Here is a 141,212-nt window from a genome sequence, read left to right as displayed (position 1 = left end):
TATTTTGTTCAATAAAATCTCCCATATACTGTTTGAAGATAAAGTATTGGTATGTCTACATGAGGGCTGTCAAACTCATGGCCTGCAGGCCAGATGCGTCACATGGTGGCCACCCCCACCCCAGGTTTAGTGAAGTGGGGGAAAGTCTAGGTAGGTCATGTGATGCCACGTGTTTGACACCCCTGGTCTATATAATTTAAACTACATGAGGTATGTTTACTTTTTCACATGACTCTAGCTCACCAGAGCTGTGAATGTACCTATATTGGCCAAGGCAAGTGGATCAAGGCTAAACAACATCTTGGGAGGCAGAGGCTGCTATGGTGTTTTGCATTCGAATTTGTAGCTTGCAATGCCAACATTACAAGTGAAGCCTGGAAATTCACTCTGGAGGGGGGCAGGTGGAAGGGCTGTGAAGTCCTGGATCAGTTGAAGAATTCTCTTGAAGGATTCTGCCTGTCTGAATGAAAAAAGGAGCACTCCCATCTGTCTATTCTAAGGCTGTGTGGATGCCTACAGGTCCTCCGAAGGTACCACAAAGACAAGATGCCACCTCTGCAACCCCAAAATGTTGCCTTTTGATCTGACTGCTCTTCCCAAGGCTGTTAAATAGGCCACCCTCTCAGGCCGCTACTCTTGTGCCCTGGGCCACATTCAAAATCAGAGGCCAGAAAGCAAAGGCCCCTGGCAGTCTCTTCCTCCTTCCCAGAGTGGCCCATGTGGGAAAAGGGAAAGGAGGAAGAAGTGGGCCCTCAGTCCCCGTGGAAAACTCAGCATGGCGACCAGGTCAGGCTTGCCCTCCCAAGGACATGGCTACTGGAGCTCCTCTGACCTCAACTGCTGGAGGGGCCTGCAAATCATGTGCAGAACCCTTAATTCTTCAAATTTAGAAATGAAATAATTAAATGTGACATTAGCATTTAAAAAATCTTACCAACACTGAAGGCATTGTTATCGTAGCCAAATTGAAGCAACAGATTTAAGGTGCCTAAACATTTCTAAGCTGGATGAGCTTGTTAAATCCTTACAGCAAAACAAAGGTCATTTTTCAGGAATGCTGCCTGTTTTTTTCCAGTTAATGCCACCACTGAGGTAGCAAGATATCAAAAACCTCAGACTTTGCAATATAGCAGAGAGCTTTGAATCCCAACCTATATCACTTGTGCAAACTCCTTTTAGGAAGCAGCATTGCCAGGAAAAGAGCATTTTAAAGAAACACCTATATAAGTAGAGCATCATGGCCTTTAACACAATCTTACCAGGAATTCTCATTGAAAAGTTGGCTGACCTGAATTTCCCTCCCCTCACTTGTGAATGGATCAAAGACTTCCTGACGGATCATCCACAAACAGTAAGGGTTAGGTCCTTTACATCTTCCATGCTGAAGCTCAGCACAGGCTCCCCTCAGGGCTGTGTGCTCAAATCATACCTGTACTCGCTGTATACATGACTGCATATCCTCTGATCCATCCAACATCATAAAGTTTGCAGACGACACAACAGTGTTGGGTCTCATAACTGGAGGGAACGAATCAGCATACAGGGAAGAAGTCCAGAAGGTATCCACATGGTGCTCAAGAAACAACTTACATCTAAATACTAGTAAGACAAAGGAGATGGTGCTAAATTTCCGGAAGCATAGAGAGGAACCTGCCCCACTGTATATCGAGAGGGGCTGTGTGGAGAGGGTTTCCTCTTTTAAATTCTTGGGAGTGCTTATTAATCAAGATCTCACCTGGAAAAACATGTCTCTGGTGATTGCAAAGGCCCAACAGAGACTTCATTTCCCTTAAGAGTCCTGCGGAAAAAATCAAGTGGAACAATGGCTGATTACCTTTTTCTATCAGTCCATCATAGAAAGTGTCCTCACATATTGCATTACAGTACGGTATGCTGGTTTAACAGCTGCAGACAGGAAGGCACTATAGAGAGTGATCAATTCGGCACAAGAAACCATTGGCTGCCCTCTGACACCACTGGATGACATCACCAGATCTCGCTGCTTTAGCAGAGTAAGGAAGATACTCAGAGATGATTCACACCCTGGTCAGTGTCTCTGCACTTCTACCATCAGGCAGAAGGCATCAAAGTATAGCCAGCCGAACAAAAAGGTTTAAAGATAGTTTCTATCCTTGGGCTGTGAGACTTTTAAATACAATCACAATTACTCCATGCACACACTAGTTTTTTTTTCTTTTTCTTTCTTTTTCATTTCTGTTATAATTTTGCACCAGTGAGGTTAAAACCAATTTCATTGTATTTAAGTACAATGACAATAAAGATTATACTTATCAGCACAATAGAGCAAATTCTGGCTCACCATAGCAAACTACAAGTTTATCTTTAGTTTATAACATGGATTTTGAGAGAGAAACTCTCAGGGGGAGATTACTGGACTAATCCCCCAGCATCCACCCGTGTCTGACAAAATTCTCTTTTGCAATCTTTTACTCTGACTCCCAGATTTATCAGTAAAAGCTTCAAATGTGCCAAGGCAATCTAAAATCCACCTTCCTGTGTGTATTAGAAAACACTTTGGAGACTGTCACAGGTATGGAAACACTCTTGCAGCAGAAAGTGCCTTACAACGTGATTGAGCAGTGAAAAGTGTGTGTATGCAATAATGGACATTAAATTAGGAAACTAAAATACAAAATTAGAAATGACTTGTAACTTAGATTTAAACTGGGGGCTATGTTTTGATAGAAGCATATGAAGTTATGCTTTACAGAACTTATTGCCTGGCAGTAGCATATGAAGTTATGCTTTACAGAACTTATTGCCTGACAGAAGAGCCATTCAGAATCTCAACTTCAAGGAATCACTCACTCCCATCAACCTGGATGGGGGGCTTGCCCTCCTACCCACAAACCAGCAATGGATTGCTGCTTTACTGTATAAAGAACCCTCGCAGAGGCAGACAGTACAGCCACACACCAATACTGTGCCCTGCTGCACTTTGCTTACAGGTAATATAATCCACCACAAAGATCTCTGTAGGATGCAATCACACCACTGCTATTTATTACATTGTAAAAAAAATTAAGTAGTACTGCATCACATATTTGAAAGGGACTTCAAGTGTCCTGAGGTTCATCTGCTTGGTGTAAGATTTGCAAAACAATTTTGGACAGAGTTGTGTTCGAAGATTTCTGGCAAAGGGAAACTTTAAAAAGCAACCTATTAAGAGTGGCTGACAGTTGTGACGATTGAGAAATTCTTCCTGGTATCTAACCAAATGTACTTATTTAGAATCTAGTTTCAACCTACTGATTCTGGCCTCGGATATCAAACTTCATGCCTGCCCCCTCCTTTATATGACAATGTTTTACAAATCTGAAAGCTCTTATCGTATTTTCCCTCAGTTTTCTCCTTTTTTAGGATAAAAAGACCTAGATATTTCAGCTGTTCCAAAGGCTTGGCAGCTCTCCTCTGAACTTTCTCCAGTTTTCAATGTCTGTTTCTGCTTTCCACTAAAATGATAGGTTACTCATTTTCTTGTCAGTTTCCATACTGGAAGCTTACTTCAGAAAATAATTTGCTCTAATTCCAAGCAATCTTAACCGGTCCAGTTTACATCACGTATCTTAACAATTTGAGCACCACTGCTTTCCTGCACACACAGTGCTGCTTAATTTTTCATCTACAAAGCTCAATAATGCCCCCCACTTCAAGATAGCAGGATAAAAGGTATTGATACAATTTTTTAAAAAAATCAATGAAAGATTTGGCTAGAATATTTTTTATTTCAGGAGACTTCTACAGGAAGAACATCCACTGTAAGAAGTCAGAATAAACAATACAGGGAATGCAGATTATGGTCCCAGCCTCGATTCTGGTCCAGCTACCTTTAACGGTCCATGCTGTGGCTGTGATCCACTTGCCTAGTGGTCACTCTTCATAGCCAGTTGGAAGTGCATTGACATGTGGATTATGGAAAAGAGTATGGTTCCCATCACCCCAAGGGAAGGGCTGCAAAGAGAAGAGAGATGGTAGTTTTAGTTTTCTAAATGATACATAAATTAAGATCTCTCTAATGGCTTTTTGACCAGCAAGGTGGCAGCAACCAGTCAATGTGATCTCAAAAAGCTAAACCTGTTCAGATGTAATTAGTATACAGGTGGGGGACCACTACATAATCCCCAGGCTGTAGACTAGATTGCAAAGTCCAAAGGGAGAGGGGGGGAATCGCAGAAGAAAAAGCAAACTACTTCACAGTGTAGGCAAGAAAACCACATGGATATTTTCAAGAGGTTCCCAGGGGTCAAACTTTATTCAAAGGAGTCTTAAGTATAGTAGGAAATTTAAAATAATAATTTTCAAAAATCAATCCTTGAAGATATTGTGGAGCTGAATGTGCAGAACAGTGGCTTCGTTTGGCAATAATGCAATGGTTTTTTTTAAGTTGGCATCCTCTGGGGTATATCAGATATAAATGGAGTTTTGTCATTGTGCCTCAGAGACAGCAATTGGCCCAATGAAGACCATGCACGGGGGCTGTATGTACAATAAATCAACAAGTTGGGTGAGAAACTGATTTTTCTGTATTGGAAATAAAGCTCATTTCTCATCAAAATTTAGTTGTGAACTTTATGCCTCACCCTTAAACTTTGCTGTGAACTAATAAGAGTTCAGGATACTTAAATAACTATGATCAGTTTCCCAATAGGTAGGCAATGTAATTCTCACTCTACTTCAAACCCAAGTGTAGAAGAGACTGTTATAAGAAGGGAAATACAAGTAGTCCTCAACTTACAACAGTTCATTTAGCGGCCATTTGAAGTTACAACTGCACAAAAAAAAGGTGACCTGATCATTTTTCACACTTATTTTCAGGATCCCCATAGATGTGTGATCAAAATTTGGACACTTGGCAACTGACTCATATTTATGACCGTTGCGGTGTCCCGGGTCATGTAATATCTTTTGTAACTTTCTGACAAGCAAACTCAGATTCACTTGACAAACATATTACTAATTTAATAACTAGTGATTCACTTACAACTGTGGCAAGAAAGGTCTTAAAATGGAGCAAAACCCACTTAACAAACAAAGAGTAGTTTTGGGCTCAACTGTGGTAGTAAATCGAGAACTACCTATATTAGATGAAAAACAATGGGTGCCCAGGCCATGCTTTTGGGATCTGACCCAACCCATTGAAACCTCAATTTTTGCAACTCTCTGCAAATGTCTCTCAAAAGTCTGCATGGAACAAGTCTAGAAACAATGCAAATTCAGTACCTTGGTCCGGATGTAAAGATGCTTGTAAGGAATAAATTCTGGCCTTTCATGCTCCTCTTTCTTCAGATAGCAATTTAGCTGGCAGATAGCAACGGAAGGGAGAGCAATCACAAAAGACAAGATTTTCCATAAACGAGCTAGTGGATTGAATTCAAACACAAGCAGAAAGTCAAGGAGTGTTATTTCTTTGCAATAAATTAAAATATAGGACCAATATAATTACTATCCAAGCCTTTTAATTCAATTTGCAGATGGTGCAATGAAAAATTGTTGGAGGACAGCTTGTAACTGAACTGAAAATGGACCAGTAGGAGGAAAAGGTGGAAGGTGCTGATTAGTTTGGAATTATTTTTTTTATTATACAGTGGCTCAATTCACAAAAAATACTAAGCTAAAATTGGGCTGCTTTGTGCTTCAGCATTTTTTGAGAACTACTATTTTTAGTTCCTACATGGCAATTCAACAAAAACATATCTGGACCAGGATGTCCTAAACCAGGGCTATCAAACTCCCAGCCCATGGGCCAGATGCATCATGCACTGGCCACGCCCATGCCCAGTTCAGCGAAGAGGGGAAAGTCCCAATATGCCCCGTGACATGTTTGACACTCCTTTCTTAAGCTGAAGCCTCTCTTGCTGCAATAATTTCTTGCTTAATGTCATATTTTTTCCTAACCCACTGCCTCTCCTTTTCATTACCAATTCCAGAACATTACCAGCAAAAAAAAAAAAAAAGAGCAAGGCTAATAACACGAGAAGAAATCCAGGTGAAGAGTTAGGGTCAGTATTTTATAAAATAGGTGTACTAAGGATCAGTCTCCAAATAGTAATTTGTGGAATCAAAGATACTTCTGTAACTGGAATCACTACATCTTCTGAGTAATTTAGCATCTTACATAATTTAACATCGTACATTTAGCATCCTGTTTTATATTAGATTTTTAGATTAGATTTCTTAGAGCCAGCCCACTCCCAAATAGTCTGCAGCGTCTTCTGTGAAACGCTTCCCCGTTTTAATGAAGGCTTTTTTCTTGAGAGCCCCTAAATTGCTGTGTAAAAGTAATACAGTGAGCGGTCTTTAGAAGGCTCCTCTTAGTGCAACGGCTACATTCGTACGCCCCACTGGGCTGGTTTACTGCATTAACCCATCTCCCACATTCAATCCACCCAACCAGACTTCAGTCCCAGGCGGCGCCAGCCGCGCAGGGCGTCGCTCAAGGCCGCGATCCGCCTAACGGGAGACACTCGGGCATCTAGTTTCTCTGGGGGGCGCCAGGGCCACCGCCTCCCGCCTGCAGAGGCCGGGGGAAGAAGCACAAGGGGAAGAAGCCCAAGGTCATCCGGTCAACCAGGCCGTCTCCACGCACCGCCCCCGTGCTGCTCCGGTGCCGCAGCCGTTGACAGAGCCCGCTTCCAGCCCGGCTCGGCCCCCAGTCGGGCTGGAAGGGGAAGGGGAAGGGGAAGAAGCACAAGGTCATCCGGTCAACCAGGCCGTCTCCACGCACCGCCCCCGTGCTGCTCCGGTGCCGCAGCCGTTGACAGAGCCCGCTTCCAGCCCGGCTCGGCCCCCAGCCGCCGCGAGACCCTGCCGAGCGCCGCCATCGCCAACTTCTCCGTCCTCAGGAGGGTCGCTCGGAACCGGAAATACAATGACGGGTGGGCGACGCGGATGGTGACGTCACAGCAGCGCCGAAAAGCGCGGCCCCGCTGCTGCGTAAACTTTGGATACAGAGTCGCGCGCAAGCGGTCTGCTTCCGGGTTCCCTTCGTGGCCGGCTGGGCGGGGCTTCGCTGCGATTCGGAAGAAACTCTGAATTCAGTCTCAAAGTCGAGCCCCGCCGAATAAAGCCACGCATGCGCACGAAGGCCGGCGGGTCAATGACTGCAAACGCACGGACTGCATTCCCGCAAAGTCGCCGGTTCCTTCTCCGCTGGGCGATGTCAGCCGGGGAGACTTTGGGGCGTTTGAAGTTTGCCGGAGCGTGGGCGGAGGATTCATGTGGATTTATTGTCTTGTATTCAATTTATATAACCGCCCATCTCACTTGCGGGACTCGTTTCAGGGGAGGCAGCTTTGCAAGAGAAAGCGGCCTGGAGAATGGAAGCCAAGTCTCCTCTGTGCAATCGTTGGAGCTCCCTGAGCTGGACCGACCATCCACTCACCCACCCATTCATTCACCCATCAATACACCCATCCATCCAATTCATTCACTCATCCACCCACCCACCCATTCATTCACCCATCCATCCATCCATTAATTCACCCATCCAATCATTCATTCATCCACCCACCCATTCATTCACCCATCCATCCATCTATACATCCATCCATCCAATTCGTTCGTTCATTCACTCAGTTCATCCACCCACCCACCCACCCACGCATTCATTCCATCCATCTATACACCCATCCATCCATTCAATTCATTCATTAAGTTCATCCATCCATCCACCTACTCATCCATTCATCCACCCATCCATTCATCCACCCATCCTGACCGACCCAGGAAGGCGATGGCGCTGATGATATTCCCCGGCTGGGTCACGAGACGTCTGCAAGGCAGCAGACGGGAACTGCACGGCTCAGCCGAAAGGCTCCTCGGGCGACGCGCTCCCCTGCTCGAGTAGCCGAACGCAGAAGTCCCACGCCAGCCGTTTTCCAGGTGGAAAGGTTACTTTCCGAAGAAGAATGGACCCTTGGAAGGCGCTGGGGCAGCAGGGCTCTTGGTGCAACCCCCGGGGCGGGTTGGGGACAGAGGAGCGGAAGGAAGGCTCTCCTGCTTAAGCAGGGGGTTGGACTAGAGGACCTCCAGGTGCTTCCAACCTCTCTCTTCCGCTTGCAAGAGCCTTCCCGCACCTAGAAGACGCGCGGAGCTTCGGGTATCCCCGCAGCGAGTTGGCCCCATTGCCGTCGCTGCTCCGGGTTGGGGATCGCGGCGGGGGGGGGAAGGACAGGCTCCGTTCAGGCCAGGAGCAGCAAGTCCTGGCTCATCCTCTGGCCGTGGCTGAGCACGGGTGGGCCAGCTGCAGTCCCCGCGGGCTCCGCGTGATGGCCCACTCGGCCAGCTCTTCTCGGACGCGCAGCGCTGCAGGCAGCTGGAAGGGGCGGGCAGCCTCGGGGCAGATTCAGAAATGGCTGGCCCGGGTTGGGCTCTGTCGCCCACGCGGGACAGAGGTCTTCGCTGATGCGTGTCGGCCTTTTCCCTTTTGCAGCTGGGCGGCACGCGGTCGAGATTCTACACCAAGATTTCTCAACTTTGTCAACTTAAAAATGTGTGGACTTCAACTCCCAGAAACCCCCAGTTAGCAAAGATTTCTGGGAGTTGAAGTCCCCAAGTGCTTGTTGGGGTATTCTGTGAGCTGAAATCCTTCCAGTTGACAAAGTTGAGAAACTTCACTCTACTACAGCAAATAAATCCAAGGAGCCTCAGAATGTCAAAAGAAGTTTGACTTTTAGGTGCACTCAGGCTGCAGTTGAGGGGAAGATCTTCAAGTCTGCACTTCAATCTTCTTTGCCATTTTGCCACTTCTGGGGCTGGATGGATTCACCTTGGACCTTTTATGGCTCACTGATCTTAATATCCTATTTTTTATGCAAATCTGGATTGAAGAAAAAAACACTCTGATTTTGTCTCTTTTATTTCCAAGATGGGTAGGAGAAGGTGCAAAAAAAGTCAAAAGGATGGCATATAGAACATAATGATCATCATTATGTGTGACAAATAAAACCTTTAATCATAAGTAGTGTTGCATCATTTTTATTAAACCTTATTATAATATAATATGCAGATAGAAACAAAGATATTAAGGAACTGGGAGAAGGAAAAGAAAGGGAAGGAATGCAAGGAAAAAGCGAAAGGGGAAAAAGTGATTTTCAACTTATAATATATAATTCGGTTACAACCTCAGCATTTTGCTTTGTATATTTCTATTACAAATTAATCATCAAAACCTAAGATCAAAGTTTCAATCTCTTCTGATTCAAGCATAAAGTTCAGAAGTGGTTTCCAAGCAGAAACAAACCCGAATACATACTTCTTTAATTAGAGCAGTTAATTTTGCCATCTCTGCCGATCTAGAAGCTTTTTTGATAAGAGACTTCCAGGAAAAGTTAGAGGGCTGGAAGTGGGAAATAAATCCGGGCAGGAGACTCAGAGTAGGAGCCAAAGTTGACTTGAGGGATACTTTTTTTTAAATTGCTTTTTCTCTGGGAACTCAAGCAGGTGATACCTTCAGTTTATCCTCTCCATAAGCATCTTGCGAGATTACGTTAGGCTGAATGTGACCTCCAGTCCCCTCATCATCCTGGTTGCTCTTCTCTGCACTCTTTCTAGAGTCTCAACATATTTTTATAGTGTGGTGACCAAAACTGGATGCAGGATTCTAGGTGTGGCCTTACTAAGGCTTTATGGAGTGATATTAGTACCTCCCTTGATCTTGGTTGCAATTTAGGATTGCATTGGCTTTTTTGGCTGCTACTGCATACAATTGGCTCCTATTTAGCTGGTTGTCCAGTAAGACTCCAAGATCCCTCTCACAGTCACTGCTGTTAAGCCTGGTTTCACCTAGTCTATATGTGTAAATTTGGTTTTTCATGCCTAAGTGTAAGACTTTACTTTTCTCTACAAAATCAAAAATAAAGATCAAGGCCTAGAATGAGCTGAGGCTCACAACGAATTCCAAAATATGTTGAGAGGGTTCTTTAAGGATGTGCTGAGAAAGAAGAATGTCTCTGGTAGGAGAAGATGGTGAGATGGTAAAAGAGAGAATTGGGAGGAGGCCAAGTTGCTTAATGCCAATTTTGCACCTGTCTTTTCACAAATGTACTTGCACCTATTGGAAGCTGGACTATGGGGACAGGCAAAAAAGGCAAGTCAAAATAGTCAAGGAAGTGGTGAGAGAACATCCAGAAGCTTTGAATGAATTCAAGTCTCAGGATGGCATCCCAGGGCGTCACTAAAAGAACCGGTAGATGTCAGGGGATACTGACAGTGACCTGTGAAAACTCCTGGAATGCAGGGGGAGAGGCAGAAAAACAGAGAAGAACTAATATTCTTCCAATCTTTTAAAAAGAGGGAAAAAAGTGGAGTTTAACAATACCTAGTGCTGATATTCTGAGCGTAGAGGCTGAGGCTCCCCAACTTGATCCTCTTCGTTTCTGGAGTAAGTTGTTCCTGGTATTGATTTTAGGGGACATGTTCTGTAGGTGTTTCTTATAGGAGAGAGTCTGATCCAAGGTGACTCTGAGGTATTTGGGGTGAGGATCATAAGGGAGTAGTTGTTATTCAGGGAGCCTTTGGGGTGGAATTGGCAAGTTTTTTGTTGTTGAGATGGAAACGGGTAGTCACCGTTTTGCTGACACTGGGGATGAGTCTCCAATCAGCAAAGAATTTTCCCAGGGACTTCAGGTTCTCAGAGAAGAGGCAGTCAAAAATTTCCAAGCAGTTATCTTGCGCTGCTGGGGCCAGGTCATCTGCATATCCAAATTTACATCTTAAGCTGGCATATCTGAGATATAAAGATTGAACAGTGTGGGTACCAGTAGAGAACCTTGTGGATGGACGCTGTTGAATCTTCTTAACTTGCTAATAATGTCCCCCTTAATGATCTGAAAGGATCTATCGCTGAGCATGTTGTTTATTAGGTGATAGAGGATTATACAGGGGATGATGTGGCTCAGTTTGTAAAGCAGACCTTTCTTCCATGCAATATCCTATGCTGCAGTAAAGTCGATGAACACAGCTATGGTTTCTAAGCCTCACTGGGAGCCAGCCCCGATGTGCCCTGTTAGGCTCAGCACCTGATCAGCACAACTGCAATTATGGCAAAAGACGGCTTGTTCCATGGGCAGAAATGTATCTATTGTGGGATCCAATTCTATTTAAGGTATGTTTCTCCAGAAATTTGTAACAAGAACACAGAAGGGCAGTGGGGTGATAGCTTTCCACTTCTGTCTTGTGGTTTGCCAGTACAAAATGTTAAGGAAAAACTGATCAAGGAGAGATTCAACCTAGAAATAAGGAGGAATTTTCTGACAGTGAGAACAATCCACCCATGCAACAGAAGTTGCCTTCAGAAGTTATGGAAGCTTCATCACTGGAAGCTTTCAAGAAGAGACTGGACTGCCATCTCTCAGAATGGTGTAGGGTCTCCTGCTTGTGTGGGGGTTGGACTAGATGACCTACAAGGTTCCTTCCCTGTTAATCTGTAATCCTTGGTGTCCTGAAGTTTCCCTCCACAGCTGGACTATGATCCAAGCAAAGGACTTACTTGAGATGGGATCCTCAGGCTGAAAGCCCCCTTTTCCTTTGGAATCCAAAGCCCCAGACTGCTGAAGAAAATATTCCAGCTGTTATTGTCTTCTTCCTAATCTTGGCACCAAAGACTGCTTAATTTTGTTTGTTTGTTTGTTTTCAAGAATTTAAATAAATGTTTCCCAAACTCGCCCTTCAAGATGGGACAGGCAGCTGGCTGGCTTCCTTGAGAGGTTGCCATGGCTTCCTGAGCCCCTTTTCCATTTGCAGCTGGAATTTGGTGGGGTGGCTTTCAGCAAACTGCACTGTTGATTTGAGTGGCAAATTGCTTGGAAACAGTTTCTCCCTCTCTGTAAGATTAAGGGGTGAGGGTTAAAAAGGAAGAAGCTGATGAGCGAACAGCTGAACTGTGTATCAAGTTACATTTTATAAATTTTGTTATCTACATAATGTTTACAGTAGGATGTTGCTATTAAAGGAAGCTTCTGGATTAGATTTCATTATCTAAGAGGTGGAATAAGACCTTTAATTTTTGCTACTGAGCGGAGAAAAGGGCTATCAAAGCTTGGTGAAGAAAACATCACACCCATCTCCACTTTATCTGCAACACCCAAAGAAATCTAACAAAATGAAATTCAACATAGAGAAAAATAAAGTCTTACATTTAGACAAAAAAAACCCCACAAGTACAAATATAGACTGGGTGAAACCAGGCTTAATAGCATGACTGTGAGGGGGATCTTGGAGTCTTAGTGGACAACCAGCTAAATATGAGCCAATAGTGTGCAGCGGCAGCCAAAAAGGCCAATGCAATCCTAAATTGCATTAACAGAGAGATACAATCAAGATCCACTCTATAAAGCCGTAGTAAGACCACACCTAGAATACTGCATCCAGTTTTGGTCACCACAATATAGAAAAGATGTTAAGACTCTAGAAACAATGCAGAGAAGTGCAACCAGGATGATGAGGGGCCTGGAGGCTCAAACATACGATGAGAGGTTGCAGGAACTGGGCCTGGCTAGTCTAGTGAAGAGAAGGACCAGGGGAGACATGAGAGCAGTCTTCCAATATTTGAGGGGCTGCCCCAGAGAGGAGAAGGTCAACCTGTTTTCCAGACAAGGAATAATGGATGGAAACTGACCAAGTAGAGATTCAACCTAGAAATAAGGAGAAATTTCCTGACAGTGAGAACCATCAACCCATGGAGCAGAAGTTGCCTTCAGAAGTTGTGGGAACTTCATCCCTGGAGGCTTTCAAGAAGAGACTGGATTGCCACCTGTCAGAAATGGTGTAGAGTCTGCTTGGGCTGGGGGTTGGACTAGATGACCTACAAGGTCCCTTCCAACTCTGTTAATCTGTTTTTAAAAATGCACAGTATTTGAGTTCAAAACATTGGTCCAGGAGCCACAAACTGCTCACTCTGTTTTCTCACAACCACAAGTTCCTAGTCCCTCTTCATGTTTGCAACCCCAGCAAGAATTTATCAGCATCTTCAGAAAAATCTGTCTGAGTGTTGAGGAACTATAGAAAGGCGGAGCCATAATGGCGGTGCCTACTTGGGTCAAGGGGCTGTGCCAGAAGACCAAACCACAGAAGCCGTAATGAGAGAAGCTCATGCAAGGCCTTCTGACACAAACATCCAGTTCTGGGCTGACTGTTTTTCAGTACTGGGTGGATTCCTGGAACCAGGAAAGGAGCTGGACCCAAGAACTGAGCAGAACCAGCTTCTACACGAAAGAGGGACTCCTATCAACAGAAGAACCTGCACTTAGAGAGCAATGATCCTCAGTGGTGGGATTCAATTTTTTTACTACTAGTTCTGTGGGTGTGGCTTGGTGGGTGTGGCAGGGGAAGGTTACTGCAAAATCCCCATTTCTTCCTGATCAGCTGGGACCCGGGAGCCAGAGAATCGATAGGGGCGGGGCCAGCCAGAGGTGGTATTTGCTGGTTCTCCGAACTACTCCAAATTTCTGCTACTGGTTCTCCAGAACCTGTCAGAAACTGCTGAATGCCACCTCTGATCCTGCTCCTTCAATCTGGAGGACAGTGAAGCAATGGTGTAAAAGTGGTGGGGAGGAGAGGGGAAGGGAGGAGAGGAGAAGTTTGAGTCACAGAACTGTAGAGCTGGAAGGGACCTTAGAGATCAACAAGTCTAACTCCCTACACATTGCAGAATTCACATCTCCAGCAGTGATCATCCAGTTCTGCCTAAAAACTTCCAGTCTTTTGCTTCCTTTCACCGGACCTTTGGGCTAGCAATCCAACTGGTGGATTCCTACCAGTTTGGACCGGTTTGGCTGAACTGGTAGTGGTTTGGCAGCCTGGGACACCGGACTTGGCAGTGACCCAAGCCTGCCATGCCCCCAAACTGATTCTCCAGTTTTCAGTTCTTTACATGCGCACAACAATTTTAATTGCACTGCGCATGTATGCACAGTGCGCATCAAGCATACACATGGTGTACACACAAGTGAACCGGCAGTAGTGCCTGCCAGAACCCACTCTTGTAGCAATCCACAAGTACAATAAGGTGAGGGTAACAGATGGACGAATGAAGAACTGATATTTGGATTTATTTTGATTTACTAGAAGTTCAACTGTCTTATTTGCTTTACATGTATTTTTTTTCTTATGCATTGTAGGTTACATCAAATGAACAGTGGTTCATGTCTTCCCTTCTTTCCTGAACCTATTTTACTTCCCATAACATTTATTGTTGAAACGTGTAGCTTAGATGTGAGGACGTCATTCTTTCTCTTTCCGGACAAAACCTCTTTCCTTGATGCTGCTCTTAGAGAAAAGTTTCTTGTAGTGCAGATAGGACTTTCTCTTGAACTACAGCCCAGTTGCTTATCAAGGCAAACAGCTAAGAAGTTGACATTCCTCTCGGCTCTTCCATCCCAGGGCCAGGGACTCTGCAGCTGCTTTTTGGATAAGCAACATTGCACCACATGGATCTGGTGAAACCCTGCAATGCCCAGCCGTTTCCAAGATCTGGCTGCTTTTGACGTTCCTCTCTGCAGATGTTGGTGCACAATCCTAGAGCCGTGTTTATCAACCTTGGCCACTCAAAGCTGTGTGGACTTATGACGTCCTCACAACTCCCAGCTTTACTGACTGGGGGATTCTGGGAGTTGAAGTCCGCACAGCTTTGAGTGGGCAGGATTGAGAAATGCTGCCTGAGAGCAGTGGTCCCCAAACTTGGTAAATTTAAGACTTGTGGACTTCAACTCCCAGAATTCTCCAGCCAGCATAGCTAGAGTTGAAGTCCACAAGTCTTAAAGTTGCCAAGTTTGGAGACCTCTGCCTTAGAGTGTCCACTCAGATCCCGTGGTCAGCCCTGATCTGGCAGCAACCTCAGAGACCTTTCCTCAAACCCCTTCTGGAGGCAAGAATTGGTCCAAAATGTGAGAAAAAGATAGGGGTTTTTGAAGGAAGAACAAAGCCACCCAAGAGCTTTCAGTAGTTGCACATAAAAAAGAGCATACAGATATTTGATTGCACCATTGTAGCTATCATCTTTTTCATTGCACATCTTGGGGGCCCTTTTAAAGACCAAAGGGGTAAATATCAGATACGCACCAATATGCACATGAGCTTCAACTTTCCCAAGAATGATCCCATTTGAGGCTTGGGAGACTAACATTGGCTACAGCGTATAAAGAAAATCTTTATGTTCTACAGATGGCATCTCCCCCCAGCACAGCTCTCCAAAATGTTTAAAAATCTGGCCCCAAATTGTTGGAAGTTTAAAAAAACACCAGGCAGGAGAAGCCTGAAAGTTCGTCTTCACACTGCAACGTAAAACTCCGCCCTCCACCAGGCACTTTTTATCATATGTGGTGGACATGCAATGAGGCCAAAAGATATTGGAAAATGATTCAATCATGGTTGGAACAAATGGTGGGAGACCAAATTTTGTTTAAACCAGAAATTTTTCTCCTAGGTATAATACCGGAGGGGTTTAAGAAAAAAGTACTCTATCTAATTATACATGTACTACTGCGCCGTGCATAATTTTTGCGCAGTATTGGAAAAAAGAAAATAAACCATCAAAGCTAGATATAATCAGAAAAGTGTTGGCCTGTGCAGAAGCAGATAGACTCACTCTTGAACTTAAAAATAAAGGGGAATCAGAATATTTTGAAGTCTGGAACAGATTTTATGATTGGTATTAGACAAGGTGACAACTGGAACAAACTGTATATATTGCGATTGGACAGAAGGATAAATAATGCACTAAGCTGGGGTAGAGAAGGCACCCACATTGCAAAATATACAGACAACTTTGCTATCGATACAAAATAATATGGCTAGGAATCAAGAGATCACCGAAAAATCCCTGGCCGACATTAAAAATGAAATGGGAGACATGAGTGGTGAAATGAAACAGTTGTATTCACAGCAAAAGGAGATCTGGGCAAAAATGGAGAAACAGGAGGGTCAAATTCAAGAGTTAGGAGTAAAAATGAAGGAAAGTGAAGAGAATATGGCGAGGTGGGAGATGAGGCAGCTACATATTAATAGAAGGTTGGAAGATGAGATTGCTATGTTGGAATTAGAAAAGTCAGCCTTCTTTCTCAGATTTCAAAATATTCCAGAGGAAAGAGGGGAGAAACTGAAGGAAATTATGGTGGAGATGATAGCAGGGATCGCCCAGAAAGATAAGTTGTTGATACAGAGTGACATCGATGACGTATATAGAGTCTATACTTCCTATACTAGGAGACAGAAACTGCCACGTGAAGTGCACGTGAGGTTTACTAAACGATCCCTGAGAGAAGAAATTTACCAGAAGGCACGTGACCAGAATACCATGTATGCGGTGGAAACGGTCATGGTACTAAATCAGATACCAAGAAGAGTGAGGGAAAGGAGGCAGAAATATCAGGACCTAACAACACAATTGAGGAAACTTCAGGTGATGTATAGGTGGCTTTTCCCAGAAGGGATATCTTTTCTCTGGCAAGGCCAGAGGTTTCAGATTGAATCATTGCAAGATGCATAAGACTTTATGGAAAGCCAGTTGAAGAGGGGAACCCAGAATAACGATGGAGAATTGGACAACAAGAGCCGAGGAGAGGAGCGAAAGAATAGTGTCCCGGGAGATGAGAAAGGGGGAAATGAGAAACAAAGCAGAGATGAGAGACCGCAAACGAGGCAGACAACAAAAGCTAAAGCCTTAAACAAATAAACATGGCGGATGAACTCCGCTTAATTTCCTTAAATATAAATGGTTTGAATTCACTAAGAAAGAGAAATAAAATACTGAATGCTCTACGGAAAAAGAATTGTGATTTGACATGCTTGCAAGAAGTACATATAGTGAACCACCAGCAAAATGTGTTGTATTACCCCCGGCTGGGTATAATGTATACAAGTTTAGCAGATGAAAAGAAAAGGGGCATTGTGTTGTATGTTAAAGACCATATCGATTCTAAATTGGTGTACATGGATGGGGAGGGTAGACTTTTAGTCTAGATTAGTTTAGTTTAGAAGTTTATTTGTATGCCGCCCTTTTCCCTGGGGGGACTCAGGGCGGCTCACAACCCAAAAGGGAGGGGGAGACAAACTTTTAACATATAAGACAATACATAATTAAAAACACAACACTCATACCATTCGGGCGGGTTACAGTCTTAGCCCCAGGCCTGACGGGATAGCCAGATTCTGAGGGCTGTGCGGAAGGTCTGGAGGGTGGTGAGGGTACGAATCTCCACGGGGAGATCGTTCCATAGGGTCGGAGCTACCACCGAGAAGGCTCTCCTCCGCGTAGTTGCCAGTCGGCATTCACCGGCAGATGGAACTCGGAGGAGGCCTAATCGATGAGATCTAATAGGTCGCGTGGAGGTAATTGGCAGTAGGCGGTCTCTCAAGTACCCAGATCCACTACCATGTAGGGCTTTATGGGTGGTAAGTAGCACCTTGAAGCATACCCGGAGATCGACAGGTAGCCAGTGCAGCTCGCGGAGGATAGGTGTTATGTGGGTGAAGCGAGGTGCACCCACAATCGCTCGCGCGGCCGCATTCTGGACTAGCTGAAGTCGCCGAATACTCTTCAAGGGCAGCCCCATGTAGAGCACATTGCAGTACTCCAGCCTAGAGGTCACAAGGGCACGAGTGACTGTTGTGAGAGCCTCCCGGTTCAGGTAGGGGCGCAACTGGTGCACCAGGCGAACCTGGGCAAATGCCCCCCTGGTCACAGCTGACAAATGGTGTTCGAAAGTCAGCTGTGGATCCAGGAGGACTCCCAAGTTGCGGACCCTGTCTGAGGGGTATAATGTTTGACCCCCCAGCCTGAGAGGTGGAATGCTTGCCGAATTGGTGGGAGGGAAACACAACAGCCACTCAGTCTTATCTGGGTTGACAACGAGTTTGTTAGCCCTCATCCAGTCCCTAACAGCTTCAAGTCCCTGATTCATCACGTCCACCGCTTCATTGAGTTGGCACGGGGCGGACAGATACAACTGCGTATCGTCCGCATACTGGTGGTATTTTATCCCGTGCCGCCGAATGATCTCGCCCAGCGGTTTCATGTAGATGTTAAAAAGTAGGGGGGACAAGACCGAACCCTGCGGCACCCCATATCTTAGGGGCCTAGGGGTCGATCTCAGCCCTCCAACTAACACCGACTGCGACCTGTCCGAGAGGTAGGAGGAGAACCACTGCAAAACAGTGCCTCCCACCCCCACCTCCCGCAGTCGTCGCAGAAGGATACCATGGTCGATGGTATCGAAAGCCGCTGAGAGGTCAAGGAGAACCAGGATGGAGGCGAAGCCTCCATCCCTGGCTCTCCAGAGGTCATCGGTCAATGCGACCAAAGCGGTTTCTGTGCTGTAGCCAGGCCTGAAGCCGGACTGGAATGGGTCAAGGTAGCTAGCTTCCTCCAAGGACCGCTGGAGCTGAAAGGCCACCACTTTCTCAACAACCTTCCCCACAATGGTCGAATTGAAATTTGGTCGATATAAAATTTTGCTGGTGGCCATATACGCACCGAATGACAGCCAAAGTACTTTCTTTAGAAAGTTGCATTTAAAAATTGCAGAGTTAGGCTATGACCATATATGTGTGGTGGGTGATTATAACGCGGTGGCAGATAGGACAATGGATTATAACCCAGGAAACATCCCAAAGGGGGGGAAATTAAGAGAAAGGAGGAGAGTTCTCCCAAAACCTTTGAAGACATGAGGGAGGAATATGAATTAAAGGATGTATGGCGTGAACTCCACCCACAGAAACAACAATTTACTTTCTTTTCACATAGACATCAATCCTGTTCTAGGATCGACATGGCCTGGTTGACACCAGAAATTGGGGATTTGATTAAGGAAGCAGCAATTGAGGTTAATACCTGGGCCGATCATAATCCACTCTTATTGGTGTGGAAAGGAGTAAGGCAGGGGAGGAAGAGAAGGTGGATGATGAATACAGAGATAGTGAAAGAGCAAGAATTTCAGCAAATGTTTAAAAGGGAAATGAGGTTTTTTTTTTAAGAAAATAGGAAAGGAGTAACCCCACAAATACTTTGGGATACGGCCAAGGCTTATATGAGAGGCCTAGCTATTAAACATACAACAGGCACACACAGGAAAAAATTAGAAGAGAGGACAAAATGGGTAGCTAAACTGGAGGTGGTAGAAAAAGCCTTGCAACAGAACCCACTAGATGATAGGAAAAAAGAAGAAATGGCTAGAATTAAGCATGGGATCTCTCTTCTAGACCAGGAGGATGTCGCTCAGAAACTTAGGGGGATTAAGCAAAACTTTTTTGAGCATGCTAACAAACCGGGTCGTTGGCTCTCTTATAGACTTAGAAAAGAAAGAGAGAGCAGACGTATAGCTCAACTGCAGAACAGTAAAGGGGAATTAGTAGAAACCAAGGGGGAGAAACAGGAAATTATCCAAGGTTTTTTTCAGCAACTATATAGTAGGGAAGAAGTTTCTGAGGACCAAATTAAGGAATTTTTAGACAATGCAAATCTACCCAAGATCTCAAATGAAGCAAAAGGGGTACTGAACCAAAAGATAACAATAGATGAATTAGAAAAGGCAGTCAAAAAAATGGAAAACAACAAAACTCCTGGCATGGATGGTTTGCCAGTTGAAATCTATACATCTTTTTTGGAAATTTTAGGACAAGAGATGATAGTAATATTTAATGCTGTCTTGACGGATTCTATCGCACCGAAATCATGAGCTGAGGCTTATATAACCCTTTTGCCTAAAGCTGGAGCTGACTGCACCCAAATTAAAAACTATAGGCCCATTTCACTTTTGAATGTGGATTATAAAATCTTTGCAGCTATACTGGCAGATAGACTTAAATTCTTCCTTAACAAATTTATACACCCTGATCAGAACGGCTTCCTGCCGTCAAGGCATTTGAAAGATAATGTTAGAATTATTTTGGATGCCTTAGAATATGAAGCTCGGCCAGATAAACAAGTGGCCTTCATGTTTCTTGACGCACAAAAGGCTTTTGATCGGGTAAATTGGAACTTTATGTTGTCACAACTAGAAAATATGAAGTTTGGAGAAAACTTCTTAAATGCAATTCGGGCAATTTATGTACGACAAACCGTGACATTATTGGTAAACGGAGAAGAGGCGGGTGATATTGAGATTGGTAAAGGCACAAGACAAGGATGCCCGTTATCCCCCCTACTGTTTATCCTCACATTAGAACCTCTTCTTAGAATAGTGAGAAGTGACACACAAATTAAAGGGTTACGAGCTAAAGCTCAGGAATTTAAGGTCCAGGCTTTCGCCGATGACCTTGTTTTTATCCTGGAGGATCCTATGGCTTCTGGGATACAACTTTTACGTAAAATAGAGGAGTACGGTAGGGTAGCGGGGCTACGTATAAACAAAGAGAAGACAAAACTGTTAATTAAGAATATGACTCTGAACCAGAAAAGGAAAGTACAAAGCCTGTTAGGGATTAACATGGCCCACAAAGTACAATACTTGGGAATTTGGCTCACGGAGAGATGTTCCTCTATCAAGGTAGATAACTATATGAAATTGCTACAGCAGGTATCTAAAGATATGACTAATTGGAGTGGCAAACAACTGTCTCTGATGGGCAGGATTGTGACAGTCAAGACATATGTATTACCAAAATTTTTGTTTCTGTTTCAAACGGCACCAACTAAATTGGACAAAATTTTTTTTAAATCTTTGGAGACAATAGTGACTCGATTTATATGGCAAGGCAAGAAAGCACGAATTAAAGCCCAAATATTGCAAAAACGTAGAGAACTGGGAGGCTTCGGAGTACCCAATTGGGAAGCATACTATAATGCAGCAATTATGACATGGGTGAAAGATTGGGTGATGTTGAGTAGAAGGCACCTATTGGCTATAGAGGGACATGACCTCCCTCAGGGATGGCATGCCTCCCTCTGGCAAGAAAGAGACACCCCCCCATAGGTACTTCATGGGACATTATATTCGGAAGATTTTGATGGGGGTCTGGGAAAAGATGAGGAAAAAATACTATCTTAGGGTTCCGTGCTGGTTGGCACCATTAGAGGCCTTAACGCATCCCAGTGTATTTAATTGGACAAGAAACATAACATATAAAGATATCATGACAGAAGATGGCAACATGAAAACAAAGATGGAATTAGAGCAGCAGGGCAGGAATTTGGAATGGTGGGAATATTTACAGGTTAGAAACAGGTTTAAAAGTGATAAGGTACGTTTTGGGATCTACCCAAACCCTCAGGGGCTAGATAAGATTTTGTTTGGTGAAGACAAGAAAATGTTATCGAAGATTTACCAATTTTTGACCTGCCAAGATGCTAATGAAGAGATGGACAAAAGCCTTCTAATAGCATGGGAGAGAAACCTTGGCTATGAAATTGAAATGGGCAAATGGTGGGATCTATGGAGTAAGACCATTAAACTTACAATATCTACAGCATTCAAAGAAAACATATACAAGATGGTTTATAGGTGGCACTTCCCCCCAACGAGGTTAGCCAAGATGTTCCCTGGGTTATCTCCATTGTGTTGGAAATGTGGAAGAAAGGATGGCACATTCTACCATATTTGGTGGTCCTGTACTGAGGCCACGAAATATTGGAAAAGGATTAAAAAATGGCTAAAAGAGGTTACCAGGGCAAACATGGAATGGAGACCCGAGAACCTTCTACTAAGCATTAAACCAGAAAACATAAGCAGTTCAATATGGCATTTGAGCCTACATATAATTGTGGCCACAAGAATAACCTATGCACAATTTTGGAAATCCACTACCATACCGTCGGAAGATGCTATAATTAAAAAGATCTATGAATGTGCAGAAATGGACAGAATGATGGGTTGGATGAGGGACAAAGGAGAAACGGAACATTATCTTAGCTGGAACTTATGGTATATGTGGGTGACAAGGAGAACAGCAGGGACTTAAAATGGGGAAAGTTAAAAGTGAACATGGGTATTGTAATAGATCCCTGAGCTTTGTAATGAGAAGATGTGGCTTAGAGACCTAACAATGAGGAAGGAAAGAAAAAAGTTGGGCTGTGAATGACTGTCATGGGGGGGGGAGGGGGGGTTGTATGTTTAAAATTGTATTTGTATCTGTATGTTTTACGCTTAAAAAAATGTATAACAAATGAATGCCGATACAAAAGGCTGTATATTTACTTTATATTGTTATGTATGTTTTGTCTTTTCTTATATTGTTGTATTTTTCTTTCTGTTTTTAAAGGTAATAATGTTTAATAAAAACTATTTTTTAAAAAAAATAAAAAATAATAAATGCAAAAAAATAATGCACTAAGTAGGCTAATAGTTAATGGTTGAGACTAATTGTGTATAATGTGAATGTATGGTCACTTCAACTCTGCATTGTTTTAAATGTAAAAATAATAAAAATATATTTCAAAAGAGAATGGCTGCAGGAATTGGGTTTCCCTAGTCTAGAGAAAATCAGGACTGATGGGGCATGATAGCAGTATTCCAGTATTTGAGCAGCTGCCACAAAGAAGAGGGGGGGGGGGTCAACTTATTTTCCAAAGCACCCGATGGCAAGAAACAATGGGTAGAAACTAATCAAGAAAAGAAGCAACATAGAACTAAAGAAAAACTTCCTAACAGTGAGGACAATTAACCAGTGCGACAGAAGTTGCCTTCAGAAGTTGTGTGTACTTCATCACAGGACATTTTTAAGAAGAGACTGGATAGAGCCACCTATCTGAAATGGTATAGGGTCTCTTGCTTGAGCAGGGGGCTGGAAGTCCCTTCCAGCTCTATTTTGATTGAATCTTTATGGACCTTGGAAGTGATACCTGGGGGAGAGATATAGAGAGTGAGAATGTGAGAATGTCTTTCCCTGACTTGCTCCATCTCTGGAGAGTTTCAAGAAAATACTGGACAACCATTTGCCCAGGATGCTCTAAGGTTTCTGCTTTGAGCAGGGAGTTGGACTAGAAGACCTCCGAGGTCCCTTCCAGCCCTATAATTCTATGCTCTATTATTTCCCTTTGCTTTGGTGCTGAAATAGATCTGGAATGTACACCGGCTCCCTGCTTTCAACTCACATAAGAGACTGCTCTAATTTGCGCTGAAATCACCCTGCATCGTTGCCTTTCCTTTTGTCTCTACTTAGGCAGATTTACAAAGCCAGGACCAAATCGGGCAAACTCTTTTGACTAGAGGTGAGGGCGGTGTGAGAAGCCCCCATGGGGGAGGCCTACCTCCCACGCTGCTGCTTTCAATGCTGACTGAAGAAGAAGAAATTCAAGGGTCCATTCGCAGCCATTAATCTGCATTGCTGCCGAACCAAGCAGGGCAAAGGGGAGAACCAGCCATGGCCGATGGGCCGCATCTCCCTCCCCGACCCCCTTCTCCCCTCTTGGAAACTCTTGCATGTCTTCCACCTCATTGTGTCCTCTCTCCACCCGCCCCTCCTCTTCTTTTGACAAGCAACTCCAGGCCTTTGCCAGGGTGGGGGAGGGAGGCTGGAATGCCATTGTCCCTCTCTAAAGGACAGGCGTCTTATGCAAATCTTTATTGGAAGATCCTGGGAACTGGGTCTCTGGAGAGGAGGGAGAGAGGCCTGGGAGGGGGGGAGCAGGAGGGGGGATCTTTGGCAGGCCACTTCAGGAGCAATTCAGGCTGAGTTCTTTGCTTTGCGCTGCTCCCTTTTCAAAGGGAACACCACCCATGGTGGATATGTGGGTGCGCACTCTTTCTGGTTGCCCAGGTCTTTTTCAGCAGGGAGTGAAACAAAGGAAGATCAAAGTGACATTCCAAAGCCCCCTTTACTCTTGGGAAGTCCACCAGCCTGACTGGTGGCCTCCCAGCTTCAGCGGACCTTGGAGGAAACTAGTTACCTTGACCCATTCCAGTCCGGCTTCAGGCCTGGTTACAGCACAGAAACCGCTTTGGTCGCATTGACCGATGACCTCTGGAAAGCCAGGGATGGAGGCCATGCCTCCATCCTGGTTCTCCTTGACCTCTCGGCGGCTTTCGATACCATCGACCATGGTATCCTTCTGCGACGACTGCGGGAGGTGGGGGTGGGAGGCACTGTTTTGCAGTGGTTCTCCTCCTACCTCTCGGACAGGTCGCAGTCGGTGTTAGTTGGAGGGCAGAGATCGACCCCTAGGCCCCTAACATATGGGGTGCCGCAGGGTTCGGTCTTATCCCCCCTACTATTCAACATCTACATGAAACCGCTGGGCGAGATCATTCGGAGGCACGGGATAAGATACCATCAATACGCAGACGACACCCAGTTGTATTTGTCCGCCCCGTGCCAACTCAATGAAGCGGTGGACGTGATGAACCACGGCCTTGAAGCCGTTAGGGACTGGATGAGGGCTAACAAACTGGTACTCAACCCGGATAAGACCGAGTGGCTGTTGTGTTTCCCTCCCAATAATTTGGCAAGTGTTCCATCACTCAGGCTGGGGGGTCAAACACTATACCCCTCAGACAGGGTTCGCAACTTGGGAGTCCTCCTGGACCCACAGCTGACCTTTGATCACCACCTGTCGGCTGTGACCAGGGGGCCATTTGCCCAGGTTCGCCTGGTGCACCAGTTGCGCCCCTACCTGAACCGGGAGGCTCCCACAACAGTCACTCGTGCCCTTGTGACCTCAAGGCTGGAATACTGCAACGTGCTCTACATGGGGCTGCCCTTGAGGAGCATCCGGCGACTTCAGCTAGTCCAGAATGCGGCCGTGCGAGCGATTGTGGGTGCACCTCGGTTCACCCACATAACACCTATCCTCCGCGAGCTGCGCTGGCTACCTGTTGATCTCCGGGTGCGCTTCAAGGTGCTACTTACCACCCATAAAGCCCTTCATGGTAGTGGATCTGGGTACTTGAGAGACCGCCTCCTGCCAATCACCTCCTCGCGACCAATTAGATCACATAGATTAGGCCTCCTCCGAATTCCATCTGCCAGTCAGTGTCGACTGGCGACTACGCAGAGGAGAGCCTTCTCTGTAGTAGCTCCGACCCTTTGGAACGATCTCCCCGTGGAGATCCGTACCCTCACCACCCTCCAGACCTTCCGCACAGCCCTTAAAATCTGGCTATCCCGTCAGGCCTGGGGCTAGATTGTAATCCGTCCCCACCCGAATGATGAATGTTGTGTTCTATTTTTAATTATGTATTGTTTTATGTCTCACTGTTGTATCCCCTTTCCCCATGAGTTGTAAGCCGCCCTGAGTCCCCTCAGGGAAAAGGGCGGCCTATAAATAAATTTTCCAATTTCCAATTTACGAAGCCTGGAATTGACCCAACACTCTCTGAGCTCGAATCTTTCTGGTCTTTCTAGAATAATTGAGAGGCTCTCTAACCTATCCTGTTTGCTGCTTTTCTTTTTACTAGAGCATCAAAATCAACTACCCAGAATGGGTGCAGGAGGCAGAGGCTGGATGGTGTAGTAGTTGTTAGATCATGTTGGAACTTCCTAGCAGTGAGAACAATCCACCAGTGGAACAAAAGTTTCCTTCAGAAGTTTTGGGTGCTCCATCACTGGAGGTTTCCAAGACTACCGGACAAGGGAGTCTGGTAGTCTTGAGCAGGGTCCCTTCCCACTCTGATATTTTGTATAGATTTAAATTTCAGATTCTTGCCTGAGCTCCCTCTGTAGATAATACACCTTTATCATTCACTCTGTTTAGGACTCCTTAGTCCCGTCCTGCTTGGATATTTGCCTTAAAGGTTAGAATGCTTACTTAAGCCCAGGAAATTGTTCTAAGGAGTGATGACACCAAACCTTGACCTAGCAATTGAAGAGTAACTGTCCTCCCACTTCTCAGTTGCTTCCTTCCCTTCAGTGGCCGCATTTAGCTGGAGAAATGAACATTGCTGTTGCACTTTCGTAAACAAGTTTGCCAATCTGCCTTGAAACACAACAGAGCCACATCAAGAAGCCTGAACAGGAGATGGTGTCAAGCTTGTCCCAGAGAAGCAGATAATGGAGATCTGGATGAGAGTGAGGAAGTAAAGAGGCTGTTTTGGAGAGACTTACTCTGAGGTGATTTTGCTGATTTTCTCCTGGATGAAGGACTGATAAGCTCTAGAGAAGTCTTTCTCAACCTTGGCAACTTTAAGATGTATGGACTTCAACTTTCAGCCTTCCCTAGCCAGCTTAATAGATTAACAGAGTTGGAAGGGACCTTGTAGGTCATCTAGTCCAACTCCCCACCCAAGCAGGAGACTCTACACCATCCCCAACAAATGGCAGTCCAATCTTCCCTTGAAAGCCGCCAGTGATGAAGCACCCACAACTTCTGAAGGCAACTTCTATTCCATGGGTTGATTGTTCTCACTGTGAGAAAATGTCTCCTTATTTCCAGGTTGAACCTCTCCTTGTTTAGTTTCCATCCATGAATCCTTGTCTGGCCTTTGGGTGCTGTAGGAAGTTATCATCCAGCCCTCCCCCAGAAAAATGAAATATCCTAGGAAATATTGAAAATATTTCTCTGGATATGAAAAGAAAGAAACATGTTTTAAAAGACAGAATAGTTGCCTGTAGCTTCCTGCCCATCCCCACTGTTAATGGGCCATTAAGATGGCCAAGCTAGTCCACTTTACATAATAAAGACCTCCACCAGCTACAGGAAAGCATGATAATATTGGACCTTTACTCAACTGACCACATGGCATCTGAGAACTCATCCATACCTGGATTCAAAACACAGCCTAGAGAGTAGCCCTTGCATGGCCCCATGGGAGTCTGACAACCAATCAGAATACATTTCTTACACAGGAACAGGAAACAGAGAGGTGGGACTGAACAGGTTATAAAAAGCCTAGCAAGCCCCTCCCTCGGCCCTTCTCTTCTCCACCAACATTGAAGCATGTGATCACCTTTTCTGTTCAGGACTCAAGCCATGTGGTCCTGTCCAACAATAAACCATTTTCCAAGCAGCCTCCATTTCTCCAGTGTCTTTTTCCCCACTTGGAGCCGAACCCAGAAGGACATTTCTTTCACCAGTGCCTTTAAAAATAGCTTGACCCCCTCCTCTGTGGCAGCCCCTCAAATATTGGAAGCCTGCTGTCATGTCTCCCCTGGTTCTTCTCTTCACTAGACTAGCCAGGCCCAGTTCCTGCAACCATTCTTCATGTTTCAGCCTCCAGTCCTCTAATAGCAATAGCACTTAGACTTCTATACTGCTTCACAGTGCTTTACAGCCTTCTCTAAGTGGTTTACAGAGTCAATCTCTTTCCCTCAACAATCTGGGCCCACATTTTACCCACCTCGGAAGGATGAAAGGCTGAGTCATCCTAATCATCCTGGTTGCTCTTCTCTGCACTCTTTCTAGAGTCTCAGCATCTTTTTTATAGTGTGGTCACCAAAACTGGTAGCCAAAACAGCATAGCTGGCTGGGGAATGCTGGGAGTTGAAGACTCTTGTGAGATCTATTTTCAGCTCTGACGGCCTCCTGCAACCCTCTGCCATTGAAAATGGAGCTCGGGTGGGCTGCACAGACTGGTCCTTCACTGTTTCCAGGTTTGCCCCGGGGCCAGATCTAAGCACCCTGTGGACCAGATCTGGCCCATGGGCTTTGAGTTTGACACCCCTGTTGTAGGGCAATGAAGGAGGCACCTTAGACCTCAGGAGGACTTTCTGGAGGAGAAAATGGAAGGAGGTGGAAAGTTGTGGCCTGGGACACTTACCCCCACCAGTTTCAAAGCTCATGGGAAAGTTTTTCAGGGTGTGAACCAACCCTAACCCTAACCTCTTTGTAAGTTGAGAAGGCAACCTGTGACACCTGACAGAGACACACAAGAGGGCACCCTTGTGCCAGGCTGTCCTTTGGCAGATCTGGCCTGGAGATCTTTGGTCGATATTTTGAAGAACACAAGATCTTTAGCCTTTGGGCTTAGCAGTGGTCCACAAATGCTGATGGGATACAGCTGCCGCCATCATGGATGAATTCAAATATCCCAAAATTATAGAACATGTTGGAAACATCTTCGAGGAATAGAGACCTGCCTCTTCAGAAGAGGCTCTCTGGAAGGAGTAGTGAGATGGAAAAAGGAAACTTCCTTCTCCCCAGTCATAGGATGAACAGTAGTCCTGCATCAGCCGTTGTTGTGGCCATTGTGGAAACTTACCTTTCACACTGACTCCTAAGCGAAGAAGGACAAAGGGAGAAAATGTTGATGTTAATTCTATCCTGGTTACTTTGAAATCCCCCTTTTTTCTTGCCCAGAGTAAAAGAAATCTGACATTGTTAATGGGGCTGTGATGGGACAGTCCCAGGTCCCTCCTGCCAAGAGACCCACTAAAGGAATCACAAACTACTATTCTGGGGAAAGTTGGATTGTTTGAAACCTCTTCCCAAAATGCTGTGGTTTGAGGGAATGGAATGGAATGGAATAGAATAAGAATAGGAAAGAATGGAATGGTTTGGGAATAGGAATGGGAACGGGAACAGGAAGGGAAGGACTGTGGGGGAAAAGGGGAGAAAACAAAAGGCCTGCTGAGCACAAAAGGGCCACATTTGTAGCCAAAGGCAATATTTTGTAGACTGTAGATTGCTGAGGATGATGAAGATCACAGGATGGAACCTTTCATGGAGAAGGAAAGTTATATTTCCTTCTTCCCCACTTCCTCTGAAGCTGGATTTCCCATGAAATATCTCCATGAGGGTAACTTTAATTCATACCCTCAGGAGGTGTGTGTGTGTGTGTGTGTGTGTGTGTGTATGTGTGTGTGTGTGTGTGTGTGTGTGTGTGTGTGTGTGTGTGACAGAGAGAGAAAGAGAGAGAGAGAGAAAGGGGGAGGGAGGGAGGGAGATGAAAGAGTCCATCTCATTTTTGCAAGGAACAGTTTTTCTGCACAATGATAATATTTTCCAATTGTTTCTTTTACCTATCTCCTTATGCTTTAAAAAAATCCCTTTTTTGGCAGGGAAAAAAAACCCTCTAGACTAAACTATCCAGGAAGAAGTAACAACAACAATCCACTAGGAAATTGGCATGTATGTTTGATTTTTTCTTAAAAAATAAATCCCAGATCTGTAAAGTGAGAAAACATCACAGTTGTGGCATTGTTGCATTTTGGTCTTTTGATCTACCAACTTTACGGTAATTCAAAGCTAAAGAAGGAAAATTGCACTGCCAGGTTGATTTTTTGTGTGTGTTTTTTTACCCAATCCCACAATCATCCCTGGAAACAATGAAGAGATGCGATCCCAGACGGAGGAAACAGGTGGAGGGTTTTTTTTAATCTCATCTGTTTCTAAAAAGTGCCACCACTGACAGTAAGCAACAAGGAAGAAATTGTTCTGGGCAGCCAAAGAGGTGGGTTAGCTTTGCACACCTGAATGGCACCTTTCATTGATGAGATGATTCATGAGGTCTTGAATTACTTGGCACCACTTTGCTAAAGTTTTGCCATCTTGCTTGCTCCGGCTGTCTCTTCTCCATGCCCTCTGAATCAGCAGCCTGGTGAGAGCAAACCGCTCATCGTCTCTGCCATCACTTGGTCTTAGGAGAACCAAAAAATGGGCATCACCTATTTTCCCTTTCCTTCTCCTGCTCCTTTTGCGTAGAGTCTTCTAAAACTGTACATCCCAGTATCAAGATTACTTTGTTGTTATCAATTTGTAAGTTGCTCTGGGAGAGTGAGGTGAGCAAGAATTTTAAAGGCTACCATTTCTCCTATCCCAGAAGCACCCGCTGGTTGTGTTGCAGGAGCTCCCAGGAACATCCATCCATTTGCAGGGTTGTCTCCTCCTCCTCCTCCTCCTCCTCCTCCTCCTCCTCCTCCTCCTCCTCCTCCTCCTCCTCCTCCTCCTCCTCCTCCTCCTTGCAGTATTGCTTGTTCACTTCTGTCTGCTTGCTCACTCCTGGGGCAAGGAAAATTTCTGCAAGCTCCAAGAACACCTGATCAAATGGTGATGATCTACTAAAGTTTTGGGCTTCAGCAATGCACCACATTGTGGGTTTCAAGTTTCTGGAAAAGATGAAAATGTGTGGCTGATTTTGTACTTGTGCAAGTTTTCTCTCTTATTCTCAAACAACATGGCTGGGTCGACATTCAATCACATCTTTATCTTCTTGAGTTAAGTTTGGCTGAGAGACAACAATTGGCCAAACTGCCATTCAGCGGCTGCGCTCAGTGAGTGACAATAATATCTCAGTGCCGTTGGGTTGGCCTATGGTTCAGTATGTTGGCTCCATTAATTGATCATTGGTTTAGTATATCCTGGATAAACCCTTGGTACAATCCCAGCCTGTCAGAGGTTTTGGACTGTGGGAATTTTGAATTCATCTCTGTTCCCTGCCTCCCCCTCCCACCTTGCTTGGGGCTATGCACTTAATAGCAGCAGCCCCAATGCAGGAGTTGTGTTGGTGTCATGGACTCTGTGGATGACTTTGGGTGACAAGGGGGAAAGATGCTGCCTAAGAAACAATCAGAGAAGAAAGGCAGCCCCTCTCCACCCCCCACCAGTCACTTAATAGTCAGACAAAGAAACTTGGTCAGTCAAAAGTGGCAGCAGGAAGTTTGGACTATTAGACTAGCAAGATTGATGTCCACCCAAGTAAACTAGGGACACAACCAGAAGCACTAATTCTATTTGATTGTTTGGCTACATTAACAGAATCTTGCAAGTCTGAAGGTACAAACTCCCCCCTCCCCCTTTCTACTGATTGCTCCTCTCCTCTGATTGTGACCTTCCTGGGCAGCATTTCTTCCCCCTTTCCCCAAGGTCATTCCCTCATTCTGTTACAGTTGGCAAGAGCACCCACTAACCAATAGATGGCAGCAGAGAGCTCGCCTGTTTTCCTCTGCCTGGTTGCTGCCCCCTCTGGCCTCCCAGTCGACATGGCTTAAAAAACTCTTGTTAACAGAATGAAGGCACCTAAATATATCTCTGCAATGATATGTATAGATTTAAAACTGTAGCCATAATAATATGTATTTACAGATAAATCATATTCCTCATGTCCACAGCATACTTACACACACACAAATAGCTTAACACAGAGAGATACCTCTCATGCACATAATCCCACACAAGCTTTTGGTTTTGGATTTCTTGGGTTGCTTTTGAGAGGATTCCTTTCAAGTAGAAATTGGAGCAGCAGCCTGGGGAATATCTAACAAATTTAACAGATTAACAGAGTCCAACACACACACACCAAAGCAGGAGATCTACACCATTTCTGACAAATGGCAGTCCAGTCTATTGCCTTTGGAAGTTGTGGGAGCTTCATCACTGGAGGCTTTCAAAAAGAGATTGGACTGCCATTTGTTGGAGTTGGTGTTAGGTCTCCTGCTTGGACAGGGGGGTTGGACTAGATGACCTTCAAGGTCCCTTCCGACTCTTTTAATCTAATCTAATCTTCTTGAAAGCTTCCAGTGAGGAAGCACACACAACGTCTGAAGGAAGCTATTTCATTGGTTGAATGTTCTCACTGTCAGAAAATTCCTCCTCATTTCCAGGTTGAATCTCTCCTTGGTCAGTTTCCATCCATTGTTCCTTATCTGGCCTTCAGGTACTTTGGAAAATAGCTTGACCCCCTCATCTCTGTGGAAGCCCCTCAAATATTGGAAGACTGCTGTCCCGTCTCCCCTGGTCCTTCTCTTTACTAGACCAGCCATGCCCAGTTCTTGCAACGGTTCATCGTATGCTTTAGCCTCCAGTCCCCTCATCATCCTGGTTGCTCTTCTCTGCACTCTTTCTAGAGTCTCAACATATTTTTATAGTGTGGTGACCAAAACTGGATGCAGGATTCTAGGTGTGGCCTTACTAAGGCTTTATGGAGTGATATTAGTACCTCCCTTGATCTTGGTTGCAATTTAGGATTGCATTGGCTTTTTTGGCTGCTACTGCATACAATTGGCTCCTATTTAGCTGGTTGTCCACTAAGACTCCAAGATCCCTCTCACAGTCACTGCTATTAAGCCTGGTTTCACCCAGTCTGTATAAGTGTAGGACTTTACATTTCTCTGCATTGAGTTAGACATGGCCCAGGGTTCAAGTCTGCAGTTGCCTCCTTGGACCTTGTGTCTGGACTGCAACAGGGCCTTCTTGAAGGCGTCTCCCAATGAAATCACAGCAGACCCAGCTGGAGAAGCTGGAAAGTAGCCCTGAACTGTCTCAGGGTTGCACCTCGTCTTTTCCCCTTCCTCCAACCTGCTTCTTATATGGTCTATTTCTAGAATGAGAGGAGGGGGCACTTCCTGGTGAAGAACCAGGGCTCCTTGGGATTTCTTAGAGAAGCAGCTGTGGAAAGACTGGCCATTTGGCTGAACTGGAGGAAATTATCACCCCAAAGTGAAAGGAATTAAAGCTAACAGACCAGGGTGGCAAACCAGAATTACAGGTTGGAAGAGACTGGAGGAAAGCAATGGTCGGCTCCTAAGCAGCGAGACAACAGGAACCCAGTCAGCTTAAGAGGATCTGATTGCTTTAATTTAGCTTTTTAGTTTAGTTACTTAGCTTAGTCCTCTACCAGTCTCCTTGTTCCTTTACAAGTGGGAATTTCTAGTCTAAAATAAATTGTTCAAGGTGCTAAAACTCATTAGTTGTCCATCGAAGGGATTATGAAGAGCTTCAAGCAGCTTTCTCAACAGCAAGAAATGACTTCAGCTGTTAAAGTGGAAGCACTTTATTATAAAAATAATACATTCCTATAGGCTTCGAAGCAGACTGCACTGGCTAGAGCCTGGCTGGCTGCATTAACTGCCATACAAGAGCTCTTTCCAGTTGAAGGGAATAAAACGGGATATTAAAAATTAAATTATGCCCAGCACAAAGCATGTAACTATCATATTAGCCCAAGCTGGAAAAGAGGCTGCAGCAGACTGCCAGCAAAGAGCTCTCACGGTTAGGAATGAAGAGCTCTGCTGGCTGGAGGTGAAGAAAGGGCTGGGCTGGGAAGTCCCTGTGTGGCCCAGCCTCTCTCTCAGGGGGTCCCCTGGGGAAAAGGTGAAGCAAAGTCTCATTGTCTGCAATCACTGGAAAAAAGATGGCACCGCCTCTAATACAGAAAGCAAGTACAGTAAAGGAGGAGGATGCTGTTTTGGCAAACTGGGAAGTTATGCTGTCCTTGGAGGGACCCCATTAATCTCCAAAGTTACCTGGATGGTCCCGAACAAATAACGCTCTCCCCCCAACCCCAATGCATCCTGATGCTCTCCACCCATCCCCACCCCAGACAGGGGAAAGAATCTGTGGGGCTGCAGTCCAAGGTTCAGGTGGAAAACTCCAGATCATCCATTCTTTTCTTTTTTTCTTTCTTTCTCTTCTCTCTTCTCTCTCTCTCTTTCTTTCCTTTCCTTTTTTCTTCCTTTTTTTTCTTTCTTCCTTTTTTCTTTTGCTTACTTTCTTTCTTTCCTTTCTCTCTCTTTCTCTCTCTTTTGAGGTGCCCATTACTTCTTTAATTAGTAGAACATTCCCTGGAGCCCAAGGGCCACAGTGAGCTTTTAAGGCACACCAAGGGTCACTTCCAAGCTCTGAGTGTGGTTTTTAAGAGGGAGATTCTGGAGGTTTAATGGTTGAAATTAAAAATCTTAAAAACCTTAAAAATCTGCAACCTGCAAGGGGAGCTTTGTGTGGGGAACTGGGGCAGTTTATGATGGGACTCACCTGGGAAAGCATCATGGAAGGCAGTGAGCATTTGGTGGATGGGATATGCTGGCGATATTTCATAGGAGGACACCCAACCCGGTGAGTGGCTTGCAGCAAAGACTTCAAGCACCATTACAGAGGAGCTTCCCTGCATTTGAGGAGAACAACAGAATAACAGAGCTAGAAGGGACCTTGGAAGTCTTCTAGTCCAACCCCCTACTCGAGCAGAAGACCCAACCGGACAAATGATTGTCCAATCTCTTCTTAAAAACCTCCAGTGATGGAGCATCCACAACTTCTAAAGGCAACCCATAAAGATTTCCTTACAGTGAGAACAATCAATAATACGGGTTGGCTTTAGAAGTTTTGGATGGTCCTTAGTTCCAGATTGCTTCTCTCCTTGTTTACTTTCCATCTATTGCTTCTTGTCCTGCCTTCAGATGCTTCGGAGAATAGTTTGACTCCTTCTTTGTAGCAGCCCCTGAGATATTGGAAGATTGCTACCATGTCTCCCCTAGTCCTTCTTTTCATTAAAATAGACACACCCAGTTCCTGCAACAGTTCATCGTATGTTTTAAGCCACCAGTCTCCTAATCATCTTTGTTGCTCTTCTCTGCACTCTTTCTAGAGTCTCAACCTCGTTTTAACTTCATGGTAACCAAAACTGGATGCCGTATTCCAAGTGTGGTCTTACCAAGGCCTTAGGCAACTAGAATTTCATCTTGATTCTTTCCCTCTATTAATGCAGTCTAGGATTGCATTGGCTTTTTTGACAGTTGCAGCACATTGCTGGCTCATCTTTAAGTGATTGTCTACTCTAGTAGGACCCCAAGATCACATTCACAATTGGAGTCTAGCAGAATGTGTGTGTGTGTATGTTGTGTGTGTGTGTGTTTCCTCACAGTCCATCCACCTCCCCAAAGGTCCCTGTCTGCGTGACTCTCTCAGCAACTTCACTCTTCCTCCTTTGCACAGTTTTCTATTGTTGGATATTTTCTATTAATTTAGGTCCCAATTTACTCAGGTGGTATGCTTTAAAATTGATTAATGGAGAAGAACACTCTGACGGCAGGAAGCTTGCAGTAAATATCTCCTGACAATATTCTGACAATTAATTCTGATGGAGTAACCTAATGGGGAAATTCACTGCGACAATGTTGACCCCAGAATAGAAGACGAATTCTCATCACTCAGGAGTTGCATGCTGCACCGATTAGGTTTGCTGCTGGTTAAGTCAGTCGCAGTTCGCCGAATTAATTTTTGAGTTACACGACATGCTGAACTAGAAACTTAGCCTCCACACAGCACTCAGGATAAACTGGGGTTGGCGGTTTGGGGTTCAGTGATTCACACGACTGTTTCTGCTTCTGCCCCGTTTCAACTAAACTCTGTTGATGTTTTAGCTGGGCTTGCACAACGCACAGCTACATGGGTTGGATAGTAATTAAATTTCTGGATTCTTGTGAATCCAACATGCTAAACCAAATAGAGGTATCAGAGTCCATCAAACAGTCCAAGTCATACACGGATAAGACAGTCAGTCATCAATGTCTTTCAGTTAAGAGATAATCCAAATAGCATAGTCCAGTATCATATAATCAGTTCAGTACTCAAAGTTTGCTAGCACTTGCAAAACTTGCAATAGCTCATGGCACTTTCTAACAGCCAGCTTCCAAAAACACTCAGATCAGATCAGCCCAGCATCTAATAAACAGAGAGCTAACAGTCATTCTGGCTCCCTCTTATGGCCAATTGAGGAAAACAGCAACCAATCACATTTTACAGTATGATTTAAAGAAACAGGTATAGCATTGTTACATGAGTTATATATTGCCAACCCAACCATTAGATTATATTCCTAACAACCATCACGGGCCAGTCTGTCTAGGCAAGACAGATGAAGTCAGGGGTGTCCAAACTTGGGAACTTTTAAGACTTGTGGACTTCAATTCCCAGAATTCCCCAGCCAACTGTGCTGGCTGGGGAATTCTGGGAGGTGAAGTCCACAAGTCTTAAAGTTCCCAAGTTTGGACGCCCCTGGATTAAGGTGAAACAGCAACTGTATTTCTTTTCTGGGTTTTAGGGCTTTGCCTATTCTGTGAAGTTAGTTCTGGGGACAGGTTGTCTGAAGAGAAGGCTCCCAAAAGGCAAGGTGGCGGCCATGCCCACGTCTGCAGTTCCAAGATCTACCGTGAAGGCGTGAGAAGCAGACTGCCCGGGGGAGGGCGCGTTCCTCTCCTGCTTCTATTTCTACCAGGCAACCGCGGGGGTGGGGGAGCAGTGGCTCACCTCCGCCCCTCTGCAACAGCTTGGAGGAGGGGGGTGTCCCGTCTGCTGCTGCCTGCGGGGCTCTGCCCAGCGATGCCGACTGGACCGCGGAGTCCGGGCCGTCCGGGGGCGCACGGTTTCGGGAGTGGGGATTCCAGATTCTCCCCCCGCGCGCGCCTATCGCGGCCCTGCAAACTCCGCCAAGAGCGGTAATTGTGGGGTCCGAGCGCCCCTCCCTCCGCCTTTCTTCGCCCGACAGCCTTTCAAGGGGAAAGTTTTTAATTACAGCCCGGGCGGCGCTCTCAGCGCGCAGCTGGCCGCGGAGCCGTCCGGGCCGCGGATGCAGAGAAAGGCGGCTATTTATACTCACCTGAATGGGAAGATGCTGCCGCGACTCGAACCGAAGCGGGCCAAGCGGGAGAGGACGAGAGCAAGGGGACGAAGCAGGGGTGGGGGCGGCCAAGGGGGCTGTGTGTGTGTGTCTGTTTGTCTGTCTGTCTGTCTGGGGGAGGCACTTGGCTCGGTCTCCCTTGCACGGACTAGATGACCTTCAAGGTCCCTTCCAACTCTGTTAACTGTTAAAGTGAAGACCATGTGATCAAAGCCCCCCAGAACCAATTTCCCTGGACAGACTTACTGAAAACCAATAGTGACATTGCCAGACATTTTCAGGCACAAAACTTCGGGAAACTGTTGGGTCAGCCAAAAATAGATTTCTTTCTTAAGTACCAAAAGAGGGGGGGAAGGCCGGGGGGGGGAGGGAGAAAGAGAAAGTGGCCCCATAAGTACTTTCCATATGGAGACGGCTTCTGAACTTCGTGCTTGATGTGGAGAAGAATGAAACTCCGACTTTGGGTTTTTACCAATTAGACCCATGATGGCAACCTATGGCACGCGTGCCAGAGGTGGCATGCAGAGCTCTCATCCAGGCCTCCCGTGCGCTGGCCAACTGGTCTTCATGGTCTGAAAACAGCCCCAAAAATGCCCTTTTCCCTGGGTGTTTTGGGGACTTTTTAGGCTGTTTTTGGGGCCTTTTTCAGGCCGTTGTCTGGGCCTACAAAACAGCTGGAAAACGGCCTGAAAAACAGCCAAAAAAACCTGGCTGAAAACCAGCTTGAAAACGCCCCCCCACAAAAAACCTGCCTGAAAATGGCCAAAAAACAAGCATGCATGCACCAGCCAGCTGGTCTTTGGGTTTCTGGTGGTCCAGCTTGAACACATGCGTGGCACGACAAAACCGTGGTCCACTAAAGCGTGCCCGATTAAACCACGTCGCTGACGTCATCAGCAGCGTGACAACAGCGACCGCGGAGAAAAAAGGGCGCTTTAAAAAGCGCTTTGAAAGCAAGCCTATTCAAGTTAAGGTAAGGGTTAGGTTTAGGGTTAGGGTTAGGGTTAGGTTAAGGGTTAGGGTTAGGTTTAGGGTTAGGTTAAGGGTTAGGGTTAGGGTTAGGTTTAGGGTTAGGTTAAGGGTTAGGGTTAGGTTTAGCGTTAGGTTAAGGGTTAGGTTTAGGGTTAGGTTTAGGGTTAGGTTAAGGGTTAGGTTTAGGGTTAGGTTTAGGATTAGGTTTAGGGGGGTTAGGTTTAGGTTTAGGGGTTAATTTTAGCTTTAGCGTTCACAGCGTGCTTTTTTCGTCGCGCTGTGATGACGTCAGGTACGCGGTTTCGTCGAGCGCGCTTTAGTCGAACGCGGTTTGGTGGTGGAACCGAACACATGTGCACATGTTCCAGTTTCAACACTCAGTGCCAAGAAGGCTTGCCATCACTGAATTAGACCGATAGATCTTTGTTCATACTATTATGGAAAAGCAAAGAGTTGTGCTTTGATGTTCATGCCTTTTTCTCCTGAAACAGACAGAGTGGGAAGTCAGTGCTCCCCCCCCCCATTTTTCCTCATTCCTCTTTCCCCTCCCCCACCACTGCTTTTCTATTTATTTTGTATTTTATAATACTTTATAGAACTCAATAAAAACGTGGTGGAAAATTCTCTTCCCAGAAGGAAAAGAAAAGGGGGGGAGGGAGAAAGAAAGAGAAAGTGCCATAGCCCCCCTCCCTTTCCATCGTCTCTTGGACCCCAAGCGTTGCTCCAGCCACCAGAAGCAATGCAGACACGGAGCGACCCCGTGTTATGGGGGAGGGGTTCCTCTCAGGTGGGCGCTCCGTTTGCAAAGCGGGGCCGAAGGGGCGTGAGAAGCAGACTGCCCGGGGGAGGGCGCGTTCCTCTCCTGCTTCTATTTCTACCAGGCAACCGCGGGGGTGGGGGAGCAGTGGCTCACCTCCGCCCCTCTGCAACAGCTTGGAGGAGGGGGGTGTCCCGTCCGCTGCTGCCTGCGGGGCTCTGCCCAGCGATGCCGACTGGACCGCGGAGTCCGGGCCGTCCGGGGGCGCACGGTTTCGGGAGTGGGGATTCCAGATTCTCCCCCCGCGCGCGCCTATCGCGGCCCTGCAAACTCCGCCAAGAGCGGTAATTGTGGGGTCCGAGCGTCCCTCCCTCCGCCTTTCTTCGCCCGACAGCCTTTCAAGGGGAAAGTTTTTAATTACAGCCCGGGCGGCGCTCTCAGCGCGCAGCTGGCCGCGGAGCCGTCCGGGCCGCGGATGCAGAGAAAGGCGGCTATTTATACTCACCTGAATGGGAAGATGCCGCCGCGACTCGAACCGAAGCGGGCCAAGCGGGAGAGGACGAGAGCAAGGGGACGAAGCAGGGGTGGGGGCGGCCAAGGGGGCTGTGTGTGTGTGTGTCTGTTTGTCTGTCTGTCTGTCTGTCTGGGGGAGGCACTTGGCTCGGTCTCCCTTGCACGGTTGTTGTGAGGCTGCAGCTGAGACCTACCTGGGTGAAAATCAGAACAAGCAGAGTTGAACTCTGAGCAGGTTGATTTTGCTGGTTCATCAGTTTAGTGCTTCTTTCAACTCTCACTCTGTGTGTGTGTGTCCCTCCTCCAAGAAGTATGGCTGGACCAGGTGCATCCCAGCTAGGGCCACCCTCTTCTACTTGCCCCTTCCCCTTCTATTTATGAGGGAGCCACTTTGCCCAGGGTGGGAGAGACAGTGGAGGGGAGGGGTGCAGTGGAGGGTCCAGGCACCAACTTGGCATTGGGGAGAAGCAAGGGGGAGTCAGCTCTTTCTGGCCCCAGGTAGCAGCCCAAACAGCCCTCCGGAAGCAGGCACCAGGCAGCCCTCACTTCTTCCTGGGTTGCTCCAGCCCTGCCAGGTAGCCCAGACAAGAAGCACAATCGGGAGTGTCTAATTCTATCTTTATTGTAAAGTTGCAGCCACCCTCAGTTTTATTTATGGCGAAAAGGCCCATAACAAGTTAGGAAAATATTCTAGCCTGGCCCTGGATAAAATGGTTTAAGAAAGAAAATATTTATGAATTGTGTCTCAGACTTTTAGCCAATATCCAGTGTGTGAGCTTCTCCTCCTCCTCCTCCTCCCCCTCCTCCTTCTTCTGCCATATCCATCATCGGACATTGGCAATCATGTTGGCGATCCTATTTTTTTCAACAGCGACATGAAAAAGTGCTGCTGAGTTTTATCAAAACCATCCCTTAGATTTTGAAGCCATGATGTTCTTCTTCTGCCTGGACCTCCTTTGCCTTCAACCTTTCCCTGGAGGATTAAGGGAGGGATGCCATATTTTTCCAGGTGTCGCATCCCGTGTTGGAAATATTCTAACTTTCGCTTTTTTATGATTTTGATGATTTCCCTTGGCTTTCCCAGGCGGCCTATCACCTCTTCATTTCTGACTTTGTCAACCCACACCCAGTGTGTAAGGTTACACTAATGGAACCTTGCAAGTCTGGAAGTTCCCCTCCTGTCCCTCACTTTTGCTCCCCTGGAAATTAGAGAGGCTCCTTTCTCCTCCCGGCTGCTTCTGTGGCAGTGGTGGGTTGCCGGCGGTACACCCCGGTACGGGCGTACCAGTTCCTGCCCAGAGCACCGGGTACCGGTACGGTACTCCGGAAGGCTGCCCACTTGCCCGTCGTCCTTACCTGTCTTTAAACTCTTTGGTGCTTCCAAAGTTGCATGGAATCGTACAGCGCCTGCGCAACGCTCCACCGAGCAGTTGGAGCATCACGGAGGCATCGCTGGAGGGTTAGATGCATGCACATGCTGCACGCGTTCATGTGGAGGATGCCGGGCCCTGTTGCAACCGTACCGGTTGTAATGGGATCCAGAACCCACCACTGTTCTGTGGGCTGCAACGTCTCTTGTTTGACCCTTGCCTGGATGCAGCTCTTCTTCCTGGCTCCCAAAGTCTTTCTCATCCACAGGGAGTCCTCAACCACCACAATTGGAACCGGATTTTCCCTTGTTAAGCAATTTGGTTGTTAATGAGCCATGGCCGATTTCAGGATCTTTTCCCCCCTACAGTTGTCCCAAAGGTGCTTTTTCAAGAGGCAACTAGACTTTCTGGTTTTTCTTTGAAGACGTTTCACTTCTCATCCAAGAAGCTTTTTCAAGGAAAACTAAAAAGTTCAGTTGCCTCTTGGGACAACCATGGTCTGGATGACTGGGACTCCCCATAGAAACCACTGCCGTTGTTAACCATTGACTTTGCTCATCAGAAGCAGGTTGAGAAGTTCATAAATGGGGACCGCGTGACACCTTGTTGTTGGAGAAGCTCATGCAAGGCCGTTGAGGATCCGGGCTCTGCTTGGGGCCCCTGGAGGAGCAAGGTACAAGCTTCAAGGGGCTCCTAGCCTGACTTGCAGAAATCTTCATGCCTGCTCATTGGGGAACAATTTGAAGGGCCTGGGCAGGAGATGGGAACACCCCCACAATGCCCAGGTATCCCCATGCCAGTCCCAGGCTCCTGCTCTTGCTCTCCCTCCCCTTCCCAGACAGGTGCCGCTCTCTACTATTTTTCCAGAAGGCATGAATTTGGATCGCCCAAGCTGTCTTGCCCGGGGGAGGGGAGGGCTAGACTCAGTTATCCCGTCCTTACAGTACATCAAATGCTAAACTGTGCTAGTCTGAACTGCAGAGATGGGGGGAGGGGTTGCCCCTGAGATGGGAACATGGCTGGATTAGCTGTCTCCCAGTTCCAGGCACCCACCCCCTGCAGCCCCAGTCCGAGCCAGGCAGGCAAGAGAAGGGGTAGGGAGAACACTTGGCCCCTCTCCTGAGGGGCGAAGACCCAAAAGGGCCAGCTTGCTTCATTTGTGATTCTCTTCAGCCTCTGCTAGGTTTTGGAAACCTTCATTTGACTACTCAAAATGCTCCCAAAAGAATTGGTGGTTGTGGTGGGATGCAAGAAGGGGGGTAGGGGGCATTGGTTGCACTGTGCACACACACACACACACACTTTTGGAAAGCATACACACGCACATACAATTCATGGAAAGAATTGTCTTGCTTAAACAATCGTAATCACGGGCATTAGTTGCCTTAAAGAGCTTCTCTCTTTTCTCTTTTTCCTCCAGATTTCAAGGATTCTCTTCTGACTTCCTCCCACGGTATCATGCAGTGATCTGAAGACTGGAAAGGACTTTGGAAGATCTTCTAGTCCAACGCTCTGCTCTATTACCGTTTCAGACAAATGGTTGTCCAATCTCTTCTTAAGAGCACCCATAACTTCTGGAGGCCAGCTGTTCCACTGACTCAATTGTTTTGTCAGGGCATTTCCCCTGAGTTCTAGGTTGCTTCTCTCCTTGGTTAGTTTCCACCCATGGATTCTTGTCTTGCCTTCTGATGCTTTGGAAAATAAGTTGATCCCCTCTTTAGGTTGACACCCTGGGCTGGGGTGAAAGTCCCAGGGAACATTGGATACTGATGGGATTGAACCTGCTTCTCCTTGACTTGCTTCTCCTTAACCCCCTCACACTCACTCTCTATTAATCAGGTAATTTAAACAATAGTTCTAAAGTAGAGAAAATGCTGTTTGGTTTTCAGATAACTCAGATAGTAATTTAGAAAAGATTTTTCCCCTATTTGCATTTTTAAAAGGGTTTTTGGCCTTGCAATTTTCCCTAACCAAAAACAACCTTTTAAAAGTATATTAATAGATTGATAAGAAAATGTCATTAAAATCAGTTCAGAATGCTGAAAGATTCCAGCCCTAACTGAAGTCATAGCCAACTGTATCCTGCTTTTTAACCCTCCCGCTCAGGATTAGATTCATGAAGAGGTAGTTTTGGGGGAGGTGGGATGAGAGAAATCTCACCTGTCCAGGGGTTAATGGGGCAGCAGATCAACCCTTCTCACTTGGTGGCAGGTAAAGTTTGGCTCTAGGGCTTAACACAGCCACCTGGCAGGGAGATTGGGCCAAGTAGAACTCTGCCCCCCCAAAAATGCACTCTATTTATTTGTGAAAGATCATTTTTCCATTTTAGAAGTCGAAAGGTCTGATGAATGCTAAGCAATCCCATTTTCATATTCAGCTTAAATAGAAGCTATACACTTTTAGAAAGTGAATCTTAACAGGTAAGATTCAGGCTGGAGTAGAGGGAGCAGGTCCCCAAGAATTAGCTATTTGCCATCACTTGGTGAGCCTGGTGAGCCTGACTCTGATTTATCCAAACAGGTGTAAAATGGGGGAGAGGAGGAGAAGGAGGAAGGTTCAGTAATTTTTATTGGACCAATTTTCTCCCTCCAATTCCAAAAGGTTCTTTAAATCATTTGCTTGGATCACCGCCCAAGATTTCAGCAAATTTGGGACTAGGCAAGAAAACTGAATTATTTATTATCAATTAGAACTTTTCAGGGCCCTTGACATGGTGTACAGAGCTAGTATTGTTTGCAATCTGTATTTAAGGCTTCCACAGATAAAAGGATGAAATTATTACTTTGGAAGGCTTTTATTCCAGGCCGGCTTACGAGATGGCTTTTTTGCATATTTGGCAAACTCTGACTCCACTTCAGTTAGTTAATGCTACATCTTGTGGCAGGCTGTAAGGGGAGGAATAAATTTAGAATCACAGACATGTTGAGCTGCATCTGAAGACCATCGACCCCCACGCCCCTCTTGAGCCTTTCCACAGCAGGCTGACTGGGAAATAATGGGAGTTATAGTGCCACATGTCTGGAAAGACTGTGAGAAGCATCAGGTGTGGGAAGGTTATGGGAAGAGCCACCTCAGTGACAAGGGCATCATAAGACGTTTATATATGAATAGATAGATGATAGGTGTGTGTGTGTGTGTGTGTGTGTGTGTGTGTGTGTGTGAGAGAGAGAGAGAGAGAGAGAGAGAGAGAGAGAGATGGAGGGGGGGAGAGAGAGAGAGAGCGCAGAGGCTGAATAGTATCATGGTTCATCATTCAAATGGAAATGCTTGAGCCTGCTCGGCCAGAAGTTGTGGGTGCTCCATCACTGGAGGTTTTCAAGAAGAAATTGGACAGCGGTTTGTCTGGAATGGTATAGAACAGGGGCGTCAAACTCAAGGTCCGCGGGCAGGATCCAGCCCTCGGGGTGCTTAGATCTGGCCCATGGGGCCAGCCTGGAAACAGCAAAGGACTGGCCTGCAATGCCTCTGTCAGAAAAAAGGGAGCTCAGGGTGAGTGGGGTAAGTACGAGAAATGTTTCCCCTTTTGCATTTGAGCATGCAAGAAGGGACAGGAAATGAGAAAGGGAAAGAGGAAAGAAAAAGAGGGGAAGAAAGCAAGGAAGGAAAACTGAGGAGAGGGGAAGGAAGAAGAAAGAATGAAAAAGGAGGGAAGGAAGGCGGGAGGGAAGGAAGGAGATTATAATGAGAGTGTGTGAGGGTCTCAGGGAAGTCCTGCTTTAGCAGTTGCCGCCACAGGTGACCCCGATACAAGTGACGTTGAACTGACCATGCCCACCCTCCCCGGCCTTCCGAGGTCAAACATAACCCTGATGCGGCCCTCAATGAAATCCAAGTTTGACACCCCTGGAATAGGGTCTCCTGTTTGAGCAGGGGATGGACTAGAAAACCTCCAAAGTCCCTTCCAACCTTCTTATTCTATGCTTTATGTCCTAGAATGAAGAAATGGAGAAGAGGTCAACAATCAGAACGGGCTGATCACCGCTTTGCAGCTGCAGCTCCCCAAATCATCTGCCTTCAAATAACATCTGTTTCGATAGAAAAGGGCCTACTGTCTCCTCCTGATTTGGGACAACCACAGACAACCACAGCACAGTCTCTACAGCAGGGAGTAGTGGCATCTTATAGTGACCACACACGCTTTATAATAAGGCACCGGGCTTTATTTCAGTAGCCGTCCTTTAGTTTTGTTTGTTTTTCAAAAGGCCACTGTTGTCTTTTCCTTTGGTCATTTAATGGCTACCATGCAACTGCTCCCACTTAATACACAGCCTTCCACCGTAATGCAAGAAATATGGAAAATGGAATTGTATTTTAAAAATACATTTGCATACAGGCTGTTTGAATTTAGATGTTTTTATTAGGATATGTGTTCCTGTAAAGCTTTTCTTGGTTTGGCTCTTGCATTTTAGTTTGTAAGCAAAGTTATAGACATAAACCAGTTTATCCTGCTGAGCCTTCTTCAGATTTGCCCCTTTTCCAAGTTTGTCCTATATTTTCTTCAGGGAAAATGGTCACCATAAGGTGCCTGAATGTCATGGACCTGATCTACGGACCTTTGCTTTCCTCTGCCACACTAGCAAGAGAAACTTTTGGCCTGTTGTGGCCAGCCAGTGGAGCTGGCAGCAGATTCGGACAGTGAGGAGGTTGGGGAGGAACATGGGCCAGTCCTGGAGTCTGGGGAAGGCTCTGAGGGGGGCTCTGCGTCAGAGGCAGAGTGGGGCCAGAGCCGTATGTCAGTTATCAGCTGCCTTCAGAGTCAGACATCAGTGAGGCAGAGGAACAGCTGGAGCCTGTTCCCAATGTGCGCGTGCACAGAGTTGCCAGACGAGGGGAACAGCTAAAGAACAGGGATTGACTTGGGCGTAAGGCCACAGGTGGATGATGAATGGCCCCTCCCATACTGAAAAAAAGAGGAGCAAAAGAGGAGTGGAGTTTGCAGGAGACAATTAGTTCATTTAATTAGTGTGACGACTTGTTTGTGACTCTCAGAGACTCCTTGCCAAGTATTTTCTTCTACAGCTGTTGCGTTTGGAAGATATCGGCCTGGCAGCTCTCCAAGCTTGATAAGGTCTGTGGTTTTAAATTCACCTTTGAAAGACTGTTTGCCCAGACTTTTCTGATTGTGAATGAGAGGAATTCAGATTAGCTTAATAAAGAGGGGTTTTGTCAGGACAAGGCGTCTGCTTCATGATTTGGTGAAGCCCAGGTCAGAACAGGGCCACCCAGGGACAACCGTCGTCCTACTGCCTGTCCAGTGCCCCAACACTCAATGCTGCCGAGCAGGTCCTGTCAAACTACCAACCCTGGGAAGGAGTAGCGTTGAGTTGTGCACCCTTCTAAGTCTGGACTGCAGGGATCACAAATTGTGCCCAGTTTGTAGGTCCCAACATTTCCTGATGACCAACAGATAGGAAGAAAGAGATGCAGAGAACTATCCAGTTGCCCCACATTCTGCATTCCCTTGGAGTTTGCCCACCTTGCATCCCCTGACATTTTTTTAAGAAAAGTTCATTCTTTCTTCAATGATTTGGAGAAAATTGCTTTATAAGAATGCCCCAGACCAGACTCATTCCGGATGACAGATTTAGCCTGGCAAAACTTGGATGGACACCAGATGCCCCCCCAACTCATGCCAAAAGGCTTACCCTCTGCTACCTCCTAGTAGCTGTCAAAATCTTTGCAGCTCAGGTCCAATCCTGGTTCCATTGGCATTCAGATGACCTGCCCTGAAAAAAAATGAAAAAAAGGAGCTGGGGTACAGGAAAATATTTTGGTGCTGATGGAGACCATCCCAGAGTTTTCCTTCAGTCAGTGGGTGTTTTGGGATTGCAAAAGAAGGGCAGCCATTTTAGGGTTAGAGCACACCTAGAATTTTGCAAGGGACGCAGTGGCTCAGTGGCTAAGATGCTGAGCTTGTCGATCAGAAAGGTTGGCTGTTCGGCAGTTCGAATCCTTAGCACCATGTAATGGGAGTCAGCTCCCGTTACTTATCCCAGCTTCTGCCAACCTAGCAGTTCGAAAGCATGTAAAAATGCAAGTAGAAAAATAGGAACCAACTTTGGTGGGAAGGGAACAGCGTTCCATGTGCCTTTGGCATTGCGTCATGCTGGCCACATAACCATGGAGATGTCTTTGGACAGCGCTGGCTCTTTGGCTTAGAAATGGAGATGAGCACCGCCCCCTAGAATTGGGAACGACTAGCACATATTTTCGAGGGGAATCTTTATCTTTATCTTAGAATACTGCATCCAGTTTTTGTCCCCACACTATAAAAAATATGTTGAGACTCTAGAAAGAGTGCAGAGAAAAGCAACCAGGATGATGAGAGGACTGGAGGCTAAAATATAAGATGAATGGTTGCAGGAACTGGGCATGGCTGGTCTAGTGAAGAGAAGGACCAGGGGAGACAGGAGAGCAGTCTTCCAATATTTGAGGGGTTGCCACAGAGAGGAGTGGGGTCAAGCTATTCTCTAAAGCACCTGAAGGCCAGACAAAGAATAATGGATGGAAACTGACCAAGCAGAGATTCAACCTGGAAATAAGGAGGAATTTTCTGACAGTGAGAACAATCAACCCATGGAACAGAAGTTGCCTTCAGAAGTTGTGGGAGTTTCATCCCTGGAGGCTTTCAAGAAGAGACTGGACTCCCATTTGTCAGAAATGGTGTAGGGTCTCCTGCTTGGTCAGGGGGCTGGACTAGATGACCTAAAAGGTCTCTTCCAATTCTGTTCATCTGCAGAATAGATTATGCCCCCCCCCATCAGACAATTCTGAGAATGCTCCTCATCTCCCTATTGTACATCTTGACCTGCCTGATTCAGTGCTGGGAATGAACTGCTCCAAACCCTGATTGTGAGTTTGTCTTTGCTTTGGGTTTGTCTCCATTGTTGGGTTAACTTTCAGCAAGTGGCCGAGGCCTCCTTGATGGGCTCCGGCCTCCTTCTTTAGACCTTTTCTGGCCACAGCCCCATGTGAGTGGCAAGTAGTTGTAGCTGCCATTTTATTTTCCCAAAATGCCCTTCAGGCTGTGTGGCAGAAAGGCATAATGGGAAATTGAAAGAGCGACTTCTCTCCACAGGCTTAGGGTCAGATCCCCAGGGACCCCTGAGGGGGAGGCTTTTGTGGGTGGCAGACTTTTCCTGCACCGGCCAAACCAGGCTCCAGCTCTGCTTCACCTGTGATGGTGGTGGAGATGGAGAAGGGCACCCTGGGGCTGGCCAAAGGCAAAGGGTGGGGGAGGGCTTGTCCGGGGGTGGGGGTGGGTGGGACTCAGGTTTCTGCCCTGCCCACAGTTGGCAGCAAAATCCTGAACGTGGCTGGGCGGCAATTCTTTTTTCGAGTGTAAAGAGTTACATTCATCCTTTGCAAGGTTTAAGGCACCTGTTTTATGTAGTCTTTCCAAGTTCCCTAAGATAAAAGAGGGCATCAAAAACTGCAGTTGAGTCTGTGGGAACTGGGCAGGCATCTGCCCTCTGCAATCAGGCACATGGAAGCCCCCTACAGCCCCTCTCAAGTGCCCCACCCGCCCAGGAGTCCCTAATGCTCAGCACCATCCCCACAAGAGCCAAGCTCCTCCCTCCCTCCCCTTCCTTCCTTCCCTTCCCCTCCCTCCCTCCCTTCCTCCCAGATTTCCTTCCTCCCCTCCCCTTCCTTCCTTCCCTTCCCCTCCCTCCCTTCCTCCCTCCCTTCCTCCCCTTCCCTTCCTTCTTCCCAGATTTCTTTCCTCCCCTCCCCTTCCCTTCTTTCCTTCTTCCCAGATTTCCTTCCACCCCTCCCCTTCCTCCCTTCTTCCCAGATTTCCTTCCTCTCCCACTCTCTCTCCCTCCCCTTCACCTTCCTTCCTTCTTCCCAGATTTCCTTTCTCCCCCCCTTCCTTCTTTCTTCCCAGATTTCCTTCCTCCCACCTTCCTTCCTTCTTCCCAGATTTCCTTCCTCTCCCACCTTCCCTTCCCCTCCCTTCCTTCTTCCCAGATTTCCTTCCTCCAAGATTTCCTACCTTCCCTCTCCTTCCTTCCTCTCTTCTTCCCAGATTTCCTTCCTCTCCCACTCTCCCTCCCTCCCTTCCCCTTCCTTCCTTCTTCCCAGATTCCCTTCCTCTCCTCCCCTTCCTTCCTTCTTCCCAGATTTCCTTCCTCCCACCTTCCTTCCTTCTTCCCAGATTTCCTTCCTCTCCCACCTTCCCTTCCCCTCCCTTCCTTCTTCCCAGATTTCCTTCCTCTCCCACTCTCCCTTCTCTTCCCCTCCCTTCCTTCTTCCCAGATTTCCTTCCTCTCCCACTCTCCCTTTCCCTCCCTTCCTTCCTTCTTCCCAGATTTCCTTCCTCTCCCACCTTCCCTTCTCCTCCCTCCCTTCCTCCCAGATTTCCTCCTTCTCCCTCCCTCCCTCCTGCCTCCCTCAATCTCTCTCTCTCACTCTCTCTCCCCCAGGTCAGCAAGTTGCTGCTCCTTTGTGGTGGTGGTGGAGGATGTGCCATTCTTTGGGCACAAGCTGGGAGGCCTGGATGAGCACAGATGGCCTTAGGGGTTGCCCCCCTTTCCCGAGGATGACAAAAGACCTTCATCTCATTGGGGAGGGGGCCTCTCACTCTGCCCGCCTCCCTCCCTATGAGCAGCCTCCCCAGGGCCAGAGTTGTCACCAGCCCCACAAAGCGGGTGATCAATGAAAGGGAGGCAGCCGGGCCTTCCCAGCCCCTGTTTGCTCGGCTGTCTCCCCCTCCCATTGAGCAGGCATGCAGAAACATTCCCCCTCCGGGACACCCATTGTTGCCACCCGGTTGCCAGGCTGCGTGGCGGCTTGAATAGCTCTGCTGATCTGGGCTGCTCCCAGACCCTACCATCCGGTGCTTAGGGAGGGATGGGGGGAGCACAGATAGGGCTTGTCCTCCCTCCACCGGGCCCCTTTCCATCTTTTAGGAGGGCCTGGATCTCGCTGGAAGCCTGGTAGGGCGGGAGCAGAGGGCGTGAGAAGCGGGCGACACCACCTCCCCCAGAAGGCTCCCAGGGTCTGTGGCTGCTGCTACCCGGGATTACAGGTGGTGGGCTCCCTTGCAGATGTGGGCTCCCTGGAGACACAAAGATCTGCCAGGGGAGGGCTAGCATGGAGCTTTTCTGCCAGGCTCGCAAGGGCAGTTTTGTTGCTTTCACTTTAAGAGAGATTTTTACACTGGGGGAGGCATTTAAAGATGTGCCCCACTGCAGTTGATTCCAGTGGTGGGTTGCCAATTATTTTACTACCGGTTCGGGCGCACTTGCTCTTGATGCTTCTGCGCATGCTCAGAAGCATCCAGGAGCGGGGGCAGAGACTCCCGCTGCCGGTTCGCCTGATCCGGGCTGAACCAGGAGCAACCCACCTCTGCTGTAACTTCAAATGGTTGCTAAGTGCCTAGCCATAAGTCGAGGACTACCTGTTGGAGAGAATAGTAAAAAGGAAAATGATGACATGATGTATAATGCAGGGAGGACTCTGAGGAATTGAAAAAGACTGCAGAGAACAGTGACAGAGATGGCGGGAGGGGCTTGGAGCAGCAGTGGGTTCCGAAAGAGACTACTGCTGGTTTGCTCAGGGGTGCACCATGCGTTCTTGGTGTGCGTTGCACGTGCATGCGCAGTATAACTAAAATTACTCTGCGCATGCTCAGAAGCAAAAAAACAAGATGAAGAACCGGTTCGGGGGTATGGCAGGCCTGTGTCGCTGCCAGTTCCAGTAACACAGGCCGCCAAGCTACTACCGGTTCAGCCGAACCAGTGCAAACCAGTAGTCCGAACCCACCACTAGTTCCCTAAATTGTTTTATGATTCAGCTGTAGACTTTGGCCCGGCCAGATGTGAATAAAGCGGGTGGGACATGCAGCAGAATATGAACATAGCTGAAAAGATGTCAGGAAGAGCAGAGCCCATCGGGGGCTCTGGGCCAGTGATGCCCAGGGTTCCAATGGCCTTCCCTGTCTTTCCTTGAGAAGGGTGCCCGACTTTCCCTTGAGCTCATCAACGACCACAAAAAACCAAAAATCCCAAGGTTGCAACTGCCATCTTGGCTTCTTTGATACCCCCCCCTCCCCAAGGGAAGGGAGGGGGAAGCAATCACAGCAGAATGATGTGGGGCGCCAAGCCGTGGCACAACTGCTTTACACCCGCTCCCTGCAGAATAAGCTCTTGGTGGTAGGTTTACTTAATGCCTGGCATGAACTCCCAGCCCTCGTCCTCCCCCCACCCCCCAACTATGAAATTGGCCCTGGCCTAGGACAACCTCTGGTCTTCCTGAGTGAAAACTCACCAAGCTGTGAACAGAAAATGTTTTCTCTCTATTGTGCTGCTGGGATACTTTACTCTGAACTCTCCAAACTAATTTTAAATGGGCTGTAATTATTGCTGAGTCTCAATGTTCGGCCTTCTGTAAAGCAGCACGTAAATGCTATGGTTTTTTTTAAAAGAAACGTTCACTGTATGTGGTACTTGATCAGCTTCTCACTGTTGTTGGAACTGTGGGGCAGTTTTGGAGGGGAACAGCCTGCCTCCAGAAGCTGTGGGCATTCCAAGACCAGACCGCCCCCAGTCTGAAATGATATAGGGCTGTGATGGCGGACCCATGGCCCGAGTGCCAGAGGTGGCATGCAGAATCCTCTCTTTGGCCTCGCGTGCCATCGCCAGCTGCTCTTCATGCATGCCAGCCAGCTGGTCTTTACGGCCTGAAAACAGCGTCCAAAATGGCTGTTTTCCAGGTTGTTTTGGGGTCTTTTTCGGGCTGTTTGGGGGCTGTTTTCCAGGCCCGATAAATGGCCTGAGAAAAGTTGCCCCCAAAACAAGCACGCCTGCACCAGCCAACTGCTCTTCCGGTTTCCAGCGCTCCAGCGCCCAGACATGCATACGAATTCTGGTTTGGGCCCTCGGTGCTGAAAAGGTTCTCCATCACTGGTATAGGGTCTCCTACTTGAGCCGGGGCTTGGACTAGAAGACCTCCAGGGTCTCTTCCAACTGTGTCCCACTGTTACTGTACAGATGTTGGAAGGGAATCAAATTGCAGTGGTCACACTCTGCCCAGCCCCCCCCAAGCTACAGAGAACTCTCTTCAAGTTCTAGAAGAGGGGTGTCAAAGTCAATTTCATTGAGGGCTGGATCTGGATTGTGTCGGGAGTGCCTGTGGCAGCCTGAGAGGATGTCGTGCAAGTGCTCTTTTTAAGTTGAGAGGAATGGAAGATATATGTGGAACATCTTCCTTGCAAAAATGATAAGGTTGCCCCCCATCGACATTCTTTCAAAGCATGAAGAGATGGTTTTGCCAACAGGCCAAAGACCCCAGGACACTACGCAGCCCACCAAGTGGTTGGCCCGATCGTTGTCGTCAAGGGAATGATTATGCTTTGTCAACCATGAAAGACAGGGAAGGGCTTTTGGTAGTCCTCAGTTTGTGACTTCTTGTTTGGCAACCTTTCAAAGTTACAACAGTGCTCAACAAGAAGACTTATAGCGGGTCCTTGAAGTTGTGGCTGTCGCTGTGTCCCCACAGTCACAGGATCATGATTGGGACCCTTAGCAACCAGCACACAGTTCCAATGGCCACAGCTTCCCATAGTCACATCATCACCCCTCGGGATCTTTACTGTCAGCTTCCAATAAGTCAAGTCAAGGAGGAAACCAGCCATCCCCTGATGTTGTGCTTAAGGACTGCACAGGATTCCTTAACAACCACAACCTGAACTGTCATTGTACACTGAAGATCACATTTAATTTCATTGTACAAGGTGCAATGACAATAAACTAACTAACTAACTCAAGGAGCCAAGGTGGCGCAGTGTTGTCACATAACTCCTTGTGTAGGTGTGGCGGTCACCCATGACCCAGTGCATAACAGGGCATGCGCAGCCACGCTGAACCACACAGGAAAAAACAAACTCCATAAACATCCTGATAGTTCATAACATAACATCCTGATAGTGCATAACATAACATCCTGATAGTTCACTCTAGATGTGCCTTACGCAACGACGCCAAGGATTTGACCATATATAGACAGAACTTCCCTGAGCAGTAGATTAGCAATTGTACTTTGACAGGCTGTCTTTAATCACATGCTGATTGCTCCTCCTGCCTTTGTTCTATCTCAATAAAAGGGGCTACCAGACCCCCAATCTGGGTCATCCCATCCCGAGAAAGCTCATGTCCGTGTCTTTTCTCAATATTGGCCTCATGGGCGAACCACAGGTACTTCGCATTTGGTGACCCCGACGTGATTACCTGTGTCGCCCGCCCTTCACTCACCCCCGACTGGGCAAAGTCTCACATCCAGGGCCAGCCGTCAGCGAACGGAGCACCCTCCCAAATCGTGAGTTCACTCACCCCCGACTGGGCAAAGTCTCGCATCCAGGGCCGGCCATCAGCGAACGGAGCACCCTCCCAAATCGTGAGTAATGGGCTCGGGCTTCTCAAAGGCTCAGACTGCGCACCTGCAGGACCTTTGGGATATCATCAAATTCTCCATTGCAATCTCTCAAGCGACAGATCGCCCGCTTCCCATACCCCCGGAAAAGCCGCCTGTCAGCTACATGCACATCCGCGAGATGGCGCGCTTCAGCATGGGCGTCTTCGTGCTCCGCACCAGCGCCTGCATCCCTCTGCATGACCACCCGGGCATACAGGGGCTGCTGAAGGTCCTCTACGGCACCCTCCGCATCGCCTGCTTCGACGAGCAGCCCGAGGAGCCTCAGGACGCCCCCGACGCCACCGCTTCCGCCGACGCCTCCGAAGCCGCCTCCTGCCCCGGCAGCCCTTGCCGCTTGCGTGCCTTGCTCTGCTCGCACCGCCTCTACACAGCCTCCGCGCCACCCTGCCTGCTCTCCCCGCAGCGGGACAACCTGCACCAGATCGCGGCTGAGGGTGCCGGGCCCGCCGCCTTCCTCTACATCCTGGCACCGCCCTACGACCCAGCCCACGGATGCGACTGCCACTACTACTGGCTGGCCGATGGGCAGAGCCTCCCGCCCGCAACTGGCCCTCCATGCGCTCTCTGGCTGCTGGAAACCCCGCAGGTGCCCGACTTCTGGTGTGGCGGGGAGCCTTACCCAGGCCCCCGAGTCTACCCCTGAGCCAGGACGGAAGACGGACGGCCTCCTTGGCTTACCTCGATGGCGGGGTTGCCGAGGGGGACGATGCCCACCTGGACTTTCTGCTGGGTTTCAACGCCGGGTCTTGCCTGGACTTTCAAGGCCCCCTCCTCCTTCGGGGGTGTAAAACAGCATTTCTGAGATCATGGATTGACTCCCCCCTTTTTTATTCTTTTTTCTTGCACTCCACAGTTTGTTTTCCATCTTTGGATTTGTGATTGGAACAGAAATGAAATAATTGGGTCTGTCTTGGTTTTTCTTTTTCTTCGTTATTGTGCTGTCTTCTTCACTCCCCTTTCCTGCTATTCTCTTTCTCTTCTTTTTAACAGATGGTTTAGATTTGCTCGAGGTGCTAGGTTCAAGTTCAATATCTGCTTCCGCAAATGGCATTTCCGCCATCAAGTTATTCTCCATTGTTTTTAAACTCCCGGTCGAATTATTTTGCAGCAACAAAAGGCACTGTTAGCAGCCCTGTCAGATGAAGAGGCAGACAAAGAGGAAAAGTCTTTTTGACAAAAAAGAAAAAGTAGGAGATGTTGTCACATAACTCCTTGTGTAGGTGTGGCAGTCACCCATGACCCAGTGCATAACAGGGCATGCGCTGCCACGCTGAACCACACAGGAAAAAAACAAACTCCATAAACATCCTGACAGTTCATAACATAACATCCTGATAGTTCACTCTAGATGTGCCTTACCCAACGACGCCCAGGATTTGACCATATATAGACAGAACTTCCCTGAGCAGTAGATTAGCAATTGTACTTTGACAGGCTGTCTTTAATCACATGCTATTGCTCCTCCTGCCTTTGTTCTATCTCAATAAAAGGGCTACCAGACCCCCAATCTGGGTCGTCCCATCCCGAGAAAGCTCGTGTCCGTGTCTTTTTTCAACATTGGCCTCATGGGCGAACCACGGGTACTTCGCAGCGCAGTGGTTAAATGCAGCACTGCAGGCTACTTCAGCTGACTGCAGTTCTGCAGTTTGGCTGTTCAAATCTCACCGGCTCAGGGTTGACTCAGCCTTCCATCCTTCCGAGGTAGGTAAAATGAGGACCCGGATTGTTGTTGGGGGCTGACTCTGTAAACCGCTTAGAGAGGGCTGAAAGCCCTGTGAAGCGGTATATAAATCTAACTGCTATTGCTATTGCTAACTAACTAACAGAGCTCTATTTCCGGCTGCGACAGCCTTCTGCAACCCTCTGCCAGGCCCTCCTGAGTTCCATTTTCACTGGCAGATGCATCATGGGCCAGTCCTTCACTGTTTCCAGGTGGCCCTGCAGGCCAGCTCTAAACACCCCGTGGGCCAGATCCAGCCTGTGGGCCTTGAGTTTTACACTCCTGTTCTTGAACTAAACAATAATGCAGTGCAGCCTTTTGGGCCCCAGGGACCAGTTCCGTGGAAAGAAGTTTTCCCATGGACCGAAGGGGGAACAGTTTTGTGTGCTGCCTGCATCCCGCAGATGGGGCTTTGCTTGTTTGTGTGACCCAGTTTCCGGCATGCTGCGGCCCGGTGCTGGTCCATGGACCGAGGTTTGGAAACCCCGCAATAGGGGGTCTGGAGGGGACTATAATGGTTGCTTAGTCCCAGCCCCTCTAATGTGCTGGAACACCAAATGACCATCCATGATAGTTGACTAACCAGTTCCACCTTAAACTCGTCAGGGGATGGAGAATCCACAGTCTTTATTTTATTATGGAGTCTTTGATGCTCCCTGAGGTTGGCTCAGTGGTGAAATTCATGTTTTTTACTACCGGTTCTATGGGCGTGGCTTGATGGGCGTGGCAGGGGAATGATATTGTAAAATCTCCATTCCCACTCCTGGGGGAAGGATACTGAAAAATCTCCATTCCCTCCCCACTCTGGGGCCAGCCAGAAGTGGCATTTGCCGGTTCTCCGAACTACTCAAAATTTCCGCTACCAGTTCTCCAGAACCTGCTGGATTTCACCCCTGGGTTGGCTGTTTTCTTGCAGACATGTCATGACCCAAGTAGCGTAGGTAACATCTTTAGAGATGAGCATAAGAAAACCACCAACCCCAAAGACCACCAAGGACTCTGCAATTCAAACTCGAGCTGCAAAGATTCCCTTCTGTTGAGACTCTTTTATGGATCTCACCAAGGAGCAGTTTTTCCTTTCTAGCAACATTCTAAATAGCTGCAACTTATGCCTGTCTAGTTGCTGTGATTGTGGACATGAGTTTCTGTAAAGGAGAATATTTGTAGCTCAGGGTTGAAATTAGGTTGAAATTTCAACCTTAGTTCCCGGCCATCAACCCTGGAGTTTCCCTTGGCTACCCTGTCCTAATGTGGCTACCATGTCTCCTTTCAGGGATCTCCCTCCACCCCACTAAACGGAATACCCCAAGTTCTTGCCATCTGTCCCGAAGGACACGTCCTCCCATCTCTGTATCATCTTTCTCTCCCTGCTCTGAACCCATTGATATCCCTCTGGAAGCGTGCCCAGAATCCAATAAACCCCAGGTGTGGTCCTGTTAAGTAGAGAGAGAATCAAGGCTTCACGTGTCTCGGACAGATTTCTTTTCTTGATGCAGCCACAACTAGGATAGGCCTTGTAGCCAGTTTCCCCCGGCTGACTCACCCTCAGCCTATTATTGTCACTGAATCTGCTGCTAAGTTCTTCTCAGGGGTAGAACTTGCAACCCACGAACCTCCCATCTTATATTTGGATCTTGCATTTCCCCACCCCCCTTAAGCTTCTCCTGATCAGCTTGTTCTTCATCTTCCAGGCTGATGATTGGATTGCAGTCTTGTTCTGCCATGCTGAGTGTGGACCAGAACTCCCCATTTTGTGTCATCCCCAAAGGTGTGGTGAAAGTCATTTTGGCCATTTTTGGATTACATCTGCACGATGTGATGCACTACAGTACATTATCCTCAAGAGAGATGTTTAGGAAACACTTCAAGTGTAAAGTTAAAGTTAAATTCTCTCTTGTCTGTTTTTATTTCAACAGATTTAACAGATTAGCAGAGTTGGAAGGGACCTTACAGGTTATCTAAAGCAGCTCAAGCAGGGGACCCTACACCATTTCTGACAGATGGTAATCCAGTCTCTTCTTGAAAGCCTCCAGTGATGAAGCCCCCACAAGTTCTAAAGGCAAGTTGTTTCATTCAATATAGAATAACAGAGTTGGAAGGGACCTTGTAGGGCATCTAGTCCAACCCCCTGCCCAAGCAGGAGGCCCTACACCATTCAGGATAGAATAGTCCAGTCTCTTCTTGAAAGCCTCCAGTGATGAAGCCCCCACAAGTTCTAAAGGCAAGTTGTTTCATTCAATATACAATAACAGAGTTGGAAGGGACCTTGTAGGGCATCTAGTCCAACCCCCTGCCCAAGCAGGAGGCCCTACACCATTCAGGATAGAATAGTCCAATCTCTTCTTGAAAGCCTCCAGTGATGAAGCTCCCACAACTTCCGAAGGCAACTTCTGTTCCATCGGTTGATTGTTCTCACTGTCAGAAAATTCCTCCGTATTTCCAGGTTGAATCTCTGCTTGGTCAGTTTCCATCCATTGTTCCTTGTCTGCCCTTCAGGTTCTTTGGAGAATAGCTTGACTCCCTCCTCTCTGGGGCAGCCCCTCAAATATTGGAAGACTTCTCTCATGTCTCCCTTGGTCCTTCTCTTCCCTAGACCAGCCATGCCCAATTCCTGCAACTGTTCATCATAGGTTTTAGTCTCCAGTCCCCTCATCATCCTGGTTGCTCTTCTCTGCACTCTTTCTAGAGTCTCAAGTTCTCAACATATTTTTAAAAGTGTGGTGACCAAACTGGATGCAATATTATAGGTGTGGTCTTACTAAGGCTTTATCGAGTGGTATTAGGATCTCACTTGATCTTGATTGACTCAAGTTTCTGGAACACCTACTAAAAGTGCACAATTCTGACCAGTTGGAGGTACAGCAGTAGGAGCTGAATTTCCACCGACGTCTTCCATGAAAACTTTTGTCTGGGGCAGCAAAGCTCTCCTTGTGTTCTTCAGCCACAGAGCAGGTTCGGGGTCATTTATTTCAAAAGATCCTGCCCGAGCTGCCTCTTCTGGCTTGGTGCACAGGGTGCAACCCTGAAATCAGCCTCTCTGTGATTTTGGCTGCAGAGCCTTGAAAAGCCACAGGGTGAGCAACGCTTTCCTTTCAGCTCAACGGAGATGCTGGAAAATACTGAAGCATCTTTCAGGGGACAAAACTGAAACGTGCAACTGACAACTGACTTCAGGGGAAGCAAACAGAGAGGCTGATAGATGTTGCCTCCCACAGCAGCCCCTCCTGCTCCCTCTGTGAGCCAGAAGCAGACTGGAGTGCAGCTTTGGGGTGATTAGCATAACGATCCTTACAGATCCGGCTTCCTCCTGAGCTCAGGACTTGCTCAATCCAATTTGCAGGCTCTGCTCTTTGTTTAGAAGCCTAATTCCTGCCACCAGGATAGTGAAATGACCTTCTTAAGGAGACACAGCACTGCCTCACCCGCCCCACGGAACTTGCAGCCACTTTAGCACAAACAGGTTGTGGAATTTCCTAGCTGGTGCATTCCAGGTGTATTTAACTGTGGCTGGTGCACCTTGGCAAACCCACCAGGGTGAGAAAGCTCACAAAAGGGACATAAATATCCCTTTGTTTTGCAAGCCAATTCCCCAAAGGTTGCAAAAATAAATACAGTGCTAATACATAATTTCAACACTTTTCTGAACATTTCTTATAAATGTGACTTAATATTATGATAGCATGGAGAGTGAGCTTTAACGAAACAGAACCTGATTTGTTCTTATATCCTGGGAACAATTTTATTTTCAGAAATTGGCCAATGAAGCACCGGAAACAATGTCACAGCGAGGTGATGTAAAAACCATAGATGCAGGAGGCAATAACTGGATTATCACAGTGGAGGGATGCAACCGGTTTAACAACTGGTTCGGTGTGTGTGTGCATGCACGCTTTGCACACATATGTGCCTAGTGTGCGCTTTGTGTATGTGTGTGCAGCATTCAAAAACTGCCCATTTTAAGCTTTAAAACATACCTTCTATGTCAGCGCCGGTGAGCAATCCACTGTGCCACATGAATCAGCTGAGCTAAAAAGCAGGGAAATATAGGAGAGGAAAGGAAAGGAGTGGAATGTAGGGACCAACTGCTCACCGGAAGCACTGGTTCACCAGAACCAATCCGAATCGGCTGAATCCCATCCCTGGATTATCAGTGTGGGAAGAAATATCCACTTGGTTCAGTTCCAAGTTGGGAGAAAGACACTGGAAACATGAAGGCTGATTGGAAAGAAGGTTTAATGATGAACGGAACTGCCAAGCATATGGTTCTCTGGTGCAGCTGACCACATGGAGTTGAGAGTGGAGGATTTTTATACCTTCTCTGGGCTTTGCACTTGAGCTTCCTGTTCCTGTGCAAGAACATGTATTCTATTGGCTGTTGTTAGACTCCCAGGATGCCATGTAGGGGTTATGTAGGGGTCATAGCTTACTCTATAGGCAAAGGAGAAATCTTAGGTGTTGGTCTGAGCTAAGTTTGGTTGAAGTTTGGACTGCTGATGCAATGAAGGGGCTTGGACAATTTCTATTGTGGCTTAATGGCTTTGTCCTGGTTTGGATCTTAAATGAGGGCTAATCTTACAATTCTGCCTTTGTTTCAAAATATCCTGTCTTGAATGGATTACCAAATCTGCATTTCTAAAAGCTGCCTGCAGAATCTGCTGAAGCTATTAAGAAAAGTAGGAGTTGCTTTCTGCCTCTAAAAGCATGTTTCTCCATTTCTCCTTTAGGGAAATATAATATCTTGCCTTTTTAATATTTCCTAAACTATTTTATTCTTCTAGGAGAGGGGTGGGTGCTACCTTTCTACATCAGCAATCCTACTTCCAAGAATTCTGTCAAAAAGGCTGACATTATTGTCCTCATATTCGCAGGCAGTACCTGGCTGGCCTTATTGAGACTTGGAACCTGAGTGGAATCAGTCAGAATAGAGCTGGAATCATCCAAGTTAGTAGCTGGATCATTGGAAATCAGGGAATTCAAGGGCATTGAATGAAGCATGATCAATTTTAACCATGGTCTGCTATATATGCCATGATTACAGGGTCAAAACTAAATGGAAATTTGTGGCCAAACCAAATAAAGCCAATTATGATTAGCACAATGTGGGCGACCAACTTGTGTCAGTACCAAGAACATAAAGGTGTCAAAGGATGAAAATAACATCTCCCTGCATTCTTGATGGTTGCATGGATGATTCTGTAGCTTGCCACGGACTTCTCTGGGTGTTTTTTATTCACTTCCTTGTCTAGCTTATCCGGATTTATCTGCATTTGATGGTGGTCTCCCATCCACACACAAATGCAATCCCAGGATTATCTGTCCAACAATAGGTAATCCTTGTCTAATGACTGCCTCATTTAGCAACTGTTTGTGGTTACCAAGGTGATGAAAACTAATTTTGCGACCAACCTCACACCTTCCGTTCACAGCTCTGTAAAGCAAAGATGATCCGCCAGCCCAGTCACGGTTCCATTAGGCCACCGCTTCGCTTCATGGCCGAGTTGCCGGTCCCAATTGTAATAACCAAACAAGGGCTAGCTGTTATGAATGGGGAGGCTGCCTGTGGTGCCAACTTTCAAGTAAAAATAAAATACAAAAATGCTCATGTTTGGTGGGTGAGGGTACTAATTGCATGGTGCACCTTGAATGTCTAGTAGTAGTTGTGGGAGAAAACAGGGCTGTCACCACCAGATTCTACCCTATTTGGTTGCTTCAAGATCAGCCAAGGGTTAGGGTTAGGAACATACGGAGGAGGCAGCCGGTGCAGCTGGAGCGTGTTTGCAGTAATGCCGCCCGGTTTTATTTTATTTTATCAATTTTTAGTACTCCTACCCGATTCTTTTTTATATAATTAACATTTTTTGATGGAGATAACAGTGCAGAACATAATACAAACAAAAACTTTTGTTGCTGCCGAAGAATTAAATAAGCATGGGAAAAAGAAAGAAACGCCATGGCACCAGCCCAGGATCTCTTCTTTCAGTGAAGACAGCAAAACAACCACGAATTGAGGAGCCCTTTGTTGGCAAGAGATCTGTAAGTAAAACTAACCCCCCCAGCCCCAACAATCTGGAGAGATTGGAACAGGACTGGCCAAAAGATATGGCAAATCAGCATTTACTAGACTTCTCCAATCGGGTGGAGGGGGAACAAAATGTCTGCCAGATTTTATCACAAACAACTAGCCCAACAACTTCCTTTATTGAGTCTAAGTTAATTCAGAGTATGGAGAGTTTACCCTGGGAAAATTCAACTGAGTTTATGGCAAAGCAATGCCTTCTCACAGCGCAAACGGTGATCTAAATATTTGAACAATTAATTGCCATCCAACATAATGTAGAGTCACTGAAAAAAGACTTAGCTGTTTTTCTTCAAATGCAATATCGGGCCCCAAGAACTCCCACTAAAGCTCAGGCAGAAGATTTGATTAACTCCCACTCGCAGGATAAGGGAAAGGAAATAGAACAAAGAGCCAGAAAAACAGTTAAAGAGACAGATAAAAGGAGACAGCCCTCTCAAAAAAACAGTCCCCCCCCAGACAAGGTATCGAGAGGAAAAGGTATCAAAAAAGAAGAAATCAGGAAAGAATCCCTCCCTCAATCACAACAATCACATCGCTTGCTACAAACACAAAGGATTGCTTTTAGAATCCATTTGAACAGACTTAATTATGGACGTTGGAATTCCAGAAGTGCGATATTAAATTCCCTAAGCCAGCTTCTTCACTGTCACAGGGGCATGATTGATCTCCGTGCTGTGGAGTGGTTACCTGAGGCCCCAAATTGGAAGCGGATCCTTCTGTCTTTCAAACAGTCCACCATACCTCAGATGTTATTCAAGATGAAGGCATTTTTAGCCTCCTTCCAAATCTTTCCCATCAGAGTCTTTGGTGAGGAAAGGGTATCCCTTTAATAACTAACATGCGAGCCTTCAAGATGAATGACACCACCTCATTTTCAACCTTGGAAAAGAAAGAGAATGATAGTGGGAGTCAACCAATCTTGCACAGAGAAGAGACATTTAACAGCACAGAAGCTGGCCTCATTAACGCTTCTGGTGCTCTCCCAAGGAAAGAACTGGATACAGCAGAGCCACTTATAGACCTGGTTTTCCCAATAATTGAGCCTTTCACTTCCCCTCCAGAGAACAAGAGATTGCATGAATTTAAGATCATAGAAAATAGAAGCCAAGATCCAAAGGGAGTATTAGAGACCTTAGAAAAGATGGAGATGTTTTCATCCCTGTGTGAAAATTCTATGACACCTTCATCATCACCAGCTCCAAACCAAGATACTGAGAGTCGATTCATGAAAGAGCCACCATTGCAAAAAATGAAAGAAGACCTAGTGACGCCTTGCCCTGCAGCCGGAGAGGAGGCTTCGGAGTGGCGGGCTCTGCTGGCTGGTGCTGGAGCCTCCTGCCCTGAACGGGTTTCTCGGGAGTCTGCATATGATCTGGACGGGTCCTCCCTATTTTTGGAGAAGACCAGTTCAGTGTGCGATGATACCTCAATCCATGAAAACTACATCAAAGTATCATCAGATCCCCAAGAATTGTATCTGACTCAAACAAGTGCAGAAAAGATTTTTTTGGAACTGAAGCAACAGTACAACCTTTGAAACTTTTTTTGTTGTTGCTTGAAACTTAAACAATACTCTCATGAATAAGAAGTTGGACATAGATATGCAGCCATCATTGTCCAACACTGTTGGATCCACCAATGTGTTCTCCAAGGAGGATTCATAAGTAGAGATCATGCCGACCCCCCAACCTTCCCCATGCAATAATGCGGTTGATCATATTAAGAAAGCTGAAAAGCACATTTGCAATGCTAAATTTTACTAACTTCTACTCTCAGATCCTACAGCAACATATCAGAAAGAACTACAGTATGTAGCCTTATGAAATAAACTCCTAAGGACATAAAAGACCGCTTCTATAGAGAAAACACTCCAGGAGTTCTTCCTTCTAAAAATACACAGATCAAACAATTCAGATAATCCCATTATTTCAAGCTTGGAACCTTAATAGCTGCAATATCTGAATTTATGAACTTAAACCTTATACTACCAGCACCGTCTACATAAGAGACACCACAATCTTCCTAAGAAAACTGAAACTCTTTGGCAATCTTCTTGGCAACACTATCTTAGCTATCATGGATATTGAAACTCTATATACAACCGTCAGTTGCAAACATGGGCTTCAAGCCGTCAGGAGCAGCATCAGTGATGGCCATTTCCCACGGAAGAGAGCATTCCAGACGATGACATCTACAGGGCTTATCAGATCAAATTGAATTACTTATGAGTAGCGGTTGTCTGGAGTAGAAGAGGGTGATTTCATGACGTTTCCCTTTTCCAGAGAGATTTTGCCAGCCGGAATTTACTTTCTAACTGCCAATCCCACCATTGTGCCATCTTTGTTCCTTCAGAGACACGTAATATGCCATGAATTTTCACCAGCAATAGTTTGTAATTCTTTTTATCTATTTAACTGTAACATTTAAATAAAAATAAATTAAAAAAAAAAAAAACATCAGCCAAGGTCACATTGAAACTGTCATTTGTTGATCAAAGGCTGCCCTGTCTCTGCATTCACGGAGACATCTATGTTGTCGTCTTCCTGACAACCACAGGCGGGGATTGTTATTGCTCCCTAATCTTTGCTGAAGTGGTTTTATTGTTCTAGCTTTCCAGTGCAGACTACAGTTCTGGGATTCCTGGTCGCCCGCCATCAAAGGGCAAACCAGATTTGACGTTCTTTCGCTTCGCATGGGATCCCGTCCAGGTCATTTCCCTTTGCTTTTTCTCCAGATTCTATGGCTTCCCGATTTGGTAGGATTCCATCTTAGTTCTGAAAGGCCAGAATGCAATTCTGAAGCCAAGCCATCTTTGTCTCCTGCACCAGGCAGGGGTGTCTGTGGTGTGTGGTCAAAACAAGTTAAGATTGGTGGTTGCAACAGTGAAACTCAGTTTGTTTTAATCTGTAGAGATTTTCAAGTCATCCAGGTCATGGTTGTCCCAAAAGTGCTTTTTCAGGAGGCAATTAGACTTTCTAGCACTACTCAGGTGACCCTGAGGACAGAGACAAACCTCCAAGTGGCCTCAACAACCCTCTAAAAGGATGCAAATGACCAGCTGTCTGCAAGGAGTATAAATCTTTTCATTCCCCACCATCCAGTCACAGCTGAAGAAGCTTCTTGAATGAGAAGTGAAACCTATTCAAAGCAAAAACAAGGAAGTCCAGGGGCCTCCTGAAAAAGCACCTTTGGGATCTCAGTTTCTTTTGGACCATCCTGGCTCCATGGGGACATTTTGACCACTCTATGTGGACAGCCTTCTCAGGACTACTCCCAACGTGGACAGCTGAGATGATACCACATCAACCTTGACCAGAGCAATGCTCTATTGCGGGCCCACAAGAGATTTTTCTGCAACTTCTGGAGAAACTGAATTCTATGGAAAACCTCTTCTTCAGTGTTACTTGAGAAGGACAAAGACCAAAAGGGGTGTGGGAACACCTTTCCAGGTTAAGAAATGTTACAAAAAGACATCAGCCTGGGTGAGCTGCAGTCCCTTTCATCCCAGGCATGGATAGCTAAACACCATCCAATGCAACAGGGCAACCACACATGAAGTGAGCTGCAACTCGCACAAGCTGATGCCCTATAATAACATTTGTTAGTTTGGAAAGAGGCTACATGGTGTATCTGATGTTTGGCTGCCGTTGCAGGAAGAAATATCCATCTGGTTCAGTTCCAAGCCTGGGGGGAAGGGCACTGGAGACAAAATGGAGGCTGAGTGGAAAGATGGTTTAATAATGGAGCAGAACCACATGGATGATTCTGGGCAGCTGACCAAATGAAGTTGAGAGAGGGTGGCTTCTATACCTTCTCTTGGGCTTTGCACTTGAGTTTCCTGTTCCTATGCAAGACCATGTATTCTATTGGCTGTTAGCAATCACTTTCTTCAGTCCACTTGTTCCTGGCTTGTAACAGAGTGCTTGTAACCCTCCTTGGAGGGGGTTCCCGCAGGTGTGCCTCCCTGTGGAAAAGCCCCCCATAGCCCCCACAGAGCCCAGCGGAGAGGACTTTTTCATGGGCTCCCATCTGGGTGGAGGACTGACCCAAAGGATGATCTTGGGGGAGCCCCTCAGCCATGGAAGAAGAAGGCAGCTCTGGAGGAAAACCATGGCTGGGAGACCTGCACTCCCAGCAAACTGAAAGGCACCACAAATGAGACAGGAAGCCTCATGACTAGGTTGTGCTCAAAAATAACAAGATGGCAGCCACAAATGTGTTTTTTTATGTATATTGCTTTGATTGTACATTGTGGTTGTGGCTGCCATCTTGATGTTTTTGACTACATCTGGCCTAGGAGTCATGGCTGGTAACCTCTAGATGACTTCTGGACACTTTGGGTGCGGCCTTCCAGAGGATGACCAGAGCATAAGATAATAGCAGAACAGAATAGAGTTGAAAGGACCTTGCAGGTCATCTAGTCCAGCCCCCCGCATAAACAGGAGATCCTACACCTTTTCTTACAGCGTCTTCTTGAAAGTTTCCAGGGATGAAGCTCCCACAACTTCCAGGCAACTTCTGTTCCATCGGTTGATTGTTCTCACTGCCCGAAAATTCCTCCTTATTTCTAGGTTGAATCTCTCCTTGATCAGTTTCCATCTATTGTTCCTTGTCTGCCCTTCAGGTTCTTTGGAGAATAGCTTGACCCCCACTTCTGTCTATGGCAATCCTTCAAATATTCTCTTCACTAGACTAGCCATGCCCAGTTCCTGCAACCAGTCCCCTAATCCTCTTGGATGCTCTTCTCTGCACTCTTTCTAGAGTCTCAACATCTTTTTTATAGTGTGGTGACCAAAACTGGATGCAGTACTTTAGGTGTGGTCTTACTAAGGCTTTATAGAGTGGTATTAGGACCTCCCTTGATCTTCATTGAATCTCTCTGTTAATGCAATTTAGGATTGCATTGGCTTTTTTAGCTGTTGCCACTCACTGCTGGCTCATATTTAGCTGGTTGTCCACTAAGACTCCAAGATCCCCCTCAGTCACTGTTATTAAGCAGAGGAAGGAAATAATTCATTATATAAGGGTGTGCAGTGAATTAAAATCAGATTCAGCTGAGCAAATGTAGTTTTCTCCCAGCTGCACCCTTTGTTCTTGTGGGGACCCCAGACCACCCCATGGAAAAAGTTTCCTGCTCCTGCCCCAGAATATGGAACCCTTTGTAGAGGTTTCTTGGTGCGGAGGGAAACCAGCATTCAGGCAGCCTTCCTGCACTTAGCTATCACTATCCTCAATTCCTTTCCTGCTCCCCAAAGCCCCAGGGCCTTTTCCTGCATCAGGGACTCTCCCCCCCCCCCCACTTCCTGGACTGCTTTGCCTTTGATGGTGGCATGAAAGGCGGGCCTGAGAGGGGGGAGATTGGGGGTCCCCATCCCTGTGCTGCAGAAAAGCTGCCTCTGGACAGTCTGAAGGTGGACCGGACAGTCTGAAGGTTGACCGGAGTTGCAATGGGGCAGAGAGGCCCAGATGCAGATATTTATGAGCAGAAATTGGGGGGGGGGAGTGAGAAATGGAAGGAGGAGGCTGAGGGACCCTTTCTACTGCTACTCAAGGTCAGGCTTTTGCCCTGGGTGGGTCAGAGAGCCCCCTTCTCATCTCTTGCAGAAGTTGGCGGTTTCTTTTCTGTCGCCTTGAGTTGGGGGATGCCCAGAAGTGGGTGGACTTTCCTTCTCCTCCCTTTGTGAGACCCTCATCCTGGCTCCCCTAATCTTCTTCCTCCCCCCCCCCACTTTTGGCTCCTCCAGCCCCGCTTCCCCAGTGCGAGGTGGGTGTGAGAGGGTCTCTTTAAGGAATCCCTCCCCGTGCCAAGCCCCCTCTCCTCCCCCACCTGAGAACCAATTAAAACCCAATGAATTCCGAGAGGGGGGAGGGGAAGGCGGCTTTTGTGCTTCCCATGCGGTGGGCTGACAAAGGCTCTCGGACAGGAATAAAAGCAGCTATTCAACCGCTCCACTCGTTCTCATTCAAATCACTTCCACTCCAGCCTCCCCTCCCTGCTGCTCTCTGCTGAGTTCCCAGGCCGGCTCCCAGCCTGGATGCACCTCCCCAGCCCTCCACCCCCCAGTCTCCAATCTGCCCTCCCTCCCTCCCTCCCTGCCCCCAATGGCAGAAGGGGGGGTCTGGGAGTCCAAAGCTGAGGATAGGCAGGGCCTCCCTGGAAGCTGTCTGGCCAAACTGGGGAGAGATGCTTCCAGACAGGCACCCTGAAGTAGGGCTGAGAGATGGTTTCCCAGACAGGGTGTCCCTTATTTATCAGATAACAGATTAACATAGTTGGAAGGGACCTTGTAGGTCATCTAGGCCAACCCCACACCCAAGCAGGAGACCCCACACCATTTCTGACAGACAGTTCAGTCTCTTCATGTCTCCCCTGGTCCTTCTCTTCACTAGACCAGCCATGCCCAGTTCCTGCAACAGTTCATTGTATGTTTTAACCTCCAGTCTCCTCATCATCCTGGTTGTTCTTCTCTGCACTTTTTCTAGAGTCTCAATGTCTTTTTTATAGTGTAGTGACCAAAACTGGATGAAGTACTCTAGATGTGGTCTTACTAAGGCTTTATTGAATGGTATTAGTATCTCACTTGATTGTTTCCCTCTGTTAAGCCCATAAACTCTGGGCTCCATTGGGGTCGAGGACCACCTGTATTATTTTCAGGGAAGTTGGGCCCTTTTCTTCCTTTTGGTGAGACTGAAAATGAATAAACATTTTGCCTTTTGTTTTTTACTTTATCTGGCACAGTTGGAGAAACTTAACAATTTTTTAAAATGTTTCCACAAACATATTGAGTCAGTTTGCACAATATTTCTGCCCTTCTGTTGGAAGTTCTGCCTAAGACAATTTTAGGCAAACTATTTTCATTTTAAAATGATGCATTTTTATGCTATTTGCCACCCTTTTAAAAAAGAAATGGCAAACAGCAATGCAAAATTTGGAGAAATGTGGCTTTTTAGGGATAACTGTATAGGAGCGTCTGTAAACGTTGACCTTGAACTTACGACCCAAATCGAGCCCAAAATTTCTCTTGCTAAGTGAAATACTTGTTAAGTGAATTTTGCCCTATTTTACGACCTTCCTTGCCACAGTTGTTAACTGGATCATCGCAGTTATTGTGTTAATAACACATTGTTAAGTGATTCTGGCTTCCCCCGGACTTTGCCTGTGAGGTGGTCGCAAAAGTGTATGTTACTAAGTGAAACAGTTAAGTTGTTAAGTAAGTTTTGCCCCATTTTATGATTTTTACGACTTTTTATGACTACCCATTTTACACCTTTTCTTGCCAACTTTGTTAAGTGAAACATTGCAGTTGTTAAATTAATCACCTGGTTGTTAAGTGAATCTGGCTTCCCCATTGACTTTGCTCATCAGAAGGTTGCAAAAGCGGATCTTGTGACCCTGGGACTCTGCGACCGTCATAAATATGAACCAGTTGTCAAGCATCCGAATGTAAATCCCATGACCATGGGGGGTGCTGCAATGGTCATAAGTATGAAAAATGGTCATAAGTCACTTTTTTCCATGCTGTTGTAACTTTGAAAGGTCACTAAATGAACTATTGTAAATTGAGGATTACCTGTAATTGAAAAAAGATGACAAGAACATGGCATAAGATGGGGCATGGGATACATAAGACATTGTTTGACTCCAACTCCCATCAGCCCCAGCCACAAGCAAAGGGGGCTGGGGAATTCTGGGAGTTTAAGTCCACACAGCTTCAAGTTGTCATTGGGGGGTCATTTAGTCTCAGACACATTTTTTACTTCTTTCCCCCTCTGGTTACTTGGGGTGGAACCTATCTGAGAATAATCTTTCATGATACTCTGAAAAATAAAAGGAACTTCTAAACTCGGAGGCAGTTTCTGAGCTGGGGGGGGGGGGTAGCTACCCATTGGTGCCTGGCCCCACATCATCTCGTGCACCATCCTGGAATGAATCTTCTCAACCGAAGGGAGCGAATTGAGTCACTCCATGACTGAGGGTGGGCGAACCTCAACAGGCCATCTTGACCAAGCCTGGGAGCCCTGATTCTCAGAGGGGGAGTTGTCTGTGCAAACCTTTCAGGAGCTCCCCAAAGGTCTCAGTCAGCTCCCCCTCCCCCCAGGATCAAGGTATGGCATTGAGCAACCAAGCAGGGGCAGCAGGACCGTCTACTAGGATGGTCCTGGGAGCAAACTTTCCAGCCAATTGTGTACTGGGGGCCTCAATTGTGCATCCTCCTGGGATGTCTATGGAGCTTCTCCATCATCCAAACCATGATTAGGTGCTTTCCTAAAAGGCAACTGGACTTCCTTGGTTTTTTCCCCCCTTGAAAACCTTTCGCTTCTCATCCAAGAAGCTGAAGAACTGAAGAAGTTTCTTGGGTGAGAAGCCAAATGTTTCCAAGAAAGGAAAACCCAGGAAAGTCCAGTTACCTTTCGAAAAAGCACCTTTGGGTACACCTGAGATTGTTGCTCAGCCGCTAAGTCACTCTTTGCAATCCTATGAATCACAGCACATCAGGCCCCCACTCCCATCCTCCACTGCCTCCTGAAGTTTGCTCAAATTCATCTTCATTGCCTCTCAGATGCCTTCTAGCATCTCTGGGTGAACAAAGCCCGGGAAAAGCCTGGGAAGAGCAGAGATGCTAGAAGGCACCTCAGTTGCTTCTCTTCTACTTTTAATGCTAATTCTCCACCTTTTCCCTTAACAGGAAGAGTTCACTACTGGACTAACTTCAGTTCCTCTTTTTCACTGCAAGGGTTTCTTTTGACTTCTTTTGGGATGTTTCAGATTGAAGATGAAACCAGCATGAAAAACATTGGCTGCCGGGGAGGTCATACCCGCTTTGACTTTCTTGGCCTGATGTCTCCCATAAGCATTGGACTGCAGCTCCCATCATTCCCAGCAAGAATGGGGGTTTGGACCGAGGCTGAGGGGTGCTGCTCAGGTTATTTCGGCTGCAACCTGGCTGTGTTCAGCCGCCATGCCTTTGGTCCTCCAGGGCCCCTCTTGAAAGAAACACGGTGCCCTTTGTGCCTCCCCCTCCCCCTAGCCTGGTGGAAGACGTTGACCTTTGGCTCCAGCTGTCCCCCTCACAGGCCGGCTGTTTCTCATCAGGAAGAGAATCGGATGCCGCCAATCTTTTCCTTGTGTGGCCTCCATCCTGCCAGGGAGAGAAGCGTTCTGTCTCGGCTCCAATATCAGAGCTCCAGAGCCTGTGGGGCTGCCATGATCCACCACAGCTGGCCAGTAGCCACATTGGCCAAGACAGCTGGGTAGGGTGGCCAAGTCAACTCCACCTAGAGCAGCCTCTGGGGGACACAGGATCATGGCCAGTGGTGGTATTCAGCCATTTCAGACCTGTTCACAACCGGTAGTCGTGACATGTGGGTGGCCTTGCCCACCTGCCCATGCGCTATGCTGTCCTATTTAGCCATGTTTTCTAAGCTGCATGGACGTGTGCAAGCTGCAGGCGTGAGCATGGAAGGCACGCATGTTCATGAAGCAAGCAAGCATGTGCAAGCACTCACATTTTCAGTGTGTGATGAACCAGTGGTAAAATTATGTGAAACCCACCTCTGATCATGGCTCCACATCTGGGGACACCCCACTGGGGTCCCCCAGATGTTCTGGGTTGCAGCAGGCCCCACAAATGCCTGAGAATTAGGAGATTTGGATCCCAAGGGCCCCTTGTGGTTTGTGGTGACCACCAGGGGATAACAGGGATTTTTCCACCCCCACCCCCCGCAATGATGGCAAGCAGGCCAGGGGGTTTCTGAGGTTCCCCCATCCCCAATTCCCTCCGCCTCTCCCCTCAAAAGCAGTTTTTCTCAACTTTGGCAAAATCTAATTCAGTGTTTCTCAGTGGCCACTTTAAGTTGTATGGATGTTGGTTGGGGAATTCTGGGAATTGAAATCCACACAGCTGCCAAGGCTGAGAAGCAACTATTAAAGAGAAATGGGGACTGAACAGGTTAGGGGGTGTGCAAAGGAGTGTGTGCAGGGATGGGCAAAAAAAGTAAGATGGCCATTGCACAGTAAATACAGCCCTCTTTCTACCTGTGTGCAACTCGGGTAAAAAACATATGGCTTTTGCACAGTCCCAATCTTGGTTTTTGGATATGCCTCCCCTTCCAAATGTGCATGAAATGATTTATTTCCCAGTTTCTGTTCTGACAGACAGCCTGAAAAGTTCCCAAAAGCAACATAGAGAAAATTCTTAAATATTTCTGGAACCACATAAAGGTAGTTTGCAAGGGAGTTTGGAGTGAACCCAATTCCTGTGAATTGTAAATCATGGTTTATGGTCTAGTATACATCACTGACTCATCAATTTAGTTGTGTGTTTTTCAAAACAAATCTAATTTATTACAAGGCCCTAAGGCAGATACAAACAAACAAAATACTGAACAAAAGAAGTATCACATCTTTCTATACGCAGAGAAAATCAAAAGGTTTAAGGGAATCTAAAAATAATTAAGAACATAGTTACTAAAACAAATAAAAAAACACAATTGCAAGAAGATCCAATCCTAAGTAATGATACAGTGTATCGCATAAATGGCAGCACAAAATGGGCAAGTCAATGTTTTCAAACTTGGCAACTTTAAAATGTGGCTGGGGAATTGTGAGAGTTAAAATTTACAAATCTTTAAGTTGCCAAATTTGAAACACTGATTTAGTTTATACAGTAAATCATTGGGTTTTTTTTGTTTTTTGTTTAAATCCTGGCTTTGGCAATGTGTGAAATCTCCCAGTGAGTAATGTTTACTGAATACTTAGGACTAATGAATGTGGAATGATGTAGCAACCCAATTTTTGTCTTCATTAAAATTAACATAGAAAAAAAATCCAGTAAACAGTATTCTGGTTGGTGGTGAAATTGGATGTGATCAATATACACTAATCCCTATGAGCTCTTTGGGATCCAATTCTTTAAAAGAAATAAAATTAAATAACATGTAGTTTTAAAAAACAAAATGGAGTCTTTTCTCACAGCTGCTTCCATCTTTGGGGGAGGGGGAAAAGATCCCTAGACTGAATTTCTGGTAACTGACCCACTATTATTTCACTGAGGTTGTAAATCCATGAACTTGGGCGGGATCTGCTAAAGCAGCTCAGAGAGAAAGTTGCCTTTGAAGATCTAGGAGGGAACCCTAAGAGGCAGCCCCTGGTTGACAGCTCCTCCCTGTAGAAATTTCCTCCTTGTATCCAACCTGAACCTGCTTCCTTGTAGTTTCCATCTCTTCATCCTGACCCTGCCCTCTTGGGTGTCAAAGGAGAAGCCCACTCCATTGCCCTCACAGCAACCCTGGGGAGATCTGAAGACCTGCTGTCGTACCTCTGCCAGCCTTCTCTTCTGCACACTAAATATACCCACCTCCTTCAGCCTTTGCTGGATGTGGTTTCTTGGAGCCTTCATTGCACGAATAGCTGCCTTCACCTCCTCCAGAGTAAAATTAATGTCTGTGATCTGGACAATCTTGCTAATAGATACCAAAATAGCATTTGCCTTTGTAGTAATTCCCATGTTCATGTCTTAGTTTTAACAAAGACAAGACTGGCCCTACTACTAAGCCAGGTCTTCCCCATCCTAGCCTTACGTGTCTTCCTCCCATGATGCAGAACTGCATGTTTCTCCTCACATCTGTTTTGGCCCACTGCTCAAGCCTAGAGCTTTCTGAATGGTTGGGACATTTGCTGTTTGGTAACTGCTGGTTATTTTTGAATATTGGTTGATACCTTGGAAACCAACCCAAAGGGGCTGAAAAGGCTGAGCCTATGCACTCCATGGGTGCTCTGCTTGTCCAAGATCCACCAAATGAGTGTTCACCCATCCTACACTTTCTGAACCTTCCTTTCAGGAAACTCTTAAGTGTTCTCCAGAGAATAAGGAATGTTCATAAAGCACTGAAAGTCCAGGTTAGAAGCCGAGAGAGGCACCCAGGAGTCAAAAGCGACTTGATGCATCATAACAACAGTTATCATCTTCAGCACAAGCTTCTCTACTTGCTACCACCCTTAAGTACGTATTGGGAATGCAAGTCCCAGCATGTTGGCAAGAGGTTCTGGGAATTCATTCCTGATTCACCTGGCTGGGACAAATGCCAGAGTTCAGAGGTCCCCAGCAAATGTGCTGGAAGCCTCTATCAGCTGAAGAGATCACAGTCCCAGCTGTTAAAGGTTGCACTCCACCATCCAGTAGTTTTTAGGCTAAGATGGAATTGTGTAACTTGCGTTTCTGTTATGTTTGTGAATCCCACCATTGCCTTTATCTTAGTGCAGTGTTTCTCAACCTTGATGACTTTAAGTCCTGTGAACTTCAACTCCCAGAATCCCCCAGCCAGCTGTGCTTAAAGTTGCCAAGGTTGAGAAACACTGTCTTAGTGCATCCTGTGAACTGAGCCGTCATAAGATAATTCACATGCGAACGAGGTAAAACATGTTGGCTTTTTGTTCATTTGGTTCTGTTTAGCGTACAGGTAGTCCACACTTAACAAATGGCTCATTTAGACATCATTTGCAGTTACAATGGTGATAAAAAAAGAATTTATAACCTTCACAAACCTGTAAAGCAAAGGGAAGCTGAAGTAAGGTCAAAAGGCCGGTCACAGTTTCACTTAGTGACTGCTTTAGTTAACAACTGAGCCGTAAATGCCAATTGTGTTGTTAAATGAGGATTACCTATATTGTGAACAGAGCTATTGAATCTTACCAATGGTCTGCATTGCAGAATGCCCCCCTTCCCAGTCTTAAAAAGCCTTGGGAGGGTTCACAAGATCCTGCTCTGAGAAATCCCCCCTCCCATGCTGAGCTCAGGGTGTATCAAAGGTCCTGAACTGGTTGGGAGTGGACATGTGGTTGTCCTTCGCTCTGGAAGAGTAGCTCTTCCTGCATCCACTCAAGACATTGTGTGGCCCAGACAGCAAGGTACAACTTGGTGGCCTTCCCATCATCCCAGGCCCAGTCCATGTCTGACAGCAAAGGAGAGGGGCACCTCAAGGCCATCTGTGGGGCTGCATGTTGCCCAGTTTTGGTCAAGAGGTGCCAGTCTCCATCCAGTTATCTGCTGCCAGGGGCCAGATAGCAATAGCATTTAGACTTATATGCCGCTTCACAGTGCTTCACAGCCCTCTCTAAGTGGTTTGCAGTCAGCCTCTTGCCCCCAACAACCTGGGTCCTCATTTTACACCCACCCCCTTGGAAGGATGGAAGGCTGAATCCACCTTGAGCCAATCAGAATAAAACTTCTGGCAGTCAGCAGTTAGTCTTCTAACCACTATACCACCACAGCTCTTAACCGAATCAGAATAGAGCTGGAAGTGACTTTTGAGGTCTGCTCAAGCAGGAAACCCTACACCATTTGAGACAAGTGACTGTCTGGTCCCTTCTTAAAAACCTCCAGTGATGGAGCGCCCACAACCTGTATTACTGTAACGCGCTCTACATGGGGCTGCCCCTGAAGAGTGTTTGAAGACTACAGCTGGTCCAGAACGCAGCCGCGCAAGCGATATGGGGTATATCTAGATACACCCATATTACACCTATCCTCCGTGAGCTGCACTGGCTTCCTATTGGTCTCTGGACATGCTTCAAAGTGCTAGTCGTTACTTTTAAAGCCCTTCATGGTTTAGGACCTGGCTACCTGAGAGACCGCCTCCTGCCACTTACCTCCCAATGACCAACAAGATCGCACAGGTTGGGCCTCCTCCGGGTGCTGTCAACCGGACAATGCCGGCTGGCGACTCCCCGGGGGAGGGCCTTCTCCGTTGCTGCGCTGGCCCTGTGGAACGACCTACCTGCAGAGATCCGGACCCTTACCACTCTCCCGGCCTTCCGTAAAGCCGTCAAGACCTGGCTGTTCCGGCAGGCCTGGGGCTGTTGATTGATATCCAGCCCCGCTTAGATGGAATGGGTGTTGTGAATTTTAATACTATATTTTTATTTTTTATTTCTATCTTTTACATTTTAAATGTTTCTTGTCTGTTGTGAGCCGCCCAGAGTCCCTATGGGAGTGGGTGGCATACAAATTCTAATAAACTTGAAACAATTTCTGAAGGCAACTTCTGTTCCACTGGTCCTCATCGTTAGGAAGTTTCTCCTTAATTCCAAGTTGCTTCTCTCCTTGATAACAGTTACGAGTTACTGTTTTGGGGCAATCCATGTTGACTCTAGGAGAGGAGTGGGTGCTTAGTCTGTCACCCCTGCCAATCCATACCAAGAAAAGGGTGGGCTATGACTAGCATATGCTGGATGGTAGAAGAATCCTTTTAGCTCCAATTCATTGTGTACCTATCCAGCTGCTTTGTTGAACTTGAGTATCTGTGAAATATCTCTGCTCAAGTTTGTTATGCAGAAATACTGCCTCTATTTGAAGTTGTTTCTATCATACCTGCTAAGTATTGTGAGTTTATTGCTTCAGGGCAATCTTCTCCGTCTTGGCCTTCAATGTCTAGCCCTAGACCAACTGGGGATTTTAGAAGCTGAAGGCAGACACACACACGGTGGCTCCCTTTGCTCAAGGTTGCCCTGCTCTCAAGAACAACAATCTCTGGATTGTGAAACCCTTCTTGAAAGTTGAGGTGAGCAGAAGGAATGTCTTTCCAAGACTGGCCGAAGCAATCTATGCACACAGGGCCTTTTCTGTATTTTGGAAGATGGGAAAGAAATTATGGCTCCTTGAAAGTTCTCATCCTGATGAGGAATGTCTGAAAGCCCAGAGAAAGTCTCCCAGCCTTTCTAAAACTACTCTCAACATTCCTCAGATGTTTGAACTAAGAACCTCAAGGTTTTAGACAAAACACAAGGATGGCTCTACAGGTGGGAGACTCTCTTATGTTACTTGAAAGGTTTTGTGATATTCACTTTCTCATATCTTATACCTCCAATCAGATTCTTATTCCTCCGGTCTCTGAAGCTTTTGGGCACCAAGACTCTCCCAGTTGTGTCTGGTGGTGATGCTAAGGCTTGTTGGTGCCCAGATATAGCTTTCTGCCATCCAGAAGGAACCTTACATAGATTTTGAAATGTTTACCAACTATTCTAATCCTTCTTTGCACAATTTTCGGGAAAATGTTTGTGTTATTACTAAGCAGGTCATTCCTTGCAGCAAAGACTCTTTAGCAAAGTTTTTTTCTGCATAATCCCGACTGCATAATGAGAACTCCAGATTGCAGAACAGGGTGACCTAGGTTTTAACCAGGCATGTCAAGAAGGTGTATCCTTGAACCTGGGTGTCAAGAAGGCCCTTTCGCTGAAAGAAGCGGGGACTCCCCAGCACGTCGAAGTGTGAGAGAAGTGAGGCAAAGCACACCCAAACCCGGGACACCCAAGAGTCAGGCTGCGGTTCCCAGAGATGGAAATGTTACCATTCCTAGTTTATATTTAGTATATATATTTAGTATAACCTATCAGGGCTGTGAACTCCCCTGTATGGCCAAGGCAGGTGGATCAGGCTAAGGAACATGTGTGTGTGTGTGTGTGTGTGTGTGTGGACAATTTATAGCTTGCAATGCCAACATGTTTTCCTGAAGCCTGGAAATTAACACTCTGGAGGGAGGCAAGTGGAAGGGCTATGAAGTCCTGGATCAGTTGAAGAATTCTCCCTTGAAGGATTCTGCCTGTCTGAATGAAAAAAGGAGAACTCCCATCTGTTTGGCTAAGGCTGTGTAGATGCCTACAGGTCATGCAACCCCAGAATGATCTAAGGCTGGATGGAAGTGACGCCCCTCACTGCCTTTAGGGGGTTTGACCAGTGATGGAAGGCCAGAAGGGGTATTCTTTGGACAACGCTTTGGTGGGATTCACACAGCAGGCAACGTGGTTTGCTTGGCTTCCACCGAGGGTGGCCTGTGAAGTCAGCTGCTGTGATTTGGGCTTAGAGCAATGTGTGAATCCAGCAATGGTAGTTTATTAAGTCACTTAGTGTCCTCAGACTGACCTTGAACCAACTCGGGCTTGCTGGGGGCACTGGAGGGGGATAGTGCAAGGGTTAGGGGCTCAGGGACTAATTGGGAGGGAAGAGGATTTGTAGGAAGAGGCGGTTGATTGCTCTTCCCAAGGCTGTTAAATAGGCCACCCTCCCAGGCCGCTGCTCTTGTGCCCTGGGCCATGTCGCCAGAAGGCAAAGGCCCCTGGCAGTCTCGTTCTTCCTCCTTCCCAGAGTGACCCATGTGGGAAAAGGGAAAGGAGGAAGAAGTGGGCCCTCAGTCCCCGTGAAAAACTGCATGGCGACCAGGTCAAGCTTTGGGGCTCTGCCCTCCCAAGGACACGGCTACTGGAGCTCCTCTGACCTCAACCGCTGGAGGGACCTGCATCTCATGCGCAGAACCCCGAACTCTGCATCTCCCGGGCAAAGCCGGCTTCTTGGTCTCAAGGTGAAGCTGGCCACCTCGGAGGTCTCTGGCCCACTTATCGCGGCTCGCCCAAGACACTCCCGCCCCGCCAGCCCTTCACCCCGGGCGTCCTGCAGGCGAACTCCGCCGGTCGGTGCGACGCCTGGCCTCCAGCCAGATGCCGGCCGCGGATCGCGCGGCGCAGCCTCGGGATGAGGTCGGCTTCGAGGGCGGAGGGGCTTTCGGTGGGCAGCAGCGGGGAGGTGGTCGGGCCTGGCTGCTGCCCTTCTCCTCCCCGCCGAAGCACTCCAGCCCGCGTTCCCCGGCCGGGCTCGCCGAGTCACATGCTGGTCCTTGTTGCCGGCTGGATGGGCTTTAACTCTTCGTGGCCCGGGCTCCTCCCCCCCCCCCACAGCTCCAGCGAGCAACAGTAATGAAGCGCCGGGCAGGCCCGGGAAGAGCAAGGAGCCCCCCCTCCCGGCGCCCTTGACCATGGAGGCCTCGTCCCGCAGGTAGAGAACAAAGCGTGGAGGCGGCCTGCCCGCCACGCTTCGCCCAGCATCGCAGCCGGAACAGACCGAAAGGACGCCTGGCCCGGCCCAGCGCGCTCCGCTCGGCCCCGCTTCCAAGAGGAGGCGGCGGCGGAAGGCAGAAGCCGGCGGCGGAAGGCAGAAGCCGGCGGCGCGTCGAGTCCTTCGGCGGGAGCCTTTGTCTCCCAGCGCCCCCGAGGACCGGAGCTTCTCCGCGTGGCTGACCGGGAAGGGGCGGGGGAGGGGCTGGCGTGGCGAGCGAGCCGGCGGCGGGCAGAAAGAGAGCCGGCTGGCCGCGACCCTGCGCGAATGGCCGCCTCGCGCGCCCCACCACCCGCCTCGCCCGGGCGCAGCCACCTTCTGCGCGCTCGCCGGCGGGCCGTCTTTTATGCTCACGCCGGCCACCCGCCTGCCGGGGGTGGGAGGAGCCGGGCAGGTTGTCCCCGCCGGGCCCGTCCCTCCCGTCCCCTCCCCGCCCGGCTGAGAGGGGTCGGGGGAGGGGGCAGCATGGCCTGGCCGTCCGGCCCCTTTTCCACCGCTCAGCTGCCCCGGGAGTGTGGCGCTGGTCCTCGCCGGGAGAAGTAGCCCGAATGGAGACCGAAGCCAGCCAGCCCGGCCTCGCCTCTCCGGACTCTCCTCACGATCCCTGGTACTCGGCCCCGCCGGCCTCTGCCGCGCGCTCGCCCGCCCGCCTCCCTCCGCTCGGAGAGCCGCCGGCGTCCCCGCCTCCCGCGATGCCGGGAGCTCGTGGCCGGGGAAGCGCCCGTCGGCCGGCCGGGGGGGAGCCGCCAACATGGCCGATGCCCGCGCCGCGCTCCTAGCCGCTCCGCTCGTCCGCGCGACGCCGCCGGCAGTGCCTCCTTGGCCGGCAGGCTAGGCTGGCAGCCGGCCCCCGCGGCATCTCGGGGCGCCCCGACCGCCTCCCGCGTTCCCCGCCCGGCGCCCCGGAGCCGCGCCCCCCCCCTCGCCGGAGTTCCGGGGCTCGGCGGTGGCTTCCCGAGGCTCCCTTCGCGGCGCCCCCGGCCCTGCCCGGTCCCGGAGCGGGGCGTCCCTTGGCCGCGGCTCCTCGCTGCTGCCGGCGCCCACCTGACTCGGCTCTCTTTCTTCCCCCGCTAGCAAAATGTTCATCGGGGGACTGAGCTGGCAGACGACTCAAGGTGAGCGGCGGGGCGGGGAGGGGGTCCCGGGTGCGGGTCTCGCCCCAAACTTCGCAGCTCCTCCCCCAAAGCCTCCCTCCCGCCGCCGCCGCCCGCCCGTGAAGGGGTCTGCGGACCGGGCAGCGGCTTGGCGGGCTTTGTGGTGGGTTGCGAGGGAAGCCGGCTCGCCGCCCTCCCGGGCCCGGGGAGGCGGAGGTGGCGCGGGCGAGCCGGTGGGAGCTGCTCCGGAAAGGCTCCCGGGGGCCGGGAGGGCTCCCCCCTCCCCTCCCTTCTCCGCTGCGCCGGGTCGGCGGGCCGTAGGCTGCGCGGCGGCATCGCCCGGGATCTGCCGCCCTTTCCAGCCTGGGAGCCCCACGGGTGGCCTTGTGTTGTGCTTGCAGAAGGCTTGCGGGAGTACTTCAGCCAGTTTGGCGAGGTGAAGGAGTGCCTGGTCATGAGGGACCCGCTGACCAAGCGATCCAGGTGAGGCTCCCCGCTGCCTCCTGCCCCCCCCACTCCCGAGGGAGGGAGGGAAGGTGGGAGGGAGGCGCCTGCTGCTCCCCCCCCCATTCCTCCTAACCGAGCTTTCCCCTTCTCCACTACCTCCCTTCCGGCTCTCCATCCCGCGCAGGGGCTTCGGCTTCGTCACATTCATGGACCAGGCCGGGGTGGACAAGGTGCTGGCCCAATCCAGGCACGAGCTGGACTCCAAAACGGTGAGTGGCTTCTCTCTGGCTGTTGGGCTTTGGCTTTGTGTGGGGGAAGCATCCCTTAGACTGGCCTTCCTTCTGCAGTTGGGCTCTCAACCCAGAGGAAGGGACTTTCTCTTCTTTGTTGGAGCAAAGTTGACATCCAGTCTCTTTTTGAGCCAAGTCTGGCTGCTTCGCTGAAGCTGGAGATCTAGCCTCTTGCGTTCCCATCCTAACTAGGAATCCTGGGAATTGTAGTCTCCCCTGCTTTCAGGATGCCAACTCAAGGGATGGGTGCAATCATAACGGGCACCCCACAGGTGACTTTGCTGATGTCAAAGGATGGAGACATGTCTGGTTATGGGGCCAAGGCCAGGCTACCTAGGCGGTTTAGAGACTCTGGGACCAGTGGGAGGCCTTTCATTTGAGGATGGGTAGAAATGCCTGGGGACGGGTGGGATCTGGTCTGGGCTCTGTTTTGGGGATACTGTCCCTTTAGCAGGCCATTGTTGTGACCTGTAGGCCTTCCCCTTGGGCACCCAAGCTGAAGTACTTCCAGTGCCTCCTCTTCCCCATGTAATCCCAAAGGGAGGGAAAAGGGTCCCCGGTGGGGAGGGGGGAGGAGCTTTTCACAAAGCAAGAGTTGATCATGCTGAGATGCAGCTTTATCTGCTCCACAGAAAGTGGTCTCAACTCATCCTGGGCTCAGATCCACGGGTGGCTGTTGGGCCAATGGAGTTCTCAGTATCCGTTTCCAATGTTGGGGGGGGGGGCACCAGATGTTCTGGGGGCGTGGGTGATTGGTGAGACTGCCTCTCGTCACCCCAATAAAGCTTCTCATTCAGCACTTCATGTCCCCATTTTGCTCCCACCTGGAAAGGTGCAGCCTCCCTGTTCCAGCCTTCTCCGGCCTTCACCAGACACCCCATGCCAACAATAGGGGGGATATCCCACCCATTATCCTCTCCAGATTGGCCAAGGGGTTTCCCGGGCTTCCAGATGGCATTCTTTTGCACCTCTTTGGGTCAGGAGAGAGGAAAGTGAGAAGGAGGAACGTGAAAATCTGCCAGCTTCCCATCCCTCTGAAGGCAACTAACTGTCCCCTGAAGAGTTTTTTTGTGTCCTCTGTCCCTCCATTCTCCCCTCAAGCCTATTTGCAGGTTTAGCAAGCAGAATCCTTCTTCTCAGGAGGTGAGAAAGGCAACTAAACTTAATCTGCCCAAGCAGCAGTGGGGACTGGGGGGGGGGGGGGCAAGGAGCAGGATCCATATCCTGGGTATTAATAACAGGGCCCAGTTCGGCCCTTCTGGTGGTTTTAAGCTCCAAGGTGCCTGAAAAATCAAGTCCCAACTCTACTCGTGCCAAATTTTATTTCATAACTTGTAATTTGCCGGCCCAGAATCCTAAAATGTCTCAAGTCTAACCCATTCCTAAGAAGACCTGGAGTTTTAGTGATTCCATCTCACCGACCTTTATTTTAGAGGCTGTGGGTATGAGATTATGAGGTTATAAATGCTTTCAATATTTTATTGTATCAACTGTTGTTTTATTCCTGGTACTATGCTTAGCCCATAGTAAATTAAAATACTACTGGTATTAAGGTGGCTGAGTAGGGATTTCAACCCACATCTCCAAAGAGTCCGTAGGTGTAGTCCTTCCTTGATTAATTTGTGGATTAATTAATGTTTGGTGTTCTTCTGTGTAACTCAGGCATGTGAATATGTGTGTATAACTGGGATCGTGATTCCATTAAACCAGATTTGTTTGAACGACAATTGTTGAGCAAGCATCAAGTTAGTCAAACAATCTCCGTGGCTTAGTGGCATAATGTGTGTATTCGCCCTCAGTGTAATACTGGAGGCCCATTGCCTTCCTCTGCACGGAGGGAGCAGGCATTTCTTGTAAATACTTTTGGACACTTTGCTCTGGCTGAAATCTTTAGGTTCAAGGCTTGGGCTAGGAAAGGGAACAATGTTGGTTTTTAACATGTTTTCTCTCCCGCGAATGGCTAGGAAGGAACAATGCTCCTAAAAATTATCTTGCATGATTCTCATAAAAAGGAGAGCTGAGCTGCTCCCCCTCTTTTGGTAGTGCTGAGTTTCAGTCCCTCTCCTGCCTGTTTCTGTTCAAATCCAATTCCTTGCCTAAAGTAGAGAAACAACTAATGCAAATGATGGTTCCTTGAGTGAGTGGTAAGAAAGTAGATCATTCTCTCCACTGCCTGATCTGTATGAATCCAGAGCCTTGTGATTCTGGTGTTGAGTGCAAGAAAAACATCATCCTAAAAGTTAGGCACTTTCTTTGATTAAATTCAGCTTCTCGGTTTAGTTTCCTTATAACTTCTCAGGCTGTGCCTGATGCGGTTGGCATCAGCAAGCAAGCTGTGGATTGTCCTTGCGATGCTTCTGGCCCTTTAGGGCATCGTGGCTGTTGGGGAAGAGGGTCTATTTCGTGGTCTGGATGATGGGGGCCTCTGCAGCTGGCCTAATCTCACGGACCCTTCAGATGAAAGTCCACTGATCCCTATTCTTCTCTTCCCAGCCTTTGAAAACAGGGCTGGGGGCCTCCTTGCAAGGCGGAGCAGGTGGGGGGAGGGGCTGAGCAGACCCAAGGAGAACAGAAGGGGTCTTGAGCGAGACAGAAGGCGATGGGAATGAACTGCTGTGGCAGTCCCCCATGCGTCTGGCAGGCTGGGTGGAGGGAGAAAGCCAGAGGTGGAGATGGCAGAACCTGGGCCCAGAAGGACTTATTCCTCTTTGTTTGGTGCTGAAACAATTTCCCGCCTTCTCTTTCTCCTTACTCTGTCCCCTCCAGGCTTTGCGGAGGGAGGGCTGATTCAGGAGGTCTATATGGCATCTCCCCGCTACCTGCTGTCCCAAGACTTATTTCTTATGGGGCATCATCTCCTGGGAGTGTCAGGAAAAAGCCCTCTCTTTGGCTTGAGTGCTGGGAGAAGCTGACTCTGGGTCCTTTGCCACTTTTAATTGACATCTCAGACCATCCCCTCCCCAGAGGTGGCCTTTTTGGATCCTTCCTGGTTTATTGATTTATCTGCCAATCGGAAGAGGAGGGGACCTCAGGGTGGGCATTGGAGGGCTGCTAGGCGAACTCCTCCATGGCCCAGGAAAGCCAGGAATGCAAAATGCTCTCTTGGTGCCATTATGTAGCGCTAGGAGAAGCCCCATTTCAAGGCCTACCTGATAAGTGTGGCTGTGTTTCAAAAAAACCCTCTGCACAGCCTTGTGGCCCAGTTTGTGAGATGCAGTGGGCACCTGGGCAGCAGGAGTCTACCAACTATTGTCTAGGCAAGTTTCATCTTTGGAGACAACCCCAAAGAAGGGCTTGCTCAACTGGAGAGAGATGTTGCGCCATTTAGCCAGGGAGGATTTAGAGAAATATCCTGGACCAGAACCTCCAAAGAAGGCTTGGCCTTTCTGCCTTCCGCTTGGACTTTCCAGGTCTTTTCTCTCATAAAATGGAGCGGTTTCCCTTGGCTTTCTATTCTACAGGGCTCCATTCCTCCTATGGGTTATTACCCACTTTTGCTAAATTTGCAAAAAAGGTCCCCGAGGACGTGTCTCAAGTGCTGCTTTGCTGACAGAGTACCTGGGGGATTATGGCCTGTTTTGGTCTCCCCTGGAGTTGGGAAGACCGCCCAGTGCCACACTATACTGTATTGGCCTTGTAAAGTGTTAGACAGGAAACATTTTTCTTTATCACTTTGGTGCTTGACCTTTGACTGGGCCAACCAAGATTCCCTTATTAGCCAACGTTGGTTCACACATGCAGTTTTCTCTAGCTAGAACTCTGACCTGAATGCTGGGCTGCAGGGCTGGGTGACACCCCCCCCCCCCCCCGGAGAGCAGAAGACTTTCTTCCTCCACCCAAGAATGGGCTTTTTTGAGAAACAAACTCTTTGTTTGGGAGGGAGATAACTGCAGGCTGCACTTTGTTTATGGAAATGTAAGTTTAATAGATACCTTGGCTGGACTCTAACATTTCAAAGGCTGGGGAGGCTGGAGTAGTCAGAGGTGTTTGTTTTTCTTCCCAGGCGGCAGGAGGGGGTGGGGATGAGGGGGTGGAGTGGGCCCTTCAGGTTCAGGATGGAGCAATTTGGCTCTTAACTTCCCCAGGAATCTGCCAGCGTGTCTTCTTATACCAGTGATGGCTAACCTTTTTGTCCTTGCATGCCAAAAGCCTACATGCGGTGCCCATGCCCAAAATGTAATGCATTGTACGGCCTCCCTGAAGCCTCCTGAAACCAAAAACGGGGTGCAGGGAGGGGCACCACACACCTCCTGTGCTCCCCTGCCTCTCCATGCATGCACACACCTCTTCCGCATGCATGGCAGAGATCCAAAAATCAGCTGGCCAGAGGGAGGCAAGCATCCATGCATGGTGGAGCTGAGCTGGGCAATGGCTCATGTGCTGGCAGAGAGGGCGCCGCTTGCCACCTGTGGCATGCATGCCATAGGTTCGCCATCATGGTCTTATAGAGTGTTGGTCTGGGGAGAGGTCTCCATATTCTCTTCTCCAAAGCCCCTTGGATATAGTGGTGTGCAATCCAAGAGTTCCCAGGCTGCTGTTGTGACTGGGGGCTGCTGGAAGGGCGATCTTTGGGCCCGTTCAGTGTGACATCAGCCTCTTCTGGGTGACACCAGGGGGCTTCAGCATTGTGGGAGGGGTCGAGCAAAGGCTGTGAATACTTGAATGATGACTGGAGGAGGAAGCGTTGCCTGATCTTTAGGAGGCACCACATCCACAGACAATACAGATAGTTCTCGGCTTGCAACCATTCTAAGTTACGATGCTGCTGAAAAATGTCATTTATGATTGGACCTCGTATTTACAACTGTCGCAGCTTCCCTGCTGTCAAGTGATCAGAATCCAGGGGCTTGGTAGCTGGCATGTATTTTTGACAGTTGCAGCGTTCTGGAGTCTCAGGATTTCCATTTATCACTTTCTTGGGTCCCAAAGGCGCTTTTTTCAAGAGGAGGCATAACTGGAATTTCCTGTTTTTTCTCTTAAGTTGTTTCGCTTCTCCTTTAAGAAGCTTCTTCGGTTCTGAATTCTTTTTCTTCAGCTTCTTTTTTCTTCAAGGAGGAGAAGTGAAACGTCTTCAAAGAAAAACCAGAAAGTCTGGTTGCCTCTTGAAAAAAAAGCACCTTTGGGACAACCACAACCTGGAGGAGGGAGAATCTCCATAGATACCTTCCCAGGTGGCTTCTGACAAAAGTCAACATGGAAAACTGGATTTGCTTAACAATTGCATGATTAACAACTACAGCAAAAAGATCTTAGAATTGGGTGTTGCTCACTTAACAACTGCATTGCTTAGCAACAGAAGTCGCGGTCCCCGTTGTGGTTGTATATTGAGGAGACCCCCTGTGCATAGTAGTTCAAAACTTAGAAAGGAGCCTAATGGCCATGCTGTCTGGGGAAATGAGGGACCAGGCAACTCCGTTTTGTTTCTCCAATGTATAGCCTGATTCAATTGTCCGAGCCATTCTAGAGTTCTTGCTGGTTTTGCAGACTGGCCAGTGGGAGAGGAGGGGAAGAAGGGATAGTTCCATCTGAGTAGTGAGCAATGCACAAATGGAGCGTGTTTGCATGTTGCTTGTGCAAGTGGGGATATATGTGTGTGTGCTCTACCGCCATACGACAAAAAAGATGTTGAGACTTTGGAAAAAGTTCAGAGAAGAGAAACTAAGATGATCAAAGGCCTGGATACCAAAACCTATGAAGAACGGTTGCAGGATTTGGGTCTGGCTAGACCAGGGATTGGCAACCTTAAACACTCAAAGAGCCATTTGGACCCGTTTCCCACAGAAAAGAAAACACCGGGAGCCACAAAGGTCCTAACCGGAAGCCCCCTGTTCAATTCTGCAGCTGACCGGAAGTTCAGTTCCCCCACCATAGAGTCTCCTCCTAGTGCAGAGTACTTTTTCCTCTACCTGTCATAACCGAAAGCCCTATCATTTGTGGAGACAACCGGAAAACCCTCCCCTTGCCACAGAGTCTTCTCCTGGTGCACTGTGCTTCTCTCCCCCCCGCCACCGGAAGCTCCTCTCAAAATTGTGGCACCGACCGGTGATGGAGCCGCAGCAGAGGGAGGAAAGAGCCACATGTAGCTCCAGAGCCACAGTTTGCTGACCCCTGGGCTAGTCTAAAGAAAAGAAGAATTAGGGATGACGTGATAGCAGTGTTTCAGTTTTTGAGAGGCTGCCCCAAAGAAGAAGGGGTCAAATTATTCTCCAAAGCTCCAGAGGGCAGGACAAGAAACAATGGATGGAAACTAATCAAGGAGAGAAGCAACCTGGAATTGAGGAGAAACTTCCTAACAAGGACGACAATTAACTAGTGGAACAGAAGTTGCCTCCAGAAATTGTGGGTGCTCCATCACTGGAGATTTTAAGAAGAGACTGACAGTCACTTGTCTAATGGTGCTCATACCATTGGTGCTCATACCAGAAAACAGAAGATCAGCTCTTCCGGTTTCCGGCACTGCTGCATGTGCAAAGGCCAGCTGATCAGCGCACGCACATGTGCACCAGAAACCCACAAGAGAAATGGGCAACGCCCATGTGTGCCAAGGGGCTGGACTAGAAGACCTCCAAAGTCCCTTCCGGCTCTATTCTATCCTAGGCCACATCTGCAGCCCGGTTCCAAAAGGACTCAAGGCCTGGTAGGGGAGCCCCACTGTAGATGAGCCAAGGAAGGCTGGACTAAAAGTGTATGTGATAAATGCCGGTTTGGTCTGAAGCATGATGTGGCTTCTATCATTCCAGAGTGTGGGATGCAGAATAATGGCTGCGAATCAACAAGGAGGCAGATTCGGACTGAACATTGGTAAAAATGCCAACTGCTTTCAACTGTACAGTTAGTTTCAAAGCCAGAGGGTCCTGGGTAACGGGGGGGTCCTATCAGTCCTTGAAGATGGGCCAACAATGCCACTTTATAGTTGGAGGACACAACCACAGGATCTTGAGACCTGTTGACGTTTCTCCCTACCGGCTCTTGTGCCAAATGGAAATTCAGGGTGGAATTATCTGGGGTTCCTTTTTCATGTTTGTCCCTTCCTTCCCCAAAGTCAGCTCTAAATTTTTTTACTGCTCTTCTTTACTAGCAGCTGTCTATGGCAGGGGTCTCCAACCTTGGCAACTTTTAAGCCTCCAACCTTTGCAACTTTAAGCCTGGAGGAGTCCACCCCCCCGTGAGCTGCACTGGCTACCTGTTGGTCCCCGGGTGCACTTCAAGGTCTTACTCACCACCTATAAAGCGCTCCATGGTAGTGGATCTGGCTATTTGAGAGACCGCCTTCTGCCAATTACCTCCCTGCGTCCCATCAGATCGCATAGAGTTGGCCTCCTCCGTATTCCATCCGCCAGTCAGTGCCGACTGGCGACTACTCGGAGGAGAGCCTTCTCTGTTGCGGCTCCGACACTATGGAACAATCTCCCCGTGGAGATTCGTACCCTCACCACCGTCCAGGCCTTCCGTACAGCCCTCAAGAACTGGCTAACCCGTCAGGCCTGGGGATAATCTTATTTCGCCCCTCCCGAATGCTGAGTGAATGTTGAGTTTTATTGTCTAATTTACTTTGTGCACATTTCTTTTTTGTATTGTCCTACACTCCCCTTCCTTTTTTGATTGTAAGCCGCCCTGAGTCCCCTCAGGGAAAAGGGCGGCCTATAAATAAACTACAAACAAACAAACAAACAAACCAGGCTTAAAGTTGAAGTCCACCAGGCTTAAAGTTGCCAAGGTTGGAGACTCCTGGTCTATGGGAATGTTTTCATTTGGATTCTTGGCAGTGAGCATGGGGGTTGGTCTGGATGACCTCAAAGTTTCCTTCCAATTTTACAGTTGACTTTGCTCACCCCCTCTCTCTGTGTTTTGTGGAGAAGAGGATGGGGGTGCACTTCAGCAGTTTTTAGAGTCTGGATTTAAGAATCTTCTGGGAGGGGGGGTGACATTTATAAATTGCATTAAAAGCTCATTCCATTGCAAGGCTGCCCTGCCTGTGTTTTGATACAAGTAGGCCTTGACTTAAGAATTGGTCACTTAGCCGCTTGAAGTTATGATGGAACCCTCCCCACCAAAAGGGACTTACAGCCCGATTCAGAATTTCTGATTCAGAAGCACCTCTCACGCAGTCACATAATCGCTTTTGGGGGGCTCGATACCTGGCTCACCTTTACAAGTGTTGGCAACACCCTGTAGTCAGGTGACCATGATTTTCAATATTTTTGGGGGGTTTCCACCCACTGGATAAAACAGATTCACTTAACAACTGCTGTGACAAAGATCATAAAAAGTGGTCATTTGGTGACCCACTTAATGACTGCAATGACTTACAATCGTAACTCTGGGCTCTGTTAAGGTTGTAAGTCGAGGGCTACCTGTATAGGCCTCATTTAATTTTCTGGTCAATTTATTTGGACGTGGCAGTAACCAAGTGTGGTCAGATGCCACTTCTGCATCGTTTGCACTGCCCTGCTACCCCTAACTTTTCCTTGCCTTGCCATTTTTGGGGTCCAAGCCCACCCTCTCCAAGCGGGTGCCCTCCAGATGTTTGGGAATGGCACATTGCAGAATTCCCCCCTTATCATGCTCCTGAAGGGCACCAGATTGAGGAAGGTGCCCGTAAAACCCCTTTCCATGTTGACAAAGAAAGAAAATGGGGGACGGGTTGGACATTTCTTCTGAATGTTTTGTTGTGCCAAAAGGTTCCCCCATCCCAACTTTTCTGGTAAAGCAGCTGGATGCCAGTCTGCAGGATTGGAAGGGAAATGTGGTTGTGAGAAGGATGCAGGCAGACGGGCCATCGGGGCAGGGACCTGGAGACTAACTCTGAATCCTTGTCTGTCCCTTTGGAAAAAAAAATCCTTATTGGTTGCGTTCCCACAACACGCCGAACTCTTTACTTGAGTTATCCAAACAAACTGTCTGTGTTCACACAAGATGCTGTGCCCAAATCAATAAAGCCAATGGGATGGGCTGCTTCACCAAACACGGAAGGTGTTGGCTGAGTTCCTAGAACAACATGGAGCCACCAACTTCCTGGCTGACCTTCACCCAGCATGGCAGGCGAGTCTGGTCCGGAGGGAGGGTCTCCTTGCAGAGGCTCATGCTGGGAATCTGGCCAGTTCCTTTTAAATTGGGTTATGCAGCCCCCAGGCCATGAGTTGGCTTGGTTGTTTCCTTAATAAAAATAGCAAGAGGGACATTATGGGGTTTGTTTGTTGGATCTCGGTCCTGCCTTTTGAATGGAAGCTCAAGACACCATTGCTATAGTGTTCCCTCCTCCTGTTTGTTCTCATCACAACAGCCCTGCAAGGTAGGATAGGTTGCGAGAGAGCAACTGGCCCAAAGCCGTAAGGCACTCCAGTGTTGGGGATGAGTGAGAACCAGAACCTGCATTTCCTGATGCAGTGCTAGGTTGCAACAACAGAAGGACAGTATCAAGATCACGCAAATTATTAGTACTACTTTGTAATGCTTTGGTAAGATCACACTTAGTATACTGCATCCAATTTTGGTCACCACACTATTAAAAAGTTGTTGAGAATCTAGAAAGAGTGCAGAGAAGAACAACCAGGACGATGAGGGGACTGGAGGCTAAAACATACGATGAACGGTTGCAGGAACCGGGCGTGGCTAGTCTAGTGAAGAGAAGGACCAGAGGAGACAGGCGATCATCTTCCAATATTGGAGGGGTTGCCACAGAGAGGAAGGGGTCAAGCTATTCTCCAAAGCACCCGAAGGCCAGACAAGGAATAATGGATGGAAACTGACCAAGGAGAGATTCAACTTGGAAATAAGGAAAAAAATTCTGACAGAGAGAGCAATCAACCAGTGGAACAAAGTTGCCTTCAGAAGTTGTGGGAGTTTCATCACTGGAAGCTTTCAAGAAGAGATTGGACTGCTGTCTATCAGAAATGGTGTAAGGTCTCCTGCTTGGATGACCTACAAGGTCCCTTCCAACTCTGTTAAAAATGATTAGTGAGCTGGAGGCTAAAACATATGAAGAACAGTTGCAGGAATTTGATATTTCTAGTTTAATGAAAAGAAGGACATGATAGCAGTCTCCCAATATTTGAGATGCTCCTCCAAAAACGAGGGATTCAAACTATTCTCCAAAGCACCTGAGGACAAGACAAGAAGCAATGGATGGGAACTAATCAAGGAGAGAAATAACCTGCAATTAAGGAGGAATTTCCTAACAGTGAGAACAGTTAATCAATGGAACAACTTGCCCCAAGAAATTGTAGGTGCTCCATCACTGGAGATTTTCAAGAAATCTGAACAGGTACAGGGTCTTCTGCCTGAGCAGGGGGTTGGACTAGAAGACCTCCAAGGTCCCTTCCAACTCTGCTATTCTCTATTCTGATGCCCATCCAACTTATATCCTCTGTCCACCACTTCACATTTGTGATTGAGGAGATCCAGGTTCAAGTCGCCCTTGTGACTGTCTCTCAGACCCACCTCTCTCACAGGGCTGTGGTTAGAAGAAAATATAAATAAAATAAAATGTATGTATTTATCCATTAATTGGACAGAAAGAACTATCGGATGGCATTGGGAGTTAGGAGGCTTATGCAAAAATCAGATAAAAGAGAACGCAAATCAACAGTCGCTTTGGAGGATTTCCATAAATGGGGATTATTTATGAAATGGGGGAGGGTATTTGTCAGATTGCAGGTGAGAATTTGCAGAGTTTGGGATGCTCCTACCTATTCAAATATAATCTCTGCCTCTGGAAAGCTAGGAGGTCAGGAAAGAGCAGGCTGGATTCCCAGCCTCTGAATTTTTCCCACCCCTGTGTTCGGGGTCATTGGGTGAAGGAGCACACCATCCTCAAATCCTGCCTTTAGACCGGTGTTTCTCAACCGTGGCAACTTGAAGATGTGTGGACTTCAGTCCCCAGAATTCTTTGCTGGCTGGGGAATTCTGGGAGTTGAAGTCCACAGGTCTTCAAATTGCCACGGTTGAGAAACTGCACAGCAGTCACAAGCATATGTGTCCCACGATGTGCCTATCTCAGAAATATGTCAAAGCCCAAATATGCTTTTTTGCTCTTCCTAGCCTCTGCCCAAGGTAAGGTCTTCACCCTGGGGCCCCCTTTATCCCCTGAGGGGCCAGAGGCCCCAAGGGAGAGAGCAAAATTATGAAACAATATGTGTGAGGGTTACGGAATCCTGAATTCAAAGGCTAGAATTCAGTAATTCTGAATTTCTTGGACAGAAACTCACTGGGAGCTTGAGGGAATCCCCATGAAGTGGGGCAGAAAATCCTTCATTCTTGTATTTTTCCACGGGAGGAAAATTTGCTATTTAAAAAATATATATCATGTTTCTCCCAAAAATTAATTAGCGGCATAATGAGGGGATACAAAGACTACTCAAATTGGATAGCACTGAAGTTATAATTAGCTTTTTTTAAAAAAGAGAAAGGTGATTTATCTGCAGGAAGCAACCATGCATATATAATAGAGCTCATTGGGGCATACTAAAAAGGGGACACGAATAATTTTATCCTCTCTTATTATATTCCCCTTAAAATGTAAACAGGACCAGCAGGTGTCTGGCATTGCTATGGAGGGGTTATATTTGCAGGTATGCTGATCTCAAAAGGCCTTCCAATAAAGCTTGGAATCAGGGGGGAAAAACCCCACACACATTCCAATAAAAGATATTTTGAATCTTGCCTTCAGGCTGCTGGAACAGGGCCATGCCAGAATCAGTTATGAGAGCGAATGGAAGTTGCACAGTGAGAGGGAGGGGGGCAAAACACAGGCCCAGAAAATCCACAAGTGGGATAAAAGCCCCCAGCTGCCCCCAGGATCCACTCTGATGGTCTGATCAGCCTTTCACCTCCCTCCATGTAAGGTCAGCCAATAAACTAGATGGTGGTTGATGGTGGCACTTTTCACACAGCACACCATGCAACACAGCACACCATGCAAAGGGCACAAAGGGCTCTGCTGGTAGCAAAGGCATCGTGCCCAGATGCCTGGAATTTCTCTCTCTCGGGTTTCTTATGATCTGTCCAGGAACAGAACCTTGAAAGCTTGGAGTGGGGGGGTGTACCCTGGTCAGCCAGGGGTGGGGTGGGGGAGATTGCTTGTTGCAAAGAAATTCCTGCCCTCCCCGCTTCCTAGAGCCAATCTTGTGCTTCTTATCAGCGTTGTGGGAAATTTGGGATGCTGCATTACAAGGAAAGGAAGCTGGATGGCATGTAGGAGGAAGGTTCTCTCCTGATAAGAATCCCCCCCCCCCATGGCACTCAGGAATTTTTGGGGACAAAGTGTATGTATGCGGGCGTGTGTGTTTGTGTTTTAACTCCTGACAACTGCCTGGAGAAAGTTCCTGCAATTTTTGTGGCAAGATTAAGAGTGCATGCATTGAAAGGAGTTTGGGGGTAAAAACAATAGTTTTATTGCTGTCAGGGAAATTATGAAAAATAAGTGTGGTCATAGGATACTGGCTCTCGTTTACAAGATGCAAAGAAAATGCACCTGTTAGCCCGGGGGCAGAAAACAGTGAGAAGGTTCTTTTCTTTTCATTCCCATGAACTAAAATGTAAATGGACACAATATAAATGTGACAATTACTTGTGTTTCACCATTTCCTTTCCTGCCACATTACAAATTAATATTTGGTAGCCACTTTGGGGTCTACTGAAGTCCCATTTTCCAACTTTAGGGAGATCCCATTTGCCTCTGGAATGCTTGTCTGGTCTTCTGCATTTGGGAAATAATATTTAGAAGAAAGTTCACTAAAGATTTAAGGACATGGGCTTGAGGGAACAAGGCTTGCCAGGCCAGGACACCCACTCCACCCAAAAGGCTCTGCCCCAGAAGGAATTTTGTGCCAGGCATGCCAACCTGCTTAATGGAAAATTCTTGTTTAAGTGTGACGTGCAAATTGAAGTTGCCCCTTCTGGTTTACAAAACCAGAATGGAAAACTGGCTATTTGCTACTACGCCATTATGGTAGCATGATGGCTTGGTTGGGGTTGAACCAAGAAGGCAGCACTCAACTCAGTCTCCTAACTGGCTGATGTCCTGCCACAGTAATTCAGGTCTCCCAGGAGGGAGGTGCCCCAAGTTTAAGGCCATATTGCAATTTTTCTGGGGATTAAGGATGAAATAGACCTGCTTAATAGCACTATTGCCATTGTGACTTCCGTCAGTTTGCTGCTGAATTTTGGTGGCCTGTTCTTGAGATCTTTCAGGGGCCATAAAAAGGCTCACCTGAGCTTAACCACCCACAGCGTTTGATGCATCCATACCATCTGTTTAGGGTCAATGGGTCTGTGAAGGGTCTTCTCTACTGCCTTTTAATCTCAAGGGTGATATTATGATTTTGCATGATTTTAGCCCTTCTGCCCATATGCAGCATTCCCAAAACCTTTTGGCCAATGGCCAGGGAACCTTGAGCAAGATTGGACTGCTTAAATGTACTTTTTGTGTTTTCCCCTAAACAGGTTCAAATATTTTTGGTAGTCTGGGAGGTAATTATCCAGCATATAAAATCATTCTTCCTCAGGTCCATGCTGCCTGGATCATAAATTGAATAAATACGCTAGAACAGAAAAAGTTATAGTTCAGGAAATTCTGTTGGTTCAAGTTTTCTAAAAAATCTATATTGTTAGGGAAGGCAGAGTAGTTTGCATTCAGCTGGCAAAAAATGAACCAAATGGCACCAGGACAGTGGCCTATCCAGTCCAAGACAACAGTTCCCATCGGTGAACCTGGGGAGAATGCCATGAGCCGCAGCAATTGTAATCCCACATTGTAGATGTTTGCTTTAACTGACTATAATGGCTGAATTTGAATTTGCTGAATTTGCTCACAATTGAAGTCTCTGCCTTCCTTTGCATCTCCTGTGATGGTTCTGGTTGTTTTATCAACCATATCATATTCTATTTCATGCAGTGCCCTGCCTTGAAATCTGATAAGAGGGAAACTGATGTATAAAGTAAATTTTGAATTACATACACTAAATCCACTCACCGTGGTGCAAAATGCCAGATATCTAGATAGATTGTCAGTACGAGAGAAGGCAATAGATAAACTTTTCTCCATGGGATTTTTGATGGGATTTGAGAAGAAGGCACTGGTGCATCTTTGGGGCTGCTGGGGCAGTTGGAGGGCTAGATTCTTCACAATAAATGAAAAGAAAGGAGGCGGCCAACCCATCAGTGAAAGGAACAAGAATGGGGAAATCAGACAGGGTGTGTCCTGCGGGGAAACCTTGCAGGGTTGCATGCAGCTGAAAAGGCCTTCAAAAGCCTGGTTTTCGCTGGCTCTCTGCCCTGCAGAGGACAGCCTCTGCTTCCCTGAGATGGAAAGTTGATGAAGTGAGGGAGCTGCTGATGTGATGCCCTCTCAGGAAACTGAGGACACCAGAAGGAATTTCTTCATCAGGGCTTGTATGGAAAAATGCATGGACCTTCAGCAACCTCATTTAAAGAAAACATAGGGCACAAAATAACAAGACTGGAAGGGGCCTTGGAGGCCTTCGATACCATCGACCATGGTATCCTTCTGCGGCGGTTGCGGGAGGTGGGAGTGGGAGGCACCATTTTACGGTGGTTCTCCTCCTACCTCTCGGACAGGTCGCAGTCGGTGTTGGTTGGAGGACAGAGGTCGACCCCTAGGCCCCTTAAATACGGGGTGCCGCAGGGCTCGGTCCTGTCCCCTCTCCTATTTAACATCTACATGAAGCCGCTGGGTGAAATCATACGCCGACACGGGATCAAATATCATCAGTACGCGGACGATACTCAATTGTATCTGTCCACCCCGTGCCAACTCAGCGAAGTGGTGGAAGTGATGTGCCAGTGCCTGGAGGCTGTCAGGGTCTGGATGGGAGCGAACAAGCTTGCATTCAACCCAGACAAGACCGAGTGGCTATTGTTGTTGCCTCCCAGATATTCCATCCCTAAGCCGGGGGGTGAAATTCTACACCCCTCAGAGAGGGTCCGCAACTTGGGTGTCCTGGTTTCGCACTGACATTAGAAGATCATTTGTCGGCTGTGACCAGGGGGGCTTTTGCCCAGGTTCGCCTGGTGCACAAGTTGAGGCCCTATCTGGACCGGGAGGCACTTCGAATGGTCACTCATGCCCTCGTCACCTCTAAGTTTGATTACTGTAATGCGCTTTACATGGGGCTGCCCTTGAAAAGTGTTCGGAGACTACAGTTAATCCAGAATGCAGCCGCGCGAGCGATTATGGGTGTACCTAGATACACCCATATTACACCTATCCTCTGCGAGCTGCACTGGCTTCTGATCGGTCTCCACACACACTTCAAGGTGCTGGTCATCACCTTTAAAGCCCTACATGGCCTAGGACCTGGATATCTGGGAGACCGCCCCCTGCCACATACCTCCCAACGGCCGATAAGAGATTGGGCCTTCTCCGGGTGCCGTCGATCGGACAATGCCGGCTGGCGGCTCCTCGGAGGAGGGCCTTCTCTGTAGCTGCTCCGACCCTGTAGAACGACCTACCCGTAGAGATCCGGACCCTCCCCACTCTCTCGGCCTTCCGAAAAGCCACGAAAACCTGGCTATTCTGGCAGGCCTGGGGCTGTTGACTCCAGGAATGAGGTCCAGCCCCACCCAGATTGAGTGTATGGTGCGTTGTTTTAAAATTGTTTCTTTTTAAATTGTTTCCTTATTTTAACTCCTTATATTAACTTTTTCTGTAAGCCCTCCGGAGTCCTACGAGATTGGGCGGCATATAAATTTATTAAAAGTTAAAGTTAAAAGTTAAAGTCTTCTAGTCCTACCCCATGTATTTTCAAACTTTCCAAACTTGCATTTGAACTGTTTTTCAAAAGAAGAAAATCCTTTAAGGGCTGGAAGGAGCCATTCTGGAAGGCAATTAGTGGCCAAGGACTTCAGTGTGGGTGTGAATATCTGGTTTTGGATGGTATAGTCCCCTCTAGGGGTCCCCAACCCCCCCTGGTTCCCCAGCCTTCCATTCCACCCAAGGAACACCCTGAGAGGGGACATCTGTGGCACCCTTAACAAACGCAGTGTCCTTGGAAGGGTTTCTAGAGGAAGCTGGATGGATGACTTAGGTGGTTTTGCTCCCTACGGCAGTGAGAGAGACTAGATGTTCCTCATGGTCCCCCAATTCCATGATTTTTGCCCCCAAATGCTACACCAAGCAAATTCTGAAGCCATGGTTTTTGTTGTTACATTATCGCTGCATCTGTGGGGCCGTGCCCCCCTTGCCCTGCTGCCCATTCCTTTCTCAATAAAGATGCTGTGACCAGGGAGGTGGGCAGTCTTGGCCCAGAGAAATTGGGGAGGGGGGATTCTCCTGCCTCAGAGAAAACATCCACCTAAGTGCTCCACCTGCACATTTGATGGGGGATTTGCCTGTTCCGGTGGGTGTATTATTAACCCTGAATGGAGCCTCCCATTTTCAGAGGAGGTGGGGCCACGGAACCCAGTTGATGCCTTCTGGGTGCCTGGAATATCTTGGGAAAGGTGGAGCCACCCCAATCTGGCATACCTGAGAGCGTATGCTTCCAGGCCTCGACTTTCCCCACATGGCAGGGAGGCCTCCACTCTGTGCCACACACACTTCCTCTTCATGCTGGGAAGGGGGGTTTCCTGTACCCCTCCCCCAGCCTGTAATGGCTGTAATGACCCAGCTCTTACACCTGCTGCAGCAAAGCCTCTCTTCTCTCTGGCTGACATGTCTCCCCCTCCCCAATAAAGCAGCAGTAGAGTCACCTAGGCTCCCTTCTCAGGTGAGCTGTTTGGAAGACAACATGGTCTCAACGGGGAGCCGGATTTTAATCCCTTCAGGCCTCCCAGACCAGGAATGCAAATTGAGACATCCTAGACCTGTGATGGTGAACTTATGGCACTTGTGCCAGAGGTGGCACACAAAACCCTCTCTGTGGGCACGCACGTGATCACAAGCTGCTCTTCTGGTTTCCTGCATGACATGCGCACCAGCTAGCTGGCCTTCGCGGGCACTGGAAAACGGCCTGAAAAATGCCTGAAAAATGCCCAAAATCCAGGCTGTTTCTGGCCATTTTCCAGGCTGTTTTTGGCTGGAAAAACAACCCTGAAAACGGCCCAAAAATCCCGGCCTGAAAATGGCCCCCAAACCAGCCAAAACCGGCCAATATACAGGCATGTGCGTGCCGGACAGCTGATCTTCGGGTTTCCGCCCCCCAGAACACGGAGATACACGTGTGTTTCAGTTTGAGCACTCGGTGCAGAAAAGGGTTTCCATCACTGTCCTAGACAAACAGCTGTTCACCTCCAGGGGTTGAGATCCCCTCTGAGGCTGATTTCGTTGTCAAATGGCTTCTTCTGGAAGGAGAACGTTTTCCTGGCTTCCGCTTCCCCACCCTGCAGCCACCTGCCTCTTGCTAACTTAAACCCCTTATTCCGTAACCTGTGCTCCAGAAGGGGCCTTGAGATTTTGCTCTGTGAAGCCTTTTCACAATTTGGAAGGCTGCCCTTCTGATACCTTTTGGTCCCCATACTACAAAAAAGATGTTTTAGCCTTTGGAAAAAGTGCAGAGAAGAGCAACTAAGATGATTAAAGGCCTGGAGACTAAAACATAGGAAGAACGACTGCAGGATTTGGGTCTGGCTGGTCTAGAGAAAAGAAGAATTAGGAGTGACGTGATAGCAGTTTTCCAGTATATTTGAGTGGCTGCCACAAAGAAGAGGGGGTCAAATTATTCCCCAAAGCACCTGAAAGCAGTACAAGAAACAAAGGACGAACCATTGACCAGATTTTTGGTTGTAATGGAATTATTACTTTCCATGATTTGAAATTCCACAATTCCATTTCTTCCCCTTGTCTTTTTGGCTGCCATGCTGCTTTGTTAAATGATGATCGATTAGGGTTCAAAATCCTTGCCTCACCTGTGTGTTTGATCTTTTTATTCCTAAATGAAGACTTCTTTATTGCTTTCTAGTTAAATTTCATTCATTCTTTTCTTTTCTACTTTGGTGAAGGGGACTTAACGGGAACTCTGGATTGCACCTCAGTTTTTAGTTGTTACACCCAGCAAGTTCTCATATTCCTTGTCATGCATGTTCTTCTATGCTGCCGTGTTATTTTTCTGTATATGATACTGGATAATATTTGGTCCCCAGTAAAAACTGTAGATACATCAACCTGTTTGAGAAACATTTTTTTTTGCTTCTCTTTCAGATTGACCCAAAGGTCGCCTTCCCTCGCAGAGCACAGCCTAAGGTAGGTACACTTTATTCATGTCATGGTTATATTTTTATTCTAAAGAAAAACTAGTATGTTGGTCTTCAGAACAAAAGTAAAACAAAACAGTAGTGAAAAGCAAGCTAAAAAAGGATATGTAAAACAGCACCAAAATGCAAAACGTAAGATACAAGAATTTCTAGGCAGCAGATGACAAAATTTGAAGGAATTTCAGGCTGGTTCTGTGTGACAGAGAATCTACAGACAATTTCAGCTCTCCACCTGAACTGTTATGTTTGGCCATCATGCTCAATCGTGGTCTGGTAGCTTGTATCTTTATTTTGTTTAGGGACGCGGTGGCTCAGTGGCTAAGATGCTGAGCTTGTCGATCAGAAAGGTTGGCGGTTCGGCGGTTCATATCCCCAGTGCTGCATAATAGAGTGAGCTCCCTTACTTGTCCTAGCTTCTGCCAACTTAGCAGTTCAAAAGCACATAAAAAATGCAAAAATAGGGACCACCTTTGGTGGGAAGGTAACAGCATTCCATGGGCCTTCGGCGTTGAGTCATGCTGGCCACACGACCACGGAGTCTTCGAACAGTGCTGGCGCTTCAATTCTAAAATGGAGATGAGCACCGCCCCCTAGAGTTGGGAACGACTGGCACAGATGTGCGAGGGAAACTTTTACCTTTATCTTTTATCCTTATTTTGATCTTCGTTCCTCTGTCAGTTTTTGAGTCCCCAACGGAAGCTTATGACTCAGCTAACTATCAGCAAAGCTTTGCAAACCACATCTACTGGATTTGTGCGTTTTGTGTACAGCGCCACCTTGAGTGACTTAATAAAGGAGAGACCTAATGAACTCTAATATAAGTAAAACCAAAACTTAATAAACCTTGTTTATTAAGCATGTTCCATGAAAAGCCACTCTGTGGAAGTGAAGGGCAGGCAGAGTTAAAAGCTGAGCCAATCAGTAGGGCTACCAGCTCTCTCTAGGACAGAGGTGGGGAGGACACTTCACTAGTGTAAATCTGTTTGGGTTGAACCACGGGAGTGTGAAGGAGCTACATCAGCCTATTCTGAGCTTCGGCAACACTGGCTGGCAATTATAGAATAGCAATAGCCCTTAGACTTATATACTACTTTAGAATGCTTTACAGCCCTCTCTAAGAGCTTTACAGAGACAGTCTGTTACCCCCAACAATCTGGGTCCTCATTTTACCCACCTCGGAAGGATGGAAGGCTGAGTCAATAGCAATAGCCCTTAGATTTATATACCACTTCACAGTGCTTTACAGCCCTCTCTAAGCAGTTTACAAAATCAGCCTCTGACCCCCAACTATCTGGGTTCTTGTTTTACTGACCTTGGAAGGATGGAAGGCTGAGTCAACCTTGAGCCGGTCAGAATTAAACTGCTGGCAGTTGGCAGGATTAGCCTACAATGCTGCATTCTAACCACTGTGCACCATGGATGGATGGATGGAAGGAAGGGAAAAAGGAATAGCAATAGCACTTAGACATATATACCACTTCACAGTGCTTTCTAGCCCTCTCTAAGTGGTTTACAGAGTCAGCCTCTTGCCCCCAACAATATTGGTCCTCATTTTAATGACCTTGGAAGGATGGGAGGCTGAGTCAACCTGGAGCCAGTCAGGACTGAACTCCTGGCAGTGAACAAAAGTAGCTTCCAATGCTGCATTCTAATCACTGTATCACCACGTCTCATGAAATGGTGGTCTTACATAAGTAGTCCTCAATATTTGGGATCCGCACGTTTTGGGCAGACCTTTGCAGACCCAGAGCCTGCAGTTCAGTCTGTCATCATTCCAGCATTTTGGGGGACCCTCCCAGGGGTGTTGGGATGTCACAAAAAGGGCAGGGCCAATTTTTTCACCTCCTTTGGATTGGAAGGTGGGTTAGCATTACCCCTTCAAGGCCATCAGAGAAGAAGCAAAATAAATTCTAGCTCGCTCGCTCTTTATTGTATGGTTAAATGAACAGAATCTTGCAAGTCTGAGAGCCTCTCTGCCCTCTTTCCCTTTTACTCCCTCGGAAGCCAAGGAATCGCTTCCCATGCCTCTTTTCCTTCTGTGAAACGGGAGAACGTTTGCGTGATTGTTTAGTCTGCAGCTCTTCCTGTGTCTCTCAAGGTCATTTCCTCGTATGAGTGCAGAACTTTATTTCTTCCTTATTAGATTTATATCCTGCTTTTATTTTATGGGACTCAAGGCACTGTAAATAATGTTCCCACCCCCTGTTGTCCTGCCCCACAACAACCAACCCATCAGTAGGTTGGACTGGGAGAGCCAGAGTGCCCAGCTGGATTCTGTGCTAGTCCAGCGCTATAACCACTACACCAAATTGCCTTTCACAAAAGGAAGCAACTTTGCTTCTGGGAAACCAACCCTACCCACCACAGTCCTGAAAATCCCTAACCCTAAACCCCTCCCCCCCCCACGTCAGCAGCAGGATTTACCTTGTGTGCAACCTGTCAGCTTTCTCTTGTTTCAAATCAAAATAATGGTTAGTTGTTGTTATTATTTGCATATGGCATTGTAACATTAGCCAGGAGACCACCATGCCATTGCAGAGTAGTACAAGTGGTGTTTGACTTACAACAGTTTGTTTAGTGACCATTCAAAGTTACAACAGCACTGAAAAAATGACTTGTGACCGTTTTTCACACTTAATGACAATGGCGACCTCCCCATGGTCATGTGATTTGCATTTGGATGCTTGACAACTGGTTCGTATTTATGACGTTTGCTTCTTCCCTGGGTCACGTGATCCCCTTTTACAACCTTCTGACAAGCACAGCCCATCGGAAGCCAGATACGCTTAACAACGGTGTTACGAGTTTGACAACAGCAGCGATTCACTCAACAAAAGTGGCAGGAAAAGTCATAAAATCGGGCAACACTCACTTAACATGTTTCTCACTTAGCAACAGACATTTTGGGCTCAGTTGTGATCGTATGTTGAGGATTACCTGTAATTGGACTGCCAGCTCTGTTAGATAGCAATAGCCCTTAGACTTATATGCCACTTCACAGTGCTTTACAGTCCCTCTCTAAGCCATTTACTTGCCCACAAAAGCCTGACTCCTCATTTTACCCACTTCGGAAGGAGGGAAGGCTGAGTCAACCCTGAGCCTGGTGAGATTTGAACTGCCAAATTGCAGGCAGCTGGCAGTCAACAGAAAGTAGCCTGCAGTACTGCATTCTAACCACTGTACACCATGGAAGGAAGGGAGGGAGGGAGGAAAATAGCAATAGCCCTTAGACTTATATGCTACTTTACAGTGCTTGACTTCCCTCTCTAAGCCGTTTACAGAGTCAGCCTTTTGCCCCCAACAATCTGGCTCCTTATTTTACCCACCTCGGAAGAATGGAAGGCTGAGTCAACCCTGAGCCTGGTGAGATTCGAACTGCCAAATTGCAGTCAGCTGGCAATCAGCAGAAATAGCCTGCAGTACTGCTCTCTAACAACTGCGCCACTGTGGCTCATAAATTAAATGCATGCTTGTGGGCTTCTCAAGGTGTGCCACAAGATTAAGAATAATTATTGGAAAAGGCGAAAAAGCTGGGTAAGACCAGGCAACCTGGTGGCACCAAAAAGACACCCACAGAGGCCAAAATGTTTCTAGCCACAAAGGCCACATTCCACTGTCAGATGGAGCCCTCGTCCCGGGACATCCCCATCTAACATTGAGAAAGGAAAACTGCAGAGGTTCACCTGGGAAGCATTGAATGTGGATGCTCTCCTTTCCCATGAAGGGTTCTCTGCTGAGCTCTTTTTATACTCCCCCCCCCCATCAGAGATGCTGCAAAGGCTGCTGGGCTCCTTTTGCCAATGATGCTGTGGGCAGGTGGCCGAGCAGATCAGGTAGCCCAAGGAACAGCTCTGCGGCTCAGGGCTGGAACTGGGTTAATTCCATTAAGCAGTTTGGTGACAGAAGGTATTTTACTTGGTGAGTGGGGGGGAGGGACGGAGGGCTTCCAAGACCGAGAATTACAGTGGATTAACTCTGCACTCGGTTGAGTCATTAAAAGCTGATTCTTCTTGCAAAGCGAAGGCGTCAGGCCGAGGGCAAGGTGGTTGCAAGAGCCTTCAAAATTAAGGGGCTCTGGAGCTGGAAATCCTCCCGGGGTCTCTTCTGAAACAACACAACTTTGCAATGTTGTGTCATCTCTCTCATTCTCTGAAGTGGTGTAGGGTTTTCTGCCTAGGCAGGAGGTTGGACTAGAAGACCTCCAAGGTCCCTTCCAACTCTATTATTCTGTTCTGTTCTGTTCTATTCTCTCTCTCCCATCTCTTCCCACGTTTACTTTGCTTTCCATTGAAGTGGAAGCCAAGTATTCTGAAATAAATCCAGTTCTGTGAAAAGTATACACAATCCAAATTGATCTACACCACATTACAAACAGCAAAAGCATAAAGAGAGAGCCACAGCCATGAAAACAGACATGGGCGAAATGAATTGGCGGGGGATATCTGGCCCCAAACTTTCTCTTTGCTGGCGATGCTGAAAAGCACACAAATCCCACAACTTTGTACTGTTTATTACATGGGAACACCTCATCTATCCTAACACAACACGCCCATAATAACAATAGCACTTAGACTTATATACTGCTTTACAGCCCTCTCTATCGGGATGCGGTGGCTCAGTGGCTAAGACACTGAGCTTGTTGATCAGAAAGGTCAGCAGTAACGCGGTTCGAATCCCTAGCGCCATGTAACAGAGTGAGCTCCCGTTCCTTGTCCCAGCTTCTGCCAACCTAGCAGTTCGAAAGCACATAACAATGCAAATAAAAAAATAGGGGCCACCTTTGGTGGGAAGGTAGCAGTGCTCCATGCACCCTCGGCATTTAGTCATGCCAGCCACATGATCACCGAGATGTCTTTGGACAGCGCTGGCTCTTTGGCTTTGAAACAGAGATGAGCACCGCCCCCTAGAGTCGGTAACGACTAGCGCAAATGGGTGAGGGGAACCTTTACCTTACAGCCCTCTCTAAGCGGTTTACAGAATCAGCCTCTTGACCCTAACAATTGGGCTCCTCATTTTAACTACCTCAAAAGAAGGGAAGACTGAGCCAATCTTGAGCCTGGCTATATTTGAACTGTCAAATTGCAGGCAACCGGCAGGCAGCAGAAGTAGCTTACAGTACTGCACTCTAACCACTGTGCCTCTTGGACTCACAATAGTCCCCATAGGCCACAGCTTGACCCTGCTGGCCTCTTCCTAAGAAGCCTTCTGGCACGTGAATGAAGAGAAGCCCAGGTGGAAGGAGGGCAGGAGGGAGGGAGTCCCTCAAAAACCCAACGTCAGAAGCGACCTTGCTGGCAGGAGATCTGAGCATCTGAGAGCGTGCCAATTGGCATTGTTCACAAAATGTTGCCCATCTCCTTGGAGCAGAAGACGCTGTAGCTGCTTGGTTCTCTTGCTTTGTGATTGCAATCTGGCATGTTTGAAGGCAAGCTGCCCAGTGTGGGAGCACTTAGGTTGCAGCACAAGTCCTCCACTCCTGGACGTCTCCTGCCTGGGACCTCTGCAGAACTGCTGCCTGCCCTTGCCATCCGGATGCGGGTCAGCTTTCTTCCCAGCTCCGTCTGCCGTGGGAGCTTCTCTTGCAAAATCTTTCTTTTTGTTTTTAAGCCAATGACTCTGAATCTTGCACTGCAGCCTCTTTCTCCTTCTGTTTTCTAGATGGTAACACGGACTAAGAAAATATTTGTAGGCGGCCTGTCGGTGAACACCACCGTGGAAGATGTCAAGCAATACTTCGAGCAGTTTGGGAAGGTAAGCGCTTCGGGTCAGAGCGGGAGTGAACTCTCCCATCCTTCCGTGTTTCAAGACTGGCCCGTTTCCTCCAGGTGTTAGTCAGAGATTGGGAACGCCTGCAAGGGCTTAGCATCCTGTCAAACGGCAGCTCTCGGGTTTCTGTGTTGAGGAGGCCCAAAGAGGAGTACGATTTCTAAAATCCTAAATCCCCAAACATCACCTATTACAAATGGACTTAGGTCTTTGTACTCACAGAAGCTAATATAAAGTCACCATTCTATCCAGGTTGTCCCAAAGGTGCTTTTTTTTCAGGAGGCAACTGGACTTTCTGGTCTTTCTTTGAAGACGTTTCGCTTCTCATCCAAGAAGCTTCTTCAGCTCTGACTGGAGGGTGGAGAATGGATTAAAATCCTTCCATTCTCCACCCTCCAGTCAGAGCTGAAGAAGCTTCTTGGATGAGAAGCGAAACGTCTTCAAAGAAAGACCAGAAAGTCCAGTTGCCTCTTGAAAAAAAAGCACCTTTGGGACAACCAGGACCTTGGATGACTGAAAGTCCCCATTGACCAGAGGTCCCCAAACCTAGCAACTTTTAAGTTGAGTTGAAGTCCACAAGACTTAATGTTGCCAAATTTGGGGACTTCTGCCATAGACATTCATCTATTGTAATTCCCTCTTTCCATTTTTCCCCTCCTCTCTGCTCATTGCAAACTTGGCTGCCTGACACAAAACTGTAGGGATCGTGGCATGAAAGACCAAACTGCACATTGCTAGCAGTCAGCATTTTTGCAAAGGCCAACACTTATGCTGGCAATGCTATGGCGTTGCTGAAGGACCAGAGCCAACAAATTGGGGATTTCTTTATCTTCCTGGGTAGTTTTAAGGGTTATGCCTAAAAGCCCCCCAAATGGCCTGCCAGCTCTAGGTTGCTCAAGGCCCTCAAAAGGGCTTCTAGGAGTTCTGTGTGCCCCACAGCCAAAGGTTGTTGGCCTGTGCAAGATGATTTCCTGGAAAACCAAATTCTGTCATTGTTCTTGTTCCCTCTGCCTGCCCACCTTTCACAATGCCTATAATAATTTTCTTTCTGATATTTTTTTTTGTGTGGCGGGGGGAATCTTCCACTCCCCTTTCTTCTGAATCCTGCAAGATCAGCCGGTAACTCCAGGGAGTTTCAAGGGTTTCATTTTGAGTTTTCTTTGTTCCCCAACCATCCTCCGACTCCATGCATGGATGGAGGCTTTGAACATTTTTGTTCTTGGCTTTTATTTTTATCCATTACTTTTTATTTTTAAAAGGATGGATAAAATGAAAGCCCCAGTATACGGATATTTGCAACAAAGTGCTGTAAAAGCCAAGCAATAATAAAAAGGAACCGTTCGGCAAGGATAATGCTACGGATTAAAATGGTAGCATTAAAGCCGTTTTTTCAAAGTTTAGAAACTTGAGTCAGTCGAGGTCTTTTGGAGCCAAAACTATTATGAAGCCTTTGAGGGACGAGGGGGAACTATTTCCCTAGTGACGGCCTGCCTCCGTTCAAACATGGAGGTTTTTACAAAAGCCTCCCCAAAAGACCTTTGATAGCAGGATTCCACCTGGAGCCCTGCTTTGAAGTTGAGTCCTTATTCTTCGCATCATACGTGGGACCACATTTGGGGATCCACTGAGCAGTGCCAGTTAACAGCCTGGTAAGCTACATTTTCAGATGATGTGCTGGGCCACCCACTTGCAATGCCAGCCTAGGGAATGGGTGAGCTGTTTCCTTGATGAGGTGTCTTGGTAGCCCCCTTCTCTCTTTCTGAAAGGGGAGAGAGGCCTGGATGGAATTTAAGAATTTTTTATTTATTTTTATTTTTTTTCTTATAGCAAATACCCTGTATATAAGTGATTGTAAAATGGAATGTGAAAATGAATAAAATATATTTAAAAAAAAAAAAAGGAATTTAAGAGGGGTCAGCGTGAGCCCCCATGCTGGGTTAAAGAGTGGGCCTTGGGCTGGATGCTGCTGGAGCACGAATCTTGACTAAGTGGAATGGGAAGAGTGCTTGGCTGGAATTGTTCAATGGGATTTTTATTTTGTGAGAGAGGAGTGAGGGCAAGGAAGGGTCAGGATGGTGGAAACCTTCCTCACCCAAGGGGTCTCCCCCATCCAGCTGATCACCTTCAATATACCTGTTTGGAAATAACATTACTTTCATGTAAGCTTTGTAAAGATTTTTGTGCCATATGTGAAAGACAGAGTGAGTTCTTAAGAGCTGCCCTTTCAGAGTTTTTTCTCTTTTCTTCTGTGCCCCTGCAATATTTTATACATCCGTGGGTGTGAATCAAGACTGGAATATTTTGTGGGCTCCTCCTGCCAAAGGAAGAACACTAAAATTGGCCCCCCAAAAATGAGGGCAAATGAAATTTCGTCTGTATTCTGGTGCTGCTGACTGAAGCCCTGGCCTGATGCATTCAGATTCTGCTTTGGCAGGACGGGATTTTCCTGGCTGGCTGGGGAATTCTGGGAGTTGAAGCCCACAAGTCTTAAAAGTTCCCAAGTTTGGACACCCCTGTGCTAAATGAATCAAGGTTTCTAGCTTATATGAGGACATTCATGGCTTGCTCTGTAGATGCTTAATAGACTTGAGGATCCAGGTCAAGATTTGCATTTTGAAAGGCAAGGAAGGCCAGCTAGTGACCAAGAGTGGAGGTCATCTTCTCCGTGGTGGGCCCAGTCCATTCAAATACTGGGAAAGTTTGTTGAGCAGAAAGTTTGCCCTGGAGCTGGTGCCTGGCCAATTGCTGATAGAGATGATCTTTTATATGCGGTGCCTGGCACCTTCAGTTTCTCCTGTTCCCCTGAAAATCCTTCCTGGAATGAAGTCCTCTTGAGCACTGGCTGAATGCTACTGGTGGCACGACCTTCTTCTCGGCCAGGGCAGGACACCAAGGATTTCGGGGCTAAATTCTCTTCTGTGACATTGCTTCCACAGAGCTCCTCCTTCTGTGGCCGTGGATGCCCTATGGTCAGTAGTTGGCACTGAAGGGGCACTTTCGTGTCCCAGCACCCATAGCTCAAAGGTACAAATACAGTGTGTAGCTCCCCCTCCCCCCTTCTGTCTTCCAACTCAGGAATCACGAAACCAGCCTCATCCCCTCTTCACTCTCTTCACGTAGTACGCCCAGATACTTTTGTAGATCGATTTCTCATTATGTGTCTAGTTAGACTTAGATTTAAAAAAACACACACACACACATCTCAGTTTTCTTATTTTTCTTTTTTCATCCTTCCCCTCCACTGTTGTGCTAATTTTTTGTTTGTAGCTTTGAAAATCACAACGTAGATTGCAGTACCCATATTTAGCAGCTGTCTATCTGCATACTTCCAATTTACAATAGTCCTGTTTAATTAATGTATAAATACATTGGGTGGGAATAAAAGCAGTTTGCGTACATTTCTCCTTTCCCTCCAGAAGATTCCAGGTTTGTTGCTGCCAGAAAGTTCAGCTATCTTAAGAACTTGTTAAGCTTTTTCCCACCAATTGTTTCTAGTCCCGAGTGATGCACAAGGTGTTAGGAAGCCACAAATCCAACCTGAAGATGGGTCTTCATACCGTCTTTAGATATCTGCCCCCTCCAGCCTTGAGGCTTGTGCCATCCCCACCCCCTCACATTCCAGGTGAACTCAGCTACTCTTCCTTGGTTCATAAGAGTTGGAGACGAGAAACTGGGACTCAGTGAATCCTGATTGGTGGTTTAGCTGCATAGTTCGGAGCTGGCTGGTCTCCTAATGCTGCAGAGCTTCCTTTAGAGGTAACCAGACTCTTTGCTGTCATCTGGATTTTTTCAGTCTCAATCAAGATCAAGGGAGGTACTAACCCCACTCTATAAAGCCTTAGTAAGGCCACTTACTAGATCCATTCCAGTCAGGCTTCAGGCCTGGCTACAGCACGGAAACCGCTTTGGTCGCATTGACCGATGATCTCTGGAGAGCCAGGGATGGAGGTCATGCCTCCATCCTAGTACTCCTTGACCTCTCTGCGGCTTTCGATACCATCGACAATGGTATCCTTCTGCGACGACTGCGGGAGGTGGGGGTGGGAGGCACTGTCTTACGGTGGTTCTCCTCTTACCTCTCGGACAGGTCGCAGTCGGTGTTAGTCGGAGGGCAGAGATCAACCCCTAGGCCCCTAACGTATGGGGTGCTGCAGGGTTTGGTCCTGTCCCCCCTTCTTTTTAATATCTACATGAAACTGCTGGGTGAGATCATTCGACGGCACGGGATAAAATACCACCAGTATGCGGACGATACACAGCTGTATCTGTCCGCCCCGTGCCAACTCAATGAAGCGATGGACGTGATGTGCCAGGGCCTTGAGGCTGTTAGAGACTGGATGGGGGTTAACAAGCTTGTACTCAATCCAGATAAGACCGAGTGGCTGCTGTGCTTCCCTCCCACTAATTGGCCAAGTGTTCCATCTCTCAGGCTGGGGGGTCAAATAGTACGCCCCTCAGACAGGATCTGCAACTTGGGAGTCCTCCTGGACCCACAGCTGACTTTTGAACATCATTTGTCAGCTGTGACCAGGGGGGCATTTGCCCAGGTTCGCCTGGTGCACCAGTTGCGTCCCTACCTGAACCGGGAGGCTCTCACAACAGTCACTCGTGCCCTTGTGACCTCTAGGCTGGAGTACTGCAACGTGCTCTACATGGGGCTGCCCTTGAAGAGCATTTGGCGACTTCAGCTTGTCCAGAATGCAGCCACGCGAGCGATCGTGGGTGCGCCTCGATTCACCCACGTAACACCTATCCTCCGCGAGCTGCACTGGCTGCCTGTTGATCTCCGGGTGCGCTTCAAGGTGCTAGTTGTCACCTACAAAGCCCTTCATGGTATTGGATCTGGGTACTTGAGAGACCGCCTACTGCCAATTACCTCCACTAGACCAATAAGATCCCATAGACTAGGCCTCCTCCGAATTCCATCAGCCGGCCAATGTCGACTGGCAACTACCCGGAGGAGGGCCTTCTCGGTGGCTGCTCCGACCCTCTGGAACGAACTCCCCGTGGAGATTCGTACCCTCACCACCCTCCAGGCCTTCCGCATAGCCCTTAAAAGCTGGCTGTTCCGACAGTCCTGGGGCTAAAGACTTGCAATCCCACTCGAATGGTATGACTGTTGTGTTTTTTTTAACGGTGTATGGTTTTCATGTTTGTAACTTGTCTGTTTTTCCCCTCCCTTGAATTGTGAGCCGCCCTGAGTCCCCTCAGGGAAAAGGGCGGCATACAAATAAAGTAAAATCAGAAAATCAAATCAGAAATCACACCTTGAGTACTGCATCCCGTTTTGGTCTCCACTCTATAAAAAAGAGGTTGAGACTCTAGAAAGAGTGCAGCGAAGAGCAATCAGGATGATTAAGGGCCTGGAGTCTAAAACATACGATGAATGTTTGCAGGAACTGGGCGGGGCTAGTCTAGTGAAGAGAAGGACCAGGGGAGACAAGATGGCATCCTTCCAATATTTGAGGGGCTGCCCCAGAAAGCGAGGGGGGGTGTCAAGCTATTTTCCAAAGCACCTGAATGCCAGACAAGGAACAATGGATGGAAACTGATCAAGGAGAGATTCAACCTAGAAATAAGGAGGAATTTCCTGACAGTGAGAACAATCAACCCATGGAACAGAAGTTGCCTTCAGAAGTTGTGGGAGCTTCATCACTGGAGGCTTTCAAGAAGAGACTGGACAACCATTTGTCAGAAATGGTGTAAGGTCTCCTGCTTGGGAGGTGTGGACTAGAAGACATACAAGGTCCCTTCCAACTCTGTTAATCTGTTAATAGTCTTATCATTTCCTCCTCTTAAAGAATGTACCAATGGAGCTGGTCTTGCATTGCCTCAAGGGGAGTCAGTCTGTAGGCTGTTGGGACATTTTGATTTAATTTCCTCAGAGGAGTACTCTTCAACCTTGGCAGCTTCAAGGTGTGTGGACTTCAGCTCCCAGAATTCGTGACTGACTGGGGAATTCTGGGAGTTGAAGTCCACATATCTTCAAGCTGCCAAGAGTTGAGAAACGTTGCTCTTGAGCAATGGATCTCAGAAATCACTGCTAGGATGCTTCTGCTCCCTCTGCAAAACCAAATCACACAAAATAAGCACAACCCAAAAGGTGCTTTTTCCAAATGACAACTGGACTTGCTTGGCTGTTTCCTTTGAAAATGTTTGGCTTCTCATGCAAGAAGTTCTTTCAGTTGAACCGAAGAAGCTTCTTGAATGAGAAGCGAAACATTAAAAGAAAAGAAAAAAGGCCTATTGCCTTTTGGAAAAACCACCTTGGGACAACCAAACCCGAATGATTGAGAATCTCTGTAAACAAAATAAGCAGAAGTTTCAGCCATTTTAGATATTACTTGATTATATGATACTTTATTTATTTATGAGCCACGGTGGCACAGTGATTAGAGTGCAGTACTGCAGGCTACTCCTGCTGCCTACCTGCAGTTTGGCAGTTCGAATCTCACAAGGCTCAAAGTTGACTCAGCCTTCCCTCCTTCCGAGGTGGATAAAATGAGGAGCCAGATTGTTGGGGGCTAAGAGACTGACTCTGTAAACGCTTGAAGAGGGCTGCAAAGTACTGTGAAGCGATATATAAGTCTAAGGGCTATTGTTTTTGCTATTTGTTGGATTTACCTCCCACCCTTTCTCTGGGAGGTCAAGAGTACCTAGGAGTTCCTTTGGTTGTGACAACCACCGGCCCTGCATTTATCCTGAGTCTTAAGTCCTCAATATAACACAGTGAAGATGTGTTTCAGGAAGAGCCCCGCTGAGGTGGGGCTGACCCTGGGTGGGAGAGGCTAAAACGTCAACAGACGTCCTTAAGGAGGGAAGCTAAAGAGGTGTAAAACTGCCATCTTTTTAACAGAAATACAGGAACTCTGAACTTACAACTGTTCGTTTAGTGACAGTTTAGAGTTACAACAGCACTGGGAAAAGTGGCTTATGACTAATCCTTGCACTTAAAATCCCTAGCAGAATCTGTATACCCTGCGATCAGAATTCAGGCCCTCGGCAACTGGCGTGCATTGACCATGGCTGCAGCCTCCCAGGGAATCACGTGATCGCCATTGGTGATTTTCTCAGCTGGCTTCCAACCAACTGTCAGTTGGGGAAACTGGATTTGTTTAACGACCACATGATTCACTTAGCAGCTATATGCTTAGCCACAGCTATTCTGGACCAGGTGCTTTCTGTCTCAGGTGCTCGGACGCCTCATCCTGCTCCACCTCGCCCTCCTGACTGGGGCTGGCTGGCGATTCCAGCCAGGCATTCAGGGGTAAGTGCCCCCCTATGCACTGCTAGGTCAACCGAGAAGGGGATCCTGCTGCTGCTTGCCCAACTCAGGCCCTGTAGCCGGCTGAGCACAGGATGGCCCACGAGGAGGTGGCCCCTTGAGCCTTGCTTTGGCAGCTGGTCCAGCGAAGAGAGCCTGGTCTGCGCTGAAGGTCAGACCTATAAAGGGCCTTTGTTGCTGGCCCCCCTCCTGCTAGAAGAAAGGTCTCTTGGTCTGTTCCCCCCCCCAAAGGCTCATTAAGCTCGGAGAGGGACTCTGGCCGATTGAGCGGACTTTCTGTTCCTTTTGGTTGGCAGCAGGACATCCCCTCCCCTACCTTCCGCTTTGGAGTTTTTTGAAAAAAGCTGCAATTGTAAAATCTCCTTTGAGGCGAACTCGACTCTGACTGACAGCACGAACATATCCATGGAGCTTTCTTGGCAACCATGACAAAGCACTTTGCAACTGCCAGTTCTCCTGCGATTCTTTTTAACTTTGCCATGGAACTCTGGTTCTTGAATTTCCTGGTGGTCTCCTTTCAAAGCTGGCAGATCCAGCTTTTCGAGATCAGCCGAGGTCTGCCATCTAAAAAAACAGCCTCAACACCAAACCAGAAAGAGAGAGGGAGGGAGGAAGAGAGAAAAGGAGGAGAGAGAGGGAGGGAGGAAGAGAGAAGGAGGAGAGAGGGAGGAAGAGAAGAGGAGAGAGGGAGGGAGGAAGAGAGAGAAGGAGGCGAGAGAGGGAGGAAGAGAAGAGGAGAGGGAGGGAGGAAGAGAGAAGGAGGAGAGGGAAGGAGAAAAAGGGAAAAGGAGGAGAGGGAGGGAGGAAGGAAGAGAGAAGGAGATGGAGGGAGAGAAAAGGAGGAGAGAGGGAGGAGAGAGAAGGAGAGAGACGGAGGAAGAGAGGAGGAGAGGGAGGGAGGAAGAGAGAAAGGAGGAGAGAGGGTGAGAGGGAGGAAGAGAAGGAAGAGAGAGAGAAGGTTGGGTTGGGGCTCTTTCCTGGCTTACTGGTGTTCTATATACAGGGACCTATTTTGCACAGATATTATGGGCAACCTGGTCTGCCGTTGTTAAACCACAGAAATGTTGCTTCACCCGTTGTTAGTGAAGGCTGAGTGGGAGGTGGAGTTTTGAATTTGTATACCTGTCGGTGGCTGATGAGATTACGGTTCAGAAGAACTGGAAAGGAGATAATCTAGTCCAGGGGTCTCCAACCTTGGCAACCTTAAGGCTTGTGGACCTCAACTCCCAGAATTCCTCAGCCAACTTTGCAACCTTGGCAACTTCAAGGCTCGTGGACCTCAACTCCCAGAATTCCTCAGCCAGCTGGCTGAGGAATTCTGAGAATTGAAGTCCACGAGCCTTAAAGTTGCCAAGGTTGGAGGTCCCTGAACTAGTCCACCTCTGCTCAGTTCAAGAACACAGATGGCCTTGAAAGCCTCCAGCAATGAGAGCCCCCTGGGCTGACCACCCTTCCCGTCAGGAAATGCCCCTCCTTTCAAACTGAAGAGGTTCTCCTCAGGTTCACAGAGAACAAGGTCACTCTGTCACTCAGGAGTCTCCGTAAACTGCTTAGAGAGGGCTGTAAAACCCTATAAAGCGGTATATAAGTCAATGTTCTCCAAATTTGGCCACTTTAAGACTTGTGGACTTCAACTCCCAGAATTCCTCAGCCAGCATGTCTTGCTAAGGAATTCTGGGAGATGAAGTCCACAAGTCTTAGAGTGGCCATGTTTGGAGACCCCTGGTCTAAATGCTATGGCTAAGATCCTTCTTGAACATTTCCCCTTTTCTTGCTAGCAGCTGCTGCTTCCTTGGCTAAGTCTTCTCGTTTCCAGGCCTACTGTGGGCTTCTGGTTGGCTCATGCCTTGAAGATGCCCACTGGTCTCCCCACCCTGGCTTCCTGTTCTGGGAGTAGCATTCGGTCTCCTTCCAAGCTTGGGGCATCAGGTGAAGTGAAAGCTGATGGAAGTCAATCTGCAGGAGATTCCCTGCAGGTCCCCTGTGTGGAGATACTCCTTTTGGGATGCTGGTGCGTGTCCCTTGAACGGCTGATCCTTGGGGAGAGGAGGGGCAACTCTTAGAAGCCCCTATCTGGCACAGTCAGCAGACCTGATCTGCAAAACTACAGAGGGCCACTAGAAGGCGCCGCCGCCGTCTGTGTATCTTTGCAGCCTTGAACCCCCTAGATCAGGGATCCCCAAAGCTGGGAATTCTGGGAGTTGAAGTCTGACAGGCTTAAAGTCACCAAGGTTGGAGACCCCTGCCCTAGATGTGACCCAGTTCTCTTGGCTCCCAACCCAGACAACAGGCAGCCTATCTCTGCGAGCTGCCAGGGAGGCAGCCTGGTTCCCTTTGCGCGCTTAAAAAATAAAACCCCATCTGATGCTTCTTTCTGAGTTCCACCTCCAGAGAGGATGTCTGAAGGCAGAACGGAAATGTGCCAAGGGGAGCTGCTATTTATACCTCCTGTCTCTGAACTCTCAATCTGCCTGTCCCACCCGCTGAAGGGCATCTCCTGCTCAGCACCAGTTTCCAGCAGGGCGCCAAGAGATGGATTATTTGGGAAAGAGGAGACGCTGGAGGGCCCCTCCTGCTCCCCCTCCTCCTCCCTGGGACGGTTACGTCATCTAATAACCAGCCGGGCTGGGCGGTCCAAGCTTCCCCAGAGGGGACAGGCTGGCTGCTATCGGAGGAGATCAGCTCCTTCCTGCCTGGGCATCACTGACTCACGCCACCTGTGTGCCCAAGGTGGCACTTTGAGAGGCTTGGCCTCCTCCTCGGAAGCCAACCAGTGAAGAGACAATGGTTAAGAGACGATGTGAGCTCAGCAGGATGGAGGGTCTCTTGGTACTCATTGCCATGACACCCCCCCCCAAGTCATCTCCAGTACCACCCCTTCCATGGCAGGGGGAAATAAAAAACAGGCAGAGAGGCAGGCTGCTCTCTGGATTTCTAGAAGAGCCATTGGAGATGAGAGCAGAATAAGTGGATTATCTCAGAGGATAACGTGGCTGGAAGGGACCTTGGAGGCCTTCTAGTCCAACCCTCTGCTCAGGCAGGAGACCCTGTGCCCATGATGGCAAACCTATGGCACGCATGACAGAGGTGGCACACAGAGCCCTCTCTGTGGGCATGTGCACTGTTGCTAGCTGCTTTTCTGGTTCTAGCACGCACATGTGCACTGGCCAGCTGGTTTTCATGGGCACCCGAAAACAGCCTTAAAACAGCCCCAAAAATGGCCCCCAAACAGCATGTGTGCAATGGCCAGCTGGTCTTCGGGTTTCTGGTGCTCCGGCGCACTCACACACATGCATGCACGTTCCGGTTTGGGCACTCAGTGCCAAATAGGCCATCACTGCCCTATGCCATTTCAGACAAATGGTTATCCTCTTCTTGAAAACCTCCAGTATTGGAGCATCCACAACTTCTGGAGGCAAGCTGTTCCATTGATTAATTGTTGTAATAGTCCGGAAGTTTCTCCTTTGTTTTAGGTTGGTTCTCTCCTTGATTAGTTTCCATCCATTGCTGCTTGTCCTGCCTTCAGGTGCTTTGGAGAACTCGAATGCTGCTTCATTGGTTTATGGCAGTTTGATTCCCCCTGTGGGACAGGCTTTACTCTTAGCTTTACTACAATCAGTGAAGTGGGCAAGCAGGCTGTGGTCGCCCACGGGCCTGGCTGGTGGCCCGAAAGTGGTAGTTGGTTTTTGAATTCCAGGAGATTACTGTTGAGTACGATTTGATCTCTCCTTGGGTTGTGTATCTAGGTGAGGCTTCTATTCCCACAAAGGGTCTTTTGGGGAGTTGGGGAGCATTTGTGTTGAAGCCCCTCTGTATGGAATGGGTCTTAATCCTCACAAAGAATCGATAGCCTTGTAATTTAAGATTAAGATTAAGATTAGATAACCATAATGTAAAATTTGCATCTGTGGTTTGACTTTTGTAAGGCAGAATTACGTATTATAAGAAAGAATACATGGGGTCATGTCAGGGGGTCTGCTTCATAGGTCAGAAAGGTCAAGATACATCCAGGAGAAGTGCAATTGTTACAAAAACAGGCAGAGATTCGATTGCATTCTCCAAAGCTGTCTTAACATTTTTGACCAAACTTTGCAGGCATCTCTGGGTCTGACCATGTATGGATGTTGTCTTCATTTATGAGTAACATTTATCAGTAAGCCTGTAAGACCTGACTGGTGTTTTTCTTTGATTTCTGCTTCCTGCATAAACAAAGGCTGTGAGGCCAGTTGCCTGGCCACTGCCCTTAAGCGCTGATCAATGTTTGGAAATTTGGTGAGCCGATCTGGGGCAGTTGAGCCACCCTTACTGTTCCAACTGAACCACTGCCCCCCTGACCTCTGGCTGGTTCTGAAATGCCCACTCCTTGCAAAGCATAGGATAATCAGGGCCAGGTTGGGAGCAATGCAGGGTACTTGGGGAAGGGAGGTACAAAGGCCCAGGCTGCATCGGGGAAGCTCCTGACTACTGCAGCAGGTGGGGGGGGGGGCACGGTGGTCTTCCACAGGGGCCCTGTGGTGAGGGGAAAGGCCCCTCTGTCATGGCTGCCCCAGCAGGCTGCCTTTGTGCCCCGTCAGCACCGCTTTGTGAAGAGGGCATCGGAGCTGGCGCTAATCGGATCCAGCAGTTGGGATTGGAGGGCAGGGTTGCCACAGCAACCGGCCCCAGGAGAAGCCGGCCCTGGCAGACTCTTTTGTCTAGGCCTCTCTCGGGCGTTGGCACAGCCGGCCAGCGCCGCCCCTGGAGAAGAAAGACGATGAAGGGAGGATGATGAGCTGGGAGCTGCAGGGTGCCAAGAGGGGCTGGGCCAGTGGGGTGCCTGGCGAGCAGCTGCCACAATAGCCCCCACCAGGGGCTGCCACTCATGCTTAGCGCATGGACGCCTGAGCTCGGCAGCCGGGACGCTAATCCTTCCTGCCCTGAGTTTCCATGGACACCGGAGCTGGCTAGGACAGGCGGGCTCGCTGGAAGAGGAAGAGGCCTCGGATGTCCTCAGGGCAGGCCTGGGGACTCAGTTGGCTGGGCTGCTCTCCATCCACCACGTCCCGGCCCTCGCCTCTTCCCTGCTGCCTTTCCCGAAAGTCCCTTTGCCTAGTCTTGGCAGTGCAAAGCCCGTCCTTGTGGCTGGTGTGCAGCCCTCTTTCCTCCCCACATGGGCCAGGGGTCTGCTGGAGTCATCTCTTTTCCCCTTTGGATTTTGGAGCAATTGCATTCATGTCACCCCATTCTTTTCTTCAAGGCCTTCTGGCTGGCCTTTGGCTCTTGGGTTGCAACGTGTTTTAGGGGGCACGACAGCTCATTCGGGGTGGACTAACAGTTTGGGTTACGAGCAGGGGTGAAATGCAGCAGGTTCTGACAGATTCTGGAGAACCGGTAGCGGGCATTTTGAGTAGTTTGGAGAACCAGCTAAGGTCACCTCTGGCTGGCCCCAAAGTGGGGTGGGAATGGAGATTTTGCAGCATCCTTCCCATGGAATGGGATGGCAATGGCATATCCTTCCCCTGCCATGCCCGCCAAGCCACGCCCACAGAACTGGTAGTAAAAAAAAATTCATTTCACCACTGGTTACGGGTGAAGACTAGAAAATGGGAAACCTTAACTTCTGTTTTTGCAAGGAAATGGCAAACTATTTCCAAAATCTTTGCACAGAAGGCCTCACTTGTTACCAGGAGACGACTTGAAGGCACTAAAAAAAAAAAATTGGTTGTGGGCCTGATTTTCAAAATCTGGACTCAGCCTCCTGAGACTTGGAGTTGCTTGTATGAAAGCTAACGCTGGAATGTTCACCCTTGCATGAAAGGCTGCCCATCCGGCATTCCTGGGTCTGCAAGAAAGTGGTTTGGTGCCCAGGGAGTGCCAGTCCCTGCCACACACAAGGCCTGGCATTAGTTGCCCTGAGCTATTAAAATTTTCCCTCCTGCCAGCAGAGATTTTCGCCCCCGAGGTGCCTGCTGGTAAACTGGATAATCTTCTTTGCTGTTTGCCCGTCGTCCAGTGCCCAGAGCCCAAGAGCCCCGGAAGCCTCCAAGCCTGGTTTTGCTTGGCCTGGCTGTTGACTGCAGGCCTGATCAGAACAGAAGGTCCATTGTCTGCCTTCCACCTCCCCTCACCCCAGCCTGCGTCATTCAGGAGAGCCGTTCAGATGCTCTGTGTGAGAGAGAGGCAGGGGCAGATTAAGAAATCCACACTCCTCACTCGTCAGCTGCCACACAAGAGGCAGATTTTTACCTCCTGAGGCACCTTCCATGGAAGGCTGGGTGGCCAAGCAGCTGTGGGTTTGCCCCAGTGGACCCTTGCAGGATGCTGGTCAAAATGACCAGCCTGTTAATGGTTGCAGTAGTTCCCTGGCTCCAGACTTTAAATTCTGCCTCTCACTCATATCCGACTTATCTCAGTCAACTGAAAATCTAGCAGCACATTTATACAATGTGATCAGTTTGGTTTTTCTTGTTTGTTTCTCTCTCTCCCCTCCCCCCCCCCAGTATACTGTTCAAACTCAACCCATTTAGTTAGTTTGTGATTCAGTGTATTGTACCAAAATAAAACTGGGTTAATTCGTTACCCATGTTAAGTGGATTGTGTATTTACAGAAATAGGAATATGACCTACTTAAGTCCAAAATTAAGGGGTGGGATGGGGGGACAAAAAGGGAAATGGGCTTTTCTCACTCAGCACAGCACCTACTTTGCCTCTCACGTCCCAACTGGGACTCTCAAGTTGCATTAACCGTGGTAGTTGGGAATTCTGAAATTAGGCCCAAATATTTGTTCGGTTTGTTGCAATTGCGTCCTCTGTGGCTGCACCTATCTCAGCTTGGCTGGCTTCCAAAGAGCTAAGGAGAAATAGACTTCGTTAGTGTTTGGATGGGAGACCACCAGGAAATCCCAGGGCTGTAGCATCAAGCCAAAAAAAATGTTCTGGAAAAAAATTCCAGTAATCAATTCACCTTGTTGCCAAGAAAACTATACAGATAAGTCAGATTTTGGCTTGACCTATCTTATCTTTGTGGTCTCCTCAAGTGGGCAAGGTTGACGGTTACTCAGCAGCCCTGCGAGGTGGTTGAGCTAAGCCCAAAGTCATGAGCTCTGTAATAGTGGAATTGAATAAGGCTGGGATTGATTGCATGCCCTCATGGAGCAAAGCGGCCAGGCCGCTTCCTGCCCTGAATCCATTGAGTTAAAGGCTCAGTGACGCGGCATGATTTTGAAATAAGGTCAACAGCTCAGATTCAGGGCTGTGGGAAGGCCCTCCCACCACCAGCCCTTTAGGGCAGTCTTTCTTCCAGTTGCAGGTTCTGACATGGGTGGGTACCAGCCTGGGCTACTACCAGAGGAGTTGCCCCATTGGCTGTAGCTGGGTGGCTGCCTGAGGAGAGCCGGGAGTCTCCCCTCCTGGAAGGAAGCCGCCATGGCCATCCCCTGATGACTCCCAGGCGGCTGGGCAGCCATTTCACACCTTTGGTAGTGCACATGGCTTGTACAGTTAACTTATGGGTCAGTGCATTGTGCAAAATTGGGTTAATTGAGTAAATTATGGCTGAGTTACCAGTGTTAACTGCTTTACGCCATCACAGGTAATGAAATTTGGCATGAGGTGGGCTGTGTAAAGTATGAACATCGCTACAGCTTGCCTGGGTTTTTTTAACTGGCAGCCCCTCGTCAGGTTATCCCCATTCATCTGTCCTGGGAATAGGAGCAACTCCTCTCAACCAGCGTCCCTCCGTTGCAACCTCCCGCAGCCTTGGCGGTTGCCCATGTTGGATGAGCATCATGGGATGAGCTGCAGTCCCAAATACCGGGACGGGCTTTAGTGAAAGAAGGCTGAAATCATTCTACCTTTGTAATCTGTGGAACCTCCTGCCACTTTGCCCAACCAAGAGCCAAAGTCCTGTGTGTGGATGATGTGACTTTAGGTCCCTTTGAGCCAAGGGATGGGGGTGGTGAAACTTCAGGGACCGATACTGCTGCACAGAGACAGCATTTTATTACATCTGGAATCCCCGATTCCCAAGACCGTGTGATCTCACACCAGAGAATTTGTTCTGCCTTCAAGCTACTGGCAATCTTGCAATCATCGGGTGTAATTTACCCCCAGCTGCTTCCTGCCTGACAAAAGCGCTCCATCTTTTATCACCTTTCCTGCTGGGGCTGGATTTTTCACACATGCACAGAATAGTAAGTAAAATCTCCTTTCCTCAAAAGGTTTAGTGACGAGTAAGTTACCAAGGGCAAAGTTTGCATTTGTGATTGACTGCCTGTGTGTGTGTGTGTGTGTGTGTGTGTGTGTGTGTGTGTGTGTGTGTGTGTCACACATACACACACCACCTTAGGGCTTGGAAGATGAAATGGTTGATAGCTCTGATGCTTTCCTTGTCAAGGGACAAATTGAAATCCAGGGCTTCCTGCCAGTTCTGGGTTTAGGCGATACGGATGACTGGTGAGGTTCCTGGATCTCCGCAGGCGGGGGTGAGGAGCTCGTGACTCTTGGTTTTCTAGGAACATCTCCAGATGTTCAGGCAAGACCTGTTGGCATTGCAGGGGAAAACTCTTCCTGTCTCCTCTCCCTCCGCTTGTGCTTAAAACTGTAATAGGTAATTAAATAGCTTATCACTGTCTACTTTCTACTAATGCCCCAAATAGGTTCTCCAATAGATTATTTTAGCCTAACATTGAAGTTATTACTAGCAATTGTTTTATTTTTATTTCACTCTTCTGCCCCCCCCCCAACAGCCACTCATTTCACCCATCTGGATCATTTTGTTTCTTGCAGGTGGACGATGCCATGCTGATGTTTGACAAGACAACTAACCGGCACCGAGGTGAGAAAGACTCTGAGCTCAGATCTAGCGAGCTGCCTGGCTGCGCAGCACCTCCCATCCCCGATCAAGAGCTTTTGCCTACTGTGGGGGCCCTCAGGGGATGCAAGCAAGCAAAGGGGGGGGGCTTCTTTTCTTGCCCACCTGCCTGAAATCAGTCGGGCTCTGTCAGGAAACAGAGCCGAGGAAGAGTAACAGGAAAGCCCAGGGGGCTGCCTCACCTGAGGTCTTTTCCCAATTTCCCTCCAGGGGAGTTTGGTTACAAAGAGGGGACCTCTCAGAGGTCCTCTAGTCTGACCACCTACAGGATCTGTTGAAGCGGTTTTGGGCAGATGGCTATCCAGCCCCTTTGAAGACTTCAGGGAAGGGAGACCTGCAGCCTTTCCCTCTGTTAACAGCTTTGGAAAACCCTTGAAATCCTGAGGTGGACTTCTCAGTAGCTTCAACCTTTTGGGTCTGGTCCTGCCGTCAGGGACAGCCGAGAAGAACTCAAGTTAGTGAAGGCCGGCAATCATTTAGATAGTTAAGAATTCTTCTTCTTGTGCCATATCCGTCATCGGACGTTGGCGATCATCTTGGCAATCCTATTTCAACAGCCGCACGAAAAAGTGCTGCTGAGTTTTGTCCAAACTGCTCCCTTAGATTTTGAAGCCACGATGTTCTTCTTCTGCCTGGACCTCATTGGCCTTCAATCTTTCCCTGGAGGATTAAGTGAAGGATGCCGTATTTTCCCAGGTGTCTCATCACAGGTCTGAAATATTCTAACTTTCGCTTTTTAATGGTTTTGATTATTTCCCTTGACTTTCCCAGCTGGCTTATCGCCTCCTCATTTCTGATTTTGTCAACTTATATGTAACAGCCTGATATGGTTGGGTCTTTTTTGCAGACTATTCATACCCAGATGCCTTAATGGTTCTTCAGAGAACTTGGTTTCCTCCACCATCTTCGCAGGGCTCCTCTGGCCTTGCTCTGGTTTGTCACAGTCCTATTTCATCCCAGAACCAAATCAGACCCTGGTCTGATCAGGACAGAATGCAGGGAGCCATTATTTCCCTCAATCTGGCCTCTCAATTTCCGTTGGTGCATCTCAAGGTAGCAAAGTTGCCGTTTCACCAGCTGCATCAGACTGCCGAATCACGGTCAACCTGGGATTAGGGGAATGCCCAGATCCTTTGCCCCAAGCCAAATGTTTCCCATCCTCTCCTTGGGGCTTACGTTTTTGCGACCCAGATTTCTTCCTGTTGAATTTCGCTCACCTTTCAAGCTTCTAAGCCAAGGGTGTCAAACTCGATTTCATTGTGGGCCGCATCAGGGTTGTATTTGACCTCAGGGGGTGGGGTGGGCGTGGCCAAGTTGGGCATGGCCAGCTCGACGTGTCAGGGACGCCTGTGGTGGCCAGAGCGCTCTGCCAGCGCAAATAGGCTCCCGAGCTCCGTTTTCGGCTTTGATGGCCTCCTGCAACCCTTTGCCAGCGAAAACGGAGTTCGGGAGGGCTGCAGGAGGCAGAGGCACTGCTTGGCCGGTCCTTCGCTGTTTCCAGGGAGGCCCCGCAGGCCAGATCTAAGCACCCCGTGGGCAGGGGCAGGGGCCGGCCCCTGGGCCTTGAGATTGACACCCCTGCTCTAAGCTCTTTTGGATCTTCCCTTTTGCTTCTAAGACAAAGCTTGTGTCCCCTGCAAAGGCCGCGATCTGCCACACAATGCCGCTTTCTAGGTTGGCAATAAAAACTTTGGAGAGCACAGTTGCCAGGATCATCCCTTGGGCAATCTACCTGGTGGTACTTTCTGGATGCTGTGCAGACATCCAGTTACGAATAGTCGACTCATGATCACAATTGAGCCCAAAATTTTTGTGCTTAAGACATGGGTTGTGAGTTTTGCCCCATTTTATGACGTTCCTTGCTGTGGTTGTTAAGTGAATCACCAGAGTTGAGCAGTTAATAACCCAGTGGTTAAGTGAATCTGGCTTCCCCATTGACTTTGCTTGTCAGAAGGTTGCAAAAGAGGATCCCTCAGGCTGGGGGGTCAAACACTATACCCCTCAGACAGGCTTCGCAACTTGGGAGTCCTCCTGGACCCACAGCTGACCTTTGCCTACCACCTGTCGGCTGTGACCAGGGGGCCATTTGCCCAGGTTCGCCTGGTGCACCAGTTGCGACCCTACCTGAACCGGGAGGCTCTCACAACAGTCACTCGTGCCCTTGTGACCTCAAGGCTGGAATACTGCAACGTGCTCTACATGGGGCTGCCCTTGAAGAGCATCCGGCGACTTCAGCTAGTCCAGAATGCAGCCGCGCGAGCGATTGTGGGTGCACCTCGGTTCACCCACATAACACCTATCCTCCGCGAGCTGCGCTGGCTACCTGTTGATCTCCGGGTGTGCTTCAAGGTGCTACTTACCACCTATAAAGCCCTTCATGGTAGTGGATCTGGGTACTTGAGAGACCGCCTCCTGCCAATCACCTCCTCGCGACCAATTAGATCACACAGATTAGGCCTCCTCCGAATCCCATCTGCCAGTCAGTGTCGACTGGCGACTACGCGGAGGAGAGCCTTCTCGGTAGTAGCTCCGACCCTTTGGAACGATCTCCCCGTGGAGATCCGTACCCTCACCACCCTCCAGACCTTCCGCACAGCCCTTAAGATCTGGCTATCCCGTCAGGCCTGGGGCTAGATTGTAATCCGTCCCCACCCGAATGATGAATGTTGTGTTCTATTTTTAATTATGTATTGTTTTATGTCTCACTGTTTGTATTCCCCTCCCCATGAATTGTAAGCCGCCCTGAGTCCCCCCAGGGAAAAGGGCGGCCTATAAATAAACTTTCCATTCCATTCCATCCCATGATCTTGGGTCAAAGCAACGGTCGTAAATATGAACCGGTTGCCAAGCATCTGAATTTTGATCACATGATCCTGGGGAGGCTGCAACGGTCGTAACTTTGAAAAATGGTCATGTCCCTTTTTTTCAGTGCCGTTGTAACTTTGAACAGTCACTAAATGAACTGTTGTAAGTTGAGGACTACCTGTGCTTTTAGCAGCTCTACCACCCAGCCCATATTTTATCATTTCACTCACAAGGATACTGTGGGTTTGTTGAATGATTTGAATGAGGTCAAAGTACATTATTTCCATGGGATTCTCCCCAGTCAATTCAGTTAGTAACTCTATCAAGAAAGGGTCCATTAGTCCAGCACAATCCGTTTGGGGAAAGCCCACGGCTGCTCTTGATCACTGGTGCATCCTGTGCAAGGGCTCACAAACACACACAAGGCCCTTGTGTGGGATAAACTTCAAGCTGACCGGTTTATAATTGCCCGCCGACCTCTTCCTCCTCTTCCTCTTCCTCTTCCTCTTCCTCTTCTTCCTCCTCCTCCTCCTCCTCCTCCTCCTCCTCCTCCTCCTCCTCCTCCTCCTCCTCCTCCTCCTCCTCCTCCTCCTCCTCCTCCTCCTTCTCCCCTGGTTGGATGGGAGGGACAGTAAGGTTCTCTTCCTCTTTCGGAACTTTGCTGGTTGCAGGAGTTCTTGCAACTTGCCATCTCCTCTGTTAATTCCTTCAGTACCCTTCAGGACAGTGTTGGCGAACCTTTTCTGGCGTGGGAGTGCCAGAAACCAGAAGAGGAGTTCCCTGGTGCTCATATGCACGCCTCGAAGCTGAGCTGTCAGTTTCCGCCGTACCCGCTGGTCACCTGGGCTTCTGGTTTCCGGCGCACAGATCAGCACGCATGGGGGTTCAGGAAACCAGAAGAGCAGCTTCCAGGCATGCACATGCGCCAGAACCCGGAAGAACAATGGGTGGCGGCTGGCGTACCTGGATGGGTGGCTCTGGTGCCATAGGTTCACCATCACGGCCATGAATATAATTCATTTGGCCTTGAGAATTGGTGTTACGTGTTCTTTATGCTCTGTTTGTCCTGAGCTGCAACTCCCTCTTTCCACCACCAGCCCCATGCTGGTCACCTCTGGCTCTGCCGCCCTTCTGCCGAGGGGAGACATTCTGCTTTCTGGCCATCACTTGTTACAGATTCATCCCATTCTCCTTGCAACAGGCCCACCGGCTCTCCCAAAGGTGCTTTATTTCCAAAACACCTTCTAGCAAAACAAGAAAGCCTTTTGAAAGAAAGCCCCTTTGGGATAACCATGACTGGATGAAGGAGAATCTCCATAGACATACAGACCTTCTGCCTCTTTATTTTCCTTTTCCTAGCTGAAAATCCCTTCATGGTTCTTTTTTTTTTTTTTTAAATAGTTAAACATTATTACCTTTAAAAACAGAAAGAAAAACACAACAACATAAGAAAAGACAACACATACATAACAATATAAAGTAAATATACAGCCTTTTGTATCGGCATTCATTAGTTATACATTTTTTTAAGAGTAAAACATACAAATACAAATACAATTTTAAACATACAACCCCCCCCCCCCCCGTGGTGACAGTCATTCACAGCCCAACTTTTTTCTTTCCTTCCTCATTGTTAGGTCTCTAAGCCACATCTTCTCATTACAAAGTTCAGGGATCTATTACAATACCCATGTTCACTTTTAACTTTCCCCATTTTAAGTCCCTGCTGTTCTCCTTGTCACCCACATATACCATAAGTTCCAGCTAAGATAATGTTCCGTTTCTCCTTTGTCCCTCATCCAACCCGTCATTCTGTCCATTTCTGCACATTCATAGATCTTTTTAATTATAGCATCTTCCGACGGTATGGTAGTGGATTTCCAAAATTGTGCATAAGTTATTCTTGCGGCCACAATTATATGTAGGCTCAAATGCCATATTGAACTGCTTATGTTTTCTGGTTTAATGCTTAGTAGAAGGTTCTCGGGTCTCCATTCCATGTTTGCCCCGGTAACCTCTTTTAGCCATTTTTTAATCCTTTTCCAATATTTCATGGCCTCAGTACAGGACCACCAAATATGGTAGAATGTGCCATCCTTTCTTCCACATTTCCAACACAATGGAGATAACCCAGGGAACATCTTGGCTAACCTTGTTGGGGGAAAGTGCCACCTATAAACCATCTTGTATATGTTTTCTTTGAATGCTGTAGATATTGTAAGTTTAATGGTCTTACTCCATAGATCCCACCATTTGCCCATTTCAGTTTCATAGCCAAAGTTTCTCTCCCATGCTATTAGAAGGCTTTTGTCCATCTCTTCATTAGCATCTTGGCAGGTCAAAAATTGGTAAATCTTCGATAACATTTTCTTGTCTCTGCCAAACAAAATCTTATCTAGCCCCTGAGGGTTTGGGTAGATCCCAAAACGTACCTTATCACTTTTAAACCACTTTAAGGTTTAAATATTCCCACCATTCCAGATTCCTGCCCTGCTGCTCTAATTCCATCTTTGTTTTCATGTTGCCATCTTCTGTCATGATGTCTTTATATGTTATGTTTCTTGTCCAATTACCTTCTTCAGGGCCTTTCTCACAAGGCCAACCGCATTCTGAGCTTCAGTCCTTCCTTCCATTCTCTACACTTTTCCCTCTTTCTTTTAGAAAGCTCTGCGTGTATCTACGATGCCTCCCATTTTTCCTTCCAGTAGGAAAAATCCTTGCCTCCCACTCGGAAGGTTGAGAGTTCAATCCTAGGCAGCGACAGATATTTCTCTCCTAGGGCACAAAGGGAAAAAAAAACATCTGTTGCAAACTCCACATGGCATCAGGAAGGACATCCGGCCAGTAAATACTCAGCTCCATCCAGTCACTCCGACTCCCCCCCCCCCCAATTAAGCAATTAGAGAGTAAGTCCTGCCTTCCACCCTTGAGTTTTTCTTCAGGGAGGCCTCATCTACATCTTTTTAAAATCAGTTTATACATTTTCTCCTTACATACATAAGTGCTTTGTGAACAGAATATTGGCTGGATCGATTTGCTTACATAATAGTACTTTTCCAGTTCCTAATTTCTAGCTCTATTATCCAACCATTGATAAAACAGCTCCCATGTTTGAAAATATTCTCTATCTTTTTCTTTTTTCTTTAAGGTCAGTCTGTCCATTTCTGCACAGTCTAGTATTTTTTTAATTACAACTTCTGTAGACGTTTTTTCATTTTTTCCAGTCCTGTGCACATACAATTCTCGCTGCTGTCAAAACATGTAATATTAAGTATATATTCCCTTTATCATAATTTTCTGGTGCTATACCTAACAGAAATATTTCTGGCTTATAATCTATATGCTGCTTGTAACATTTTTTCTAACCATGTATGTATTTTTGTCCATTTTTGTTTTGCTTTTGCACATGTCTACCATATGTGGTAAATATGTGCTTGGCATCTGAGCATCCTCTAAGTCTTATTCAGCTTTCTGCATTAAAGCTGCTAGTTCTCCTTTCTCCCATATTCTGTACATTTGGACAGAGAAGTGGAATCCCGGAGCCTCAGAACATGAAGGGGCTTCTCACAGGGGCCTTCACGTCTCTGTCCATGCCCAGGCTTGAGATGCTTCATTTTCTGGACTCCCTTGTGCCTTAGACACAGTTTCCAATTGACAGCAGATTTTGCAAGGTGACTTTCCAGGATATTCTTCCACCTCTCGTCAGGAGTCCCTGATCTCAGAAATAGAATAGAATAGAATAACAGAGTTGGAAGGGACTTTAGAGGTCTTCTAGTCCAAACCCCAGCTTAGGCAGAAAACCCTATACCATTAGAGACAAATGGTTATCCAACATCTTCTTAAAAATTTCCAGTGTTGGGAGCATCCACAACTTCTGGAGGCAAGCTGTTCCACTGATTAATTGTTCTCACTATCAGGAGATTTCTCCTTAATTCCAGATTGCTTCTCTACTTGATTAGTTTCCACCCATTGCTTCTTGTTCTACCCTCAGGTGCTTTGGAGAATAGCTTGACTTCTTCTTCTTCATGGCAACCCCTGAGATATTGGAAGACTGCTGTCATGTCTCCCCTAGTCCTTCTTTCTCTTAAACTAGACATACCCAGTTCCTGCAACCTTTCTTCATATGTTTTAGCCTCCAGTCCCCTAATCGCCTTTGTTGCTCTTCTCTGCACTCTTTCTAGAGTCCCCACATCTTTTGGGGGGGGGGTAACCAAAACTGGATGCAATATTCCAAGTGTGGCCTTAGCAAGGTTTTATAAAATGAGTGCTATTATGGAAGAAGAGGCTCCACAGGCAGTTGCTCTCTTCTGTCGTCTCTTCTTCCTTTGATAGAAATGATGAAGAACCCCCCCCCCCACACACACACGGCTCCTTCCTGGACCATTCTGCCCAGCAATTCATAGTCCCTTCGTGGTTATCTCTGGGGAGGCCACTGTTCTCATGCACTGGGAAGGAAAGGGTATCTGTGTCAGTGGGCTTGAAAAGATTTTGGTAATCCTTCTGACCCATCCTGAATGCGTAATCCAAAAAGGCAACACGCACTAACAGACCGCAGCTTCAGTCTCTCACAACAGGGAGTCCATATGCTTCAGAGTGGGGGTTTCATATAATTTTACCACTGGTTCGCCACACACAGAAAATGTGAGCGGGCACAGCCTTCCTCGCATGCACTTTGCTCGTGTGCATAGATTGCTCCCATGCATGCAGCTTACAGGACGTGGCTCAATAGGAAGCATAGAGCCAAGGCACATGGGCAGCCGCCTGCAGGTCTCCACTACCAAACCAGTCCAAACTGGCTGAATACCACCCCTGATCTGCTTCCATCTTTTCAGGGCAGAAGTAGGAAATCTTCCCTTTCTACAGCTTCTGGAGGCCTCTCGCTCGGGCCAAAGTCTTACGTCAACTGTTCTTTGTCCAAAGCGTTAGAAACGCTTTGTCTCTTTGACAGGCCCTGGAATCTTCTGCAGCCCTAGAGATTAGCCGATGTTTCTCGGTGCCATTTTGCCTCCGCAAGGGCTTCCTGTGTCCATCCCAAGAATTCCTCATGTCATGTTTGCCTCCAGCCCCTTCCCCTTCTCTTCCAGGTGGGCAACCAGCCTAACACTTGCAGCATGTAGGATATCCTTCCTGCAGTCTTCAGATAGGAAAACAAACCGCATTCCCTGCAGGTCACAAGAGCCGATTTCTCTGTCCACATTCGTCTTTCAACAGCAAGCAGCAGCAGCAACAGCAACACTTCCCTCGTTGCATTTTTCCTGGCCGTCCTTTTTCACTTGCTCTGTGACCTGGTGCTCCGGGCAGCTGCTTCCTTATATGTCCACTGAAGCTGCCCTAGCGAGGTCAGTAGCAAGCAACGCTCCAATCAGTCAGCAGCTCTTGGGGAAGAATCTACAGCTGCTGTCAGTCAGCCTCCCTTCTTGGCTCTCCTCTTCCCCTTTTCTGCCTCTTCCTTCTCCTCAGTTGAACCAGATGCCCAGGTCACTTGCTCATTTCTCTAGTTTTAGGTTCTACTGATGGGATGTATGATGCCTCTGTACCCTCCTGATGCTTGCTAGACCTGAAACACTGCTGCATTTTCCTCACCTGGACTAGCAGCTGCAGGATTTGGGATTGGCTAGTCTAAAGAAAAGAAGGATTATGGGTGACATGATAGCAGCATTCTAGTATTTGAGGGGCTGCCACACAGAACAGGGGGTCAAATTATTCTCCAGAGCACCGGAGGGCAGGACAAGAAACAATGGTTGGAAAGAAACAACCTGGAATTAAGGAGAAACATCCCAACAGTGAGGATAGTTAACCAGCGGAACAGCTTGCCACCAGATAGTGTGGTCTCTCCATCACTGAAGGTTTTTAAGAAGAGACTACACAGTCACTTATCTGAAATAGTAGAAGTTCTCCTGCTTGAGCAGGGGGCTGTACTAGAAGACCTCCAAGGTCCCCTCCAGCTCATTCTATTCTAAACTCATGCCCCTATGTTTCCAAATCTTGCTGCCCTAAGCAAAGATGTAGCGTTTTCTTTTTATAGCATTCCTGCCTGCAGATGTTCCCTTAGCTTTTATGCCGGCGCCTTGCTCATTCATCGACTATGATAGGTATTATGTAATGCAGTGTATTGTATAAATTGCACAAATAAATAGGTAACTGGAACAGGGCAGTTTATATTGCAGGCCGGATTCCGCTACCCCTCCTTTCCGCTGCCCAGTCTCACCCATTAAGCTCTCTCTTAACCAGAGAAATGTAGCTCTGGCTTTTCCCCTGGGGGGTGGGAGTGGACCCCTTGACCCACTTTCCAGGCTTCTTCTGCGCTCTGTTCTCCCTTCCTGGGTCCTCATACTTTCATTGGTACCTGGCTTCCTGGCTGCCCTCCACCAGGGCTTAAGGAAATCTGAGCTGCTGCTGGTATTTGCAGCCAGGATTTTAAAAAGCAACTTAACTTTGCCATAGTAACTGGGGGCAGCTGAGGCCTGCTGTGAAATGCTGACTGGACCTGCTCTGTCTTTCCCACGGAGAAGCTGCAGAAAGGGAGCCTCGGCTGGGAGGGGGATGTGCCCCAACAGGGCGGAGAACGGATGATGCCTCCCGCTTGCCAACTCTGACTCTTCTGCAGGGGGAGCCTTTGAAATGATAGGGATGAGTAGGAAGAGCTCGGAAGAGTAGGCGGGAGAGAGAGATGGACAACTGATGTCCCTGTTCCTCAGCTGTTTTCCACATCTTGTAGAAATGGCATTTGCCTCTGCTGGCCAATCCTACTTCATGTTGGCCACCCTGCCAAGTCAAAACCATGGAGATTCCTCACTGAATAGGATAATGTTCCTTTTGCCTTTCTTGTTTTGAAGTGGGCCAACCTGGTGGCTATTTAATGTCATGATAGGTTGTGAAAGGGACACTCAGGTAGAGGCAGATATTTCTCTCTCTGGGCACAATGAGAATATATCTGCTGAATAAAGCTCCTCATTGGCAACAGGAAGGGCATCCGGCCAGTCGACACTCAGTTCCACTCAGCTGCCCAAACTCCATCCCACAAGGGATTATGGGGTCCTTAATAGGAGAGGATAGATAGATGGTGAAAGGGAGGCTTCTTGACTTGACTGAGATGGGTTTTTCTTTTTGTTTCTCTTTCAGGGTTTGGGTTTGTCACCTTTGAAAGCGAAGATATCGTGGAGAAAGTCTGCGAGATCCACTTTCATGAGATCAACAACAAAATGGTTAGAGCAAAGAGAGTTGGATGGGGGTCCGTGGGTGTGAATTGCTGCCACGTACTACTAAGTCTTTCTTCCCATCGGACTTGAAGGTCAGGCAAACATGGCCTTTGCCATCTCAAAGGTGCTTTTTTCAGGAGGCAACTGGACTTTCTGGTTCTTTAAAGACATTTCGCTTCTCATCCAAGAAGCTTCTTCAGCTCTGACTGGATGGTGGACAATGGAAGGATTGATACTCCTTGCAGACAGCTGGTCATTTGCATCCTTTTAGAGGGTCATTGAGGCCACCTGGATGTTTACCTGTGTCCTCAGGGTCACCTGAGTGGTGCAACTGGGTGTGAAGTCCTCTAGGGATCTCCAGGTGACCATAACATCCTGCTAAAAGGATTGAAATGACCAGCTGTCTGCAGGGAATATAAATCATTCTGGAGTGACCTGGAGGGCAGAGAATCTCCATAGACATGGCCTTTGCAAGTTGACCCATGAACCTCTGTGGTGGTGTCACGATCTTAACGTGGCCAAGTTTAGCCCCACAGGATGAGGTCCCATTCCCAGGGACATTGAGTGACAACACATACAAGGACATTCTGCTGCTGCCTAGAAATCTGCTCTGTCCAGTCAGGTGTTCTACAGACCTATAGAATTCAACACCCAGAATTCTTAGCAATAGTTGTGCTGCTTGGGGAATTCTGGGAATTGGTCTATACAACTGGAAGTGCAAAATTGAAAGTTAATTTTTTCCCAATCCTCTGCAGCATTTCTGATGCAAAGGGCAGAGGGAGATGGCAAGGCTCACATGCTTTCTTCCTAAATGCCTGTCTCCATAGTATCTGCCCAGCTGGTTCGATCTGGCAGGGTTGGCACGCTCTGGCCGCCATCGATTAAGCATTGCCACCTATCGCGCCCTCGAAGTGAATTTTCTCTGTAGCATCTCCTGCCTTCTGGAATCCATTTCCCTTCGAGAATCAGGTCGCCCTAACTCACCTGGTTTTTCAAAGCCCGGGCTCTTCACCCAGGGCAGATAATAGATGCACCGTTCTTTCTTTTCCTTGTGCCCATCTGGTTTTGCCAGTCTCTGCTCTTTTGGTCTGCCTTGTTTTTGTGGTTTTGCATTGTTCCTAATTTTAAGTATTCTTAACTGCTCAAAAAACTGCCCAGTTCTTGGGAGTGCGGAGGCATATGAATTTAATAAATTATTATTACTATTAATAGAAGAACGTGCTGTAATTAGGGGAGAATTGTGCGTGTTTTATTATAAAGCAGGGATCTCCAACCTTGGCAACTTTATTAGACTTGTAGACTTCAACTCCCAGAATTCCTCAGCCAGCTCTGCTGGCTGAGGAATTCTGGGAGTTGAAGTCAACAAGTTTTAAAGTTGCCAAGGTTGGAGACCCCTGTTGTAAGGAACCCACAATTGTTGTCTGGAAGCAAAGTTCAGGGGAGTGCCCTGCAGTAGCAATAAAACGTGGCACCCCATTTTATAGGATTATCTTAGTCTGACCTCCTGTTGTGTCCGGTGCCAGGTGGAATGTAAAAAAGCTCAGCCAAAGGAAGTGATGTCGCCCACTGGCTCCGCGAGGGGACGTTCCCGGGTGATGCCTTACGGAATGGACGCCTTCATGTTGGGCATCGGCATGCTAGGTAAGGATGGGGAAGAGTCTGGCCATCATGTAGCGCCCTTTTCTGGAAGCACCAGGGAACTGCAGGCACGTTGCGGAGAAAGGACCACACAACCCATCCTCTCTGCTCCCAAATTAAAATTGGATAGAGATGGAAAGGGGGAGGGGTGTTTTTTTTTTAATGGGGCCTTCTGATCTTCTTCTCTCTTTGAGAATAGGGTACCCAGGTTTCCAGGCGGCCACCTACACAAGCCGCAGCTACACCAGCATCGCACCTGGCTATACCTACCAGTTTCCAGGTAGGTTTCTCTTCCTCGTGTTGCTTTTGTTGTCCTAGAGGTGGAATCTTTTTGCCTGGTCAAACATCTCAACCGTTCTTGCAAATTGTCCTTCTTCCCACAGGGAAAGCCTCCCCCAAAGCTGAGGTGAAATAGGAGAGGAATTCTGTTTTTCTTTTCTCCGGTTCTGTGGTTCTGGTTGAATTTTCAAAAGTCTTAGAGTTTCAGTGGCTCTTGGAGGTCATCTAGTTAAGATTCATGGACTCCCAACTCCCAGAATTCCCCAGGGTTTCTCAACCTCAGCCACTTTTAAGATTCATGGACTCCCAACTCCCAGAATTCCCCATCAACTTTAAGACATGTGGATTTCAACTCCCAGAATTCCCCAGCAGCATGGCTGGCTGGAGAATTCTGGGAGTTGAAGTCCACCTGTCGTTAAGTAGCTGAGATTGAGAAATGCTGATTTAATTGAACTTTGCTGCAAGATTTACTAAAGCAATTGAATGGTGGCCTTCCTTTATTTAATTGACACCTTCAGATGCATCCAAAAGAGCCCCCTTTTTGGAGTTTCTCCTTCTGCAACTGCTTACACTAGGGGTCTCCAAAGTTCGCAGCTTTAAGATTTATGGACTTGGCTGGCTGGGGAATTCTGGGAGTTCAAGTCCACAAATATTAAAGCTGCCAAGTTTGGAGACCCCTGGCTTACACCCTCAGCCAAGAAGCGTCCTCCAGAGTCACTTCCTTTCGAAAATGGAGCACTTTACAAAGCTTAAAGTGCCAGAGGTGTGATAGGAAGTCCGGTAGGACCCAAACCCTCTGAATAAAACCGCAGATTGTGAAGCATGTTACACACACCCTTCTGCCCACAATTTTCTCCAAAGGGTGCATTTTGGCATTCATGTTTTCAAAGGTCAGTGTCTGCCTTTTGGGGTGCATTTCTGAACAAAGAGACATGTGAAAGCCACAGGAGAACCGTGTTCTGGCTTGTGTATTATTTTCTCTTTCAATGGCATCCATGTCCTGCCCTCTCCAGCCTTAAACTCAGTCCGATGCAGGAGCAAATGGGTAGATCAATATATTTGTGTTTAATTTATATTTACCCACAAAGATAATAATCCCTGCAAAGCAGTGGTGAAATTCAATTTTTTTTACTACCGGTTCTGTGGGTGTGGCTTGGCAGGCGTGGTGTGGCTTGGTGGGCATGGCTTGGTGGGCGTGGCAGGGGAAGGATACTGCAAAATCTCCATTCTCTCCCTACTGGGGCCAGTCAGAGGTGGTATTTGCCGGTTCTCTGAACTACTCAAAATTCTACCGGTTCTCTAGAACCTGCTGAATTTCACCCCTGCTGTGAAGGCTCCTGGATTGGGGCTGAAAGGAGGAAGCAGTAGGCTCCGTCCCATATTTGGGTAGACCAGGTTGCCCTGATAAAAAACACTTAGTAAACCAACAGTTTTCACTTGCGCAGACCATTGGAAAGTGCCGGCAGGTGTGTCTTTCGGGGCTCCTCTCCTCCAGGCGGGGCAAAGGCTGACGGCAGCGCCTGATAACTTTTAACTTTGGAAGCTGCCGGTGGGCATTCCTCCTCCAGCTGTTTTTGGGCAGTCTCTCTGAGGCTTTCCATTTCCCGTGCTTGGCTTTGCGCTCCTTCCTCCTCCTCCTCCTCCTCCTCCTCCACCCTCGCCTCTGCTGACTCCTCTGTCTCAGAGCGGACTTGCAGGAGCGTCCTAAGTTGTCTTGCCTTTCCTTTTTAGAATTCCGGGTAGAGCGGACCCCCCTCCCGAGTGCCCCTGTCCTCCCTGAGCTCACAGGTCAGTCTCCTTGCAACCGCTGGAAGAGAAGGGCAGGCGGGCGGGCGGGCGGGCAAGTCGTGCTTTCCTTGCCTTGTGGCTTTGGAGCCAGGAGTTGCTGGATGTTCTGACCAAGTCTGCCCGACAGCATGAAGCAGACTCCTGGTCCCGACAAACCCCCTTTTTTATTAATTTCCTGTGAATTCCTTTCATTCACATCCAGCAAAGTCTTTCAAGGGAGGATTTACAGTCACAGACCTTCTCTGGCTTGGAGAGCTGCCAGGCCGATATCTGCAGAAGTTGGCAATGAGTCTCGGAGAGTCACCAACCAATGAAGCAAACTAATTGTCTCCTGAAAACTCCACTTCCCTTTCGCTCCTCTTTTATTTCCTCTGGGAGGGACCATTCATCATCCACCTGTGGCCTTACTCCCAAGTCAAGCCCTGTTCTTTAACTGTTCCCCTTGTCTGGCAACTCTGCGCATGCATACACTGGGAACAGGCTCCAGCTGTTCCTCTGCCCCACTGATGTCCAACTCTGAAGGCAGCTGATAACTGGCATACAGCCCTGGTCCCATCTCTGCCTCTGACACAGAGCCCTCATCAGAGCCTTCCCCAGACTCCAGGACTGGCCCATCTTTCTTCCCAACCTCCTCACTGTCCGACTCTTCTGCCAGCTCTGCTGGCTGCTGGCGGGCCACAACACTGGCAGGCATTCTTCTGCTGGTTTAAGTTCTGTGGCTTTAGCATCAGGATGGAGCTCTGGGGAATCAAGCTGCTGATAGAGTGGAATGGGTGGACATTTGTTCTGCATTCCACAGTGGCTCTCTGACGATGGGGGAAGGGGGAGCATTCTGATATCCTTAGATAAAAGGAGGAGCCAGAGTTCTTCATCTCAAAACCATCCACTGTTTTCTGCTCTTTACCACTCTGTTGAAACCACCGATTGTGCTGTTGGGGAACCATGTTGCCTCTTGTGCCATCCTTCCATGGCAGAGCGCCTGGTTCTGCAGGCGTGAACCACTAAAGAAAGCCTGGCTGACCAGATGTGGCTGTACCTGGGGGGAGCCAGATTAGTCTTGGCAAACTGCAAAAATCCTGATACCATCTTTTCCAACGTTTTAATGGAAATTCAAGTTTGTTAGTCAGCTGTGATGAGGGATTCTAGGAATTGCAGCTTCAAAATACTTGGAAGGTCAACTTCTCCTTCAGAGGATTGTGAAAAACCTTTCTTTCCCCAAGCCATTGTGAATGTGTGAAACTTCACAACGCTTCCTGCTTTGGGTGCCAAGCAGCCTGCTTCGCCTATTGGAATAGCCCTGTTCCCCCGCCATGTCTTCTGAACCCCATTTTCCAGCATGCTCACGGTCCATTTTACACCCAGACAATATTTTGGAGGTTGCACAAAGCTCTCCACTTGAAACGGTTGCACACCCCTCGTCCACAGGCATGTATTTCACAGGCTGCCTTTCAGATGCTCCTTTTTTGGAGGGGTTGGTTATTTTCAAAACTGCCTGTGTGAGATCCATCCCAAACATCTGGAAGGGTGAAGCCAAGATGCAGTGGTGACCTTTTCTTTGTCGCTTCTTAGCAACTGGACTCGAAAGGAAAATGTTGCCTTTCTGGACCATCTAAGCTCACGACTGACAGAGAGGAGGATCAGGGCTGACACGATACCCTCCCCTCTCCCACCTGATTCTCTAGCTAAGGCCCACAGGTGGGATGGATTGGGCCAAAACTTCCATGCCTCTCATCACCTGCTTCGAACTACCAGCTCCGGTTATGCAAAAGAATTGTCATCAAAACACTTTTAGGAGATTGGCAGGAAAATGGGTCACCCGATCCATAAGTGAGACAGTGCGCAGCTGTTGGGTAGATTTGCCTTCTCTGCAATGGCAAAAAATGGATCAAAGGAGAGCGGGAAGAATAGGGCGTACTCAGATTTTCCTGAAGTCAGCATGGCACGAAAGAACAGTACTGCTTCCTGTGAATGCCAGCATTATTTGATAAGGTCACGTGACTGATCAATGAACAAACTAGTATATACCAAGGTACTGAGCCAAGTCACTAAGATCCAGGACCTTTAGGGCTTAAATTCCTTCCTTCCTTCTCCCTTTTCCCTTCTTCTTTTCTTCTACTTTTCCACTGTCCTTCCTTCCTTCCTTCTCCCTTTTCTCTTCCACTTTCCTTCTACTTTTCCACTGTCCTTCCTTCCTTCCTCCCTCCCTCCCTCCCTTCCTCCCTTCCTTCCTTGAAGTTCCTCCTTGCTGTTGCCATCCCTTCAAGGCTTCGTAAAGGTGGTTTTGCGCTGTGCTTCTGCTCCTGAGGCGATAGCCCAGCTGCTTCCCTGCGCCCTCCCATTCCCTGAGCTTCTCCTCTCTCTGTAGGCCTCCTTTCCTTTCCTCTGAGCTTTGGACTGCAAGGGAGTGGGGGGATGGGGGAATGAGGACCTTCTTTCTTACAGCCATCCTAAATTCATGCTCTGGTATCAGTCTGTGGCTGCCTTCAGTGGCTCCCCCAGAGAGAGGGCTTAAAACCTCGTTCTCCATCTCTGTCTTTCTCAGAGGAAAGATGAGGGGCTTGTCCAGACACACATCCCAAAAACTGTATCAAATCGTGGCTCCCATCTCCAAAGACGATTCGCTTAAGGAGCTGTTGGTGTGAATGCTGCAAACCAGGATGGGTCAGGCAGAAGAAGCCCTCTTGGCTGCTTGAGAGTTCCTTTGGGAAAACGTTCACTTCCGTTTCAGAGATTTGCTGAGACTTTGCAACCCCTCCCGAAGCCGGAAGCTCTGAGCTGCTCCTGGTTTCAGGGCCCCCCCAAGATCTCCTTCAGTTCTTTGCCTGCGCAAATTGTTTATATTGTCAAAGTGGTTTGGGTGCTTTCGATGAGCCAGGATTTAGCCACAACATGGGTGCGCCAACCTTATAAGTTGAATATTAATACCCACACAGACCACACGCATCACTTCTTGCTTTGATTTCCAACTAAAGAAGGAAAGAGAAAAGAAAAGACCAGTTAAGACAGGGGTGCAGAGAGGGCAGGAAATCTGTGGGTTCTTCTGGGCCTGAGGTTCTGCTAAAGTTGGTTTTATGGCCGGTGCTGGAGGTTCAAGAATGGCATCTTCTAAGCCACCATAAGCAGAGCTTCCTATGAGTACAGACCTGCAGGATTTACCCCAAAGGCCCCAGAACAGCTGGCTGGGCCCTGGGAGACAGGAAGATGCGTGTCTCCTCCCTTTGCCCTCTTTCATGTCCTCCTCTCTTTTGCACACGCTTCCAAGCAAAGGGCTTCATTGATCCCCAGAGGGTGGGCCTGCATTGCCCAATGGCAAACGGGGTTGGGGGGGGGCAAGATTTCTCATGCTACCAAGCTGGTTTTGCAGGACATCCTTGCCTGGTGGCCACAAACCAACACAAACTCGGTGGGGTGGCATAACTGCCCCGTGCAGATGCGTCTCTGCAGTGGGCATTGGCTGGGCATCGTTGAGTTCCCTGCCCGGCCAGTCCCTGACTCTGCCTCTTTCTCTGCAGCCATACCCCTCACTGCTTATGGACCAATGGCGGCGGCGGCAGCAGCAGCTGTGGTGCGAGGGACAGGTAACTGCCGCATCTCTTCCCAGAGGCCTCTGGGGACCTTTTCTGCAGGCCTGGGGGGGTGGGGGTGGGGGGGCAGGATGCCATTGTAGCATCTCGACTGGCTAGTGTTGCTTCCTCCTGTAGGTTCCACCCCAAGCCGCACCGGCGGCTTCCTGGGCACCACCAGCCCGGGGCCCATGGCCGAGCTTTATGGAGCAGCCAATCAGGATTCCGGAGTCAGCAGTTACATCAGTGCGGCGAGTCCCGCCCCCAGCACCGGCTTTGGCCACAGCCTAGGGGTGAGTGCTGTGCGTGTGGGAGCGGGGGTCTCCACAGGCAGGGCACAGGGAATGGGGCAAGAGCCAGAGAGGAGGAGGAGGTGGAGGGTCCCGGCCAGCCCCTGGTCTTGGGAGAGAGGTCTTTTCTTGGATCAGGGCAGCTGCTGTGGATGACAAGCAAAGATTCTTGTGCTGAGGCTGTATGGAGACTTGGTCAATTCTCGTGAGCCAAAGGAGCTCGGGTTTCTTCTGAGCCATTAACGTTGTGTTGCTTGTGTTGAAACTCCAGCTCTTCTGTGCATGAGAGTCTCTCAACTTCAATTGTAAGCCTCACCTGGCCAAGTGTCCACGGGAGAGACTCTCAGAGAGGGAGCCAAGCCAGTCAGAGAAGTGGTGTTGTGGCTTATTGGCTGCTGGCCCCTCCAGCAGCTGAATCAGAGGAGGAGGAGTCAGCATCAAGACAACCTGAGAGCTCCAAGGGGGAAGAGGGAATGGAGCTGGCAGAGAGAGAGAGGGGGAGAGGGGAGCAGCTGGGCCCAATGCCTGATGCACAGAAAGCAGAGGAGAGGAGAGCAGTGGAAATCTATGGGCTGGCAGAGCCACCGTTGCTAGGGAAGGAATCCCCACCCTAGCTCTAGGGATCAAAGGCAGGGGGCGGAGATGAATAAGTGTGGCCAACAACTATTCATCTCCCCTGCCGGACAGAGGTTAACCTCCAGTGAGAGAGAAACTTTTTGCCGGGGCTGCTGGGATTCCTAATAAAGAAATCTTTGAGTTCCCTTCAGAGGGTTTGTTGTGTTTGGGGGATGGATCAGAACAGGTGGGCTACTATGAGCATCTTTTCTCCCCTCACAAAATTCTGGCGACTGAAGCTTAACTTTAGCTCAGGCTGCACGTCCTTTGCGAATCATTGCGGTTCCAGTGAATACCATGCCCCCCCCCTTTTTTGCAGGGGCCCTTGATTGCAACGGCATTTACTAACGGTTATCATTGAAGCTGAGGACCAAGAAAGCAGGTGGTAAGTGGGCTCTCCAGGACAGGAGGAGGAGGAGAAAAGCCTCGGCTTCACTTCGATTGGGGAAAAACTCTGGGCCTACCCTAGGACACTTGGTCTCTCCATTGGGAGGTTTTCTCTGGGGCAAAGCTTTGTGGACATGACACCCTCTGCTTCAGCCAGAGTTTTTCCCAGGTATGGAACATGGGAAACCCTTCAAATCTGACACATTGCAAGGCTGCCGATGCTAGGAGACCTCCAAGCTCTCCCCCCCACCAGCTCCCCACCAGCCTCTTGCCCCCAACAATCTGGGTCCTCATTTTACCCACCTCGGAAGGATGGAAGGCTGAGTCAACCTTGAGCCTGGTGGGATTTGAACTGCTGGCAGCCGGTGATCAGAAGAAGTAGCCTGCAGTACTGCACTCTAACCACTACACAGGAGGGAGGGAGAGAGGAAGGAAGGAAGCAAGAAGGAGAAAAGAAAGAACAGTCGCAATAGCATGTACACTTATATTCCGCTTTACAGTGCTTTACTACGCTCTCTAAGAGGTTTACAAAGTCAGCCTCTTGCCCCCAACAATCCTCATTTGACTCACCTCGGAAGGGCAGAAAGCTGAGTCAACCTTGAGCCTGGTGAGATTTGAACTGCCAAATTGCAGTCAGCAGAATTAGCTTGCAGTATTGCTCTCTAACCACTGGGCCACCACAGCTCAAGCACATGGGGTTTCCTTGACAGCATGCAATTAAGACCAGAGTTCCCCAATCTTTCTGGCTTTGCGGACTGGCGGGGAGGGGAGAAAGGATGGTTCCATGCAAGTGGAGGGCAAGTACGCATGGGCTGGCCCGCCACTTCCGTAGCCTGATACTGAACGGCTCAGTAGTGGGCCACGGCTCAGAGCCCTGAATTAGACTACAGGAAGTCCTCCCTTAATGACAAGTGGTGTGGTGGCCTGGAGGTGGAGCTCTCGCCTCACTGTGAGTTCGATCCTAGGTAGAGGCAGATATTTCTCTCTCTGGGCACAATGAGAATATATCTGCTGCAAACTCTGCCTGGGTGACTTTAAGGGCATCCGGCCAGTAAACACTTAGCTCCATTTAGTTGCCCCGACTCCACCTTGCAAGAGATTACGGGCGGTTAAGCAAGATTGATCCCTTGACCAGCTGTGGTGGCCCAGTGGTTAGAGAGCAATACTGCAGGCTAATTCTGCTGACTGCCGGCTGCCTGCAATTTGGCAGTTCGAATCCCACCAGGCTCAAGGTTGCCTCAGCCTTCCATCCTTCCGAGGTGGGTAAAATGAGGATCCAGATTGTTGTGGGCAAGAGGCTGACTTTGTAAACCTCTTAGAGAGCACTGTAAAGCACTGTAAAGCGGAATATAAGTGTACTTGCTATTGCTGGGAGAGGCCATTTGGAGGCACAGCACATCAGTAGTTGAGATGGGGTCTCCAAACCTGTCAAGTTAGGGCTGGCAGGGGGCTCTAGGATACCAACCCCCACCTTTTCCCAGACTGGGGAGGGATTCCTCCTCTGAGTAAGAGTGTGTCCATAAAAGTGGGTGCCAGGCCTTTGCGCAGGGCGATGGGTGGCATAGAAATGTGATAAACAAACACTCCCCTCGGGCTGCAGACCAGGGGAATGGCAAATGGGGCAACGACCACTGTGGCTGCTCTGATTTCCTCTCTACTCCCCGCAGATCCCCCAGTGAGCACCCCAGGAGAGCGAGCTGGAGGACTCAGCAGACCCGGAGGGATGAGCCAAGATTTCATTTTCGTTCAAAAACTGCACACTTGTGGCTGTTAGCTGGGCTCCGGCCAGCCCCCCCTCCCATTGGCCAGAAAGCACTGGATTGGGAGGCCAGGAGCAGAATTCCTCCGACTCCTCTGCTACTAACCACAGACCGTTTACACTTCTCCCAAGCCTCTGACCCACTGCTTCTACTTTTATTTATTTTCTTAGCCTGTTAGTTCCTGTTTTTTTTTTAAAAAAAATTTGGGGAGTGGGAGGGGTTGGGGGACGACGACCGAGATCAGCACTCTCATTTTTCACGGTGGTTCTGTCGCTCTTTTTCGGAGTTGCTGAAGAACCGTTTATTTTATTATTATTATTTTTGGTGACTGTGTGTAGGTAGTTTTTATCAAGGAATATTTTTATTTGGCTTTGAAATCTTTTGTTTCTTTGTTTTAGATATATATATAAATATATATATATATATATATATATTTTCAGATGGGGAAAAGTATGGACTCGGTCACAAGAGAACAAAAATCTTTTTAAAGGATCGGTTGATAGACAACTAAAGCAATTTCCGAAGCGGGGGCGGGGGGGGAGAGAGCTGAGAGGCTGATGCATTTAAATAGTTTTATCTGTCTCTCTTTTTTAAAACAAGGACTGTTTTTTCCATCAATGTGAGACTTTTGAGATATACAGAATTAACAGGACACTCGGGGCGTTGCTGTGGAACAAATACAAACTGTATATTTTGCTAAGTGAGAAAAAACACTATTCCTTATTTCTGATTTTTTTTGTTTTTAGATTTTAGGCTACTTTGAGTTTGTTATTCCTGTATTTTTCCCTTGCTCTTTCTGTATCATATGTAAATTGTGCAAGGCTCTTTGGCCTTGTCTTCACTACAGAGGAAACTTGGACCTTCCTTCCTTCCTTCCCTCCTTCCTTCCTTCCTTCCTTCCTTCCTTTCTTTTCCTTCCTTCCTTCCTTCCTTCCTTCCTTCCTTTCTTTTTTCCTCTTTCTGGCTTTAAAGCCACCAATGTGAGCAATATTCTCTGTTTGGACCACAACAAACCTCCTTTCTTTTTATACCTTTTGCTGTAAGCTTTTATGACTTCTGATGAGATGAAAGGGGCTGGGAGGGATGGGTGGGGAGGGATGGGCAGGGGGAGGGCCGGGGAGGAAGGTGAGGTGGGTGAGAGATAGGGTGGGGAGGACTGGGTGGGAGCCATGTAACCAGCAGGGCCTGTTTGGCTGAGCATGAGGGGCCGGCGGGCCATGTCACCACTCGCTCATGTGGCCTGAGCCCACAGAGGACTTTGGCCCAGCGGCTGGTCTCTGTTGATGCTTGGGACCAGGGACAACTCTCTCAATATTTGCCACTTTCTGCCAAGGGGGTCCTGGCTTGCAAGGATCTGGGGGTGTCTTGAAAACAGGCGTCTGTTCATCTCGGGCAAAGAAGGAGTGGAGTCAAGGAGTCTCGGAAGGAGAGGCAAAACCCATCCCCCCACCCCAAAGGCACATTTCCCCCCTGTGTGCGTTTCCCCCCTTTCTGCAACTGAGGTGCAGCTATTGGAGCTTGACTGTATCAGAAGGTCAAGTTCCTGCGCCTGGGGAGGGGTCCTCACTCCAGAAAAGAGAGCCATGTTTATTTGCCCCTAACCCATCCTCTTGTCTTTCCTACTCTGAGCCTTGCATCCTCTCCCCCCCGTCTGACTTGAGGCTGTTCCCCCCAGAGAAGCTGAGGGAGGAGGGGTCTGCCCTTCCTTTGCACTGCCTTCACATTGTGGGCGGAGGGAACAGGGTCGTCCTCTGGCGTCTTTGGGGGGGAGGGTCTTTTGCCACACAGCATCAGGGTCAATTTAGAACACAAATGAGTCAGTTTTGTATTCACCAAGGTCCGTGATGGTGAACTATGGAACGCATGCCACAGGTGGCACACGGAGCCAGATTTGCTGGCACACGAGCCGTCAGCTCCAGTGCGCATGCGGACTCTGGCCAGCTGATTTTCAGGCTTCCAGGGGTGCTGGGGGAGGCAGTTTTCACCTTCCCCAGGCTTCAG

General features: G+C 48.1%; 3 protein-coding genes across 7 annotated transcripts; 2 read left to right on the top strand and 1 right to left on the bottom strand.

Annotated features, from left to right (window-relative positions):
* Positions 1 to 3,726: 3,726 nt before the first annotated feature.
* On the bottom strand, positions 3,727 to 6,912 carry LOC116517048 (cytochrome c oxidase subunit 6A2, mitochondrial). 2 transcript variants are annotated; one of them, XR_004256415.1, is made up of 3 exons: positions 6,608 to 6,717; positions 5,242 to 5,378; positions 3,727 to 3,972 (listed from the first exon to the last, which is right to left on the bottom strand). XR_004256415.1 is itself a non-coding variant. In XM_032229816.1 (3 exons), exons 1-3 carry the CDS (start codon positions 6,840 to 6,842, stop codon positions 3,892 to 3,894), a joined length of 315 nt encoding a protein of 104 aa, XP_032085707.1. In that variant the 5' UTR covers positions 6,843 to 6,912; the 3' UTR covers positions 3,727 to 3,891. The 2 variants fall into 2 exon arrangements, 1 of the variants encoding a protein (XP_032085707.1); XM_032229816.1 differs by lacking the exon at positions 6,608 to 6,717 and adding an exon at positions 6,746 to 6,912.
* Positions 6,913 to 52,230: 45,318 nt separating this feature from the next.
* On the top strand, positions 52,231 to 52,905 carry LOC116516817 (2-aminoethanethiol dioxygenase-like). Its single transcript, XM_032229445.1, has one exon. The coding sequence runs from the start codon at positions 52,231 to 52,233 to the stop codon at positions 52,903 to 52,905; it is 675 nt and encodes a 224-aa protein (XP_032085336.1).
* A 24,457-nt stretch (positions 52,906 to 77,362) lies between these two features.
* On the top strand, positions 77,363 to 139,575 carry MSI1 (musashi RNA binding protein 1). Of its 4 annotated transcripts, none has more exons than XM_032229561.1 (15): positions 77,363 to 77,551; positions 78,019 to 78,059; positions 78,440 to 78,521; positions 78,670 to 78,754; positions 96,933 to 96,974; positions 102,644 to 102,736; positions 118,803 to 118,851; positions 128,815 to 128,897; positions 130,415 to 130,532; positions 130,729 to 130,809; positions 132,540 to 132,596; positions 136,109 to 136,174; positions 136,298 to 136,452; positions 137,384 to 137,449; positions 139,119 to 139,575. In XM_032229561.1, exons 1-14 carry the CDS (start codon positions 77,493 to 77,495, stop codon positions 137,423 to 137,425), a joined length of 1,053 nt encoding a protein of 350 aa, XP_032085452.1. In that variant the 5' UTR covers positions 77,363 to 77,492; the 3' UTR covers positions 137,426 to 137,449; positions 139,119 to 139,575. The 4 variants fall into 4 exon arrangements, with proteins under 4 accessions (XP_032085452.1, XP_032085451.1, XP_032085454.1 ...); XM_032229560.1 differs by having other exon boundaries at positions 136,280 to 136,452; XM_032229563.1 differs by lacking the exon at positions 132,540 to 132,596.
* Positions 139,576 to 141,212: the final 1,637 nt, after the last annotated feature.

This window comes from Thamnophis elegans, chromosome 13 (genome assembly GCF_009769535.1).
Source record: "Thamnophis elegans isolate rThaEle1 chromosome 13, rThaEle1.pri, whole genome shotgun sequence".
NCBI lineage: Eukaryota > Metazoa > Chordata > Lepidosauria > Squamata > Colubridae > Thamnophis > Thamnophis elegans.
The sequence above is the reverse complement of the archived record's forward strand: the minus strand, read 5'-3'. Positions and strand labels throughout refer to the sequence as shown.

Bases quoted from the DNA above. Each gene is read 5' to 3' on its own strand.
- LOC116516817 (XM_032229445.1), top strand. From the start codon at position 52,231: ATGGGCTCGGGCTTCTCAAAGGCTCAGACTGCGCACCTGCAGGACCTT.
- LOC116517048 (XM_032229816.1), bottom strand. From the start codon at position 6,842: ATGGCGGCGCTCGGCAGGGTCTCGCGGCGGCTGGGGGCCGAGCCGGGC. The intron at 5,379-6,745 runs GTGCGTGGAGAC...TCAATCCACTAG, and splicing joins ACCGGAGCAGCACGGGGGCG to CTCGTTTATGGAAAATCTTG. The intron at 3,973-5,241 runs GTACTGAATTTG...TTCTCTTTGCAG, and splicing joins ATCTTTACATCCGGACCAAG to CCCTTCCCTTGGGGTGATGG.
- MSI1 (XM_032229560.1), top strand. From the start codon at position 77,493: ATGGAGACCGAAGCCAGCCAGCCCGGCCTCGCCTCTCCGGACTCTCCT. The intron at 78,755-96,932 runs GTGAGTGGCTTC...CTTCTCTTTCAG, and splicing joins ACGAGCTGGACTCCAAAACG to ATTGACCCAAAGGTCGCCTT. The intron at 118,852-128,814 runs GTGAGAAAGACT...TTTCTCTTTCAG, and splicing joins GACAACTAACCGGCACCGAG to GGTTTGGGTTTGTCACCTTT.